Here is a 143,719-nt window from a genome sequence, read left to right on the forward strand (position 1 = left end):
GTATTTTTGGCACAGAGGCGTACATACTAAATTAATTAACGCGTTGTGTTTTTTTCCCCCCCTTTTACCACGATGGGGCGGGGCTGGCACTGCCTAACTCCAACAAAAACCACACAGTCCAGGAAACTTTTATTGCAAAACAGCGACACCCACTGCTGGACATCACAGTTGCACCCGTATGCTCCTCGAAAATAAAGCGAAGGTAAAAACGCCAGGAAGGGGGAAGCTGAACTCCCAAGGAGCTCGCGAACCTTCTCCCTTGCATGGCTGCCACGAACCTCAGGCTGCGGTCTCCACACAGGGCTGTCCCCAAGGGCCGTGGTCATTCAGCAGGGAGAGGCGGACGGAGGAAGGAAAGGTGTCACGGTGTCACCACCTCCTCGCCTCATGTGCCCCGCTGCCTCCCCTGGGCGCAGCGACACAGACGGGGGGACGAGCGGGGGGCGCGGGATCACGGCCGTGCTGTCTCCGCACTCGCAGCGTTGAGGCGTGAGGATGCTCCGCGCTAGGGAGGAGCTGCCGGCGGGACTGCAGTTCGCCAGCCCCGGCCAGAACGCTCTGCAGCTGGAGAGAGGGGTGCGCGGACGTGACTGTCACACTCGGGTAGGTACCGAAGCCCTCCGACTTTTCCTGCCGCGCGTCGCCGCTCAGGGCGGGCTCCGCATCCCGCTTGGCTGGGAAGCAGCTGGTCCCTAGGCGCCCTGGGCACGTCTTGCCGATGGCTCGGCGGGAAGATGTGCTGTGGCTCACGGGCTGTCAGCACTGCGCGCAGCCCCGGCGCGGTGCGAGAGGCTCCCGCCTCTTCCCTCGCCCCTCCCCAGTGCCGGCGGTGCCCTCGAAGCGGGGCCGGGCGCGCCGGGGCCGCGTCTCTCGCGGCGGGCGGTGACTTGGGCTCGGCGCCTGAGCCGGGGGACGCCGTGCTCGGCAGCGGCAGCCCTGGCCAGGCCGGGCGTCTCTTCAGCCCCTGGAGCAGTGCCTGTGCGAGCGGCTTTCCTCGGGTGCGGACGTTGGTGCTGCTGGCGAAGATCCAGCCGGCACTCGGGCGGAGGGTCGGGCCGGCAGCCGCTGGGAGCGCTTCCCGGCGCGGCCCCGGCACAGCCGCCCCGGCTACGCGGCAGCGCTTCTCGGCTGTCGGGAGCTGCTCCGTCGGAGGAAGGTACAGAATGGTGTGTCAGGGTCGTTTCTTCTCCCTCTTCTTAAGTTTGCAACTTAAGGCAGTGATGGTCAGAAGAGGTCTTTCCCCCTTACCTGAAGGACAGGGTCTTTTCTTGCTATGAAGCCAAAAGGGAGAGGGAAAATAACCAGCTGGAAAGGGAAGGAAGTAATGGAAGCCAGTCTGTAGTTGTAGAACATTATGCTTGTTTTTCTGCTGCTAGTTGGACCGCTGTGCTGGGATGGCAGCAGAGCACAGCAGTGTCTTGAGATGCACTGTGCTGCCGGGAAAGTCCAAATTGTTTCACCAGAAGGGTACTGCTTAGCCCTGAAGTAATTCTCTCTGGCTCTGCTATTTGTAGGTAGACTGGCTTAAGATGCAGAAGTGATGTCTGCATGGACACCTTTACTGACTTTCTTGAAAGCAATCTTTCAAATTTGTGTCTTTACAGGGCAATAGCCAGCTGAAATTTTAAAATAAAACCTAGGTGGCAGGAAGATGGTGAAAAAAAAACCACCTGAAATTGGTGTATGTACAGAAAGCAGTTAATGAAGTGGACGAATGAGACCAATCTGGAACTGTTCTAGAGATGTAGTGCTTGTCGTGGCTTTGGTTTTTCAAAATGGACCTCAGTAACTTCTGAAAGGATTGATGGAATAGGAATTTTACTTGTGCCTAGTTGTGCTCAGTTTTTGGTCAGTGTAATAAATGAAGGAATTAATTTGCGCCTCTAAAAGGTTATGTATGAAATAAAATATAACTGTGGGATGCCTGTCAGAAATAGTTCTGAGGTTTAGCAATCGCACACCGGGGCTCAGGGTAAGATTGCCTCACTACCTTGTGAAATTGCAGGTGGCCACTGAAAAGAACCTCAAGTTAGCAACTGAAGGAGCTGGCCACTGCGGAAATATTGGGCGACTTCAGGAACACCCAAGCCATCAGTGATCGATAATGGCTCAAGACTGACATAACCCAGAACCTGCATCCCAGTGCCTGGTTCCCATAACTCGGAATTAACATTCATCTTTTCCGGGAGACTGCTATTGTATACTCAGGAAGTGCTTTGTCCACCTGGAGCCAGGTTTCTTCCAACTCAGAAGGGAGAAAGAGAGGAAAAGAACAAGAGAAACTTTGCCCCAGGCAAGAAAAATAGTATAAAACCCAGGCTCGCCAGACGGACTGTGTGAACTTCAGGAGTTCCGATGCGATGGAGGTCGGAACGAGGTTCACCCAGTGCCGATCCCAGGGTCGATGCTGTCCTTTTGATTGTGGCTATTGAAACGTTATTTTGATTTGCGAAATAAATTCTGTTTCTTTGTTTTTAATTTGGCTCTCTCAATTATTGATTTGGACCGATCAGATTTTACCCGTAACAGTCAGCAATGTAAATGAATCAGTATTAGTACTGGCATATGGACTTGGGTTTTCAGTCATCCATCATTGAAGAAGGCATGAGTGACATCAACTGACCACTAATCACAGCTGATATGGGCTTCCGTCCTGCACTGCATTACTTAGAAGACTGATCTGTAGTTACTGTTCTCTTGGTGTTTCCTTTTAACACATTCTTTCATGTGAAAGACCTCCTGGAAGCAGAGAGAAATTCAAAGTTAACAATTTCTTGCTTTGGGGATTTTTTTTTTAATATTAATGTAAGGGCTCATGTAGGACACAACAGAAAACTTTGATGCTATAGTGTAGGTATATTGAGTTATTTGTGTCCAGCAACACTGGGCTTTAGTTTAATAAAACCACATTCCTAAGTTTTGGGTGAGGGTGCAACCGTGTGTCATTGTTGCTAAAAGAGAGGAATATAGCAAACCTGCTTTGAGGTGCAGGCTGTCTTCTTTCTTCTTTTCCTTTCGTAAGAAGATGTTCAAGTTATGCCCTATCAGACCTTATGGGTAATACAAAACTTTTTAATGATATCTGGTAGTTAGCAACTTGATGCTTGAATACTTTGTGTGTTAGGTAAGAGAAGAAGTCTGCAAATAGCTAGATGGTACACCCTATTATTAATACTGCTAATGCAGTCGTAGGTGAGAAAATACAAACATTAGTAAGATCATTCTAATAAGCAGATACCAGTACTAGAAAAACACACTACATATGTTAGACATATGTTATTTAAGCAATGAAAGGAATTGACATAATTTGAAATCTACTTTTTTCCTCCCTCCCTGCTTCAAATTGAAATGATGAAAATTACTTTACTTTCAAACTTCCTACCTAAATATATGTCCCCAAACTACATATTGGATAAGTCTGGAAAAAAAAATTAATAGTTGGACTCAATGATCTTAGAGCTCTTTTCCAACCTAAATGATTTTGTCATTTAAGTAACAAAAAACCCCAACAAAATTTTAAAAAAAATCTAGCTTTCAAAACCATCTTCTTTCTTTACCAGTAAGAAAATACTTATTGGAAAATATTTTTGTAGAAAATAAAGCATGCACTTTTTATGTGTATTTTCAAGTGATTAAATACTCCTGGTCAAACTGTCTGGTCAAAAATTAATCCAAGTTCAGATCCTCAGGACTGGATACTGTTCAGCACTCAGTTTATCTGTAGTTTTTATACTTCATGTATCACTACTGCGTTTGTCTGATTCTTTTGTGTTATTGTCTGTAATTCAATAATCATAATTAAGTATAGAGCTTACTAGGGATTATGCAATGTAGACTACATTGCATAGCATAATATACAGTATACAGTTTATTACTGGTACTCAGAGTGATTTTGAAGTCTAACAAGTGAATGGGTTGTACTGTGGGTGATTGGCTGCTGGACTTTGTCCTCCTTGCTTGCAGTTGTTTGTAAGAATTCCACCAGCTCAGGCCTTAAACACAACACTTACCCTTCATGTGGATGCTTGCTGGGGCAATACAGGGTCTAAAGTCAAGGGACATAAGTACAACCACTCTGTCACCCAGAAAGGAAGCAACAGAATTTCTCCTAAAGTAATAGACTGAAGCAATAGAATTTCTCCTAAAGTGGAATAACTGGCTCCTGCAAAGACTGACAAATAAATACAAGGTACTAAACCATGGAAAAAGGTGTCGTTATGCTTTATCAGACAATGACCTGTTTCAGGTGTGGGACAGCAGACAGCAAGAATCTCCACAATGCAGTGTGCATATATGTGGAGAAAGAAGAAACACTCAACGTTCTCAAGTGCAGGTGCCTCAGGCAGCAGGTGAGTATACTTCTGAGTGTGGTGCAGAGGGACCAGCTCTGAGCTGGAGCTGCAGTGGTTTGGGAGGAGCATCCATCAGGAAAACAGTGGATTCTGGTGAGCTGTGAACCCAAGGAGAGCTGCAGACTCTTGTGCCTCTTGAGGCCTCTTGTGGAGGACAGGCATTGTCAATAAGACAGATGATCACTTGGCCTGAATTAGTATCTGGGACAGTTCATCACCACTGATTTGGAAATGAAAATGTTATCTGCAGACCAGCTCCTGAAAGGTAGGCAGCTACTGCTGAGAGGACTTGGACCTTCAGTCAAAATATTTTAATGTGTGCTGAACAGAAGAAATCCTGCTGTCTGCCACATTACATTGCTTTGGGGTGTGATACTAAAAGTGTAATTTATAGCTGGTTTGTGGAATGATCATAACAGAATTGCAAAAGTTCTGGTAAAAATAGTCAGAACTCAGAGGAAAGCAGAAAATTCTTGTCCAGGGAGTGTTCCCAGAAGGCCAAGAGAAAATCCCAAGCTGCAACCCACCTGGATCTAAGGAAGCTAAAGAGCAGATAGCAGAGTCCTAAGATGCAAATATAGTAGTGTGGTGGCTTCTCCAGAGCTGGTAGGCCTCTTGGATTCCCTATCTTCTGTAAATTGGTATGTAAACAGATCTTGGTGATCTTAAATGGAGACCAATGAAGTTATTGAAAGGTTCAGACTTTGGCATATGGCACAGCTCTAATTCAGTTATACTGTTGCTTAATTGCTCTGAAAGACCATTAGCTGCAGTTTGTCTGAACTATTTTTTCCACCTTATCTGACAAAATAAGCTTTCTTGAATACACTTACAAGCATAGAATCCTTGGAATCTTGTAGTGGTTTTGGTTTCTTCTGTTGATTTATTACTGTATTTTTTTTTTTTTTTTGTCCCTTACAAGGGATATAAAAGGATATAAACACAGACAGGATTTAAGCTTCTAAAGAGAAAAACACATCCAGCTTCGCTGTACCTAGCAGAAGTACAGTGCTCAGCCATGGCAATTTTAATATGAAACAAAGTTTAGATCTGTTGAAGCTGAAAAGAAGAACTAACAGCCAACAGCTGCAGAACCCATGTATTTCTGCATTAAAGTGCAAGTTCTGGACAAAAGCCTATCACACTAGCTCTTCACTCATTATTTGTTTTGCCTGAGGTTACTAGGAAACAAAATCCCTGATACCTTTGAAAGGTATCAGGAAAGGGTTATTAGCTGTTACTAGTAGTTTGGAGTGAGTGGGGGGGGGGGGGGAGAAAGTAGTATTTTTTCTGATTCAGCAAATATTTTGACAAAATTCAACAGCAGCCTAAAAGATAATGCAATTTTTCTTTCTAGCTATATACACAGTAAACTCACCAATGCCTAGGTAAGCTGCTTTTGCAAACTCTCTTTTTATTTAAGGGACATGGATAGGGTAGTCTGGAAGAAACTGGAAGAGTAGTCCTTATTTTTGTTTTGAAAAGTGAGCAAACAGTGTTTTTTGAAATCCTGATTTTTTTCTTTTCCCTTACCTTCCATGTAACATTTGTCTGATTCTTTTGTGTTATTGTCTATAATTCAATAATCATAATTAAGTATAGAGCTAACTAGGGATGTAGACTACATTGCATAGCATAACATACAGTATAGAGTTTATTACTGGTACTCAGTGATTTTAAAGTCTAACATGTATCTGCAGTAGTCTTGTTAGTTGTAAATGACAGGCCTAAAAACTGGGAGGGTGGCAGATAAGTTTCTCTCTATCTATTTACAGTTGAAAAAAGGTTAGGAAATCTGTAATAAATTTGTGGTTTGGTCCTTGTATGTGTTAGGTCAAGTCAAGACAGGCAGTAAAATTTGGGCATTACATATGCAAGAAAGACTATCTTTTTTAGATTGTTGGTGTCTTCATTTATGGAAGGCCATGAATTTTGTAAGAGTTAGTAAATTAGTGAAAGCCCCAGGAAAAGTCTGCTGTATCTTATCACATATTTATATTATTACTTGTATTTGTTTATGATCCTTCAAATCTTCCTTGGGAGTTGCCTCTCTGAGCTTTATAATTTTGAATGAGTCAGACACAAATCCTCATCCTAAAGAATGTATACTAATAACTCTTCTGCTGTGATTTATTGCCATTGACTTCAGTTGCCATATACCTGGAAGGTGCATGGGTGGCATTACACTCACATGTGTTTACAGGATTACGTTATTTTGCGTCAAAAGCAAATTGCAGCTCTTTAATACAGATATCTGGAAAGCAAACCATCTGTGCTGAGGTTACGATAATCTGATAATTTCAGTCTTCTTGTTGCTATGGTTGATATCTAAAGGGTAAGAAGTCATGTACCATCACAACTCTTTCTTCACTGTTTTATGGTAGCTCAATCTCTTCAAGCCATATTCACATAAAACTATAGTTGAAATGTAATGATATTCTCAGAAGGGTGTGGACATGGAATTAGTAAAAATAAATATCTCCATAATTAGAAAAGGAATGTGGCCTTCTCTCTGCAAATCTGGTAACTTTACCCCAGGCTCATGCCCTCCAAGATTTTTTTGTATAAAGAAGGAGGTGCACTGGCTCATAAAATGTCAAGTTGAGTAGACAGGTACAGGGTAAAATCAATTATCAAATAGCAGTATGAGTTTTTGCAGGAGTTATAACTGGATACAATAAAGTGTCTGAGGTGCATAACTTCTGGTTGTTGTTGCAGTAGTTTTAGGCAACACTGGGCTTCAGGGGTCTCTCAATATTAAAAATTCTGAAAGGGCTACATTTCCACTTTTACCAAGAAGGAAGCAAGCAAGTAAGTATACTACTGCAAGGTAAACAAGTCATTCAAAATAGAAGAAAAGGAAAAATCCTGCTCTAAATCACACTAGAATGATTAGTGAAAGATAAAAGCCCTCTTGCAGCACCCCAAGGAAGCATTTCTAGTGCATGCAGTTGGAACAGGTGGTACTTGAAATTACATCTTTGACAGTAGATACTGCCCTCCTTCGCCTTCAGAAATGTATTTTCTAGTGCTCAATGAAGCATTGCTACTTGTACAATGAATCAGATGGTCCCAGTGGAAAAAGCACCAGGAATCAACTCATTAATTGGTCTCTTATCTATTGTGGCTTGAAAAAAATAGGCTTTTAAAAACAGATACTGCTCACCAAAGCAGCTAGATGGAATTCTGCTAGCTTCTTTTCTATTCAAGCATCAGATACTTGAGTCTTTTGGGCTATTTATAGTTCTTCCAAAACTGTGTTTCAGGTAAATGACTACCCCTTATCATGCACATTTGCCTTGTGACCTACCAAGGAATATATATAGGTTTTGCTTATTTTGCTCTCAAAGTGGGCCTGATGATACCACTTCCGTATGAAACTTCAGTCTGGTTATTTGGAGTTTTTTTAACTGCCTGTGGAAAACTGTGGACACTTGCCAGTTTTGAAGAAAAGCAGTATTGACGAGGAATAGAGCATGCACTGATGTGCATGAGAGGGAATTTATGAGGAATCAAGGAGATGGCACTGTGGCAGGACATTCCCCTACCATAGAGCTTATCTGCTCTGTCAATCAGCCGGTGCAATAGCTCTGGTGCCACAGCTCCGGACATCCTCCCCCTACACATGATGTAATGAGATGACCAGGCCAGCTCTCTGACTTGTAAGTCGTCACTTGCTAGAGAGTTATGTCTCTCTGTGGCACCAGGAGTAGAACTCCCAATAAACACCTGAGCATGAGAACAGATGTGGGGAGATAAGCTGGAAATTCCTGACTGAGAGACACTACTTTACAAACTACAAAAGCTACACAACTTTCATGGAGGCAGAAACCTCCTACACACACCCTGGAAACGTGTGGGACTTTTCAAGCAGAGTTTGGACGCAAATTTGCTGAATACTTTCCTGGGCACTGAGTGAAAGAATTCTATGTATACTCCATCACCAATTCAGTGGTAAATTACATTGAATCCTAATCTGTACAATTTCCTTGCTAGCTGTAAATATAGGTACCTGTATCATGCACTGTATTTTATCTACCAGTAGTTCTTTTAGTTTTACTCCTGTGAAGTAAGTAGTCTGTTTAAAGTCTTATGTCTGTTAATTTTGTTAATTCAATAAATAATTCATCTTGTAATGGACCTAATCAACCATTATTAAGAACTTGTGAGTGAGAGCAATCTGTGGCACAAGCCACCTCAAACAGCCACTGTCAGAAATCTGCATCAAAGGCAGGACTTGCCTGGGCTCTTGCCCCTTCATTCATCACAGGCAGCAGGACTATGTCAGCGCTGAAACAACAGTGAATGTGGTATCGCAGTAGCTCACGCATTTAGGAGTACTGAGGCTACTCATAAAGAAGCATAGTAAGAACAGAACAAATGTACTGGTGTTTAATTGCTTAAAACAAGAAAGTCTCTAAAGGATGCAACAACGATCAGTGCTGACATCTCAGGAGGGTTTAATTTCTCATAGCAAACAGCAGGCTAGACTCACAAGTACCTGTTCTGTATTCATCTTAAGTACTTAATTCAGGAACACTGAAAGTTTCGGGAGTGCCTTTGCTTTTGGCAATCCCTGTCACTTGTCCTTAGATGTCCAGAGCTTGCATTGCCTGGCAGAGGCCTGCAAGTCCAGCAGAGGTGTTTTGGGAGCATTGCACTGCACAACACCTGCGGCAACACCTTGGCTTTGTTACTGTTCTTTGATGTCCTTACTACAGGCACTGACCTGACGTGGGACAGAGAGAATGACAAAGATATAGGAGAGATAAGGACTCCACTCTTACTTTCCCTATTGTCATAATCAATTTTATACCAACATTTCCAGTACAGATGAACGTGCCCCTTTCTCTCCAGAAGGCAGTGGTCTGGGGAAATTTGGATCTGGTAATGCTGAGCAAGGGTCAGAAGAGATGTGAGAGCAGCACAGGCAGAGCAGGAAGATGGGCATGCAGCTCTCGCATGTGCTCTGAGCGTGGCTTGGGTTAACTGTGCCAAGGACGACCTCGTTGCAAGGCTTTTGAGTAACCACATCTTGCAATCCTTGATGAAAGTTAGACAGATCAAAGCCTTATCCAGAACCTCTAGATTCCTCCAGGCATTAACACGACCTCCTAAATTTTGTTGATATCATAACTTCATGAGGGTTTATCTCATCTAGAGCAAATGTGGCTAACCACAAAGGTTTTCAGAGTGGAAATTCTTTGTGGAAGTAAGGGATTTTCAGAGTTTTTCAGACTCCTGAAATGTAGACTCTGTCTGGTGTGGCAGCAAGAAAATATTCTTGTGCAGTCTCGTAACATCTGAGTATTTTCACCTCTTCCTATGCTCAACTGCCTTAATAAATAAGAAAATGCCACCACCCCTGTCTCACAGAAGAAACTGAGGGATGGCACAGCTATGACTTACTACTCATTATAATAAGAAGGTTGGTTTTGGGACCCTTCTGTCACTAGACCAGTGACTGATTTTGCTTGTGAAATGACAAAGAAAGGGCAGCAGGGCACATGGGGAAAAAAAGAACTGTTGAAAGGCTGTGAAATATGGTATAAGTAAAGTTAATCTGACTTTAGAATTCCAGGCATCTGTTCTGATTCTGCATCTATAGTTGAGGTGATAAATGACCCCCACAAGTAAATCTGAATATAGCTATACTACAGGAATGTGTCATCAGTTTTCAAGCTTTTGCCTGAGTAAACAGCAATTTGTTGGAGACAGTTTGCAAATCATGGATTTTTTATCTGCCATTAGAAAAACTCTCAGACATTGCTTCCAGACTATTTCACTGGATGCTTCAGTGCCTTTGAAAATAAGAGCTTGTGCCTGAGCGGACTGAGTTTGCTTGGTTCACTTATTTAAGTATTTTGCTAAAGATAAAGAGGCCTCATATGTGAGAACTCCAGTGTGATGAAATAGGGTTTTGTGACCTCTGACAATTTGTTGGGCCTATTTCTTACAAAGCAAGTTGAACCTCTCTCTCTCATCAGCTTCACAGAGATGACTGGCTGGACAGTGAATTGCAGGCAGCTGTGTGATGTGGCTTAGGGGGAGGACAGCAAAGCTCTAGCTCTGCTGGCCCAGTGCCAGGCCACCTGCTTTGTAACCTAAGAGCAACTATTTCTAGTAAAGTTTAATTGCCAGAGCTAGTCTTAGCTGCTGCTCCACTTCACTCCTGCCAGCTGCAGAGCCACTGTACTTCCCGCTCCACATGTGCAGGCAAAATCATCATACACAGCTGGTCCAGCATTGGTCTGTGAGTTTATTCAGCCTCCACCCTCTCTCCCTCTGGCTGCAACCTTGACCAAAGTCAGCAGTCGGTAATGTATTTTCAGGTTTGTCTGATTTTCCTGCTGTGAATCCACGGAACAGTTTGTTTTTTCAGGGCAAGAGCAAAAGTGCTGGCCCAGGCAGACTGCTTGGTAAGTATTTTTCTATAAGCTTTAATCACACAGGCAGCACAAGTATCCATAGCTAAGGTTAAATGGAGCAGAAAACCACAATATTTTCAAGCGACAGAGGGAGTACTGTCTCAATCCCTCATGCTATTTTGCACATAGGCCTCTTCTGCTGGGAAAGCAATATGCAATGACAGTGATCTCAAAGTCTATACAATACTGCACCAAAGGATTAATCCCTTTACTCTTCAATAGCTTCTTGGCTACATAATTTGGTTCTATTGAGTTTCAGCCAGAGATTGCCCTATATTACACAAGACTGTTTCTCTTTTGACAAATAATTGCTGAGCTATCTCTCTCTGATGTACTGCTGACTGAAAATCAGTCTCCTTCATACCCCGTATTATAGAAGGAGCATGCATTATTCAGCATGTATTAGTCAGCATGCATGCATGCATGCAAAAAAAACCCAAAAAAACAACTACAAAAGAAAGGACCTTCTAAAGGATCAAGGCATAAAACCAGATTCTGATTATCAACACACAGCAATTACATTAAAATGTGGGTCTACGAGCCTTTCTTCACATTTCATAATTGTGTCTCCTGAGTAGTTTTTGATAAATATGCAGCACCTAGCAAGTAGATACCACATTGTAACAGGGGCAATTAGTCATCCATATCACATTCCAGCAATTGTGTTGCATTTTATTAATGTAACTATGCCCAGGACATTGCAACCAGCTTCTGGTTTATGTTTCACCACTTCCCTTCCACATTCTGAGTCAAGAGCATAAAGTGTCTCTGAGGCTTTTTCAGAAGTCTGTTAACCCATTTTAGGGTGACTACATCATTTCTATTCCCTTTGTTCTGCCATGAAACACTCCTCATTATTTTTTTACTGCTGCTACTGAAGATCTGCAGTCACTGACCTGCACTGCTCATTATGGGTTCCCGAGATAGAGGCCATGCTCTGATGCACACGGCATAGGTAACCTTTGGGTCTGAGGAGTGGTTGATGGTGTGTGCTACCACTGATCCAGGCAGAGGCCAGCGCCTCCCCAGAGAGAGCACAGCCAGTGTGTCACGCCCACGGCCCATGGCCAGGCAGGGATGCCCTCTTACCGGCACCAGGGCTGTTTTTCGTGTCCCCTGAACCCCTTCCCGCTTGCCCCCCCCTCCACCTTGCATTACCCCCTCGCCTGGGTCACTCACAGGAACAATGGGAGCTGCTGGTGGCACCAGCACTGTCCTCCTCAGGTCTGAAGGAACTGGGAAGCCACTGAAGGGACAGGAGGCCGAGGGGTCTGGGGGCAGCTGAGGGAGATGCAGAGGCTGGAGGGCTGAGGGACGGCAGGGGCAGAGGACTGAGGACATTAGGGTGTGGACTGGGGATGCTGAGGGGACATGAGGAAACTGATGATGTAAGTACTCAAAAAGCATATTGTTTGCAGTATCTCAGTTGTGATGAGAAACTGAGACCCATTGTTTAGAGTTTCATAAACCATAAAAAAAGTTTTCTTACCAAGGAATGAAGTTGCTCAACCAAGACAGCAGACTGCGAGCCAATTCATAGGTCATGTCCTCAGGTGAAACTGTAGCCATGAAAGGATAAAGTAAGGTGGAGGCCATTCCCCAAATACCCTCTTGAGAGTGTTCCCCAAATTGTGTACACATGCCCAAGCTATAAGGCGTAGAGCTTTGTATATGTTAATAAGGGGGACGAGAAATCTGGAACTGTGCTGGCGGGTGCTAGGAGGAGTGGTTCCCCCCACCCCGTGCACCCAGCGCTGAAATGAAGTAACGCCTGCTTTCTAATACTGAAGTTGCAGCGCTAGGGAGCTGCGTTCTTCCCGGCCTTTCTGTGACGCTGAGGGCAGCGGGCTCTGCCGGGGGCCGCCGAGGGCACCGCAGGGCTCGCAGGCCCGGGCGCGCGTCGCGCGCGGAAGGCACCGCCCTCGCGCGGCGGCCGTTGTCGGCGCCGGGGCGTTGTGCGCGCGCCGCCGCGTGTCGCGACAGTTGCCGCCCGGCGCGATGGCGAAGCCGCTGCTGCCGGCTGGTTTCCGCCCCTCCTCCGCCGTCCTCTGGCCTCGCTCCCGCCCTGTCATCCCCCGGCCCTGCACCTTCCCCATGAAGCTGTGGCTGCTGGTCAACAGCCCGTGCGTCTACTCGGTGCGCTGGGACGCCCGGGGCGAAGGCCTACTCATCGACCAGGGTCTCTTCGAGCAGGAGCTGCTGGGCGTGGGGGCCAGCGTCGCCGGGGAGGAGGAGCTCTTCAAAACCAAGAACTTCGGCAGCATCGTCCGCCAGCTCAACCTATACGGGTTCCACAAGCTGACGGTGGGTCCGGCCAGCAGCACTGTCGGGTCCAGGCCGCGGCCGGCGACGGCGGGGCGCGATACCAGCTACGCTGATGGGCCCCTGCACCACTTCTGGAACCCGCATTTTTGCTACGGCCGCCCCGACCTCCTCGTAAAGATCAAGAGACTGACCAAGGCCAACAAGGCGAAGCTGGACGCTGGCCTGGAGGTGACCAGCCGCCTGCCCGACGACTTGCAGTACATTACTGGAAAGGGACTTGCTGCTGTCGCCCACGTCCCTCGGCGAGGTCGGAAGGACCGGTGAGACTGGCGGGTCATGGGTAGCCGCAGTCGGCCTGGGGGTGGCATGGACTTAGAAAATTGGCACCTCCCTGGGGGGAGCGAGTCACCTGCCCGTGCTGGTGGCTGCTCTGTTCACACGGTGTGAGAAAAGGGTTGTTCTTCAGGAAGGTAGATGTGCTGCCAGTAAACACGGGGAATGTAATTACAAATTGCTACAAGTGTGGTGACTTTATATAAATACACAAATATCAATATATGCATCTGAATATCTGTATACCTCTCGCTGTGTAACTCACAGGTCCTGCTTGTATTATCTACAATGAATGACATGGTTCGCAGTGTTTTAGTGTGCCTGTAGACTACCAGCAAGGACCTAAAACTAATATACACATCATATTGTCCTTAGATAAAAGGTGCAACATGCATACTTTTGTATGTTTAAAATCCTTGTAATTAAAAAAAAAAAAAAAAAGTTGCCCAAAGCACAAATTCAGTGTTCTTTGAAAATGAAGAGGCCAATCAAAAGAAAATACTGCAGTAGTTGTACTTTTTTCATCTTGTATTTTCTGTTGTGGGAAACCGTACACAACATAGAGAAGAATGGAAAGGAGAAAGCATTAGCACAACAAGGGGAAACATGAGATAATCCAGAAGATCTTCCTAATTTTGGGGTGGGAATGAGCTCAGAAAGTCTAGAGTTTTGTAAAGCTTGTGCAAAAGGCTGTGTCTGATTCACATGGTCAGCACGACCTCATTGCTCTCTGCTCCACGTGTGTGGACAGCTCCTACCCAAATCTTCAGTCTGTGTTGTCATCTCTCTCCTCTTAAGACCATTTCATAATAGTGAGGAGCAAATGAAACTAAGTGAAGTAAGACATAGCACTTCAAACTTGAAAGGCTTTTTTAGAGGTTTAGTGAAGTACCAAAACAGGCACCTAATTCACAGCCTTAGGTGTCCTTCCACAAGTTTACTATTGCAAGTCACTGAGTCAGTACTACGTAAGGATATCATGGGTCCTTCAGATCTCACAGTTGCTGTGCCATAGATGGAAGGAAAAGCTGGAGCAATTTACGTAAAACTTAATGTGTTCAGGGCAGATACTATGAGAGAAGGTTCTATGACTTTTGCGATTCTGGGGTTCAGATGATCATAATGCTGCTTTCTGGGCTCAGCTCCTCTGAATCAGAGCCAAAAACTATAACGTTTTGCCTGGGGGTTTCGAGCTGATCTGATAAGCTCTCAACACCCCAACGGTACACCCCAGAATAGCTCAGCATTCTTTGGAAGGCATAAAAGGAGCAGGAGGCTGATGTGACAGCGTCAGGAACAAAAAAGGTTTAATAAAGGCAAAATAACAAACTCAAACCGATCCAGGTGCCATAGACTTGTGCTCCTGGTAAAAGACACCTCACAAAAGCGATTTGGCTTCTTTGTTCTGTGCTTTTCTACTAAATGGCCCAGGCGGGACCTTTTTGCTTATGGCCAATTAGTTGTCCCCAAATTTGAGGTGAAGTCCCCAAGGTCCTATCAGTGACTTTTCTACCTGATCACTGGGAGAAAGTTCTGGGCTCTTTCCTTTTTGGGGGACAGAGGAAGGTTCTGTCACTCTGTCCATAGGGGGCACATTCCTACACCAAACCACACATATGAGCTCCTTTAAATAAAGATTTAGAAGTCTAATTGTTGCAACACACAGTTCATCAGTTGTAAGTTACTGACTTGTTTTGGGGTTTTTTCCCCCGCAATGTCCTCAGAGAGGACGTAAATGAAAAAATTGTCCAGAGGAGGGCAAGGAGGCTGGTGAAGGGCTTGGAACACAAGCCCTGTGAGAAGCGACTGAGGGAGCTGGGGGTGTTTAGCCTGGAGAAAAGGAGACTCAAGAGGTGACCTTATCACTCTCTACAACTCCCTGAAAGGTGGTTGTAGTCAGGTGGGGGTTGGTCTCTTTGAGCAGGCAGCAACTGACAGAACTAGAGGACACAGTCTCAAGCTGCATCAGGGGAAAAATAGGTTGGATATTCGAAGAAGTTTTTCACAGAAAGGGTGATTAAGTACTGGAATGGTCTGCCCAGGGAGGTGGTGGAGTCACCATCCCTGGATGTGTTTAAGAAAAGACTGGATATGGCACTCGGTGCCATGGTTTAGTTGAGGTGTTAGGGCATGGGTTGGACTGGATGATCTTTAAGATCTCTTCCAACCTAGTGATTCTGTGATCCTGTGAATTCTGACCAACACTGTCTTTCTACATTTTACCTGAAGTGGCCATGCTAAACTCCTGCATGAAGAAGACAAATTAATAAAATTATCATAAACCACAGTTAATGTGCCTCTGACATGTGAAGCATTTAAACTACATTCCTAAAGACATGTTCCTCTTTTGGGAGTGTCAGTCAGACCTTAATTGTACTTAATGCAAATACATTTTCTAAGGCAGAGAGAAGGAGAAGGAATGGGAGGATTTCTCAGTCTTTTTAAAAGCACACAGAAGAGAGATGTCTAAAGGAAAATGCAAAATGACAAATGCTGCATACTGTCATCTCACCAAATATATATCATCTTACTTCGTGCTGCAAGTGGGAACAGCAACTGGCAAGTACAGTTGAAGCGTGTTTAAAAATAAAAAAACACCAGTCTACTAGAAGATTTTAAGTGTAATATCATTAAAGAATCTTGGAAACTCACTGTGCAGGGGACCACTTGCAGCCACAGAAAACATCCTAGCTGTCTGCTCACGGGGCAGAAGCATCATGACAGGACAACAGCCACAAGAGAGGGAGTGCAGCCAGTGCTAGAAGAGAGGAAAAGACAATGGCCAGACTGCAGAAACCCCAGAAGCCTGGGAAGGAAAGCATCTTCTAAAAATTGAGGCAAATCAGACACATACAAGAAGAAATGCTTATCTGAATTGGAAATAAATGTAAAGAGACAGTGATGGCCCTACACTGTGTCTAGGACTGCAGCCATCCAGCAAAAGTTCTGCTCTGCCTCACTGCCTGCCAAGCATGGTGTGCCTCTTCTGAAGCTAATGTCACTGTCAATGCTGTGACATAGTTGTGACATTGCTGTCTTCCATTCACCCAAGTCCCTGTAACACAACTGAGTGAGCTGAGTTCACTTTGACCTGTGACCCCCTGGGGGACCAGGTTGCTTAGGGTTGATGCAATGTCCCTGTCTCTTGTTCTGCCTAATGAGATCCCACACAGTACTTCTCACTGCATATTGTGATGTCTTTATACTGCTGTGAAGTCACCAGCATGGCATCTCTGTGGCAAACAAGTTGTATTTGCCACCAATCTATGGAGATACTGAAAAGCAGAAGCACAATGGTTCATTCAGTGCTAAATTCAAGTTTTGTTGGCTGATTTAAGTTACTTTTCTTTCAGCTTCTAAAGGTCAGCCACTTCTGAGTAATAGTATATGCTCAAACTTGTAACTGGAGATCTAAAAGTAGGCTAATAGGTAAATGACCCAAGGGATAGATGGGTGGATGGATGGATGGATGGATGGATGGATGGATGGATGGATGGATGGATGGATGGGAGAAAGAATAGAATGTTTTTTCCATCCCTAACAACCTCATTCCAGCACACTGAAGTCCTGTAAAAGCATACTGTACCATCTGAAGAGACTTCTGCCAAAATGCAGAGGGAAGGAAGAAAAACTGTGAGACATTAGTCTATATTTTAAAAGAAAGGGATTGTTCTTTGGTGCCATTAACTGTTGAGTTCCATTCATTTCTTTACAAAAAGCTGAAAATCTAGTTTAAAAAATGAAAAAAAAAAAACTAGTGAAAGATTTAAAAAAACAATTGGTGTGGCCAGAAAACAGTTGCCAAACTTGCCAAGTTTAGAAAATCCAAATACCTTAGAACATAAAACATTCAGGTAATTTTATTTTTTTTGATGGAGCAGTCACATTGTTACCCTGGAAGTGTCATTTAATGTGTATTCTGTATTTTAATTAAGACATTTATAACCCCCAAACTAGCTAGCATAAAATATATCCTGTTTCAGATTTTCTACCTCTCAGGAGCAAGAATCAAAAGGTAGGCAATAAATGCTTGTAGATAAAGGACTTGACTCTTTGGTAATCTTTGTGCAGGACATTTCCAGTGGCCGAGCTGATGTGTGGTCATGTGTTCCCCCTGGAAAAGAGAGACATAAGTTGGATAAACAACAAGACAGAAAGACAAGGGAGGTCAGGAGGAGTTTGTCAGGCTTACAAAGGAAGAAGCAGGGACATACCTGCACACCACACTATGAAGGAGCAGAAGCAAAACTCACACTTGGACGTCTGTAACAGGCAAGGCTTCTTAGTTTAGACAGACTGCCAGCAGGGATAAGAGCAACATGAAGAAACATCCTTAAGTGCCAGAGAAGAAGCTGGTAAGAACCCTAATTGAACAGTCTGTTGCTGACCTGTCTGCTGCAGGTCTGTTCGTCATGGGCAGACTTACAGCAAAGAACAGTGTTTTTGAATGGCCTCAGTGACATTTTGGCTCTACTTAAGGTCATAGGCCAAAATGCTACAAGGCTCAAAAAGGTTAATTCTCACCTTCAACCTGTAAACCATTTATAAATCATTTATTAAATACAGCTCTTTAAATTGTTGGACTACTTAGTGTTTTCACTGCCATGTGTGCATGACATTAATAAAAGTGCCATGGAATCCAGCTGGTGGAAGGAATATAACTATGTTACACTATTCCTGATGACAGAAATATAGACTTTCCCCAAGATTTGACTGTCCCACTTGAAAATAAATGAAGTATAACTGCATTGTCTTTTTTTTTCTTTCTGAAATGTAAAAATCATAACAGCAGGTTCCAAATGTTCATTAGCTTTAAATCAATGGTATTTAGCATCATGATCAGTTATTTCAAATAATTCTGTTGAAATAGTTGGCTTTTTTTTTCTTTATTCATTAGTATTAGCCATTGGACTGCTTAGATCTTATTTGTGTTTATGCTTTTGCTTCAGTTGTGTGAATTTTCTATAATTGCACCTGTGATATCTTACTGTAATTTAGTTAACTATTGTCTTTATTTATAAATCTGTTACTACATTTACTTATCAACATTATAATTAGAAAAATAATGGATAAATATTCACTTATGTCTAACAGAGTAGGAACAGAAAACCATTTTTAACCACACTTCTTAATGGCCTTGCAAGGGGATAAAACAGTACAGCAAGTAAAGTTTAAGGGTGACATATGAAGCAAGCCGTAATGTAAGCTCTCTTGGACATTCTGTCTGTTTTACTGTAAACATTTGATTATGTCCAGCCCCTACATTAAACACTATCATTACAAATTGCAAAGTTAGCTTCTGAGGATTTGAAGGCAAATGTTGAAATTCGTGCATTGAAAGTTTGCATCCTAGAAAAACACTGGAAGAAAAATCCATCTCACCTCTTAGCCTAAGGAAATCACCTTAAGGAAGATAGCTCATAGTCACCTTTGCCAGAATTGTATAGTAATTGGAGGGCAGTAGGCCATTGCCATAACATGGTGGAGCAGAATTTGAGTGGGAAGGGACATCTTATCCATGGGGTTTAAAGACATTTCTGACAAGAACAGAGAGCATTGGGAATCCCCAGTATGTGTACACATCCCGAGAACACATATCAAAGAACTTTGTGCAACAAAAAGTTCAGTATTTTTAAAATAACTAAAAATTAAGTCCTACAGTGCAAACTGTAGTGTAAATTTACTCCGTTGACTGCTGAAGCTGTTAGTTGCACAGTAACACTAGAGTCCTAACCCAAACCAAAGGTCACAAAGGCTCTGAATGAACAGATGGAAATACACATATTGAGAGCTGTTGCCTTTTAATCAAAAGACAGAAGACAGAATACAACATCATGGGTGCTGTGAGGAGCCAGTTTATTTCTGTTGCGCTTCAACAGTGGATGATGTCAGAGGCAGATGGGGGAGGACTTGCACGAGTGCACGTGCAGGAGGCGACTAGGAAAAGCCTTGTCTCTGGGACGACTGCCTGGCAACACCTCACAAGGGACAGGCAGAGGAGACGAGCTCCCCAGCCGGGCTGCTTCAGTCGGGTGGCGAAAGGTTGGGCTGGGCCGACAGTCTCCTGCCATCAGGCAGGCTGAGGGAGGGGCTGGGCCATGAGAAGTAACTGCGTAACAAGCGCCCCGGCCTTTTCGAAACTTACTCTTTGGTTCTAGCTTGGAGCTTTTTTGAGACTCTGCTTTTGTTTTTGAGGCTTGATTTTTTGAGACTTGCTTTTTGAAACTTGCTTTTGAGTCGGGCCTTTTTGAGTCTTACGCTTTTTGCCCTGGCCTCAGGCCTGCCTATTGGCTCTCCTGCCCTCGCCGGCTCTTGCTCGCCCCCGCGTCTGCCCTGCCTCCCCGGGTCTCTGCCCCGCCTGACCCGTCTCTGCGTCCTTGGCTGAGCCCTCTGCGTCCGGCCCCGCCGCCCCGATGCAGCCGGTGCCCGCCGGAGCTGCGGCTCTCCGAGAGCGGCGCAGGCCCGTTCCGACGCGGCCCGTGCACAGCAGGCAGCCAGCGCGCCTCCGCCGCCTGGACGTCGACTGCGCTTCCCTGACTCGCTCTTTTCCTCTCTTCTCTCTCTCCCGGCTCCGCCATTCCTTCTCCGTTTTCTTTCCTCCTTTTCTGTCTGTTCTCTTTCGTCTTTCATTTGGGCAACTCCTTTTCCTTTTCGTTTGCGTTCCAGTAAACAGTTAACAGCTACAATGTTTGCCTCATTTGGCTTAATTGCATTCCTGAAAATCCATTACTAAAAGAACTCTTCGCAGTTCCCCACAGTAGAAGGCAACAGGTGCCCCGAGTGGGTCGGGGCTGAGGGCTGTACTGCAGATGCTGACAGGGCCACGGGTGTCTAGACGCTGCAGACCCCAAGACTATGGGCCCACGGACTTCATGGACTTCAAGGAGGGGCTGTGCAAGTTGTACTTCAAGAGCTTCACCTGAGAGGGCAAGCTCAGAAGTTGGGATTTTTACAGCCACCTCAAGGACTTCTGAGGTTTTGGGGAGAACTGTTCTACCTCCCACTATGGCTGAACCTCAGGGGACAGGAGGGACTTCATCCTAGCCCTGAAGCTTGGAGAATGGGAAGTGTTTCCTCAGTGTGGGAGTGCATCTTGGTTTCGTCTTGTTTATTATGATTGGTTTTTTACAGTCAGTATAACTCCTTCTGGAGAGAGAACAAACCTGAATCCTGACCTGTACTACAACACAGTGCTGCACTACACCACAGTGCTGGCTGCTGGGGGTGGATGCTCCCTGATCTGGGGCTGTAAGGTAGGTGCCAGGCTGGGCTGGAAGGATGTGCAGGCTTGGGAAAATGGAGACCCGTTGGCCTGGGAGAGGGCTGGGATAATTACTTCCCTGCAGACCTGGAGACACCTTCAGGGATTGATGGCTGGGGCAGGGACAAGTGTTGGCCCACTGACTGCTGCTCTTGTGTGATGGAATGGCAGCATGATCCTGGACATCACACACACACACACACCCCCCCCCCCAACCATGAGAACCATCTTCCTGTGGATGCTGGGTTTGGTGGCACATCAGGGACAATGACACACCCCCATTACCTCAGACAATGGTGTAGTGACACCCTCTCTCTGTGGGACAACCAGAAGACATCGTTTGAGTGGGATGGCTGGGCTCATCAGGACCCTGAGGTCTGTGATACCTCATCCCTCTCTCTGGGATACCCTTCTTTGGGACCAGAGAGGGGGCTCCTGAGCTTTTCAGGAGCCCCAGAGCTGTCGCAGCCCGCACTTTGAGGGCAACAGGGCTTGGTGGGACCCTCAGGGCCATGGGAGCCCAGCATTCCTGCCAACCCTGTCCCCTCAATAGATGTGGTCACCCTGTCCCTGAAAGGGGTGTGGGTCCTTAGCATGAGGGTTCCACATTCTTTCCCAGGCAAGTGCCTTCCCAGTGCCAACTGCTTCAATCATCCTTGGTGTTCCTGTCCGCCCCTGCAACTCCCTCAGCTCCCTGCTGAGTCAATGCCATTCCAAGACTTTCTGGAGGCAGCTTGTCCAGCTACCCCCCAGACACCCATTCCCTGGGTAACGGTATGGTAGCCTCTTTTTCAGTGCTGACACTTCGGTTTGTGTCCCCAAAGACCTATCATTGGCTGAAGTCTGCAGTGCCTGACTCCCTACCTGTTCCTTTCCCTGCACCTCCTAAATCCCAATGCCCACATCCTTTCTCTATCTTTTTGCTAAGATTTCCTTCCAGGAAACAGGATTAGTAAAAGTAGGAATTATTAAATTGCTTAAATTATGAGATTACAACAAATACTATTCTACTTCCCTAATGTCATTCCCTTTTGTTAGAAATGTACAAAGACTTTTTAAAACATTTTAATATTTATTACTATTTGCATGGGAGGAAATGCAAAATGTTGAAAGTCTTAATCACATTCATAGAATCATAAAATGGCTTGGGTTGGAAGGGACCCATCTAGTCCACTCCCACTTCACTAAGCCAGGTTGCTCAAAGGCCCATCCATCCTGGCCTTGAATAGTTCCAGAGATGGGACATCCATAGCTTCTCTGGGCAACCTGTTCCAGTGTCTCACTAACCTCACAGTAAAGAATTTCTTTCTAATGTCTCATCTAGACCTACCCTGTTTTAGTTTAAAGATATTCCCCCCTTGATAATATTACAATATACCACATCTTTTCCAATAAGGAAGGCTGCAATATCATAGCTGCTGAATTGTTAGGGTCCACCACAGGCAAATTTTCAGATGACACCAAGTTGGAGAGGAGTGTTGGTCTGCTGGAGTATAGTGGGGCTCTGCAGGAGGACCTGGACAGGCTGGATCAATGGGCTGAATCCAGTGGCATGAGGTTTAACAAGACCAAGTGCCAGGTCTTGCACTTTGGCCACAAAAACCCCAGGCAGAGCTCCAGGCTGGGGACAGAGTGGTTGGACAGCAGTCAGGCAGAAAGGAACCTGGTGATACTGACTGACAGCAGCTGAACATGAGCCAGCTGTGCCCAGGTGGCCAAGAAGGCCAATGGCATCCTGGCCTGTACTAGCAGTAAGTGTCACCAGCAGGGCCCAGGCAGGGACTGTCCCCCTGTACTCAGTACTGGTGAAGCCACATCTCAAATCCTGTGTCCAGTTCTGGGCCCCTCAATTTAGGAAGGACATTGAGGTTTTGGAGTATGTCCAGAGAAGGGCAATGAAGCTGATCAAGGGTCTGGAGCACAGGTCCTATGAGAAGCAGCTGAGAGAGCTGAGGTGGTTTAGGACACTCAGGGGGGACCTCATCCCTCTCTACAACTCCTTGAAGGGAAGGTGTAGCCAGATGTGGGTTGGGCTCTTTTCCCTGGCAGCCAGTGACAGGGTAAGAGGACAGAGCCTTATGCTGTGCCAGGGGAGGTTTAGGTTAGGGAGGGAGGACATTAGGAGGCATTTATTCACAGAAAGGGTGATTGGGAATTGCAGTGGGCTGCCCAGGAATGTGGGGGAGTCACTGTCCAAGGAGGTGTTAAGGAAAGACTGGATGTGGCACTCAGTGCCATGGTCTAGTGGACAAAGTGGTGTTCGGTCATAGGTCGGACATGATGATCTCAAAGGTCTTTTCCAGCCTAGGTGATTCTGTGATTCTATGAAGATGGGAGTAGAAAAGATAGTCATCAGGGACCATACCTGGAACCACTGTGCAAAGACATTCAAATTAATTACTGGACAGTAGAATACCCCATAGGATCCTGCTATTGGTAAAGATCCATCAGTAAGGAAACAAGGTCACTGTAGTTTTAGAAAAAGATGCTAACATGAACAGCAGGACATTTCAGAAAGGAAAGTGCATGTCAGTGCACAAGTGCTAAATTCACTTTTTCAGTACAAGGAGCATTTGAACCAGGGATGTTTTTCACGTTATTGTCTTGTTCTGTGCTAAATGACAGTTTGTCATTTCAGAAATAAGACTCTTTTCTTTAAAAAGTATCTAATTCTTGGTTTTACTATGAATTTCTTATCTCCTTACTGTATGTATTTATTCTTAAGTATTTATTTTTCTGGCTCTGTATCATCATTCACACGTCAACAGAGCACATTACTCCTCAGCCCTCTCATTTGCTATGTGCCTGTACCAAAAGCGCTGTAAACTTAGAGGCCTCTTTTGATACTGGTTATGCAGTGAAAGTATATAGGCATCTCAGACTGCAAATATGTCATGACATGAAATAGTCCAGTTCAAACTGCTTGATTTTTGAGCATGTTTATTATCAGTGTGGGTTACTGAAGGATGTAGCGTGTTTTGTTTCTTTGCAGGTTTTTTTCTTTAAAACATGGTAGTTTTGCACCTAAAATTAGTCCTATTTTAAGTTCCAGTTCTGAATTCTCACTGTTCACTGTTGCAAGAACAGGTAATTAATGTATTGCATTTGTCCCAGTTTTGGTTGGGATTTTATTCTCAGCAGCTAGTGCTGTGTTTTGTCCTGCTGCTAAGTATATATATTTAACAATACCCTAGAAAGGCAGGTCAGAGACTTGTCTAAGAGTGCAGGCAAATGTAGTGTGAGAGAAAAAAAATAAATCTTAGTGCCCTTATGCTTTCTCTTTAACCTTTCTTATCATTCAGGTCTGGTTGTTTAAATTAACAGTATTTAGTAGAGAACATGCTTGTAAGTAAGATTCCCTAAAGAAATTGGGGAAAGAATTAATTTTGAAAAAAGCTATAAAAGAACAGTGGATAAAAGAAATATCATTACTAACATGGTACCCAGGGATTCAAATTAAAACAGGAAAGCATGTAATTACATATCGTTCCTCATGTCCAACAGAAATGCCATTATATAAGTATATAATGTAAGAAAATATACTGTAGGAAACACACAAAAATCATCAAGGTGCAAGGAACAATCATCTCTGGCAAGTGAATGATTTCTTAGTAGTTTTAGCCTGCAACTTACTGTTTAGTATCATTTCAAAAAAGAAGGTATGAAGTGTTGGCCATTATTTCCTTTGGTAATAAGATATCCTCAAAAAGATGTGTGGAGTGTTTATAGTGCAAATGCAGTTCTTTAAGGAAAATTCAGTCTGGCATCACTCTTAACTGCTATGGATTTTGCATTATAGAGGCATCTCAGTGATACTGCTGGGTAATGGTGGCTTATGGTTCCTCTGAATAGATTGTTAGATTAATTTTTTTTCTGCTTGAAATTTTCCATCCTTATACTGCAGTAAAAATGTTGGAGCAATCATAGCAGTGTGCTTTAGGAAAACTGATTGTCATTGTGTTTTTTCACAACTCACACTGCATGTATTTATGAGACTGAAAGGAAGGTGAGAGCTACTAAGAAATGCAAGCTCTTGAAAAGGTCTTAGTCATAATTTTCCTTCAGGAATTTTCTTTGTCAGTGCATAGATAACAAATAGCAATGAAAGTTCAGTGCTATTCAACCCTTCTATTCAGTTCTTCTATTACTCAGAGTTAATATTTTACTTAAGAACCACTAGTTATGATATCATTACCAGAATAATGGCAATTTGTTACTCATTCTGCATTTCATAACAATAACAAGGAATTCACAACTTGGCTTATATAAGATGACACTTCTTGAGGTGGATCAACTTTGCCGGGCTGGTATGATAATTCATGTTTGGAAGTAACATCAGAGATGAGTAGAGTCTGTGGTAGCTGATAGCTCTGAACTATTTGTTAGGTATAGCTCTGCTTCCTAAAGGATAAAATTGTGTGTCTGTGCTTGTGTGCATTCTGAAGAGCCAGGTACACTGACACAGAAACAGACACAGAGACTTACACAGTTACTGTGAACAACAAACCAGGTTGACATAGACAGAGCAATGCCTTTATTAGTACCCAAGTATCCATAACCACCCCCTCCATGAATATGAGCACAGTCCAGTCCTTTCCTGCCTAGGTGATCTGGATTGGATGTGTTCTAGCGGAACATGAACACACCTTCACTCTCTGTATTCATAAGCACAGCATGTTCCTCAAATAACAGTATAGAAAATTGAAATTTATCCATGTACTGTCTGTGGCTGGATGTCAATTTTCTTACTCAGTCCTTGGTGCAAAGCTCTGGTCTTTCTATGAACCATGTCTTCATGAAAGAGTCCACTTTTTCCCTAGTGCACTGGGCACAAACACAGACTTATCCCACCAGTAGGCAGCCTAGGACACTGTAGACTTCCAAGTGCTGTTTCTAGGATCTGTAAGCCCCTCATTGCTCTGTGAGCTGTATTCCCTTCTTCTGCTGCACCCTTGCCCTCTTCTCTGACCAAGAAGAGTTTCAGTCCTTTGGACTGATTCTTTTCTGTTGAGCCTGATGTGTGTCCTCAGCCTGATTTTGCATGTACCAGGTGTGTAAATCCTTGCCTGGCATGGGAGACTGAATGGGACTGAAAACATCATTAACAGTGAAATCAGGCAACTTTATTTCCACAGCTAAGTCAGATTCAGGATTTGTGTGCACTCAGAGGAGAAGCATGAGTAGGATAGGGCAGGCCTTAGACACTGAGGCTGCCTTTGGATCGGCAAGCATTGCCTCAGAAGAAAATGGTCATGATCCACTGCAGCCTGCACTGGATCCTGTTTATCCTGCTTCTCTAGCCAGTTTTCTCCTTAGGACCTGAAGGACCTCCTTCACCTGAGTAAAAAATTCCACCAGCTTCTGGAGTGAAAATGGGCCGGAGCTAAACCTGTCCAATGGTGTTGGTATTTGCCTTGGCTTCTGAGGGGGGGTTAGGGCAGTCATAGAATGTCTTGATACTCTTCTGTCTGGCTGCGGGTCTATCTGGACCAGAATCCAGTCATAGAAGTGCTGAACGGAGGTGTAGACTCCAGGCTGGTTTGCTCTCACACAGCCTTTTACCCTGCTGGCCACACCAACGAGCCAGAAGAAGGCAGCATTGTTATCTTTGCACACCAGAGGACCACCGCTGACACCCTGCAGTGGAGCAAGAGAGGAATAAGGTAATACTGGGTAGCTGCTGTCAGCACTAGAGCTGTCTCCTTCTCTCTCACAGTCCTTGACAGAGCTGTATTCCTGGTAGAGAAAGTCTCAGCTCAGGTGCCGGAGCCTCCAGAACCTTGGCTGGGAGCAGGTGAGGGGCTTGCACGGTAGGGCTGTCTCCTGTCTCTGCACAGTAATCCTGGATGTGCAGAGGACAGATGTTCCAGGGTTGGCATCTGGACCTCTGGACTGCCAAGAGCACTAGATGTGCTTTCTGGGTGTAATGCCCCTGGGACAAATGGGGAAGGGGAAGGAAGCCCTAATAGGGGTGTGCAGCTGGGGCTGGGAGTGACTGGCCAGGCAAAGCAGGCCCTGGGCTGTGTTGGAGTGGTGCTGCTCAGGCTGCCCGCGCTGCTGGGGGTTGAGTGGCTTGTCTCACACTCCTACCTGGCAGGGGTTGATGCTACCCACTGAGTAACCAGCACACAAATTTTGAGTGTGAATGGCCCCTGTGTACCAGAGGCTGCTGTTACAGAGCTGGACATCAATGAGGTGGACTTTGGCCTCCTGCAGGACGTCACTTGGTCTTTGAGCTGTGAGCACAGAAAGAAATGAGCATACAGCAGTTCCTTGGCCATTCCCCTCTCTTGTTGGGGGATGAAGCCCTTCCCTATGGGTTCCCTGGGGTTCCCTAGGGAAATAACCATGTTGCTCTGCTTTCCTCCTTCTGTCTGGTTTTGGGAAGTAGTCCAGGACTACCTCTCCAGAGGCAGACATTCTGCAGCCTGACTCTGGCTTTGGCCTCTGCTGTTGGGAAGCCCAACCCATCTCCCTTAAGTACCAAGTTTGCCCTCAGGGCATGTGTCCCTTTTGAGAACTCACCTGTTGTAGTACTAGTATCCCAGCCAGCAATGTAACAGGCTTCCAGCTCTGACACTTTCAGTGTGGTGTCAGGCACACAGCCCAGCTGTACGTAGTGGCTGCACATGACAGGCTGGTCCAATTTCAGCAAGGCAATGTTGTTCCTCTCCTCACCAGGAATATAGTGTTCATGAACCCGTAGCTGCTTAATCTGGCGCACTTGCACCTCAGGGCCCAGCTGAGTCAACTGGGTAGCCCCAGCCACTACATGCCATGTGTTGGTGTTCCTAAGAAGGACATGGAGAAAGAGGTGAGAAGGAGTAGAGCCATGTGCTGAAGCAGCACAGGGGTTCCCTGTTCTCTGCTTTGCAAGTCAGAGAAGAAAGCAGTGTGTATGACTGCCCTAGCATGACTTAGGCTCCAAGAGTGTTGACCTAGAGGCTTCTAGGAAGCAGTGGCAAGATCACAGAGTGTTCTCTCGAGTAGTCTCTCAGCTGGGGTCTGCAGTGCACGGACATTGGGCGTACTGCAGAGAGACAGAATGGGAGTAGCCCATGGTGCTGCCAACAGGGTACCTGCTGGTGTAGTGGAGATATACCCATTCCCTGCTGGTCCCTACCTGGCATTGATGAAGCAGTGGGCGGCTGTGAGAACCCACTCTGTGCTGATGAGGGACCCTCCACAGATATGCCCTGTGCCTGGTTCCCAGGGATCCTGGATGCTGACAATCCCAGCCCAGGCTCCTGGCTGGACAGCTGTGCCACCAATGATGTGCAGTTCGCCATAGTCTGGAGCCATGGGGTCATAGTCATAAGCCATGGGGCCATAGGAAGCAGACATGGGCCAGAGACCACAGGTCCCTCTGTAAACAGAAAGTCATTGCTTGATGGCTTGCTGCTGCTCAGGTTGAAGGTCAGCCAACTTCCCTCCCCACATGGCATTGTTTGCATAGACAGCAGAGCCAGGGAATCCCATGGGGCATATGTCTGTCCACCCCTGTTTCTTCTTGAGCCTCCATAGACAAGTTGTGCTGCAGCTTGGGTACTGTCAAGGAATTGAATCTCCTGCATGGAGCTCACAAAACTGTAGTGTGGGCAGAGGGGACAGGGAACATGCCTCAAATGTCCAAACTACCTCCAAGAGCCTGAGGCCACTTACCCACAGGTGTCCCATGTGCTGAGCACAGACCTATACATGACTAGTAGGACAAGGAGGCACAGAAAATTCATCACTGCCTGTGGCATGTATCAGTTGAGAGGAGTGAGAGCTCATGCAGTGCAGCCACCAACTAATGCAGTACCTTTGGCCCCAGGGCTGATGTCACAGAGCAGCTGGTTCAGTGTTTTGGGCACAGTGGCCTTAGGGCGTGGACAGTGGAGGGGCAATGTAGAGTCATAGAATCATAGACTTCTTTGGGTTGGAAGGGACTCTAAAGATTATCTAGTTTCAACTCCCCTGCCTGAATACCTTACTGTAGAGCAGGATGCTTGAAACTCTATCCCATCTGGCCTTGAACACTTCCAGGGATAGAACAGCTTCTTTAGACAGCCTGTGCCAGTGCCTCACCACCCATGAAAGTTCCAAGCAGGAAGGGAGGCAGAAGCTGGGACTGGACATTCCTGACAGGCCCCAGTGAATGCTCTGCTGGTGGGATGAGGGTGTGCAGGTCTTGTGGCAGGTAGCAACATTTGGCTTCCAGCGCTGCCTGTTAAAAGCTCACAGGAATATACCCCATGGGGCATCACAGCTTCTTTGGAAAGTTCACTGACACCTTGCTCTCTGCATCAGTTTGCCAACAGGTCCTTCCCAAAAAACATTCAATAGAGAGCAGTATGCATGTGTTTGGGTGCTGAGGATCCAATCCAGTTACAGCTGCGATGGGTAAGCAACAAGCCAAGCCCAGGTGCAAGCCTGATAAACCAAGTGCTCCCAAGCAGTGTCAACCTTCCTGCACAAAGCACAGTGAAACACAGATGCAGCACAGTCCATGCTGGCCATGCCGGCTACAGTAACACCATCTGGCAGACTCCATGTCCTTGCTGTTTATGGCTTCAGTTGTTGTTCTGGGCCCACACTGACAAGGATGGTTTGGACGTCTGGGGTGTGTAGCCAAGGGCATTCAATTTGAAGTAGACAGGGAAAGATGGTCCTGCTCTCAGCCCCACATGCCAATCTCCATGGCTTTGGTAAATCCCGTACCAGTCTCATCTCACCAGTCTGGCTGCTACAGCTTTGTTCACCTGCTGCTGTGCAGGGCAGTCGTGGTAGGAAAGCAGGAGCCAGCCACATCTATTGAAGTTGCTGAGCAGAGCTAGGTCCCTGGAGGGGAGAAACAGTGTCTCTCTTCTGGTGTCTTCTCACAGAAGCCACCCATGCTGTTCTACCCTACCTCCTTTTACAAGACTTTGTCACTTAAATCCAATGCAAGGTTGCAGAGAAAAGCCATGAGAACACAACAGAGAAGTGGTCAAAAGGGCCTAATGATGAGAAACCCAGTCTGTTTAACTTCTCAGGGAGAAGGGGAAAGATCAGGAACAGAAGCTTGGTACTAAAGAAGACTTAAGCCTGGCAAGAAATACTTCACAGGATCTAGCTGATATTAGGTAAGCTCAAACAGAAGGCAAGATGAGGTTTGTTGTTTTGATTTTTTACCAGGAAGTAAAATTACTATTAAGGCAGCTTGTGAAAGTAAGTCAGTGACAAATAAATTTGAACCCTAGTGAGCACTGTCCTTTCTTGGGTGAGTAATTTTTCTGCTGGTTTACTTTAAAGAAGAGTGTAACATTTTCCCAAGTGATCTTGAGTTTTGGAAAGTACAACCCTACTCCAGGAGATCATTCCAAAGCAGGTGGCTTAGACAAGTGCAACTTTTATGATTTTTGCTTCAGAGCTGTCATGATGGCCCAGGTGTGACTATTCCAGAAGGTCTGCCCAGGCAGTTCCATACTCAGCATTCGGCTATTTTTATTCCAGTCTGAGATGCAAATTCTATTGAGGCACCACATAGATGCAAAGCACCCTAAGCCCACCCTTTGTAATCCCTCACTAAGCCTTCTACCATAATTGTGTTCTTTGTGCAAGCACCACATGGTTCTCAAACATCTGCTTGGAAAGGTTTTAGAGGAAAAATATTTAAATGGAATATATTAATTCATGAGGATTGTTTAAAAAAATCTAATTTTGGGATGAAATTTTTTTCTGTTGCTCCTCCAAGTGTTGAAAGTTTGCTTCTTTAATGTTTCTGGAACAGCCTATATTTTGCCCTTGTAAATGGTACTCACACAATGTTCTGTGTATCTATTTCGACAGGAGAGACAAGAAGGCATGAAAGCAAATAGAAAAGTGGAACAATACATAGAGAAGGTAAAAAGATGGGGGGGGAAAAGTGAACTGAAGTGAGTACTTCAGTTTACAAGAAAATACCAAAGGGAAGTAAGGAAATTATCAATTAGAGATAAAATATGATAAAATCACAGATTCTGAAAGGAAGAGTTGAGAAGTATATCATAATGCTTCAAAATTGACAAAAAAAGGAGTTTTGTGTTAAAAATAGTGTTTGTGTATTCATTAATCTCCAGTAAGTGTAAAAAAAAAAAAAGTGATTTAATATACATTATTTGCCTTGCTTGACTGAATTGAACTGGCAAGCATAAGAGTATGCCTTTTGTGAACCCATCTTTCAATTTCAAAGTTATCTGCAGAAAGGTCTGCACCTCAAATCAACAAGACATCTTCCTCTCTCTGATTCCTACCCAGGACTCTGTAACTGTCAGTGCCGTGTGTGTGAGGGTGAGTAATCCACAGCACAGTTTAGTCCTGAGCAGCTGCAAACTGTGTTGGTTAGCCTGGAGAAGAGGAAGCAGGGGAGACCCTACTGCTCTATTCAACTCCCTCAAAGGAGGCTGTAGTGAAGTGGGGGTTGGTCTCCCAGGTAATAAGCAGTAGGACCAAAGGAGCCAGCCCTCAGGCTGGGCAAGGACTAGGTTAGGAAAATTTCTTTACCAAAAGGCTTGTCAAGCTTTGGAACAGGCTACCCAGGGAAGGGATTGAGTGTGGGGTTTCACCCCCGGATTGGGATGACCCCGAAAGATGGAAAAGTCCCTCCTCCAACCCGTGCCTTCGAAGAAAGACTCAGTAGTCTTCTGTTGTCTGTTCTCAAGGTTGTTTATTGTTGGTTATCTACAAGATTCTTCTCCCTGAGCTGCTGTGGCCCGTTCAGCAGCTCAGACAAAGGCACTCTGCCCTCCCAGGAGGCTGGTGCTATCTTTTATATCATATATTATGTACTACATGTTTATACTTTTTCTCCAATACCTACTATCTATATTGAATGGTGACTTTCTACTCTAAACCAATCTGTGAGTGCCAACATCACCAAAGACATGGAGGCTAGGAAGGAGAAAGAAAGAGGACAGGGCACACCCAAGTCCCTCCATCTTAGAACTCCTGACCCCCATGTACAAAACTTGGACCCCTGCGTACAAGGCTTAAAACCCCCCTGTACAGCACTCAAAAATCCTACCCTTTACTTCGTGACTACTTCTACTACACTATCTAAACTTGTGTGTGTGTGGCTTGTAATTCTTCATATAGAGTTGGTAATTTGCTCCATGGGCTAAGATCCAAACCCCACGTGTGTCTTTGGCTGCATGCCAGGGTCTCAGAGCCCCCTGCCAGCAGCTCTGGCCATCCAGGGCACCCAGAGGAGAATCCTGGGTTCTGACAATTGAGTAGCCATCCCTGTATGTATTTAAAACCCACAAAAACATGATGCTTAGGGAACATGGCTTAGTGGTGGTCAGTACTAGTACACTATAGCAAGCATATGGAAAGGGGTAAAAGATCACTCGCAGTTACTGGTGTCACTTGATATTCTCTGTAGGGCTCATTTGAGTTCTTTCCTTAAGGATGTCTTCTAAGATATCTTTAAGACACACAGCCATCTGGACATTTTTCCTTTATGCAATTAGCATAGAACTAGTAATGCAGAATTTATTGCTATTAAGGAATATTGCCAGAAGGGTCTAGACTAATTTATCAACTTTGAAAAAAGTTGTTATAGTTTAGGATTTGTATGATGATGTAACAATGAGGACAAACATTCAAAGTTACCCTTTTTAAGTGCTTCATGAAAAGTTAGAAGGCTTGACCACGGTTTTGTATCTAGACCACACTTCTGGGACAAGGACGTGAGCTTCCTTGCTGTTCGCCCCTTCCATCCCCCTTATGTTACCTGAAAGTAAAGATACCTATGAAACTTTTCAATTAATTAATAAGAGGGTAATGTGCAGGAAGAAGATTACTTCAAGCATGTATGTTTTCATTTCAGATTTCATACTGGAAGTTCTTAGACTATAGATCAAATGCACATTTTCATATTGATAGTACCAAAATTTTGGTTTTCCTCATTTATTTGGTATAGGTGACCTTTATTTTCTTATTTGATATCAATAAAAAATAACAGACTTGTAAAAGAGGTGCCCTCATCCCTGTTTTGATTTATACAAGGTCTACTCCCAATTCTGGAAAGCTCAAGATTATGAAAGTAGTTTAAGAGTGCCTCAGCCCTTCTTCCTATTTTCTGCTTGGTGTGTCTGTTCTTTCAGAGGCATTGTGTGAAGTGTCTCCATATGTCCATTCTAGGGGATAATGACACCTCAGTGCTGTATAGTGTGTCTGTGGAAAGGTAAAATAAAATTAGGAAGGCTGAAATTTGGCCTTTTGGAAGACAGAAGAAAGGGAGACAATTGTTTAGCCACACTTCTACTGCCATTTACAGGTGCCATTTACAGTTAGGGTACCTGGATTTGGTTGGAATACAGAAAAAAACAATTTTTCCCTGAACACTTTTTGTGTTTCTAGATAGCAAAAATATTTTTACAGGATCAACCTGTGCAGCCTGTGCAGTGAAGCTGTGGATGAATGTTGTTGACAACCTATTGTGGTACGTTTGTATGTCTGGGATCTAATTTCTTGTTTTTCCTTCTCTTTCTCTCACCCTCTTGCCCAAATCCTACCACTACAGTACCCTCCTTGTTTAACAGAGCACAGTGGCTGTTGAATAAAGAGCCAGGCATTAACTCCACAAGTGTGAACAGAACTGCTGGAAAAAGCTAAATACTGTATGTAATATTTCTGGTTTTGCTGTTAATAACAGGTGCCTAGAGATATGAACACATTGGGAATCAGAGAATCACAATTTGTTTAGACTGGAAAATACCTTTAAGACATCATGTCCAATCATGAACTGGGCACAGCCAAGTCCACCACTAAACCATTTCCCTAAGCATCCCATCTATGTGAATTTTAACTCTCCTGGACAGCCTGTTCCAATGCTTGGCCACTTTTTCTGTGAAGAATTTTTTCTTAATATCCAATCTAAACCTCCCCATGAGAACTTGAGGTTAATTTCTCTTATTGAGTCACTTGTTACCTGGGAGAAGAGACTGACCCCCACCTGGCTACAGCCTTGTTTCAGGCAGTTGTAGAAAGTGATAAGGTCTCCCCAAGCCTCCTCTCCTATTCTCTAGGCTAAACACCCTCAGCTTTCTCAGCTGCTCCTCATGAGACTTGTATTCAGAACCCTTTACAAGTCCATTGCTCTTCTCCGGACACACTCCAGCACCTCAATGCCTTGCTTTTACTGAGGGGCCCAAAACTGAACACAGGATTTGAGGTGTGGCCTCCTCAATACCGTGTACAGGGGGACAATCCCCGTCCTGCTCCTGCTGGCCACACTATTGCTGGCACAGGCCAGGATGCCATTGGCCTTCTTGGCCACCTGGGCACACCCTGGCTCATGTTCAGCTGCTGTCAGCAGCACCCCCAGGTCCTTCTCCTGTGGGCAGCTTTGCAGCCACTCTGCCCCAGCCTGTGGCACTGCCTGGGCTTGTTGGGACCCAAGGGCAGGACCCAGCACTGGGCCTTGTTGAACCTCGCACCACTGGCCTCAGCCAGCTTGGTGTTGTCTCCGAGTTGGGTGAGGGTGTCACAGTGAACAACTGTCTTCCTAAAATGCAGCTAGCTTCCCTCATTGTTTCTAGTCTGTTAAACAAGTGACTTGACCTTGATTTTCCTCTTGCTATCCACAAATTAAAGGAAAAGAGAAAGGAGCCAAATGAGCAGGTTTCTGTATAATGAAATATCCCTTTTTAATATGTAAAGATCCTTTTTTCTCTTTTTGTCACTTGGACTTAGCACCCACCCGTATTCATCTTTCTTATCAGTAAAAACCTAGGGGGGACCTAGTTAGAAAGAATGTGGGAAAATATCTTTCTTACCACTCTGGGGAAAAAAACAACCAATATTGGCTATCTTTAGGCTAAGTAGTTTAAGTTGCAATACCAGCTGCTCTTGCATGGAGACCCTAAAACCTGCCCAGAAATCTGGCAAGACCATCAGATTACTGATGTGACCTTCTGCACTCAACTGCTTTTGATATTAGACATGCATAAGAGAAAACTCTCATTTTTTAAAAATAAATTTCAGCTTATCTTTGACTGTAGCATGGCCATTCTGTCTCTCTGGCTCCCTGGCTTTCAGTTAGAGAATAGAGTAATCCCTGGGACTGCAGCACACACTTCATCCTGAATGAAGTACATGTTTGGCTTTGATTTCTCAGCTGAGATTTTTTTTCCATTTAAGACCAGAAATTAACTGCTCAATAAAGGCAGTTATAATATAATTAAATTGTTTCTTCTTTTAAAAAATCACACATCTCCTTCCTTCACCCTTTTTCTGTAGTTAGATATTAATTATTAATGGATTACTTTGGGGCACTGTGACACAAGACTTTACATTAAGTTTGCTTTACTTAAAAGCAAGTTTATGAGCAATGATAGATTGGGATTACGACAAGTGATTAAGGAATTAAAAATTAAGTGAAGAGATTCCATTTGCTGACTCACCACTCCTAATTTTTTTCTAGGGGACAACCTCTATTAAGTAATTTTGCTTTCGGTACTTCATTTAGTTTTCAAGTATTTCCATACTGTCTTAGCTCAATTTATCCAAATGAGCATTGCAGAAGAGGACACCAAAATATGTTTATCTTACAATAAGCAAAGCAACCTCTAAGCCAAAGAAACCCACCGTTTATTTTCCTGAGTGAATAATTTCTGGACAAAAGTTATTGTTTCTTGCCTAAATAGAACAGTCTTTGAGAAATGTGTAAAATATGCATCAGATATATCAGTTATTCTTGGAACTAATATGCTCATACGTGAGTGCTGATTTTATGGTATGTTTCTGCAAGAGGGGTGATGTTTATCAAAAAGTTCTGAAATGCACTTCTGTTAATTTGTGTTGATAATTGCCTTTTATTAGTCTTTGAAATAAGAACTGTCAAGAATTGATAATAGCACATTAAAAGTAGTAGTACATATAATGTACAAATAGTACATATAATACATATAGTACGTATGTATATATGTATATGTATACATATGTATACATATAATACATAGTACAATATATAGTACATATAATAATACATATAATGTACAAATAGTACATTAAAAGAAAATTGACATATGTGGATTTGTATTTAGTTTAACAGCTGATAGTAACATTTTTAATATTAAAAAAGGAACCAGAAACTCTGCATTAGTTATAACAGTTAAAAAATGGCAGACTTTTAAGAAGTGACTTAAAATATCTACTGAGAAGGCCTCCATTTTGGAGTAGGCAATTGTTAATCAGCAGTTCTTTCACCTGTCTACAACTCTGGGAGTTCTTTATCTTAACATTTTGAAATCTCAATCCACTTATCTGCCCATAATACTGGAGTTATCCTTTTTTGCACTTATAGACCTTTTCAGTATATTCTAGAAATATCTCTTGGAAAAGAAATCTAAGAATAGGACCATCTTGGTGAGTATTATTTAAGGATGAAACTTCTATTGTGAAGAATTATGTTTCACACTGAAGACAAAATTTCATTTCCTCTGATTTCCTGATTTGTTGAAATTGCCTGAGTGGTAAGAGGAGAGAGAAATGAGTATTCTCTGTCCCATTATTGCAAAAGAAGATGAACTCTCAGTTTTTCTAAGTAAGGAATTATTTTGACTAAAATACACCATTGTATTTTACAATGGTGGTCAGCTCTTGTAGGACAGGAAATAAAGCACACATACTGTAGAAGAACAAGTTTCTGACCTTATTATTACAGTTACAATTTATTGTATTTGTGCAGGCATTGTTATTTCGTATTAGCAGTGGTTACTTATATAAGTCAAAATTCTATTTAGGCTGTGTGACAAAGAGCAAAAGACAAAAGCTTTATATAACTTTGGTAATGATTTAGTTCTTTGACAAAATAGTTGACATTTACTTACTCGAACTAATGTATACTTAAATCCATTGCTGTTTCCTTTTGTTACGCGTGACTGGAGGAATCAGCAGAATGCCAAGATGCACTCTGCTAAGTACATTGGCGTTGGAAATGAAGGACACGTCCTTTCTGTTTTAAATGCAAGGAAAAGAAAAAAAAATCTACCTGCTGCAATCCATTCCAACTGAGCAGGGACCTTAATTAGGTGTTTACAGCAGCGTATTTTGTAAGAAAAGCTGTTAATTACAGATCAAAACAAGCAGGAGGAAGGAGCCATCAATTCTTCAAAAAGAAGAAGAAGAGAGCATTTAAAAGTAAAACAGTCTGTGCTCTATTCTCATTCTTTCGCTGTATTTACCATAAAAATATACAAATACAGCTGTGGAATTCATTTTTTTTTCCTGGAAGTACCCATGGAAAACACATAAATTGTTTCCTGTTTTGTATTTTTGACTCAGACCTATATGAAAATTCCACATTAATGCTACAAAACAAATACCCATGGAGTTTGATGAAAATTAATTAATTTTCATCTGCATATGAAAAGTGCAGCACTAAAAAATAGTAGTTTCCTCAGATCTGACCTGTGACATTGACAGTGCCTAGCTTTCTTATGTTTTTGGTTTGGCTAATATTGGTTTCAAGTCTAAAAGCTTTATGTAAGGATACTTATGAGCAAGCTTACTGGTTTTCTAAAATCTCTGTTCTTATTCTCAGCACCCATTGCATGAGTGACTTTAAAGATGATACAACTCTATTTATTTACAAGCAAAAGAAAGAAATTTTTAATAAGTTTTGAAGCAACAAAAAAAAGTAGAAATCACTTTCAGAGTGCTATCACTTGTTTGTAAGAAAGCACCAAGTAAAAATGTTAAAGTTGTGTGTTACATCTAGAAACACCCTAAGTTATATGAAGTGGTATTCTATTTTGAAAATTGAAAGTAAAGGATAACCATATGTTTTCATAGTTGCTAACCAATTAACCATATTGAGTTCAATAATGTTGACTACTGTTCTTATATACATTAGTTCTTAGAGTGCTTGGTTGTGAAATCCTGCCACAGCACTAACCATATTTAATAGGCTCTGCTTGTGAGGCTTCACTGAGGTTTTTTGTTTTTTTTTGTTTTTTTTTTAATTGATTCTTCTCCATTCATCCCCTGCCTTCCCATATGTAAGGCTTCAAAAAATTTACTGGTTTTAAACTAGGACATGTTAATTCCTGTGCATAGTGGGACATTCTGCCAACACATATGGCCTGACTCTCTTCTATGCCACTGCCTAAAGTCTCCCAGATGCAAATATTTACCTCTGTACCACATGGATGGATAGTAGGGACAGGGCAGTTCTGGACATTTTCTTCTGATTTAAAACAACTCCCTACTAATTTTACAGCATAAGGTAAAAAGAAAAGATTGGACTTCACCAGACAGTGAAACCTTTCACTTCCCTGAAGGCAGTGGTCTGAGATGTTATACTTAAGAGCAAAAGAAAGCCTCTGCCTTTGCAAAGTAAACAACAGTGGATTTGGCAGCGTTTCATGATTGCTTGCACAGCTGCAAATCAAGATAAAACGACTTACAATCCAAATTTGAAATCATGTCTTTTAACACATCCAGTAATACCACAGAGAACTGATTTCTTGGCTTTATTCCAACGATATTTTTCTGACATACATTGGCTGAGTGTTGTGCTTACATTTTCAATTTCATAAAACTCTTTATTAAATACTAAAAAGCTGCCAATAGTTTTTACTACAGAGTAAAACAAAAAAATATATTGGAATTTATTAAGTTCACTTAGTTCAGCTCGGGCTGTAAGCTGTAGAATTGTATATTTTTATTAGAAGCATTTTATTCTTTCATCCACTTATAGGTATGGATAGAATATATCCTAATACAGCATCTGAAAACAGAGATTCCTAATAGACCTACAGGTGTTGTATAAAATCAGTTTGCAGCTGTGCATCACTGTATGTGAGTCACATGAGAAGGGAATATTGTCCTTCCAGCTCTTTTTTTTAATCTGAAATTTAGCTTGCACTAATATTTAAACTTGAATTGTACCAAACTCAGTTTTATTCCTGAGAGTTCATTTGATAGAGAAAGAACTATTTCTTTGTGTGTGTTCTTACTGTTTTATAGTAAGCTCACATAGGTTCACTGGTCTTACTTTTAAAAATATTCTTACCAATATTCTATGTTTTTGAACAAAACCCACATCATATTCATGGTGTGAATGTACCACATCAGAAGATCTTTGAGCAGTATGCAGCATTCATGCTTTAAACATTCAGCACCTGTTTCCAGGTACTTCCCTATGTGAGGATAATCCTGTGGCTCACCACAGAAGTCTGTTAAATAGTGCAGTTTTCTCTCAATGGACTCAGCAATTTTCTTCATTTTGAGACATGAACCTAGAGTCATCTTGCATGCCCTTTGTAAGTGTTCTGAGATTTCTCTATGCCTATAGAAGTCTAACAGAACATATCTGTAAATTCCCCCCAGCATAGTGTGATAAAAAACTAAAATGATAGGCTATGTGTGTCTTTCACCTTTTCTGTAGCTCTGTGAGAAGTACTGATAGTGCAAGCTATATAAATATCTATTTTTCATTTCTGTACCTAGCAAATGAAGAAATCTATAGAGTTGTAGAACAGATTTTAATGAGATCTCTCTCTATGTAATGTCATCCACTAGCACATAGTGACTTTTATATAGGTATGCCTCATTCTGAACAAATGAGCTAGTGTCAAATCAGAAATGTAGATATCATTTTAATACCAAAAACATAACTGCAGTGTTACCTCTAGCACAATACGATCAACCTTTAGCCTTCCACATGCTGTTGAAAGGCTGATTTGAATGAAAAGCCCTGGGAAAACAGACCCTCCTCCTCTGAGGAAGTCATATGCTGCTCAAAATAATTAAGAAACAGCTGTAGTTTCAGAGATTTTTCTCCAAGTCAACGGTCATTTGCAGATACTTAAAGATAGTTTATGACATTGTGAAAAATAGTCCCTAAAACTGTGGGAGTTGTAAATGGCTGGAGCTTCCTGGGTGAGGCCATGAAACCACTGAAGGTAGCATCAGACAATGACTGGCTTGTTATTTCTAGTAGCATTTAATACAGCAGGTGGGAGATTTCTAGTATAAAATTAAGTTGGCACAACAAACGACTGCTTTGTTATACAGTTTCAAAAAAACCAAAACTGTTTAATGTGGGGTGCTGCCTCTGAATTATAACAGAAATGATCATTCTACTCTGCACAAGCAGTGGAATGAGACTTCTGATGCAATGTCACGTAGTTGGTTATTTCTCCTTCCCAAATTTAGTCTGTACAGGGATTAGTGGTTTGAGGCCTGTATGAGAAGGCCACAAATCCAGGAATGTGTGAATCCCAATACCAGGCAGACGTTGTTCAGTTCTCAAGAATCTGGCAAGTTTCCCTTGCCAATAATGAAAGGAGTACATGAAATCTGAATTCAGCTGAGAGATTTGCTGTATCTCCTATTGACCTGAATGTCTGTCTTGATCTCACATTTCAGTCACAAGCCTCTTCTAAAAGTATCTGTACACTTAATTTCTATTGGGAAAAACCTTACATTGTGACTCTTGTGTGAAAATTTCACATCTTTTTAAGGAAGAAAGTAAATGGGAGGGAGGAAAACAACAGCAGCAGACAGCACTGTCAGGTTGGATCCATGGTCATGTAGTAGGTTCGTCTTCAAGAAATTACAGCAGTAAGAAATGCTTTTTGTGGCTTATCAACTGCATATGTTTGATTTTTTTACATTCATCCCAGACAGATACATGTAAATTTTTGTAAGCAGTGACATATACATAGCAATTCATGGTAAGCTGCATTTTTAGTAGCATTCATTTTGAATGTCTATCTACATGAAGTGGTATTAGACTATTCTGTCCTTAGGAATAGTATAGGAAATCAATGTGTTTAAGAGAACCAGTGATTTACTGCATGTTGCGTGAGCTAGAGCCACAGAATTCTTTGCAATAATTATGACAACTGTGATATGAAAAACAACTTTGATGCATCTGGATCTAACTGCAGTGAAATAACTATGGTGTTAATTTGCTTGGGGTTAATTTGCCTAAGTTTCTACATGTTGTGCTTTCTTCTTCTTCTTTTTTTTTTAAGACAAAAAAAAACCTAAAAAAAAGAGAGAGGGGAAAAAAGGCATTTAGGGGTTGGAAGAATAAGTCTCCAGACTGCATGCATTTTATTCTGTCTTAAGCCCTGGCATGTTAGATACATGTTTCTATGTTTCATAATTAGAAAACACACATTTACAACAGTGCATTAATCAAATGGGAGCTAAAACTGGGGAAAGATGCTTGATCAAAGATGTTGAACTGTCACAGTTCAACAGGAGAGTCAGGCAGAAGAATTACTTTCTTGCTGTAAGCATCATCCAAGAGGGCATTGAATACCTGTTAACTGTTCAGGTTCAGCTCACCAGGTTGAACCCACACTGACTTTAGTGACACACAGATGCACATATTTACAGAAGAAACAAAAGTAAAGTCAAGAAAACAAAGAAAAGGGAGTAGTGGGAAGTATAAGAATACCTTTCAGTGGCTGCCCCTCCCCAGATTAGCCATTTCCCAGGCATGTCATCTCACAACACTAAACAGAGACTTCTGCCCGATTTTGCTGGGACTTCAGCATTTTTTGGCAGGAGGTTTTAAATGTTCCTTGTGTAACTGTAGTCAGGTATCCAATGGATCACAATTCCAAACTACTGCCAACAAAGCAATGCTCAATGGCTCAATGGAACTTAAGATACTAAATCTTATGTTTAGTGACCTCCAAACAAAAGCCAGTGTTAAGCTTTTACTTTGAATTGCTATTTTTAATTTTTTTTTCTACAGTAAACATTTGTGAGTATCTGTGAAGAAATCCCAATCTTTAGCATTTCTTCAGTGGTGCAAGGGGAAGCAGAGACTTCTTTTCAGAGTTATGGGTCGTTTTATATGCTGAGGTGATACAGCTAACATTACAGAGATCCTCAAATGTACATTAAACACTCACAAAAGCATTAATAAAGGAGGATATTACCACAAAGCATGAAATACACCTGAGTTCAGGAAATAGCACAGAACTGAACATGGTGCTTCCTGTAAAATAAATCATTATCACACAAAATCCCAACAGAAAAAAAAAATTCCCATGCTAACAAGTACATCTTGAGAGGAGGAACACGTTGTGACCAGTGACAGGACCTGAGGGAATGGCCTGAAGTTGTGTCAGGGGAAGTTTAGGTTGGACAGCAGAAAGAGATTCTTCACCCAGAGGGTGGCTGGGCACGGGAATAGGGTCCTCAAGGGAGTGGTGACAGTACCAAGCTTGATGGAGGCATTTAAGGAGGCATTTGGACAATGCTCTCAGATATATGGTGTGATTCTGGGGGGTATCTGTGCAGCATCAGGAGTTGGACTTGATGGTAATTTTGGGTCCGTTCCAACTCAGCACATTCTATGACTCTGTGAGCAGAATTTTCTCTCTCAGCCTTTCCTCCTAAGAGATGCTCCAGTCGATCAGTCACCTCTCTTGCTCTCTGTTGGAGCCGCTCCAGGAGCTCCACGTCTCTCTTGTCCTGAGGAGCCCAGGACTAGACACAACACTCCAGGCGTGGCCTCAGCAGGGCTGAGCACATGGAAAGGATCACCTCCTTGGGCCTGCTGGGAATACTGTTCCTGACGCCCTCAGGATACCCGTGGCCGCAGGGGCACACGGCAGCCTCACGGAGGCCTCGCTGCCCGGCCTGTCCCCGCCCCGGCGCACTGTACGGCACCTCAGCGCGGCACTGTCGCACGGCAGCAGCGCGGCGGCCAATGGGGAGCGGCGCCCGGGACACGCAGTCGGCAGGCGCGGCCGGGCCGCACGTGGGCGCTGAGAGCGGCGCGCGCGGGAGCCGCCGGCGGGCCGGGACTGCGGGAACAGCGGGGACAGCCGGGACAGCGGGGACAGCGGGGACAGCCGGGACAGCGGGGACAGCCGGGACAGCGGGGACAGCGGGGACAGCCGGGACAGCGGGGACCTGCGGGACAGCCGGGATCGCGGGGTCAGCCGGGACAGCCGGGACAGCCGGGACAGCCGGGACAGCCGGGATCGCGGGGTCAGCCGGGACAGCGGGGACAGCCGGGACAGCCGGGACAGCCGGGATCGCGGGGACAGCCGGGACAGCCGGGACAGCGGGGACCGCCGGGACAGCCGGGATCGCGGGGACAGCCGGGACAGCCGGGACAGCCGGGACAGCCGGGATCGCGGGGACAGCCGGGACAGCCGGGATCGCGGGGACAGCCGGGACAGCCGGGACAGCCGGGACAGCCGAGATCGCGGGGACAGCCGGGACAGCCGGGATCGCGGGGACAGCGGGGACAGCGGGGACCGCCGGGACAGCCGGGATCGCGGGGTCAGCCGGGACAGCGGGGACAACCGGGATTGCGGGGACAGCCGGGACAGCGGGGACCGCCGGGATCGCGGGGACAGCGGGGACAGCGGGGACCGCCGGGACAGCGGGGTCAGCCGGGACAGCGGGGACAGCCGGGTCAGCGGGGACAGCGGGATGCCGGGCCGAGCCCGCCCGCCTGTGCGCGGCCTCTGGTACCCCACTGTCCCCTGGGAGCGTTTGACTTGGCCGTGGGTGTTGGCCAGCAGGCGCAGGCTGTCTTTCCCTCATGGAGGAGCCGCGGCGGTCTAGTAATGTTGTCTCTTGCTCCGTTTGCAGTGTTGCCGCGATGGAGAACAAGGGTAAAAAGAAGTTCGTGGGGAAGAGTGGAAAAGGACCTCGTGGAAAAGCGCCGCACGGAAAAAGGAAATTTAAAAGGGATAATGGTAAGAAAGGGAAGGGTCGTCAGTAAGAGGCCTGACTTAAAGGTTATGGTTGTGTACTGGCATGCTTGGAGTTATTTTTTCTCTCTTGGTAAATTCATATTTTGAAGCAATTAGTTTGGCAGATGAGCAATAACAAGTGGGTGTTGTCTGCCTGGACTTCAGTAAGACGTTACAGTGTCTTCTCTCCTTTGAGAGCCTCGCAGAGGTGCTGATGAATTTAGGGCTGCAAGAGCAGTTGGTGAGGTGGATTGAAAACCAGCTGAACGGCTGGGTCCAGACACTGGTATGCTCTTTGGAGACCACTGATTAGCAGTGGACCCCAGGAGTGAGTACAAGGTCAAGTTTAGTTCAACAGCTTCATGGAGGACCTGGATGATGGGGCGAAGTGTAGCATCTTCAGATTAACAGGTAATACAGAACTTCGAGGAGTGTGAGATGCCCCAGAGGGTTGTGCTGCCCTCCAGGGGCATGTCAGCAGGTCGGATGAATGGGATGGTAGAAGTCTGGTGAAATTCCTCAAGGAGCAAAGGGTGAAGTCCTGCAGCTTGAAGGGAATAGCTCCATCATGCACTGGAAAATACTGGGGAAAGCCCAGGGGTTCCTGGCGGTTGGAGTTGGACATGAACCAGCAGTGTGCTCTGGTGTCTAGCTGCATCCTGGGCTGCATTAGGAGGAGTGCTGTCAGCAGATTGAGGGCTGTGAGCCTTGCCCTCTCCTCAGCCCTGGTGGGGCTTCACCTGAAGTGCTGTGGCTCAGCTCTGGATCTTCAGTGCAATAGAAACCCAGACATGCTAGAGAGAGCCCAGTGAAGGGCTGCAAAGATGATGAAGGGACGAGGGCTTCTCTTCTGGTAGAAAAGGCTGAGACATCTGGGTCAGTTCAGCCTGTCCCAAAGAGAAGACATGGCTGAGGGGGATCTGTTCAATGTGTACGGGTCTGAAGGTAGAGTTTAAAAACAGAGCCAGACTTTTTCCAGTAGTACGCAGTGACAGGAGCAGAGAACAGTGGGCACAAACTAAAACACAGGAGATTCCTTCTCAGTATCAGGAAAACCTTTTTGCTCTGGGAGTGACTGTGCACGGGCACAGGTTGCCCTGGGAGATGATGGAGTTTACCACATTGGAGACAGTCAAAAGCCACCCAGTTATGGTCCTGGGCAGCCAGTTTTGAGTGGCCTTGTGCGAGCAGGAGGGTTGGACCAGATGACTTCATGAGGTGCCTCCCAGCCACAGCCATTCTTTAACTGTGTCTTGTATTGAAAACTGTACTCACTGTATGAGCCACTAATTTGCTGAAATGCTTTAAACAGGTTGCATTGCAAGTCCTTCATCTCTGTTTGATTCACCTAAAATATTTTCAGTTAAAAATTTGAAGTTGATAACCTTTTGATTCTAGACTTGGTGTTCCTACATTAAGACAAAATTATCTGAGAGGTGAAGCTAGAAGTGAACCTGCTGTGGATTAGGATTGAGAAGATGGCTTTCACTGCTGCCTCAGAACAGATGACGTTGAAACAGCTCTGATCATGAACTATTAAAAGTTTGTGGATTTGGGGATTGATGACTTTGATGTTGGGGATGGTGAAATTGTTAATATGGAATAATCCTTTTTATGCCTGAGCTGTTACACCGCTGCCCAGAAGATAATGGCTGGGCAGAACTTCCCTAGAGAAAACATACACACCCAGGGACCGCAGTGAAAACACCAGCTTTGAGAAGCACATAAGAATTTTTGTTAAATACAGAATTGTTACTAGAAAGTAGTTTAATTCTTGTTACAGTAATTTTTAATTTTTTTTTTTGAAGCAACAGTAGCTATATGATAGCATTTTAATTTCATTTGTGTTGGTTAATAGATTCAGGTCCAGCAAAGAAAGTCTTTAACAAAGGAGATGAGGAAGGAAAGCCTAAATCCACTCCCAAGAAATTTGTTAAAGGACAGTTAAGGCCTGGAAAAGCTACTGTCAAACAATTCAAGAATAAACAGCAGCCAGAAAAGTTTGCAAAGAAGAGAAAACTCCAGGATGGTGAAGAGGGAGGTGAGCAGATTTTTAAGCCTGGATATCCCTGTAAATTCCCTGTTTTGGGAAACACATTGTTCATCTAGATTTTCCTCTTTCTGTCTGCCTTTCCAAATTGGCTGAATAACTCCAGGTTTACTTCCTGTTTAATCCTTGCTGTGGGAAAAATTACTTCACTTGACTAAGCTTGAGTCTTGGTCAAGTCGTGAAAATCAACAGTTTGGAGTTTTCTTGGAAGTCAAAAGTAAAGACACAGTAGCAAATGTTAAAATTGTCATACCATCCTAAAGCTCTTTTTATTTTAATGGCAGCATTAAGTGGTCGGCTAGAAACTGGTAATTGTTACACATGATTTGCAAACACAGAGGTTTTCATAGTCTGTTTTGGACTGTTCCAAAAGCACTTGCTATAAGCTTTGGGACAGAAATTCATGAAACAAAGTTGATTATCCTTTACATTATTTCTTTTCTGTGGTCCAGACTATCTGGTCACATCCTCTAAGAGGAAAAAAAAGTGTGATGGGTGTTAACACTGCTTTTAGGTTTTACAGCTTTTTTTTTTTTTTCTTTCTGGTGTTTATACAGAAAGCCTAAATAGTTGTCTGGTTTTATAATGTTTAAATGGATTTCTTTTTCAAATTAACTTCTGCTTGAGATCTTCATCTTGTCCCATCCTCTCCTCCAAAGTAAAGCTCTACTGGGGCAGTTGATCAGTGCTGTAAAATGATAAGTGGGATCTTAAATGAGGGGTTCTGAAGTTCTGCAAAAATATGTCATTTGTTTGAAGGACACTAGATTACGTTGAGTATTTTGTTATTGCTGTTCTTGCAGGTTTGCAGAATGGCTTCACATAGAATATGCACTAGATGTCTGAAAATCTAATAACAGTAGAATGCTTTTAGTACGCTGCTTCATAAAAAGGAAACCCACAGTAAACCTTTAAATATTGTTCGTAAGAGTACATGAAAGCCTCTGTGTATTGCACTGCTCTCAAAGCATTTCAAGTGTTTTTTGTGTACTGTTGCTTTAGGAGAGTGATATAAAAACAGTAATATGCTTGGTAAAAAGGAAAACATGGGTTTTTGAGTGGGTAAAGCAGTTAAGTACATACTGCTAAATACCAATGAACAGTGCTTTAAGCTCTACAAATTTTAGGTGGTGTCTTTAAAGCATAATTTGTGGCCCTTTTATAACATTATTTTGCCCCAGTTCATTGTGTGGCAGTGTACAAGGATTGTATAGTAAAATACTGTGGTTAAGGAATTTATGAGTAAACTAAAATGGGAGAATTATTGGGGCAGCCATAGCTGCTAAGTACATCCTCAGTCAATTTTCAAGCTATTAAGGGATTTGTGATGCATCCTGTGACAGTTTTGAGGAAAATTAATTGTTTGCCTTGTTCTCCCAGTAGTCTAGATTACTAGTTTAGCATGCTAATTCAAGATTTATAGTTTCATGTTAGCCAGCTGGGTAACTGCAGGCAGAGGTCCTCAATTGTTAGTAATTCAAGTCGTAGAACTGCCACTGTTTAGACTGCTAAAGAATTCTATTGCTGCTCTGTTATTTATTAACTGTAGAAAATATTTATTTTTTTTGTCCTAAGGGTCAGATTCTAAGAAGCCAAATTGGAATGACTTCAAAAAGAAAAGGAAAGAGTTAAAGCAAACAAGACAAATTAATGATAAAAGTAATTATGACATAATTGTAAAATCTAAACAAGTATGGGAAAGCCTGAGAAGGTAATGACTTTTTTCTTCCAATCTGTTGACTTTTAGTCATAAATTGTCAGAATAACATCTTTTTCATCTTGTAATTATATAAGACTGTATTTCCAAACTGAGTCTTTTTGAGTGAACAGTAACATTGCATGCAATTTTATAGGTAGATCAAACAGAGTATGTAACCTGTGGCCCTAGAAATGTCTGGATTGAACTAGTATTTCAGCCTAAAATTTATAAATTTGCTTCTTCTAAGTGTTTGTGCTTTGCATGCTTACAGATTTTTGGACCTGTAAGCAACTCTGACTGCAAATTTGAGTTTATGTTTCAAAAAATATTTTTGAAATTTTTACTCAAAAAAAAGAATAAAGGTTCAGTGTGGAATTCTGGTTTGATTTCCACAGACTGAAACAGCTTAATCACATCTCTGTATAGGGTTAATGAATGACAGTAAAAATTTGGAATGGCAGAAGCCAACCTGGTTTTATTTGTACTGCCTTGCTTCTTAATTTATAGATATAAGTGAATCATACTACAAAAAAACTGCTTCCTCAATTAGAATTGTTTTACTAGATTTTTTTGCTTGTAGGAAGAAATGTGATAAGGTGAAACGAGAAAAGCTGATGAACGAACTACAGAAGCTTCTTCATGGAAAAATTAAAAATGTAAGAAAAAACTAATGGCATAGTGCACAAATTCACAAATCCTTCTTTAACAGATGGTGAAACTGTGAGTAAAAATAATAAAAACAGGGCTGAAAGACTGCATTTGGCACCTGTATTTCAGGACAGTAGTCCTGGGATGCTCTGTCTGTCAGCTGGCTGTTGTAAAAGGCTGCCAAGTAGCTTCAGTCCTGTGAAATCTGATGTTATCTGGGGTTCAGGTGCTCAGAGGTTTGATTAGTCACAACTGTTGCTTTGCAGTTTTCTAGGTAAGTTAGTGTCTTCATGCTTAATCATACTAAACAGTCTTTCTGCTCTGGTCTTGAAATGTATAAATTTGCAGTGAAGAGCATGTTGAGGTTTTCATATTCCATGCTGAAGTGGAACTGTTTCATCATACTTACTCTGAAGTTATGAAGAAGAGAAACAAAACCATTTAATGGTTTTATTTCAGTATGAAAAACCTTAATGCTTGTCCTTAATTGTCAGCAGCTGTTGTCTGTATTTTCTTTGATAGAGTACTTGTGATGGGGTAAAAATCCATAAGCCTTGGTTTGTTATAAGCAGGTAACTGCTTTTCTGATTTTATAATTGACATTACATGTGGCATGAAACTGTACCAGAGAGCACATACATTAAAATAATTATGGTGCATACTGCCTTTTGAGTGGCCCAGAGTAACAAAATATCTCTGTCCTTTAGTTGGCGTTTGCGCACGATTCAACCCGAGTGATACAGTGCTTTATTCAGTATGGTAATGAGAAGCAAAGGCAAGAGACATTTGAAGAATTGAAAGGTATTTTCCTCTTACTTACATGCTTCTGTATTGTGGTTAGGAAGGATTTTAACAAGCCATGTTCTTTTCTCTTGAATATTTTTACCTTTCTTTCTGAACTGATGCATCATTTCTAGTGAAGTCTTCATACTTACTTAAATAATGGCTTATCATTTCATGGAGTTAATGTAGTGAAAAATAAACCAGCTGAATGTTTCTCCCTTCTTGTAGATAGCCTAATAGAGTTGAGCAAGTCAAAATATTCCAGAAATATTGTGAAGAAATTTCTTATGTATGGGTGAGTATCAAGTGAATTTGCTCATCAGTGTTGTTTCATTTCTAGTGTGAATGCTGCTTCTTAATCTGTAGTAGATCGATCACGAATAAAAAAATGTCTCTGACAACATCTTTGTAATATTATGGAGTAATGACAGGGGGGATGCTAACAGTGTTTTTCCTTTTGCAAGAAATAAAGCTAACGCTGTACATGTCAAGAAAAACATGGCCAAAAAAACCCGTTACATTTATTGTCAGAGTTGATCTTTGCTGTATATAAAACACTGGCTTTTAAAAATTTTCTTTGCTAATCATTTCAGTATGGGATTTGTTATTCTCTAGAATTTATTCACTGTTTACTTTCCCTCAAAATGCCTTACAATTTTTCCACATTCCTGGCTTTCTTTCCATATTTTCCCAAGTGCTGATTCAGGTTCATAAAGGCTGATTAAGATTCATAAATTTCATGGTTTCTGTGATAAAACTTACTACCTAAATGTGTTTCTAAAAATAAAACTATCAATAGGCAAGCTTATCTCTAGAAGTTTTAACTCTTGCTATTTGTATTTCCTGGTAAAACAGGACGAAAGCACAAGTTGCAGAAATAATAAAAAGTTTTAAAGGCCATGTGAAAAAAATGCTCCGTCATGCCGAAGCATCTGCTGTGGTGGAGTATGCATATAATGACAAAGCCATTCTGGAGCAGAGGAATATGCTGACAGAAGAACTATATGGGAACACTTTCCAGGTTTACAAGGTGGTATTTCAGTACTTTGTAGTTTAAGATAGTTTAGCTCATCAGGTGTTGTGCTAGTAATGCCTTACCTATCTAACCTACTGTTTCTTTTGATAACATTATTTCTGTCAGCTGTCCAAAGGTAGTCTAGTTTAGCATGTTTAAATGTAATGACTACTTGCACATTTCTAGTTTATGTGAAATTGTTGTGGGTTGTTTCAGTTTGAAGTATGTAAAATATGCTCTGTTCATGTATGAGCTTGCTCTGCTCATCAAAGACAGTTTGTTCTTATACAGTTTCAGTTTTCATAGTGTCTAGGTTGATATCGTCCTTCCTGAGGTAAGACTTAGGCGTAACTCTTCATTAATACTATAGATGACTGTTGTGTCAGAGCTGTCTTATGTCTTGTGAAAACTGAGTGTGGGCAGAATGGGCCAGTATCCACATACAGTGTTCCATTTAGGCTTGATTTTTCTCTTTGTTTTCCCGTAGAGACTGTGGGACTTGAACTGTAGTTCAGACTCCACTGAAATCTAGGTCTATGGTAGATCCTCACTAGGGAGTTGAAACGTTCTTAAAACTACAACCTCCATTCTTTTGAATTCTGTTTTTAATTTTTGCTGGCTTGTCAAGTTGGTATCCATTAGGGTTAGGAATTTTGCTACAAAGTACAGAACTGTTTTACACAATTGCTAACTCCTCTCTAATTACTTTTTCACCTGTTCACTTATACCCAAGATTTCTGTTAAAACTGTCTTAAGAAATTAGCAGCTCATTTCTGAACCTGTATTTTCTTAACAAGTTATTGTAAGGTAGACATTTTGTAACACTGAGTAGTAGAGAGGTATGTTTGTTGTGATCATGGCCTGTAATTTGTACTGAGAGTCAAACAGCCCATGAAATGAAGGGCACTGTTACCTTCCATCATTCTGGTATTTTTTGGCGTAACTGCTTTAGGTAGCCATAGATTGTGGTGTAAAACCAAGATTCAGCACAATGTAGGTTTATAAAAAATTGCAGTGTAGTCTTTAAAAAGTAGCCGGGATGGTTTAAAAAATGTTTTTTCTAATTATCTATCCAGTCAGACTTTTCTTTCACAGCAGGTTATTTTAAAAGAGTGACCAGTGTAATACTTTTTTAAGATACCTGGAAGTACTTGTGTGTAAGGTATATGATATATATTCTCCCTCTCTGTTGTTCCTGAACTGGAATTTCCTGGGCCTTTGTTAGCTTCTCAGTTCATTAACTTGTTGTGTTGCCCTCTGATGTGTGCCTAAAGCAGGATTTTTGCTTAGCTCAGGAGCACCTTAACACAATGCCAGTTTTATGTATTTTGTTTTGTATCTGGCATGAAGAGCTGATGTAATTGGCAAAAAGGAGCTCAGGCTAGAGAAATGGGTTTTGTTTGCTAATGAGGAATATTTAATTTGTAGAAACTGAAGCTTACAGCTTTTGACATACTCAGAAAAGGTAGCTTTTTATTTTTAAAAAATTGTAAAAATTCTTAGTTTTGCTGAAAATTAGTTTTGTTTTTGATATTCCTGACGTTTGATTGAAAAAGGTCTAAGCATTGTAATTTTCTGTGAACTCTGATTCTTACTGGTACAATAAAACCTCTGATTGTGCATTCGTTTCAGACACCGGCTGTCCCAACACTGGATAAAGTGCTAGAAGCTCAACCTGAAAAGAGAGAGGCCATCTTAGATGAAATGAAGCAGATTCTTACACCAATGACACAAAAGTAAGGACAAAAATCAGCTGAAGGTCTGACAATCTAGCACAAATCAGTTTGTTTCTGACATACAACTGGGATATTTGTAAGTTCAGGTGACAGTGATACTGATACTCTTTTAAGCTGTAATATTGCTGTGCTGACTAGTCTATGGTTTTGTCCCAAGTGTCATAATGGGTATCTTCCCTTAATTTTGAACTCTCCTTCTATGAGTCAAAGCGTCCTCTGTCCCAGTCAGACAATTGGTAGAAGTGTCGCACTATGATATATTTTCGTAATGCTTTATTAGATATGCTTTTCCAGTGAAGAAAATACGTTCTATAATTTGTAAGTTTTGTTAGAATCTTCTACATACTGTAAATGTTAAACATCTGAATCCAAAATCACTGTGTGTTTTTTGCTCACCACACTGCCTAACTTTTTAAAATACAAATGAGGTGTTGTTAACATAATGTAAAATGATTGTTTGTGGGGAGCTTGTTGCTTATTTTCATCTGTCCAAATACAGAGAGGCGGTGATAAAGCACTCACTGGTACATAAAGTATTTTTGGACTTTTTCACTCACGCTCTTCCGAAACAAAGATCTGTAAGTATCTTTATTTTGCTTTTTGTCTTCTTTTGCCTTTCTGTGGAATGTTTTTTATCTTCTTGTGAAAATGTTTTAAGTTAACTAGACAAAAATACATATCTGTCATTAATAGAGTTCTGCACATCTGGTGGTTCTAGATAGATGATGGGAGAGTAGTGTTGAATGGAGATTTATAGCTATAGTGAACTTTCACAAGTGTTTGTGATACTTGAATTCTTTTTAAAAATGAGATGACTTTGATGTTTCCTCTTTCCCTGCTAAATGACCCTTCTCAGTAGCTGGAGAATACAATTAAAGTGAGGACCATTCCTTGCAGTAGTTTACTTTACAGTGTGTAGTTTCTTAACAACTTGCAGTGATTGTCCAAAAATCTCTTGACCAAAAGACAATGAGATAGGCCCTTCTGTCAGCAACCAAAACTTTGTTTGCTATGTCCATATTAAATTGCAGGTTTAAGATTACGTCGGATGTCCTTGTATCTAGGCCTAAATCTCTCTGTGTGATGTGACATGGTTTAAGCTGGTATCCTGTTTGACTTTACCTGTCTTCAAAGTGTGCCCATCAGCTTCACCTTGGTTCTGCAGCTCAGAACCATCTCACTTCAAGTCAGGCAGAGCCTTCTAAATTTGCTGTCTCTTGCTTCCTTCTGCCAGACTGGACTCCTGAGTGCTTCTTTGTTACTGTTAATAAACCCAAAGCTAAGGGTAGGGAAGTGGACTGTTTGGGGTCTTTTCTGAGTCAAAAGCTTCAGAGCCCAGAACATTGCTGTGCATGGTTTTATGTAATGCTGTATCTGAGAATGCTTTTGGATTCGCAGGCCTGCATGAATCAGGGGAATAAGGTTGAATCTCCTTGCTTGGCTTTCTGTGCAAATGTGCTAGTATATGGACATGCTTTTCTGACTTTGGAAACCCCTTCTGCAGATCTGTTCCTACCTGTGCTTACAGGTAGTGACACCAATTTTGTTGCTACTGAGCAGTTTGTAAATAATTGTTAAAATGCTTGGAGCCTTTGGCTAGAGAGAAAGAAGACCTAGGGATAGAAAGAGGCATCTGTGGGAGCTGCGCTTTGAGGACATCTGTTGGATAGTAACAGAAGTAACCCAAGAGGGTGTCATTTGATTTGATTTGATTTTTTCCTTTGGCTGATGGTGTTGTCATATAGCTTCAGAAAACTTCATTCCTTTGATACGAAGACAAAACTTCTGACTATGTCTTGTAATATCTGATTTATAACATAACCTACTACTTAAATGACTTTAGTTCTTCTTACTTTCTGGCTAATACTCTGCATGTATGAGTATGCATCAGCTTCAGAGATTTCTTCCTAAATTAATGGTTGTCTTTTTCTCTAATTTCTCTCTCAGTTCTGAGCACTCTTTCTTGAATTTTTTGTAAGAGGACAGCTGACAAGCTTCAATACAGTTGTGATTTCATGGCATGATTATGATGAACAGTGTAATATTGAAGAGAGAAAGCTTGTGCCATGTACAGTCTTTTGGACCCCTGTTGGGGTAATTTTTCATAGGTCACAGAAATGAGAGTGGTTCTGAAGGGCCAGTGATGGAGTGTAGAGCAGTATCCTGTGGGCAGATGAAGTAATTCTTTCTTGCCCATCTGCCTTGAGTTCCTCAAGCCTTTTCTTTGATCTTTTTGATTTATCACCTTTTCTTCCCCAGGAAATGATAGAAGCTATCAGAGAGGCTGTCATCTACCTGGCACACACTCATGATGGAGCCCGAGTAGCAATGCACTGTTTATGGCATGGCACTCCCAAGGTAATGTTTGGTTTCCCGCTACTTACTTCTCTCTGCCCATATTGGGTCCTTCTGCTTATGCACGTTTTAAAGCAATCAGCAATTTGAGAGCAAGGTTAAAAACTGGCCCATCTTTATCTATTGGCTTTTTGTGAATCGAATGCTTTCATTAGAACTTTTACAGCAGAAGCATCTCCTTTTACTTTTAGCAGAGGTTTTGGCAGTGACAGATGGAGTAATTTTTCCAATGTAATGTTACTGGCATTTAATTTATCCCATGGATTTCTTAATGAAAGTGAAATTGACAGTAGGGAGAGGACATTAAAAAAGTCATAATGTGAAACTATGTTTGCTTTTGGAATGCCAAGACTTGCAAAATGTTATAGGAAGTATGGTTTAGTTTAATCAGCTCATACAGTATCCAGAAATTCTTTTGGTGCAATACATTTCATCACATCTTGGAAATACTGTAGTGCCTCCTATGTTTTTCTATATTAAAAAAGAAAAAAGATTTTTTATTAAAATAGTCCACTTGTTAAAGAATGCAGAAAAAAATTAAGTTCCTAGGATCTAGGCATAGTAATGGATCTAAAGAAGACCGAGCAGTGATTCCAAGAACCAAAAATACAGAGGGGAAACTTTCTGACAAAATATTCTTGCTAGTAATAGGGTTTTAAACCAAGCTAGAGTTTCAAGTTCTGTTGAATATGTTTCTTTCCAAATGAAGAGATGAAATATATTCTTCTTTAATTAATGGACAAAATATGAGGGAACATATGTGATGGTTTGGGGTTTTTTGTTTGCTGTGTTTTTTTCCAAGTTTTTTTGACATGTCCCACTGGTGATCTGGACTTGTAAATATACCACACGATTTCTGGGGGATCAAGTCACAATTCAGGTTTAACTTTCCATACTGGTTCTGGGTCTAATAAAATATGTGTTAGTCTTTGGTAGATGCCTTTGCCTTAGAATACAAATGGAAGATTATCTTTTTGAAGGGTGTAAATAGCAGTTTAGTTACTCAGAATCACAGGTATTCTAGGCTCATTTGAGTTTCCTCTTTCCTTTGGCATAGGACAGAAAAGTCATTGTGAAAACTATGAAGACATATATTGAAAAAATAGCAACGGTGAGTGTTCATTAACCATTTCTTTCATAGTCTCTGAAACTAGTGATTTGATAGAGGCTAGCTTGAATGTTTTTTGGTACTGGGGACAATTTTGAGATCTTAATAAAACCAGTCTTAAAATAGCAGTGATGTATTAGATAATATAAAATAATTGAACTGTATGGAACATTAGAAGACATGTCAAGAAGCTTCATTGTGAGCACTACATGTAGTACTATGCTTCATTATGGCTGAGTTCATTATTATTCCTCAGTTTCTTTCTACTTTTTATTTTGTTGATCCCAACTTTGTATTGCATCTTCATGCAGCTCATTGGTTATTTTCCTTGGTTGAGAGTAAAACAGACTGTATAAAGAGGAGGAATTAAAATCAAAGTATGCTGGAGATGTCATTAAAAAGGCTCGCTGAACATGTGTGTTTCTTAGAAAATGCTCAGTGTTTTTTTCAAGTCAGGAAGCTTTGGAATACATTGGCATACAATGGAAGAAGTCTGTTTTATTTTTTAATGAATAAAATGTGTTTGGAGTCTGCAGCACCAGCAGAGTAACAGTTGAAACCAGATTTCATGGAGTTGGGCAAAACCGTAGTTGTAAAGAAGAGCTTTTTAGACTTCTCTTCCTGGTTGCTGTGGGTTTTTTTATTTGCTAATAGTTATTGTGGTCTCAATCAGTGACCTTCAAACATTTTGATCACACCCTGGGCATGCATCCCCAATATATATATATATATATATATATATATATATATATATATATATATATATATATATATATATTTATGTATAAATCACATGCCTTTACTATTATAATAGTGTACATTATAATAGAAATAGAAAATTTGAAAGGATGAGATAAAAATAACCAGAGGCTATTTTTATTTTTTATTGATGGTTCCAAAAATATTTTCTTTCTGCACCACAGTGGATTGTCTTGTGCAACCCACTTTGAGGGCCACTGGTCTAGGTAATGTTTCTCTCTGTAATTTCCCCTTAGAATAAATGAATTGTTTCATTTATAAATTATGTATTATATGCAAATATGACACAGTGGGTAAATAATGACTGACACAACACTGGAGCATGGAAGATCTGGTTTCACTTCGATGTAGAGCCTCACTGACATACAAGTGAATTGGTTTGTGCCCTTTTGAGTGTACTGGAGATTTGATTTCCAGCAATGCAGTAAAGACTGTATGGCTCATTGCAGAGATAGGATCTCCAAAAACATTGTATGTGACTTAGTTCACTTCTAAGCAAATCAACAATAGAAATAAAGTCTGTATGTAATGTTGCTGTAGGGAAAATACTATGATTTCAAATGTTGATAATACAGTACGGTTAGATTAATAGCTTAAATGTGATAAAACAGTATATCCACTTGAAATGCAAGATTTACTTTTAGTTTAACAACATATTTCTCTTAACAAGCCTTGCTTTTGGACAGAAACCTAAATGTTGGACTTCTCTCATTCTATGACAGTAGTCAGAATTTGCTTGTGCTTCATGTTGTGTTATGTTTGAGACAAACCTTCAGAAATCCCAGTTCTAAGTCGGTATATTCATAAAAAATGACTGCATGTGGTTTCTGATGTCTCATCTTTGCAGGGTGAGTTTTCTCATCTCGTCTTGCTGGCAGCATTTGATTGCATTGATGACACTAAACTTGTGAAGCAGTTAATTCTATCAGTAAGTGATTGAATTTCTCCTAAAATAGTGTACTAAATAGTGTCAGTGTGTTTGTCAGTGTATAGGAGGATGAAAGTAGGAATCCACCTGCTTTTTTAGACTATTTAAATACTTCCTATCTTTTCTGTTTCATTATATTTATGTATCATGATTAGTTTTTTCTTTTCCTAGCAAACCATAGCACTTTCAGACACCATTTAAATTATTTATTTGAATTCATTTTTAAGCTAGGTTCAGTACTTGCTGAAATTTTCCCTTTTAGTACACATTCATTCTGGATAAGGGGTGACTGGAGTCTCTTTAAAGTCAATGTCTTTTATCATAGAAGTTTGAGCTGTACTAGTATTTCTAGAGATGAAATTGGTGGAAAACTTCAGAGTGATGATGTTACCTTACTGATTTTACAAGCGAAATTCTTTGCATCCTCTCAGCAGAGAAATTCACATTGGTGTACGTCTTATAATCTGCTCGCAGCAGTACTCATGCTATAGCTGTAAGGGCTGATGGGTTTAGGGGAAGTGGCAGGGAGATAAAGATGAGGCAAATCTGGGTGTGAGGAAGGAATATGAGGAGAAAGTGGTTCTAATGAGGCTTGTTTTGCAAAGTAGGAACAATTCTTCCCTTGTGCAACTTCTTGTAGGGTGCAGTTGGGGTTTTGTACCCTATCATAGGGATTTGGCCCTTAGACTTGTGCCTCTGTAATGGGTCTAAAGTGATGAAGGCATCTTTGTGTGGAGGTGGCTTTTGTTCCTCAAGGATTTCAGCTGTGATTGCAGCTGGGTTTGGTTTCCAGACCCAGGTCTGGAATGTAACAGCTTCTGAGAAGGGTCTAAGGAAGTGGTTCTGATGTATCTGAGCTGTCCTAGTATGAGATATTTGACCTATTCCTGTACTGTGTAACAAGCACTCTGCTTTCTGGAGAGTTTATTAGTTCAGATACTGTGTCTTTAGCTGAGCTTCCAAGATGCCACTTAATTACAGAATCATCTGAGATCAAGAATTGATCCATTATCGAAGGTAATGGAATGTTTACTGTTTGGTCATCCTACATCATCTATCGGGACAGAAGATGTAGAGCATGACGTGGCCTTTGCTCATACACAATTGGCCCATCAGAGTTTATGTGTGGTCAACAATGGGGAAAGGATGGCAGGAAGAGGAGAAAAAAATCTTAGGATCAAAACCAGCTCTTCAGATAGTCACTGAAAACTAGTAGCAGATGATGAGATGGGGGCAAAAATTTAGCTTTAGGAAGATAAAAAAAATAGTAAAACTTGAGAGGGAGAAAAAGCAAGGGGTGTTTTATAGGTTTGTTTTGGTTTTTTTTGTTTTGTTTGGTTTTTTTTGTTGGTTTGGTTTTGGTTTTGGTTTTTTTGGCAGTATTGCAAAATTCATCATTTTTCCGGGTTGGCAGTGTGGCTGAGCTTTAGTAGGTGAAGGAAGGGTTTAAGCTCTTTAAATCTGCTGAAGGAAAGTCTCTTCTTACCATCATCTCTCGGGTCCACAGAATCTTAATCCTGGACCAAAGTCTGTCTGTGGTGCTTTGAATTTTCATATGTGATTGGAACTGTACATTGAGCGCCTAGCATTTCTAAGGATTCAGGCAGATTTCACCACAAAATCCCTCTCTTTCATGAGGACTCTAAAAAGATGGAGACAATACCAACAAGAGATAGCATGTCTCTGTCATTTACAGTTTCTCCTGGTACTTTTTCACAGTTCTAATACTGATAGTGACCAAGAACTGTTACTTCATTGATGTTTTGTTGTGGTTTGTTTACTCCCACAGGAAATAAAGGCTTCTTTGCCTGATATAATAAACAACAAATATGGAAAGAAGGTCTTGTTGTACTTGCTAAGTCCTAGAGATCCTGCACATTTTGTTCCAGAAATCATCTCACTTCTGCAACAGGGAGATGGAAATGCCTATAGGTAACTCAGATGTGAAGGTTACATGGCTTTTTTTAAGAGTCCAGAAGAAGTCATGCAACTTTTTGTCATTATTTAATTTCAACTTCTCTTCATAATAAATTTAAGTAATGTAAATATAGAAAAATAATACAATAAATTATAAATATAAATAAAATATAAATTTATCTATTTATATATAATATAAATTTATAAATATAAATAAATATATATAAATAATGTTTGCCCCTTTTGTGAAGGGCAAGTATTGTGATATATTTTGTGTGTAAGCTCATGTATCAAATGCAGTGTAGAAGAAAATTTGTAATATGCATTACTGGTGCTTTGGAAAGCATAAAAGTATATCTCAAAATCTAGCAATAAGAATGGAAATTGTTAATTTGATTTCAGTCTCTGGTATTGACATTGATGCTTACCAGCTTTTGAAGAAGGAGCAGTTCTAGATGACTAGTAAGCTGTGTAAAAATACATTGCCATAGTTACGATAATGAAATGAAAAGAAATAGTAAATATCACTTACAAGAAAAAACTTAGAAGTTTTGAGACAGTCAGCTTTAAACATGTTTTCACTCCATGTATTCTTAAATTCTGTGTCCAACATGCATTTAATTGTACATGAAACAGAGGGAACAATAATGCCTGTATTTAAATCTAGCAGTAATTTACATGTGTCAAACAGTGCATACATTCTGAAATTTCTTGCTACTTGATGTGCATACAGTGCAAATCTTCTGCAGTAATGTGCTGTGTCTTTCATCAGTAAGAAGAATACTGAACTCCGTCGTCATGAACTCCTGGAAGCCATTTCCTCGCCTTTGCTAGAATATTTGCAAGAACATACCCAAGAAGTAGTGATAGACAAAGCTACTTTTGTCTTGGTTGCTGATATTTTAAGAACAGCTCCTGGTGACATCCAGCCTGCACTAGATGCAATTGCTAAGTTAGCAGCAGAAGAGCTGGTTCCAGGGGGCCGTGATGGACAGGTAATGTACATGTACAGAAGACAAGATGCTGAAATCTTGCAGATCTTCTGCATTACTAAAATGAAGTCTGGTCTTGATTTCCTTTATGTAAGTCATCAGTGTACTGCCCTGATAGCATTTGAACATTAGATGTGATCCTGTTTTCTGATTTGTTGAATCTATAGCTTATTATTAGCCCATTGGGAGAGATGGTGACTTGAGCCAGCATTTCACATGAGTTGTAGGGCAAGGTGCTTCATGATCTTCAATCTTCAGAACTGCTTTAAACACTTAGTGGGAACGTTGCTGGCAAGCATGTTACACAGTCTAATGTTATCACTGTGCAGTCAAGCACTTAGCAAAGTTTTATAGGTCATTGGACTGTTTACGTTGAGAGGGACAGGATTTCTTACCTTTCAGGCATGCATATCTCCATGCAAGGAAAGATCTTAGATAAGAGTTGTTTGTCTTCAAAGTATGACCTTCTCTTCAAAGAGTTCCCCTCCCCTACTTTGTTAAACTCAGTCAGATATGTGTCCATAGACTAGAGAACAAAAAATTACAATGTATGCTGTATTTAAGATAGATATCTCCAGATTTCCATAGTTGTGGTGTTTTAGCTCTGTGTTTCACATTCTTTGATAGACATTTCATGAAATTTTAATGTGAACTACAAATGTGTTCTGTGACTTTCTGTGAACCGTACTGTAGGTGATTTTCAAGTGTGGGAATGTGAAAGGTTTGGAAGTTCTGGCAGAGACAGACCAGGAGGTTCTCTTTATTAAGAATTAAGTCTTTGGAAGGGTGGATGAAATATGGATTGATATAGTTTATATTACTGAAAGTTAAATGTTGCAGGGCAGATGGTGAGAGTTGAAATGGTCAATTTAAATGAGTAACCAGAAACTAACATCAAACTTGTTGATACTAGCATAGGTCATGACTCAGTGAATCAGTGTGAGGGCAGAGTGAATAAATCAAACAGAAATATTTATGGCCAGACATGTAACTGAATTTTGAACCAACATCACTAAATAATACTACTTTGTTTTGGTTTGTCTATTCCCCTTAAAGCTCCACATTGCAGAACATCCGGCAGGCCATCTAGTTTTGAAATGGTTAATAGAGCAAGATGAAAAAATGAGAGAGAGTGGAAAAGAAGGTATGTTGGAAATACAGCTTTATTTTCTCAGATTGATTTCAGAGTAGTTTCCTATCTGACCTCAAATAAGATAGTTGCAGTTATTTCTTTGAGTATACTAGTATATGGAAAATTTAACATTGTTTTTATCTTTTTGCTTTTGTGAGCTGCTATACAAACAGAATGCCAAGGATATGTTTGCTTTTTTTTTTGCAATGCAAGCAGGGGTTGGGTTTTTTCCTCAGTGCTTTAATGTGTATTTGGGGTGGAGTTCATTTCTATGCTTAAAATGTCTTGATAGCTTTGCTAAATTACATAGTAGTTTAAGGATAATAATAGAAACAGTGAAGTCTTTCTTACAGGAGCCCCTGTTTCATTAGTGCTTGTAAGCCAGTCTGTAATCTTTACTGTGTTCATTAGTGCTGCTGGGTTAATGCTTTGTAACTGTTACTAAAATAATTTGTGCACAAAAATAGGACATCTTTGCTAGTTTATGTTCTATAAGGCAGATATTGGACACAGATGTTCTCATCTTAATTTAGCTTTTAAACTTACATTATTATGTAACTGTAAAATCTTCTGTGTGTATCACTCTATCCTAATGGTGATTACTTTTTCTCATACAAAAAGCTCAAAAAATGAAAGCACGTGGTTGGCAAAATATAATCTGAGGGAGCTTCTCTGTGTGTAATAGTCTTTTTCTATGTAGAATTATTAGATCTTGGGAAACTTATTATTTCTTTTCCTCTTGCTACATTCAGGTAGCCAGTATTTCCTTTAAAAATGTTAGTTGTGTTTTATTAAATGTGTCTGAAAGTAGGCTGTTTTCCCACTTCTCAAGCAGATCATTGAAAATGTCCAAAGGAAAAGTTTTGTGAGTGTCTTTCAGAGACTTGTCTATCTGAAATGATGATTGTAATCTGGATTTATTTCTGTAAAAATCGTACAATTTCCAGTTTAAACATATGCTGTTCCCTTTGGTTTCCTCCAAAAAGTACCTTTCAGAGTTGCTGCTCTGAGTTTATTAAATTGTTGTTAAACCCCAAACAAACTGTTATCACATGGGGAGCAAGTTGTATAAAATCTAACCTGTCTTCAGGTGGAATTAGGATCTAAAGTGACAGTGAAAAATAGCTTCAGTGCTTGGAGGCTGGTGTTTGTTGGAGTTGAGTGGAGTTCTTTGCATTGTTTACTGATAAGTTTGCTCAGCAGGTTAAGTTCTAAGAGCAGTTTCCATGCAGTTCAGTTCTTTAAATTCAGCTGGGGCCTTGAAGTCAGCCTAGGTTAATGTAATGAGTCTGAAGTCAACTTAGGCTTTCAAAGCCACTGAAGAAATAGAGCCCTGGAGCATCAGTACAGCTGAAAAGATAAAGTTTTTGCATCAATAAAGGATTACTCTGAAATTTTAAGTAACTGCTGTTCATATTCTTTTCCTTCAGTTGTAGAGTCAGATACTTAAAAATGTGCTTTTCAACAGAGGTGTTTATGTGTTTAATATATTGCATACCATAATCTGTTCAACCAGAATGATTCTGTGATTCTTGCTGAGTTCTCTCTTCGGACTGGATGCCTGCTCTAAGATATTAATAGCCTTTTACACCCTTTTTAAAAAACAAATAAGTGTGCATACTTTATAATAGTAAACTGTCACACAGTGCTGCTGTTGTCTAACAAATTCCATGCAGTACTTGGAATCAGTCTAATATCTATAAAGGTCTGCATTGCATTGAACAGTCAATTATTTTGAGGGGGCAGAACTTTGTGACTACTTGGGGGACTAAAAAGTATTTGATTAAATCAAAACTACAGAGAACTTTCAACAGACTTCTTTGTAGAAAGATATTGCCTAATTTTTCTTTACCTGTTTCTTTCTCACATTTTGCAGTTTGTTTTGGAAGAACACTGGTGGAACATGTTGGTATTGAGAATCTGAAGACCTGGGCAGAAGTAAATCGAGGTGCCATTATTCTTTGTTGGTAAGTGTGGCGCATGACTACTTCTGATTAGATTACATTGTTAATTTCTTGAACAGCTGAGAGAACATCTGTTGAAATTTCTACCAACAAATTACATTCAGCTTGTGCTGTCTTGAATGCAGCTGGCAAGTCTTGAAAGAAACAGGGATTAGAAAGATTCAAATCAGAGTTTCCATAGGTTATTCCTTGAGTTTCATCTTTTGTAGTACTAGGAAGCAGCTCAGTGTCAGAAAATCTGAAGATTAAAAATAAAATTATTTTTAAAATTGTGCCTATCATATCTTGTTTTACAAGCACAAAACTCTCAAAAGAGCAGTCCACAAATAGCTACATTAAAATAATTAATTTCAGAATACTTGGGACTGATGGCAGCATACAAAAATCTGGAAATTGTTTTGTTTTGTTTGTTTTGGTACATTACTTCTTTGTGTTGATGCCTTAATTGCAAAGCCTAAAAAGTTCTCACACTGAAGCAGAGAAGTGTTTGGAAGAGGCCATACATAAGACTAGACTGTGCAAAGTCCTATGATGAGCTAGCTGGCTCGCAAATTTAAAGCAGTGAATCATGCAACTAGTGAAATCAAAAACACCCTACAGGGATCAGATTAAGATTACATTTTGTTTTATTAAGAGTCAACTGCAGTGTTAATCATCGCTGCTTTCGCTTTGTAGCTACCTGTCAGTATCAGGTCATAGAAACCCAACGTTTTGTCCTATAGCCTGAAGTATGTGGTCTGGGTTCTGGAACTTGTATATCAGCCTTGCCCTTCTAGCACCTCATAAAGACTTTCACTGAACCAAAGTCAGCAAACAATTCAAACAGACAGCATGATTTTGAACATTAAGTCCCTTGATCTCTTTTTTCTGCTCCACTTTTCTCTCTCCTAGTTACTTTAGATTCCTTGCTCTTTGCTTTCCATTTCTGCTCTTTATCAGTTTAGAGTAGGGCTACTTCAATGTTTGTGCTCTTTTGCAAGGTGAATCAAAAGCCATTCTCACTTCCGTTAGCTAATCTGAGTTTAATTCTAACTTTTTAGTCATTATCATTCAGATCACTAGTGAGAAGAACTGTAGTAGAAGAGTAGTTGCAATCCAGATACAAAACCAGTTCTCACAACATCTTACTAGTCATGTGTATGTGGCTGTTAAAATTGTTCAGCTGTCAAAATGATAATGCTCTTTCTTTGCCTCTTATAAGAAGCCTTTAGAATTTAACAAATGTACCTAATGCCTTTAAGTTATCTGATCCTGTGCACAGATATTCAGTGAAGTTTTGTTAGAAAGGCTTATTCACTAACTCTATATTAATGCTTGGATGTTTTTCCTTTAAGTCAAGGCTGAACAGATTCATTTAACATGTGAAGTTGCTGGTATATGTACTAAGCTGTTGAGATTGACCAAATAAAGTTGTAAAGTAAATGAATATATTTTTCCCATATTTAACATTTTAATAATTGTTTGCGATCACTGTGACAATAGTCTTTTAATAGACATTGAAGACTTAGGGATAAAACAGGAAATGGTAATTGATCACTAAAGGAACTGGCACAGGAGTGGTGTATTTTGTGGAAAAGTCTGTGAGGAATGGCAGTCTTTATCTCTGCTATTACTCATGTCACTACAGGTGGAGCCTTGAGAAGTGTCCTTTGTTACCAAGTGGGGGATCTTAACTCCCAGACGGCAGTATGTCACCCATAATGAAACTTGACTAACAGGAACAAGAGAAAAAAGTATATTGTAGGACTGTTTGTTTGTATATTTGATAGAATTTTGTTGGTGATCTTTGGTTTATTTCACTTGAATCTAAATTCTTTCTAGAGTGAACTTCTCTCGATGACTTTTTAGGCATGATGTCCTTTTGTTTAGGCAGCTGAGAGCACACAAACATAACCATCTCCTTTTGTTCCATTTCATGTCACATTTGCTTTCCTCACTATCACATAGCAATTAATCGCATTTTTGTTCAACTGCGTGCACTGAAGTCAAGAAACTACTTAAATTGTACAGCAGTGATTAATTTAGTCTGGTGAAAAGTAACAGCAAGGGATTTTTTAATATAAAGTAATTGGCTGAGTTTTTAAAAACCTTTTCATTTAAAAAACCCAGATACTTCTTGTCATGGTTTGACACTGACCAAACGCCAGGCACCTATGAAAGCCGCTCACTCAGCCTCCCCTGGCCACAGCTGGGCAGAGGAGAGAGAAAAAATTATCAAAGGGTTCATGAGTAAGGTGAGGGCTGGGCGAAAACACTCCCAAGTGCAAAACAGATTTAGCTTAAAGGTAGAAAGTGAATTTATTACCAACAGAATCAGCAGAGGATAATGAGAAATAAAATAAGCCCTTGGAAAAAAACCCACTTTTTTCTCCTCCAACACCTCCCTCCTTTCCACAGACAGCGCAGGGAGACAGGGCATGGGGGTTTGGTCAGTTCGTCACCCGAGGCTTTCTTCTGCTTCTCTGGGAGAGGAGTCCTTCCCCTGTGAGGCTGCGGAGTCCCTCCCACGGGACACAGTTCTCGGTGAACTTCTCCAGCATGGGTCCACTCTCTTGAGCAGCAGTCCTCCCAAAACTGCTGTGGCGTGGTCACTCTTCCACAGGGTGCAGTCCTCCAAGGACAGGCTGCTCCAGCCTGGAAGCAGAGGCCCCTCTCTCTATGGAGTCTCCCACTGGACCACAGCCTCCTCCACCTGCTCCTGCATGGGCACCTCCCCCATGGCCTGCAAGTAGATCTCTGTATCCCTGTGGATCCCCATGGGCTGCAGGGGCACAGCTGCTTCACCATGGTCTGTACCATGGCCTGCAGAGGAATCTCGGCTCCAGTGCCTGGAGCACCTCCTACCCTCCTTCTCCACTGACCTTGGTGCAGCCATGTTGTTTCCCTCACATGTTCTCAGCTCCTTCTCTTCTCTGGGTAGAAAAAAACTATGTGTCTACTTTGTTTTGAATTTCATCTTAAATACATCATCACAGAGGTGTTACCAACATCTGTCATTAGCCCAGTTTGGCCAGCAGCCTGTCCATCCTCAGAGCCATCAGGGATTGGCTCTTCCAAGCATGGTGGAAGTTTCTGCATCTTCTTACAGGAGCCACTTTTGTGGCTCCCCCAGCTACTAAAAACCAGGCCATATAAAACCAACACACTTCTTTTGTCATAAAGAATCTCAGATGTTCAGCCAGAGGTAATTTTCAGACAATGCTGGTTCCTCCTAAAGCCATGATTGATTTTTGTTTTGTTGTTTGCTTTCGGAAGCCATCTGTCACATATGTGCAGATCTGAAACTCAGAATTACTCAGTGAGTCCATTTGAAAATTTTTGGCTATCTAGTCCTTTTAGCTTATTTGTCATAAACAGTGCATGTGCTTGGCTTCTCAGTAACTTGGTACCTTCTAGACCTTCTCCTTTCCTTGCCCTACTTGCTTTTGATTGTAATAAAAATATATGGGGCCTGGTTCTGACTTAGTACTATCTTGAGGATCCCAAAAGTAATGAGAGGACCCTCTGCATGCTCACATGTGTATTAAGTGTTGTAAGTACATTAATGTCATAAATGCTTGGCTATTTAAATTTCTATATATGACTTTCCTGTATATTTTTGAATTTGTAAATGATGTGTAGCATCAGGGTAGAACATGGATAAGATTGTACTTCACCAAATGTGTTATTGACTTCCTTTATTTCTGTAATCTGTGGAAGTTCTATTTTATTCACAAAATACATAGGTGCCAGCTTTCTAGATCTTGTAAGAGCTTACAGAATAATAATTTAAAAATACCCCTCTCTGTCACTATGTTGGTCTTTTGGCTGTGTTGTCAAACATGCAGATGTTCTGTATTAATAACGTTGTCTTGATATACCTGTGGTTACTATGAGTTTGAAAGCAGTGTCACATGTATAGCTGTCAGAAGCTGGCATTCATTTTTAGAGATAAGTAAAGTGCAGTCTAGAGTGGCTCGCTACTTTGTGTGGTCCTTGTCTCTTGTGGTGAGTAAAACATACATACCTTTCCATGTTAATTACCAGTGTGTTCAGGACATCCTTTTCCAGGATTCTGGACTTCCTTGCTTTTATCAGGGGCACATGAGTCATAGGAGAGATGACAAAATACCACCCTCAGCTGAATTCAGTTTTAAAGAAGGCCTCTTGATTAAATGGTATCGTTACAGCTAAAAGAGTAGCACAATTTGCTGGTAAAGGTTGTTGTAAAGTCATAGTCATAGAAATAAATCTGAGAATTAAGTAGCTGAAAATTGTGGTGTTGTCAGATGGACATCAGTGCTTTTCTGCCTATATTGTTGCCATCCAGCACAGGATTTGGTGCCCTAAAGGAGACAAAATTTAAATCTCATCTTAAGCTACGTTAATTCCTTCATGTCTTACTCAGTTCAGTTTGCCATGTCTAATCATTGCTTAAAAAGTAGGTAAGAAATAAGCTTTTAGGTCGATGTAAATTTGGGGGCCACTTGGAAGAATCCTAGTGATTGTAAGGACTTGTAGTATCCTGCAGCCTGCTTCATACCAGCACATGGGTGTTACAGTTTGTTTCTAGTCGTAGTTTATTTGTATGTCAGACTTGTAGTTCTGATCTGGCTTTCACAAACTGGCTGTAGAAAGCACTTTTCTAGCCAGTGTTCACTCATAGCTTTGAAGCAGCAAATTAGATATGTCATTAACTCAGCAGATCTTGTACTTCAATCCAAGAACATTTCACTGTTAACTGAAGAAAGAGGAAAGGACAGGCACTACTAAGCTGATAATATTTTACAGCTTATGATGAATTTCTTTGTTTCTGAGGAAGAGAATTTATCTGGGAAATCTGATTTGGGTTTCCAAAAGTAGTATCTGAAAGGAAAACAGAACTGATAATGCTTCATCATTCTTCACTAACTGCAGCATGAAAGTACAATAGTGAAGGTGCTTGATGTATATTAAATGTACTTCATTGCATCTAGTTTTAGGACCCACATTACAAGAAGTGCACCAACAACTGGAGTGAATTCAATGGAGGGTGACTGGCATAGACTTGTGCTGGGTCCCTTGGCTTGGAATAAGAGGCTGTGGGGCCAAGTCTGTTTCATCTGGGAAAAAGGGCAGCTTTTGGGCTCCTGAGAGCCCAAAATGTCTGGCACCAATGGATGGATGGAGAGCTGGTCCCTTCATAGCAATGTATGAGTAGAGAGCAGGAGGCAGTGGCACAAGCTTAAACACAAGAGGCTTAGGCTGGAGATAAGGAAAAACCTTTTCCCCATGAGGATGGTGCAGCAGTGGGGCTGGGGCCCAAGGAGTTCTGGCTGTCCCCAGCCTGGCAGGTTTGAAGCCCAGACTGGGTGAAACCCAGAACAACCTGGTCTGACTCAGTATCTGAACGTGCATTGAATAGGGGTCAGCAGTTTCTTGCGGACTGATTTATCCTCTCTTGGCTGTGTTCTCACTTGATGTTTCATAGTTTATGGAATGTTTTACATCTTTTTTTATAGTATATATAGGCAGATTATAGTGTCTGGCTTGAACTATATTCTGCTTAAATAGTTATTGTTTCCTGTCATGGACCACTTCTTTTTCTATAACCTGCATGCTGACCTTTGATATCCTTCATTTTTTTCCTATGTCTTGCAGCCTTCTTCGAAGCACTGATGAAAACGTGGCAAACACAGTCAAAAAAGGACTAAAAAAGCTCATCCCAAAGCTGAAACAGAATAAAAACGTGAAAGGAATAGAAGCATTACTGGAGAAATTGAGTTCGTAGTGTAAATGAATCTAAAATAATTATTTGCATCAATGCAGTCAACTGAGATTTGGTAAGATTTTATACCATGGTTGTTTTAAGAAGCAGTGTGTGCATTTGTATATTAAATAATTTCCAAAGCAACTTGTCATTGTACTCATTCTGTTGTGCACAATTGTCCTCAGAGATTGAAATCTCAAGACTTGAGAGCTAATGGAAACTTTTGAACATTTAATCAGGGCTTTCAGTCTTTCCTGATAACTTGCACAAAAATGTTTTAAGTGTTGTTAAAATTTGCATGTATGGTTACCACAGAAACACAAGCATCTGTTCTGGACATACTGTGTTTGGGCAACTGTATTTGTTTTAATCCCCTTCCCTCCTGGTTTCCTTTAAAAACCAAACCCAGACCAACCAGGAAGACTACTTAAGTCCCATTCTTACCCTGTGATGGAGGCTATCCTCCCTAGGAACTAACAAGAATAGAATGAAAATACTGTCTCTGACTTTTTTCAGAGAAGATCCTGAAGGAACAGCTGACTGTTCCAATGGATCACAGTTTGGTTTCACTCAAGTCTTCTAACTACACTCTTTTAAGCCCTAATAAACCTGTGGGTTTTTGAGGTTTTTTGGGGTTTTTTGTGGTAAGGGGGGAGGGGTGAATTCATTTCCACATGATACCAAATTGGTATCCTATTGATTTTTCCTGTACCTAATTTTGATTTAAAAAATGAAGCCAATATTTTATTTTCTCGATTTGGGAAAAAATCCAGAACTTCCTTCATAAGGCATTCAAAGAACACCCACCCTGCTGGTGGTGCTGGTGCTCAAGGCTGTGCTGATAGACTGATCCAAGCAGAGAACCAGATTGATTAAATCTCCAACTGTAGGCGTCACTCTTTACTGTTGCTTAGCTTGACAAGATATGGCTCCATTTGTAATAGCAGATACTTAGACATTGCTTCTGCTAGGATAACAGCTTCCTCAACATGAAGTGTACAATACAGCTATCAGTGGTTGGTTGCCAGTGGTTAAGTAAACTGATCTAAGTTCCCATGTTTTACATACTTGAAATCAGTCTCCTAAACTACTGCGTTTACTGACAGAGGTCATCATGGTCCACCACTAGTCCTGCTCTCCATTAAGATCTGCAGTGCTCAGCACACATCACAACCAGATTACCCAGTGTTAGACTCAGACTTGAATGCATAGCATGAGGTAGAATACTCTGGTTCTCTAGGGTTCTATAGAAACTAGAATACTTCAGGTTGTCTAGCACCTGTATGGCCCTGATGTTAAAGCACACAGTCAAACCATCAGATTCATGTAAGCACACATTCTTACATGGCTGTTTGCTATCCAGTTTATCAGCACCTTCTCTAGCTGTGACTTAATTTCGTTGCTCCTATATATCTGTGCCAGGTTCTAAACATTAGATTATTGCCCTCAGTAACCTGAAAATTGAGAAGGGGATTTCTTTTCCCTCCCTGTTTTGCTCTACCACCAACTGGAGCTACAAAGTTGATCAAAGTTGGAGCATTTCTCCAGTGAGAAAGGGCTGAGGAAACTGGGCCTGCTCAGCCTTGAAATGACCTGAGTAAAGACCTCATCAATGCCTGTAAGTGTCCAAAGGGAGGGTGCCAGGAAGATGGATCCAGGCTCTTCTTGGTGCTGAGCAATAGGACAAGAGGCAAAGGGCGGAAACTGATGCACAGAAGTTCCACCAGAACATGAGGAAGAGGATTTTTGTCCAGTGGAACAGGTTGCTCAGAGAGGTTGTGGAGTTTCCTTTCACTGGGGATATTCTAGAACTCTCTGGACACAATCCTGTGCTATGTGCTGTATGACCTTGCTTGAGCTGGAAGGTTGGACCAAGTGACCCACTGTGGTCCCTTCCAAACAGATTCATTCTGTGATTCTGTACTTCTGTAATTATTCATCATAAATCTGTTGCATATTTTGTCTAGGTTGGCTTTTTTGGCAGTAACTTACAGACTTCCTAATAACAGTTCACTACCATATAAAATCACTACCTGTTGCTAATTAAAACAATCTGGTTTATTGTCACAAAAGAAAATCGTGTTACAGACCCTAGTGAGCAGCAATCTTCAGTAACTGGGAGGATGTGTTTACAAGCAGGAGCACTTAATGCCACTGCCCACCAGGTCTAATTGGGATTAACCTTTAAGTATTTACACCTTCTCAAAAACTTAGGTGGAATTAGAGGGGAGCACAGTCAGCAAAGTATTAGTAAATCAGCAGATGCAAATAAACAAACAATGTTAGAAACCATTTTCATAACTGTAACATTATATACTGCACAAAGTGGCCTAAGTAAACTACAAATTACAATTGGGTTTATTTGATTTATTTGTTTTTATGAATTTGCCTATTTGAGTATCTTACATTTTTATGTGAACTAACAAACACTGCCCCCAGTGAGAAACAAGAGATTATTTATAAAGATGAAACTGTGCATTTCACTGCTTTGAACTATTTATACTTAAACATACACATCTAGAAAATGTACTTAACTCCAGCCTGTGATTGGCAAAGGCATTAAGTGTTCCTGCTTGTAAACATGCCCTCTCAGTTACTGAAGATTGGAGCTCATTAGTTTCTGTAACAGGATTTTCTTTTGTGACAATAAAACAGATCGGTTTAATTAGCAGCAGATAATGAATTTAAACTGTAGTGAACTGTTTCTAAAGAAGTCGCAGTTACTGCCAAAAACCCAACCTGAATGAAATATGCAACAGATTTGTGACTGAATAATTAATGGTACAATAAAACAGGGAGAGGAAAAAAGTCTGTTACAACCCTTCTCAATTTTTTTGGTTATTAAAGGGAACTACTTAGAATCTGGTACAGACATACTTCCAATCAAGATTACAGGGAGCAATGAAAATAAGTCATAGCTAGAGAAGATGCTAATAAACAGAACAGCAAAGAGCACTGTAAGAATGTGTGCTTACATGAATCTGATCTGATACTTTGATTGTGTACTTTAATTATGGTTGCTTTAGCTGGATATGTACCAGGCAGTCTGTGAGTCTGCATACATCATTTATTTTAAGTTACGTGCAGTAATTTGCAGTGACTAGCTCTTAGTTTTCTTTACCACAAGCTGAGAAATGCCTCTCTTCATTAAGTAGGCATCAGTTAAGGTTATACTATAGTTGTCACTGTTTTCCTACCAGAGATAGAACATAAATTTTACTATTAAGGTGTGTCTTTAATGTCAATTGAAAACAAATTCTAAAATAGCCTAAATGGAAGGAGGAAAAAAGCAGGATATGTGGAGTATGAAATATTGTTTCAATGGCTTAAGCTACACCAAGGAGTGGTATGGGTTTTCCCAGTGAAGAAACTGGTTGGATGCAGTGCCATATCTGTCCCAGTCTGCCGTGGGTCTCTGTGGCTGTGTGGAGGCAGTTAAGTAAATTTTTGAAAGTTTCTGAAATAACAGTGTTTTTTCTTGATTTGGGGTTTTGGGGTTTTTTAAAAAGGTATGCTTTTTGTTTTGTTTCATATGTACTTTTTGACTACTTTAAGTTATCCAAAGTGCTCAAATTATTGCCAGCAACTTAATATAGCTTGTAGTAATTTTTTTATTGCCAAGAAAACAATGGAAGTGCACAAGCTGCAAGTAATTTTTTTTGTCTGCAGCTTGCTCAGAAGAAAGGATGTGCCAGCAATTATTTGTTTTAAAACCATTTTCCTGAGGTGAAATGCCTGTCCCTTGTGACCAGCCAACACCTCTCACCTTACTTAGCAGAAGTTGGAGGGTGAACCGCCATTGTGAGTGCTAGGACAGAAGAGGTGGTAATGATTATTTTATTTTCTGTTCTCAGAAGACAGAAGACCCATTTCCTTGGTATTGATATATATATTACTGTGTAACTGTATTTTCCATTACCTTGGAAGTAGGCGCATCCAGTTGGGTGCAGTTGCACCTTAGTAGCTCTTAGTTTAAGGTACAGAAGAATCAGCCTTGCCCTTTGCTGCTGACAGCCGGGTCTACCAAGAGCACAAAGTGCTCTTTCCCACTGACTCAATCACCTTACTTCAAAAGCAAAAAAAAAAGTACACAATGGATTTGAGTTTGTTTCTGAGTGCAGAACTCAGGGAAAAGGTGGGATCAGCAGAAAATGCAGAGTGATTGACTTAGCTGGAAATAAAGGAGGAATGTTTGGGGACAGTATACATACACATTGCAGACAGACTGTGACCCATAAGTGAGACTTACTTTCTTAGTCCTGTCCATCTCCTGTCGAGTTGGGTTGTAGACTGTCACAGTGGACACAAGACTGTGCCCACTATGCACACCACTTGGTACTTATGGAGTTATATTGTGTGCTTTCTTTATTCCTGTGTTATGTCTAAAAAATTAAATTGTAATAATCTGATATTAAAAGTGGGACCTTTTCAATTTCTTACATGTTTAAGACGGATTCATTGCAAGAGTTCATTGCATTAATCAAGACATATTTCCTTCTAGTTTCTTGGAAGAAATCTGTACTGCCCATCTAACATTTTGCATTATCAGGTTCAGGATCAGTTGCCAAAACCTATATGTTTTGCCTCAGTGTGTGTCACATTGCTCAGCTGCTGTGTGAAAACACCAGAGTTCATTTACCCTTAACCATATTATTCTTCCATCACTTTCCTCGTTTTCTGTATGGGGTTTAAAACTCTTGCATTGAGTTGCTCCCTTACATTCACCATTATGTAAATTGCACTTTTTTTTCTCTTTTAGTAAGTTTTTGTTGTTTAAAGACCATTGTATGGTTTTGTGGGTCTTGTTTTAAGACCTGTACTTTTAAGATGTCAAACCTTTTTAAAGATGTGTAAATAGTAAATACCTTGCATTAACCATTTAATAAAAGAGGAATAGGTATTCCTGGAAATAATTGCTGTTTAAGAAACACTGAGTGATCATAGTGGGTCCTTCACCTTTTCTCTCATCCCTGCAACTTTGAATTTCAGCAGTTCAGGTTTTACTTAACATGATTATTTTCCTGTAAATGTATTCAGAAGAATGTAATGCCCATTTTACATTGGCATTAAAGCAGCCAGTAAGGTGTTACACACTGTTGTGCGTGGAGGGATTGAGGGAAGGAAAAGTCACTGATGGCTGGAAAACTGGAAAATTTATGAGTTAAACTCAGTTCATATGCCTGACTAAACATCATATACCTTTGTGATTTTCCTCTTGCAGTAGTCATAAGTTTTGTCAAGGGCCATACTGGCTGAAGTGGATTGAACCATGTTGTCATCTGCTGTCATGGAAGATGATTTTAATTGCTGGATTCACACATCTCTCAATCAGAATGTGTCTTACAAGTACGCTTATGCTTTACACAGTGTAAGAATTCTACTGATTCTCTGATTTCCACTGTCCTCCCCACAGGTGGTCCTGCCTGCCATTCAGGTCTCTTGTCAGTCTGTTCTCTAACTAGAGTGTGTCCACATGGATTACATCTTTTATTAGAATTTAAAACCAAAAATAAAATGTATAGAGGAGGGAGCCTACAGGACTTCTGGGTATACAGGCGTAGACAAGCAGTTGCTATAAGCATTGAATTAAGAAGTCATCAGAAAGTTTTTATCCCTTTGCAAAACAGATATAAATAAGATACTTGTGGGGGAAAAAAGAAAATTGATGCGAAACAGCCAACCATCATCACCACCACCACCAAAAAAAACAAACAACAAAAAGAAAAAAACAAACCAGGGTTTGTTATTTTAATGATAGACTAAATTATATGCATCTCTGAGAAAACATTTTTTTGGGGAGAAGAATAATAAATTAATATGAGACTTGGTTCAGTATGTTGTGGTTGTTAAAGTTTCTGCTCCCAGGCTGTGGTGAGATGAAGAACATCAGCTGCCACAACACTTTCATGAAGTCATCTTCGTACCATGGTGATAGCACCAGTTTTGAAGGCAGTTGTTCTTACAGTTAAAATGCTTTCAGAGGCTGTTTTACAAATGGATACCACCCATTTTTCTATGTAGGCATTTCCAATTTTTATGGGTTTTTTTCCCACTCTTTATCTAAACAGGTAAAAATACTTAGATTTAGAGCCTCTTTTAAATTCTGTGTCTTTTGATAGTGGAGAGTGAAAAAAATAGGCAGGACCAATTAAAGATGTTTGAGATATGTCTGAATTACTTCTCTTCAAATGAATTAAAAATAGTTGAACTTTTACATTACTGTAAACACTCCACCCTTGGTGACAAGACTTCAGGCTTTTGGTAGACTGCCTGAGGAGAATGCAGCACACCTGGCTAACATGGCAGGTAGCAGGCACCAGATATTGTTAAGGGAAGGGGGACTCTGGCAGCCTGTAGCCTCTGAGCGGCAGCAGTGAACAATGTTCCATGCCAGGCGCGGTTCCTCCCACAAGGAGACCCATCCAGCTACTTTGTCCTGCCCTGAAGAGGTCCCCCAGCACAGTGGAAGGTGCTGTCACAGCCTGCCTGTGATTTCCTGAATTTTCCTTTTTCGCTTCTTTGTTGTGTTGTCATCGTTGTCCCCGTCCCCCCCCACCCACCAGCCCCTGCCAAAACTGGTGAAGGAAAAAGTGAACATGGTGGCCTGTAGAACAGTTACTAAGCGGTGGCAAAAGACTGGCTTTAAAGTATGGTATGTGCTTATCTAGTTATTAATGACGTCAAATTATTTTGCTTATAAATTGAGCAAATCCACTTCAGGAATTTGAATGACAGTACAGAGTAATTTTTTAGAGTAGAATTAGACTCTGACGAGTTTTATTTATTGATAATCTCTATCTCAGGACTTGTAGAAAGCTTTAATTTTTCTCAGCATATTTCCATTAAATTAACAAAGTACATAAAAAACCTCTGCCTCTGACCTTTCCCTATTTTAGTCCTAGACAAAGGACTGGATTACAGTCAAAAGACATGTAATTTTTATACTACCAAATAAAGAAGTTAATAAAAGTTTTGTAATAGTAGATAAGCATATTTTTGCATGACATAAAACCAGAATGGTCTAAACAGTTGAAGGGTTTTTTTAAGCAAGGTGATAACTTTTATTTCTTAGTCTTATTGATAGTAATTGTATTTCATAAAAAACCTTGAAGTATTCCTAATTGATATTTTAAAAATTTCACTTAGTTTACTTACAATATTTAAAGACTGAATATTGCTATTTGCCTTAGAAACCTGGGAATAGTACCAGATGTCTATTAATCTGTGGTGTACTGTAGCTACCCCTTTAAGTGCTATCTTTCTGAGTGAGAAAAGCAAACATCTCCTGAACTGCACTGAAAAAGTGATGTTCTTCAAAGACAGAGAGCAGGAGCATATTCTAAGTGGAATTCTTTCTACTATCTCCTGTAGAGACAGATTCTACATTTCTACTATGCCTACCCACATTTAAAAAAATTTTTTTTTCTCCTTTCTTTCTTTTTCATTTTTTTCCTTTTTACTTTTCTGTTCTTTTTCATCCCCCTTTCCCCCCAATAATTCCCAGGACTAAATTAAGTAGAAGAAACAATGCTTGGTTCTCCTAAATTAAAGCCAGGCCATCCACATAAACTGACTGTTTCTTTGTCTTGCAGAGACACCATGTTTGCCAAGTATGTAGTGAAACATAATGACAGAATATATTTTCCTTCTCCCTCTGGGTCTCATTAATATCTGCAATTAGTTAAAATAGAAGACTCTAGCATGGCCATATTTAGAGAGATTTCTAATTTCTCAGTAGTTTGAGAATTCTCTACTGTTTCCCCTTAGTTATGCCAAATTAGCATCTCATGAAAAAAGACTGTCTACTTTAGTAGTATAGCCCATCTTGTTGTGTTTAAGCATGTTTTTCCTTGATGTGTTATTTCAAAACCTTTTGATTGCCAAAGCCCTATGGAATGCAAATAACCAAGACAATCATGACTCTCCTGTGTTGTTTTTGGATGTCATCATGTCTACCACTTGACTGTTCTGTTTGAGTAATTTAGGGACTGTGATGCCACTGAAAGTCTTTGTGGATGTGGTACAATAAATTAACTGAGTCTTCTGCAGGAAACATTGTGTCAAAAAGAAAAAAAAGTAAAAAATGCTTCATCCTCTTTCAAAACCAGCCAATACAGGTTTGCACAGCCTTTTGCATGTTCTTGAAAGTCTGTTCTATGGGAATATGAGCTTTTTCCTATCTCTGAGCTGGCTGGAGGTCCCTTTTGTATGGTAGGAACAGGAGAGAATTTGTGGAAGGATTTCGCTAGTTCCCATCTACACAGGTAGTGTAACAAGTGGTGGCACTGACAGAGCCCTGAGCAATCCAGGCAGTCTGGCTCCTATAATGGTACCTCAAATTTAAGCATAATCTTTCCTATTGAAATGCACAGACTAATGCTTGTCACTCCTAAAATAAGAACAGTTAAACCAAAGACAGAAAACTGCATAAGATAATCCAGAGAAGAAAATGACAAATCTTTAGAGAAAAAAACTACCAAGCACTAACTTCTAATTTTCTGGAAAGTGCTTTACTCCACTAAGCTCCAATTCACCTCCTCAGTGCAGCAGACCAGAGGTGACAGGTATTGCAAAACAAAATGCAGCAACTTTACATAGCCTTATGCTTAGTGTTTCACTGCCAGAAGTGTGTCCTCTGGACTGCACACTTCTAATGTGTACCTTGTGCCAACTCTAGTGCTAGTGAGAGCTCTTGGCACTGAGCCTGGTCATGAGCCAAGTGCGAATCTATCCCCGCTGCCCCAAAGAGTCACATTTGTGTGCTGAGTCAGTGCACAGAGTAGTCAGGGTGGTACCAAAGCTGCCATTTTTGAGATGGTGAGGCTGAATGACAGATCAGGGGGCAAAGTGCATTGAGAAAAAAGATAGTGGAGCAGCTGCTAGGTAAGCTGAGCTGCTCAAAGTGTGATGGCCTTGGAGCTCAGGGTGCCCAAATGGGACCTGGTGGTACTGGTCACGATGCCTTGTGCTTCTGAAGGGACAGAAATCACCCTCCTCTGTGTCTGGCAGTGTTTTTGGCCCATAGCCATTAGGCTGTGAGGCACTCTAAGTAAGTTTTACCTTCATGTGTCTGTAGTGGGTGGAGACTCTTGAATTCCTTCCAAACTAAAACCCTCAACTAAAGATTGCTTGGGCCAGAGGAGGCAGGGTGTTTGGGAAGGCTTTGCTGCATGGTCAGGGTACTTTCATAGCTCTTTTTTGATGCAGGGCCTGTGACACACTTGTTTCCACCCAGCTAAGTGCTGGAAGCACCAAGCTGTATGGTCTTCATTTTACTGTCACCTTGTGGGCCATTATTTACTGGTGCAAAGTGGAACAGATTCAGCTAAAGGGATGCAAGGGACCCTCTTCAAGCTGCTTTTGAGCAGTTAGAGGAGTACTGATTTGTGCATTGAAATCTTATTGAACAGATAAAGCATTTGCCAAGGACATTCAATTCTGTCTCTTGATTAAGAGACAAGACTCCTTTTTCTTCTGCTTGAGTTTGGTGTGGAAGATCTATTTCATTACATGTCTTCAAAAATGTCTACTTGAATAGGTCCTGCAGGTGAGGCAAACGGGATGGAAAATGAGACTTGTGGTCTTTGTCAGGTCAGAGCCTGTCACAAAGTCCAGTCTCAGCAGAGTTAGTCCTCAGGCTCTGGATTTCTGTAGGTGGCAAGAAGCTACTGAGCCTGCCATGCAAGACTGAGCATCTGCATCCCATCTGCATAGTCATGCAAGTATGAATTCCTTCAGCAAAGAAATTGATTTACAGTGTCCTATATTTTGGAAAATTCAGTAATCACCAGATTTAAAATCCTTTTAATAGGTCTAAATCAATTTGCATGTTGAAAATAAAGCATATTTGTGTTTTTGCATGCTTGTAACTTGTCACCTCTCTAAACTGCAGTAAGATGTTTCCTGTGGTTCCTGGAAGCTTCTTGTCCTGTTGTTGCTGTGCAGAAGGGCTATGCAAATTCCCTGGAGCCAACGCAAAGCAGCTATTCTTCTCAGTGAGGGCCAGGATTGTGTCTGCTGCATTGTGTGCAGTGCAGAACAGCAAACATCTATCACATTGAACTCCCAGGGCTCAGCTGTGCCTTAAAGACATGGTTTAGCTTTTAACAGAGCTGATCAGCACACAGTGTTCTGACTGTCATTCCTAAAGAACAAAATGACAGATGGGCTTATGATATGTTCATCTGGAGGTAGAGAATGAGAAGAGCAAGTTGGTTACTAATTACCTTCCCACCACTGAAAGGAGAAATGTCCCCATGCTTGACACAACTCACATGGACGTGTCAAAATTAATGAACATTTTCCCCCCTCAGCTGTCCCAGAGCAGCTTCACACCATTGTGTCCCGTGTGGCCCTGAGATCTTAATGCAGCCATTTGCATTCATCAGGGCAGCACAGACACAACGCGAGAGTTCAAGAGTTTTGAAATGCATCTCTGTCATCAAGATGCTTTGCAGCAGGAGTGCTGCTGACTAACAGCCATGGGTCATACCAGTGCACTGTTAGTGTCGATCCTTTTCATTACACTTTTTTTCTTTCAAGTCTTTGCATCTGATTATCAATAAAATAATTTTTCTTACAGATCTGTTATTCAGATTACAGTTTCTAAATTGCTATGGCTGCTCTTATGTAAAAAAATATTCCTGATAGTCTCAGAAGTAATATATAGAACTGCATTTCCATCTAATTACTGTTGGTTTTATTTGTTATTTAAGTTTTGGGATGAGTTTAGACACATGAGAAATCCCATCCAGCTGTGCAAGAAGACACCGTAATTTTGGGATGTAAGATATTCCTGGGGGTGAGCTAAGGTGTCAGGATTGCATCCCTAATGGCTGTATGTACCAGACAAATTATCTTGATTTTAAATCATATTTAAAATTGGTTACAGTGAAGTGCCGATAAAATCCATTGTCTGTATAGTCTTTAAGAGTTGCTACCCACATATTTCCTTTGATTATTTTAAAATCTCTGCTTTAAATACTTAGGTTCCTTGACAGGTCTATTATTCTAAAAATCCAGTAAGTAGATACATTAAATAGTGCAAAATAAATTATCACTTAATCCTATACCTAAAAAGGATTGGGTTTGGAAATATTTTCAGATTTGATCAATGAGATTTATCAACTCAGACTCCAGAATTCTTCACTAGTTCTTGTCATACTGAAAGATGATTATAGAGGTGGGGTGGTGGGAAATGCTAAAAACAGTGCATTGCTTGACTAGACATGAAAGTAGGAGGGCTCATTTGCAGGGCTGCATTTGAAAAATAAAATTAGAACAATGAAGCATAGCTATCTGGCAATGGAAACAGAGGCTGACATTTTAGGGATTATAGCTGCTGCTAATATTTAGGTAAGTGCTCTAGGCCATTTTCCTCTAATTGAAAGCTGATCCAAAACCAGTATAAGTGATACAGTCAGTATATTGGGTATTCTATTAGCTTAATTTTTGACACTGCCTTGACAGAGGTAAGGTGGCTGACCCTTAATGACAACAATTTGTTTTCTGTTTGTACAATTATGGTGGGTCTTTATTGTCAATCTAATCAGTAGCAGGGGTTTAGATCTTAATGTGAGACTTATTCAGAGTATTTAATTTGAAGGAATTAATTTCTGAGAGTTGATGAGCACTTAAGTGCTGCTCACAGGCTATCAGACTTAAAAAAAATCGGTTGTTTTAATCTGAGCCTTTTTAGTTTTGAAAACAACTCCCGTCAAAACAGATTTCATCATCTACTGTCATTACTTTTGGCCCTTTTAATTTATCTTCTGGCTGATTTTTTTGTCCTCTTCTTCTTGGTTGCCTCCCAATATCCAAAGCACAAACTATCATTGCTGTGACAAAGGGTGGGATGCACCTTCTCCACAGCACTCAGATATTTTCCTCATGGCTCTCCGTGTGAAGTCGACCTTCCCTCTTTCTTTCTTGAGAGCTGTGTATTCATAGGCCTTCAGCTTGCTGTAATAGTCTGAGAATTTATTGTAGAGGATGGAGATGGGCATGCCATTCAGGATTATTCCAAAAGCAATGCAGAGGAAAGCAAACAGGCGTCCAAGGTGTGTTTCTGGACACATATCTCCATATCCCACTGTAGAGATGCTGACCTACAGGCAAACCAACACGCAGCTTATTAACTGAGCAGAAGTACATAGACAGATATGTTCACTGATCAGGGACAATGCTAAAGTTAGCCCTTTTTATATTTGCATTATAAATCTAAAATATTCTGTGCTGCTTCTTTTTTTTTTTCCATGTCTCTGTGTGTGTGTATGTGTCTACTAGCTTTCTTACGCAAAATATCCCTAATTAAAAAAAAACAACAAACTCTCTCATGAAGTAAAGAAAGGCAATGATTTGACACCATTCAGGAGGATTTTTTTATATTTTTGCCCTGCAGAGGGAATTCCCAGACAATTTCCATACCGGGCTGTCCAGAAGATGAGTTTGCTTGGCTGTAGGGAGAGGATAGATGTGACTCCCTAACCATGCAAATCCACTGATAGCTGCAGCCCTCCTTCCTCATCATGTCCCTTGGAACAGATGTCCTGTTTCTAAATCCACTGTGCTGATAAAATCCAGTATTTGGGACTTATTCTGTGGGTTATATTTTGAGTTTTACCTTTGTTTTTCATATATATTTTAGGAACTAGTGAGAAACACACAAAGCCCTTCAATTAATTATGAAATAAGTTTTCCTATTTGCATTATAGGAAGAAATGATCCAGGACGTCAAAGTTTCTAGATAAAAATCCCCTTTAATGATTACATACCTACAAGGAACTGTAGCCTGCAAGGTTTTGCTTGCAGTGTATGCTTGCAACATGTATAGTTATAGTGTTAAATAAGTACACAGGTGGGTATTTTTTGCTGAATTTCCTTTTGAAGAAGGATTTAGGGGTTGTTAAAAATGTTTCAGCTTTAGTTGTAGGATTTGTTTTGGATTTGTTTTTTTTTGTTTGTTTGTTTGTTTTTGTTGTTTTCTTTTTTTGAGAGTGATGGTGTTTAATGTATGTATTTTATATGATTCTGAACACTTCACCAGCTCACTGTGTGCATACCTTTACATTTTTCTTCCCGGCCAATGTAATTTTCTCTTTCTAGCCTATATGAGAGAACTGTTTTATGGTTCCAGTGCCACACCAAGTACTGAAATATTTCCACTGTAAAATTCAGTTTAAAAGTTCATGGATGTTTGATTATGGAGATGCTACATTTGAAAAATGTACTCTCAAACAGTCAACATAGGATAACTCCTAATTTATTTAATTTTGCTGCATACATTTTGTTGTTTTATATTTTTTACACTGAATAAATATAATTTACTTTTTTTCCTGGCAGGTAAAACTTGCATGTTGCTATCACCTCTCACTTTCTAGTCTGTGCAAAGGATCTTTTTCAGCCAGTGAATTTTATTTAATTTTTTTCACAGTGTCTCAACACACTGTGTATATCTACTAAACAGTAACATAAAATGCTGACAAAAATAAGCCACAGAGAGTAGGACTTTCACTGTAATGCCCTAATGGCTTTAACACTAAAATAAGTCTTCAGAAGGTCACTGTGTAGAGTTTGCCATCCTCTGAAATGGTAAATATAATGATATTTTAAATGAAGGAAACATTAGAGTACATAAGAAAGCACTGGGTGAGCACATTTTTTAGGATGCACCTGGTGCTTCCTGTGGAATAAAAAGGATTAGTGACTTGGTTTAATGGAAATTAAGTCACTGGATTTGAATGATAATACAGGATAAATATCTCCAAAAATAAATACTGAGATGAAGGCAAGATGTTTATCTCTACCAGCCAGGACAAAAACATTATCCTATGATAAGGTTCTGTACCATTGGCATAGTCTTATACATTGCCTGTAACAATTTAGGAGGGATGCTTCTTCTCCTGCATGTGTGAGTTGGTGAATGCTGTTGGATTTTTATAAAATTTGAATGATCTAGATATTTTAATTTACAGTCCTAAAGAACAAATGGGTTTTAAAAAGTGTTTTATGCTTTGGAATTGTGATGTGCATGATACAGCTCCTGTTTTGAAGCATTTGCTCAGCTAAATAGGCCTTTTTCACATAGCCATATAAGTCTATTAGGAATATCTAAATTATTACGGCGTTACCAGTTTGCAAAAATGAACCCTAAAGATTCTGCATATAACCTGCATGTTCAGAAGACAAAGTATTTTAGCAATGTATGAATCACCAGTGTTTTCACAGCCTTTGTATATCACTTACAGATGATCTATGAAGGTCACATTACAGGACCTTTTTTCCTTTATTGACTGATTTTTCCATCTTTCCATGGTCCAGCTTAAAGGATATTCAGCACGGTTACACATACGCATGTGCACATGCAAATGTGTGCATCTGTGCTTGTCTGTAAGGCTTTTTTTCTGCCATGTGCTGAATCAATGCAAATGTGTGGTGAATCACCACATCTCATTGTCCACGGCTGAACGAAAAGTGCAGACCTTGAGCTCCAGGATGGCTGGCCAGGAGAAGTGACCTTGAATGGGTTGGGATTACTGTCTGGTGGGCCTCATGTGCATATTGGGGCATCCAATGTCTGTGCTGATCAACCAGCATGAGACGTTCTAACTCCTATCCAGTCTATTTGCATGAGCTTCTTTCTCCAGGGAAGTGACTGGGACAGAGCCAGACCCATAGCCATGCCCAGGGGTCAGAAGTGCTCCTGGGGCCCCACACAAAAATAGACTGTGCAGGCTGGCATCAGCTGCTGCAAAACAAAATGTATGTTACAATAGTCTAGGACAAGCCTTAGGGTTATGGAGGGCCAAGATGTGGGTCCTGTGCCTTCCCTCAGCATTGACAATGTCCAGCTACCTCCTAGTTTCATCTAGGGTGCTATAAATACAGAATACAGACATCTGCAGCACAGCAGAACACAATCTTTTGTGTAAAACAACTGTTGGTCCTAATGGATTTTTAACAGCCTGAGTTCTGGGACCGCTTTCACTTTTAAAGTGTGAGTGATCTGACTGTAGCTAATAAACTATGTCTCATCATCTTGCAGTTTTATGGGTCACAGAAGACCTACACATAGAATAAGAACAAAAAGTCCTGTAACTAGATAGCCAAATGCATGCATTTTTTCCCTATTGTTTTGGCAACACTGACAATGGCACTAAATTGGGAAAAGCTTTTTTTTCCCAGTCTTTGCCCACTTCTTCTTAAAAAATGAAAATACTGTCTGCATTTGGAGATATGGGAATTTCAAGACGTCTTGCCTGATTAAGCCATGACTTAAGCTTACAGAGAGGTAAGTGCGTGTGTGTGTGTGCGTGCGTGTGTGTGTGTGTGTGTGTGTGCACGCAGGCATGCATATGTCCTGTAAGCTCAGAATTCAGAGCAGATGTTCACTGATCTGAGCCTGTTGTTTTCAAGACTGTCAGTAACTCCAGATGGGAGGAGAGGGGAAGGGGAGGGGAGGGAAGGGAGGGTCTCTGGCTACCCAGCAAGGTAAGATGTGTTTACTTACGGCAGCCCACCACCAAGCATGGGGAATGCTGGTGAAGTTGGTACTGGAGACATCGTGCTCCACTGTGTAGACCATGGCAGAGAAGGCAAAGATGCCCATAGCAATGAAGAGCAAAAGGCAGCCCACCTGCTGGTAGCACTGGCGCAAGGTAAAGCCAAAGGCACGCAGCCCTGTGGAGTGGCGGGCCAGCTTGAGGATGCGGAAGATGCGCATGAGGCGCATGATGCGAAGCACTTGTCCTACCTTGCTCACCCGTCCCACCTTCTCGATATCGTGCTCGTGTTGGGAGCCCCGACCCCGGGGCTGGTCATCATCAGTAAAGCATTCAAGCAGCAGCTGCAGATAGAGGGGCAGGATGGCAATGAGGTCTACTGCATTGAGGGCACTGCTGGCAAAGCGGCGCAGGTCTGGGGTAGAGACCAAGCGCAGCAGGTACTCCAATGTGAAAAATGCAATGCACAAGGTCTCCACATGCTCCAAGACAGGGCGGCTATCCCCACTTTTCCAGTCTACCTGCTGCATCTCCTCTACTGTGTTGAGTGCCAGGGCCACCACGGAGATGAGCACGAAGAAGCTGGAGGCCACTGCCATCACTTTGGCGGTGACAGAGGAGAAGGGCTTCTCCATGAGGTTCCAGAGGCGCCAGCGCTGGGGACCGTAGTAGCGCATGTGGCGGAAGAGCTGCTCATTCTCCTCAGCCTCAGCCTGGGAGCGCAGCTCCCGCTGGACCTTCAGCTGCTCACTCAGCTCGTCCCGGCGCTCCTCGAAGCAGATGCGGCAGCAGCGGGGTGTGTATTTGAGACGCACGCCCCAGTAGCTCAGCTCCTCCAGGAAGCAACGGGGGCACAGCTCATCCCTCACCCGCAGCACCCCTGAGGCATAGAAATTGTACACCAGCTGGAAGACAGCTGGGTCCCGGTCAAAGAAATACTCATCAACCTGGGCAGCGTAGTCATCGCACAGGCCCAGCTGGCAACGACGGTCAGTGGAGGTAGCCAGGCGGCCCAGGCGGGTCTTGGGGTAGATGGCCACTGCCTGGTAGGCGAGGCGGTAACTTTGGCCACCAACATTGATGTTCAGCACGGATGGAGCAGATGATGCGGCCGGGGATCTAGAGGAAAGAGCAGGGGAACTAGGAATAAATGATGAGGCCTTGCTTTCTCCCTTAAATGAATCTTCATCTTGCCATTTTCCTTGTTCTTTCTCTTCATCTTCCTCATCTTCATCATCCAAATAATAGTTGTAATTCCCCTCAGTAATTCCTGGTTGCAGTAGGGGCTGGGTGTTCAAGGGGGTGGTGGCAGAAGAACCACTCTGTTTGTCTACACGAATGCCTTCCTTTTCCTTCCCCTTGCTGGGCTGCGGGAGGATGTTTGGTGCTTCCATCTCTCTGCCTTTATGTTTTAGGAAAAGAAATCCTTGCTGACTGTTAAACTGCAACATAATATTATTCCTTACTCTTCTCCCCTCTTTGCATTCACTCAATCAAGTAGTTACCACCAGTCCTTTTCAACACTGCAAAATCTGGCAACCTGGTTTTCTTCTCTCTTTATCTCAGACGTATTATGCACAGCAGTGGTTCTGCATATTTCTCCCTGCCAGCCACCACTCCAGTTGTTGTGAAAGCTCTGTGTGGGATATAGACACATGAAGACTGCTGTTGACCGTTTTAATCTTGCTGACAGCAAAGATCTGAGTGCTTAGAGGAGGGGATTTAAGGGCTATTATCCTGTTCAAGCCTCGTTTCCCTTAGGCTGTGACGTGAATGATTATGGATCCATAAATCTATGAAAAATCAGTAGGGGGGAAAATCCCCTAAAGTTTTATTGCTAATAAAACCCACACATTTTCCTATTTCAAATATATATGGATTAAAAGTATTCTGAAATAAGAATGTATGAGGGGCAGAGAGAAAGAGAGCAGTACAGATTTCTTTCATCCTCATGGGCATAGCATGGCTTGGTTTTCTTTAATGAAAATAATGAATAATTGATATGCAGATAAAGGCAGGAACTCACTGGTGTATCTCTTGAAATGTTTTCAAAAGGTGAGCAAATAAAAGTAATTTCATTTTATTCACAGTCAGAACACCTCCATTTGGTTAAGAGCCGAGGAATATTTCAGTCTGTGCCTGAAGCTTTGAATCTACTCTGGGAGTGCAGGTTTAAAGTTCTGCTGGGCTCAGTGGGAGCTAAGGGCAGGGGTGTAAAGGAGTTTCTAGCTTTAAACTCTTCATGAGCTGCTGAGAAACAGCATAAAGCCGCTCTTGTTTCTCTTGCAGATGGTGTTAGTGTAGTATAAAGCTGCAGTGGGTAACCAGCAGGACAGGAGAGATCTTTCCCTGTGTTTGGATGGAGGTTTCATCTTCAGTTCTGTTTGAGCTGGCATCAGCAATTCCTGCAACAATGAGCATCCCAAAAACCAGGTTACTTCCCCTTGTCACTGGGAGCACTTCAGATAAGCTGGAGCTCCTCTAAATCAGGGATGCACACGACAAAGTGCTGGTTCCTTGTGCATGCTCCTAGCGCCTCACTTACAACTCCTAAGCAGCAGCTCCTTATTCCACCTGTATCCAGGCTGGTGCAGGAAGGCACAATGTGCTAGAAAACTACTAGCTTTGGCTATCCCTTGCAGGTCTGGAAGGCCTCCCATTTGCAATTCTGTATTCTGCCTTCTGCTTGCAGCTCCCTTTCACGTAGGCTGCTGGGACAGTGCATCCCAGAGCACTGCAGCAGTGTTTTCACTTTGTTGTCCTCAAGCTCCTGTTCTTCTGCACTGGTGTCAGGTTTTTGCTCCTGCAGATCCCAATACTGTTATTTCGGTAGTGTGCTATGTGAAGCAATTGCTGTTGCTATGAGAATGTCTCCTTCTTTTTTCCTGCTTCCTTACCTCCAGGTATAGCTTTTGTATTTATATTAACTAGTTCTTGACAAAATGGAAGATGCCATAGCTGAGCATTTTGCAGTACTTTTCTCGGTCTGTGTTCTACTGAGTAGATCACACAAAACTGTTGAAGGTTTCTTTGAGTCACGCTGCTCAAGGCCTGAATTATTTGTAATTCATATTTAACTCTGCTTGAAAGTGAATTTTTCTCCTCTGCCTGTTCTCTTTCTTGACACAAAAGAGGCAAGCCCCCTATTAATAGAGATTGTCAGCACCTCTTTAGAGATACCAACCTGCTTTGCAGTTTGCTTTGAGCATTACACCATGCCATGGTGAGTCCTTTGTATAGGAACTTTAACACAAATTAATGTCAAGTTTCAAGGCTGTTTTCTTCTCGTAATCAAACTGATTTGGACATAAGAAAAAGAGCAGTTCACCATGCCATCGTTTTAGTCCAAAAATTCTGGAATTTTTCTTAATCAAGATCCAGGGTAAGCTATAACCATATTCCTCATGCCAGTCTCTGCTGTAGCACTTAATTTTGCTTTTTGTCCACCTCCCTGGCCTCACTTCTGAGAAGTATCCGGTAACATTTATTGCTCACTATTCAAGAGATCATTTCTTATGCCATACTGCAGCAGCAGGAGCTTCTACAGGGTGAACTTCATGCTATCAGGTACCAGCTCCTCATGCACATGGACTCAGGTCTTGGACATCTTTACTAAGAAAAGTAAGGAAGATCACTAGCTTTGGTCTGCTCAGACTAATCTCTTTGACCTAAATATACTTGGGAGCAGAGCTCTGGGGCACCTGCTGCACTCTGCTCAAACTTGTCTCTAACTGGCAAAATAGCTAAAATAAAATTATTTCATATATGTTCTTTATTTTCAGGTGGGAGTTGGTTCTGAGGTGCTAGATTCTCAGTCTAGACACATACAAAAATGAAGTGACTAGAAAGGACCCACTTTTTTCCCTTATATACCTCATTTAGTGTGCTGCTTTTCTTCATAAATGCCATTAATAGTAATTGCTTGTCTTCTTGTGTGGGGAAGAGGAGAAGATGGGCTGCTCCAGAACTAGTTAGTAAAGTTTCTTGGGAATATTTTTTAAAAAAAGTTATCTGAATGATATATTTGTCTCTTTTCAAGAGTGCAGGAGCAGCCAAACACAATGTGTTGAAAGCCAAGCCAATGGGACAGAAGGTTGGCTAGGCTGAGCAGTGAGCTTAGATGGAGAAGGAAAGCACATGAACCCTGGAAACAAGGTGACATGTGAGGATGACAGAGATGCTGCTCGTCTCTGTGGAAAGAAAATTTGTGTGACCAAAACTCAGATAGAATTCAAGCTGTGCAGGACAAGCTGTGAAGGAAAGCAAAACGGGCTTTTTTGGTTTTTTTATGTCGACAGCAAAAAAAGGATCAGAAGTAACATTGGTCCGTTGCTTGATGAGGTCCAAATAAAATTGCAGACACAGCAGAGTATGATGCCACCTTCGTCATCTGTCTTCAAGACCAATGATGGGCTGGGATCCTCGGAGCCCATTGTTGGAAGACTGTCACTTGGGGAATGATAGATTCCCAGGCAATCCTGAAATTGTTTGAAACTTGCTGTTTCAGTTGGATGCACATAGGTGTATGGGGCTGGATAGGATTCTTTCCATGGAAGAACTGGCTGATGCACTTGGCAGGACCTCTCTTCATTATATTTAATTTTTCATGTGAGTCTGGAGATGTCCCAGTCAGCTGGAGTCTGGAAATTTGTCCCAGTTTTCAAGAAGGATAAAAAGAAAACTCTGGAAGTTATAGGCCTGGCATTTTCACTGCAGCATGTGGTAAAATCATAGGGAAGGTTTTTCTGGGAGTTACATTGAAAAACATTGTTTGAGAGAAAACGCAGTCATTACAGCCAGCATGAATTCACAAGGAAAAAGTCCTATTTAATCAATTTAATTTTCTTTTATGTCAAAGTAACCCTAGATGACCAAGGGACACCAGCAGATGTGGACTGGTTTTATTTTAGCAGAGCTTTTGGTTCTGTGTGCCACAGTACCCTGCTGGATAAACTACCTGGCACACAGCTAGTTGAGTCCATAATACATTGTGTGAGTAACTGGCTGGTGAGTTGGGCTCAAAGGGTTTTGGTAAATGTTGTTACACCAGGCTGGCAGCCAGGGACCAGGGGTTCCTCAGTGCTCCATTTTAGCACCAGTGCTCTATAATGTTTTTATAAAGGATCTGGATGCAGGGGTCAAATGCACATTAAATAGGCGTGGTGATTTTACTACACTAGGAAAAGTTGTGGACTCCCTTGAGGGTAGAGAGGCTCTGCAGAGAGATGTGGATAAATTAGAAATTTGGGCAACTACTAACCATCAGAAACTAGACAAGATCAGTTGCAGGACCCTCCACTTGGGATAGGGTAATCCTGAATGTACATGCAGATTTGAGGATGAGAGCCTTGGGAAAAGAGATCTGGGGGTTTAGGTTGGTGGCATGCTGAACATGAGTGAGCAGTGCCTTGGCAGCCAGAAGGGCCAACCATATCCTGGGGGTATCAGGCAGAGCATCACCAGCCGGGCAAGGGAGGGGATTGTCCTGCTCTGCTCTGCTCTGCTCTGCTCTGCTCTGCTCTGCTCTGCACTGGGGCGGCCTCACCTTGAGTGCTGGGGGCAGTTCTGGGTGCCACAATAAAAGAACACCGAACTATTAGAGTGTCCAGAAGAGTGTGACCAAGATGGGGAAGATTCTCAATGGCACGATATCCTGGATTGCCAAGCAAATTGTATTCTATTTGCCCTCTGTATGGCAGTTCTGTTAAATGGGCAGTTTTCCTTATCTCTTCCACAACCAATCCTCCCTCCGGGGAGACATCTGCTGATAACAGGCTATTGAATGTCACTGCATGACTGATAAGAACTATAGCATCCCATTGTGAGATGCCCCACCCAGAGGGAAGAGCCAAGAATTCCTACGCAGATATAATCTTGAGTTTCTGGAATTCCAGCACAGCTTCTCCACTGGATTTCCCAGAGGAACAGCTGCCTCTTCCACTGGATCTTCAGAGGAAGACTACACCTTTCTACAGGATCCTTGCTCCAACAGAACCACACCTGACACTCTAGGAGGACTGCAGCCACAATTCCAATTGGGCTGCTACCAATACCCTGACCAACAGGGTGTCAGGTTGTGTTCTGACTCTGACAGTGTTGTTTTAGTTCACTGCATTGTTTATTTTATCTTTTAATTTTCTTCCCTAGTAAAGAACTCTTATTCCTGCTCCCATATTTTTGCCTGAGAGCCACTTAATTTAAAATTTATAGCAGTTTGGAGGGAAGGGATTTAAATTTTCCATTTCAGGGGAGGCTTCTGCCTTCCTTAGCAGGCACCTGTCTTTCCAAACAAAGACACACGCCTGAGGCCAGTTGGTTTCCTCAGCTTGGAGAAGAAAAGGCTGAGGTGACCTCAGGGCAACCCACAACTTCCTCAAGGTGGGCAGTGAAATGAGAGGTGCTAATCTCCTCTCTTTGTTCTCCAGTATAGGATATGGGGAAATGGAATGAAGCTGCATCAGGAGAAGTTCAGACTGGACATTAGGAAAAGGTTCTTCATGGAGATGGTGGTCAGTGATTGAATCATGCTCCCCAGGGAAGAGGTCACAGCACCAAGACTGTCAGAATTCAAGGACTGTCTGGAGAACACTCTTAGTCATATGGTTTAATTTCAGGTAGTCCTGCAAGGAGCAAGGATTTGGCTTCAGTGATTCTTATTAATTCCTTAGAACTTGAGATATTGTATGATTCTCTGATTCTATGGATAGAAGAAGAAATGAGAAAACTTAGCAGTCAGTAACATTGGAGAATGCTATCCAATCAACCTGACAGTGTTCTGGGTACCAGCTTCCTGAGAACAGGATTTTAACAATAGAAAACTATAATTAAAATGGAGTGAGCAGATGGGTCTTTGCAAACCTTCATTTTTAGGAGTCCTGACTTTTCCAGGATAGGGGACTCTTGTAGTAATACAAATGTAGTTAAAATGCTCTTTCACTGAGCAAATCAGCTTCAGAATTAGGCGTGTGTGCTTTTTCTTGGTTTAAAAATAAGAGAAATTTTAAATTAAAATTGCTTTAAAGAATTTATATGATTCTATAAGGCCTCAGTTGATTAGTTCCTACTTCATGAGGAATTTTTCATGGATTAGTAGTTTTTTAAGGTCAGGACAGGTCTATAAGATCATTTGTTCTGAGCAGTGTTCTACTTGAACAATGACCCCAGAATTTCACTCAGTTGTTTTGCCATTTTACATGTTTCAAAGGGTCCAGCCAGGCTTTTTCTTTAACATCCAGTGACTTCTGAAGCTAAGTTGACCATGTGGAAAATACTGCTAATGGTGATTATTAACAATGTAATAATTAATAATTGTTTTTCCTTTTAGGGCACTCAAGAAGCTGTGTAATAGGGCTCAAGGTAGACTGACTGACTGCAGTGTCTGCTAAAACTGTAGGGGGTGACTCAGCAAGCAAGAGAATTAAGATTCTTGTCTGTCTGCCTTTCCACATACCAGTACTTTGTAAAGAGGGATTGTCAAAAAAATAAAAATGGGATATTTTTTTTTTTTTAAATCCTGAGCTAGAGCTTTTCCAAAATGGCAGATCTGTGCAGAGCTGAACTAACATTAACTCTATGCTTTGTCTCCACTCAGTTCAGTTATTTAGATTCAAATGCAAGCAGATAAAAAAGAGCATCCATTCTGCTGTGTAATTTCAGGTGTCTTTGCACCCTACCACCCTGGAAGACTTTCTCAGCCTTTAGAATGCCATGGTGCTGCTGAACAAATGCTTGCCTGCTCACTGCTTTCTCTATTTCTGCTTGTTTAGTTTTCTTTTCCCCCCACTTCTCAACCTTGCAGCTGCAGCCAGCCAGACAATGCTAGAAAAGGATGAGTAAATGGGAAGAGAGGGTAATTGAGGGGTGGGATAATTAGCATCATCTAGTCAACCTCTTTCTGCCTACAGGGAAGAGCTCACGTGCCTGTGCAATCCCTTTCCTTCACTCATCAGTGTTGCCTTCATCGGGAAGGGAAAAGAACACAGAATGCCAGCTACAGATATAGATAGACAAGAGGCAGAGGGGCAGGCTGGGATTGTGGTCTTGTCACCTGAGCATTTAGACTGTGTCATCCAGAGCAGCAGCAGTGATGTGTGTCCAAGGGGTGTACCAGCTGACTGCAGCAGCATACCCGAGCACAGACACACTGGACAAATGACTTGTGCTCCCACTGCTGCTGTGTATCAATGTCCTTGTCAGTATCTATTTCCACCTTGGCCACTCTACGTTATCACTTTCCTCTCCTAGTGAACTTTTACTTAGTTTTGTAAATTGCAATTTTTTTAAACAGGTAAACCTACAGTGTTTCAATGCTACAGCAAGTCAATGCGTTACAGCAGCAAACACACATGAAAATGTGACTCAACAAAAGCAACAGAACCATATTCCCTATCTTAGTGAGTTCATAAGCTTTTTTTACAGATGGGATGCTGAAGAACAAAGTGATTTAACCTGGAAACAAGCAGGAGATGTATAAACCAGTATTTTCTGTATTTCATGTTGCTGGGCTTTCCACTGGGCCTTGCTTACTGTATGTGATGTCTCATTCATAAACATTAGCAGCTCTTCAGGCACAGGCAACTGGTGCCAGCCCTGCAGTGAACACAAACAAACAGAAAAAGCACAAAACAGCAGCAGCAAGAAAAAATTTTACTAAATGGGTGGGAATGAGTATGCACTATATGTAAAGAAACAGGAAATATGCTGGAAGCAGAGACCGAGTCATGGCAGTAACACATTGCTAAAGCTATGGGAGGAGTGACTTGTGCAATCAATGGCTTTGTTTTCTGAGCATTACAGATTTATGGGAATAAACACCTCTCTTGCTGACAGAGTCACCAGTTCTGCTTTGAAATCTTTTTCATATAGCTGAAAGGGAGGAAGTACTCATGCAGTGTGTCCACTTCCTCTCTCCACCAGGAATTTATACTTGTGGGGTTTTTTATTTGTTTTGCTGTTTCCTTATGCATGATGCATTATGCATTTCCTTACTTTTGACAGGCAGCATGTAGTAATACAGTGCTTTTTTTTTTTTTATGTGAGAGGACTCTGCAAAACAATAGTGCTGCCATACAAAGAAATAAACAATTAAAAAATCAACAGCAATAAAGTCACAAAACAGAAGCCACAGATGAATGTGTGGAACAGCACCAAACAGCCCTTCCTGGCACAATAAGCAGCATGACGTGCATTCTCTTTTCAGATTTCTGAATCACTGGTAGGCTGGACATCAATCTGTCCTATGAATTACGAAGAGCCTACTGAGTTTGTAACCTGTACCATTCTGGTACTGTTCCAGTCACCACTTCCTCTTTTTTTACCCTGTTCACATCCCACCCTTAGCAAGAGCCAGCCACAGGAACACAAATCTCAATGTGACATAGTTTATGGTGATCCAAAAATCAAGGTCTCAAAAAACACCAAACAAACAAAAACCTCCAGCCAACCAACCGACCGACTAACCAACCAACCAACCAACCAACCAACCAACCAACCAACCAACCAACTCCCCTCTGCCCCACCCCACAGTGCCCAGAAAAAATTTAAAAAAAAGGAAAAAAAAGGAGGTGCAAAATAAAGAGATACGTTAACCTTGGATTCCTCTTGGTGGCGTAATGGTGAGTTGTGTTGGACTCTGTTACAGAGCAATATGATAGATACATGTGTCATGGCCTCTGGATAGAATTTTGTTTTGATTTATGCATTCTGTCACACACTGTGCTGAAAACTGCTTGTTATTTTCTTAGACTTTACTAAAAAACAGCCAGCAACAGGGAAAAAACCTAATTCATTCATGCACGTTCCTTGTAACAGGATCACACAGACTTAGAAAGGACTTAATGCAAGGCATACATCCAGGAATAGTCTTTTCCAAGTTCTGTCCCCTGACAAACATATCCATTATAATAACTTCTTCCATTGTTCCTTCTTGTTTCCTTGGGCGTAACTGGCCCTCCTGAGCCTTTCTTATACCAACACTACCAGTGATTGTGAATTAGCACAGCTTACCTGTCTCCGTAACATTTACTTGCTGCTTTGCCACTGAATTACCCGCATGTGCAGGTCTAATGCTATGCAGCACCCGAAATCTGAAAGAACAGCTTGGCATCTGCCAGATCCTCCACCCAGAGATGTATCTAACTTCACACCAGCATTATCTTTAAGGAGGGGAAAAGGGGGGCCACACTCCCTGAAGTGAATTTTATGACCCTAGATTTTTAAGTCCATAATCCATAGTGGATTTATTAAGGCTGTGCTGTTGTGAAATTTTGTTTGCTTCATGCATATGCATGTCACACCTCTCCCTCTCCCTGTGAGTTTAGGACTGCAGCTGCATGGCCTCTGCTTTTCTAACATTTATTTCTTGCTTCCTTGTCTTCTCTTGTTGTATCTGTGCTGTACTGCCTTGGTCCCACCTATGTGCCTGTTCTACAGCAGCATCTCTCCCTACAGAATCAGTGACACCAGCATTCCTCTGAGTCAGGTGTTTATATTCCTCTTGAAGACTTCTCTATCCACAGCATGCTTGAGGGCTCATCTCTCAGCTTCTTTATGAGCGTGTAATATGCTCTATCATGATGAAGTTCAAAGAACACAAAGTATTCTTTTAGCATACCAATGCTGCAAAATTATTAGAGTTTCCTTACATACAAGAAAGATTGGCTAAAAATAAACTAGCTGCTCCTTGAACTTTTCAGAGGAAATTAGATAACTTTGTGCAGTGGAAGAAAAGATTTCAGTCATTACTGAGATGCTTAATTCAGAGCTAATTGTGATTTTAAGTTCTGGGGGATATTTTTCAAACACTAACAGATTTATAATAAAGCTCACTATCTATAAAGCTGCACACAAAAGAACAAATCAGTTCAGGGGCAAAAAAAGCTTTTGCAAGCCTGGATTTTTGCCAGTTTTTGTGTGTGGATGTTTGCATACACACATTTTATGCATATGTGTGCAAATCTGTCAGCAAGATTGCTATCCTTATCCTAACCATGTGCCATTTGCAAACCACTTTAATGCAGTGAGCATTTTGAGCATATCATGGAAATATAGTTTAGTGACTTGAACAGGTTATCTTTTCTTTTCCTGCTGTGGCCATACACTGCACTGCACTGGCTTGACTTACAGGATAAACTTTTCCCAGAGAAGATTTCAACTCTCAACTCTGTACTTCTCACGCCAATGCAATGCCATACCCCAAACTTTTTTTCTTTGTTAGTCTCAGAAATTGCCATTGTTTGGAGAGTGAACAAGATCAAGAAAAGATCTTTTGCTGATATGGTCTCTGAAGAAATAATGAACATACCCTCAAAAATATGCCTTTGATACTGACTTATGGTAAAAACCAAGTTCATTCCTTACCCTACCCTCTAAGTCTGGCAAGAGAAAAAAAATAGGTACAGCTGCAAAACTGCAGAAGGTTTTCAAATGTGACAGAATAACAAGTGCCTGTTTAAGCTAATCACTACCTTTGTCAAATACTGCTTGAAAAAATCATCTTGAAAGTTCATTCTTTTAGAAAATACACTGTGTTCTGCTATTTTTAAAAAAGGTCAGAAAAATCCCTATTTTGTAATTACAAATGTTAATTTTGCTGTAATGACAGGTTCCTTGCAAGCTGTTTTCTGTCAAACTGGAGTTGCAGATCTCTGTACACAAGATGGTCTCTTGAAATTTGCTTGGAAGAGAGTATTTAGAAAATACTCTGCAAAACCACAATGTCATTGCTATTGGGAATAATGTTTGCACAAATAAAGGATCTAGATAGCATAAAAAACAATATCAGCAGATTTGCATTTTATCTGTCTAAGTAGTCTTAGAAAAATAAAAGATATAATGAAAGGTGATTCACAGTAACATTAATTTGATCATGAGTGACCTCAGGTAATCAGAAGAAAAAGTCAGGCAAAGGTGAGCTTTTCTCTCATGCAAGTGCAAGTGAGTGGCAGAAGTGGTGAGACACAGTTGCTGGAGTTATATGTGTTCATTGCAGCTCAAACTGGGCATGCTGTAGCTAATGTTCAAAGTGTGAGAGCATCCTTATTCACCCTATGTAAGGATGGCTTAGAGGTAAGCTATTGGCAGGGAGGCAGGAAGGAAGGAAGGAAACGAGGAAGCAAGGAAAGGACGGAAGGAAGGAAGGAAGGAAGGAAGGAAGGAAGGAAGGAAGGAAGGAAGGAAGGAAGGAAGGAAGGAAGGAAGGAAGGAAGGAAGGAAGGAAGGAAGGAAGGAAGGAAGGAAGGAAGGAAGGAAGGAAGGAAGGAAGGAAGGAAGGAAGGAAGGAAGGAAGGAAGGAAGGAAGGAAGGAAGGAAGGAAGGAAGGAAGGAAGGAAGGAAGGAAGGAAGGAAGGAAGGAAGGAAGGAAGGAAGGAAGGAAGGAAGGAAGGAAGGAAGGAAGGAAGGAAGGAAGGAAGGCATTTCCTAGAATAAGTTGGCACTGAGTGACCTGAGGCAGCAATAAGAGGAAGAAGAAATGCAGTCAGGGCAGTATACAGTTCATTCACAAATGAAAGGGTTTTGGGAGAAACAATCCATCCATAACTAACTAGTACTATCTAATGTAGATTCTTGGCAGTGTAGCAAACAGGGATTTGCCTAAATTGTCTGCACCCTGGTTTGAAATCCACTTGAGGAGCTGGAAAGCACAGTACAAGTGTAATTATGCTTCACTTAAATTTTTTTTTGTATGGGTTTTTATACTTACAGGACCAAGAGTATGGAGTTAACGGCCAGGAGCATGATCCTTGGCTTATGATTAGTCAGTCATTTGTGATGGGTCAGGCACACATGCCTGTGTGATATTTGTCTGCCCCAGAGACCATATGGTCCAATGGTCATTTTCATGTCCTGTCACTCAGTGATTTCCTTAATATGTTCTATACAGTTTTCTTTCTCAGCAACTTGCTAAAATCCCCTGCTAGGACAAGTGTGTCCTGAAGGACAATTCTCTGTCACCATTCTGCTTCACTAGCTGCATTAGGTTATGTCTTACTTTATTAACTGTCCGCCATCCAATGTTTTACTTTGTTACCAGTTTAATTCTCCACTGGCTCATCACTGTACTTTTTACATGTATCTTCACAGCAAAACTTGTCTGTATGGGGTCAAGGGGTTCAACAATCTGCCAGACATAATTTAGCTATGAAAAGTGTGGGATGCCATTGTAGAGGAAGCTAAGTGTGAGGGTGAAATGGTGGGGAGCAGTGATTGCAGATCCGAAGGACCAGAGGAAGCAAGGAAAGAAGGAGACTTGATGTAAAACAATACATGCTGAGATATTCATGTTTAAAGATTTAACAGGAAGTCGGGCAAGCAAGGAGACAGGGAGACATCATACCAAATTGCTTGCAGATTCCATAGAGTATGGAAGTAATAAAGAAGGTGTTTAAAGAGGGCAGTCTTTTCCTTACACTTTCCCTTTTGCAATGAAAAAATAAATTATCGACTTTGTGATACTTTACTATGCTAAAGTGTAAAGGCAACAGGTTGCACTCAGGATTTTAGCTACTGCCGGGAACAGTGTAAGCAAGCCTACCACCACTGACACAAGGACAACACCACCAGTGGCATCTTCAGTGTCTTTGAAATGGAGGACAAGACTAGGAAGAAACCTTGGACTGCTGTCTTTTCTGGTTGGAAACACTAAGGAAGCCTACACAAGAAGCCGCTTCAGCTCTGTGCACCAGGGGCACAGTAGTGGAGGGCATCAGTATAGGAGCAATAGTTTATGGCCAAGGGATACTGAGGTACTGAACATGGAAGTACGTGAAGAAGCACCAAAACCCATCCTCACTGAAGAACTCCAGGAAAAACAAAAAGCAATGTGGTTCATCCAAAATTAATTAAGACTGGAGTTTACAGCAAGAGGTAAAGTAATGCACATGTAGGAGAAGTCTTACAGTGGGAGTGAAATGGTTGTGATCCCGTGATAACCAGTAGTCACAGCTCATCAGTTACTTCACCTTTTCTAAGTCTGTGGTGGGTTTTGCAGACCTTGAGGAGAAAGCCTAATTTTTAAAAGATGAGACATGTTTAAAGAGAAAATTTCTCTCTGTACTGTTTTCCTAGCATTTGTTTTTCTGAATCTTCGCAGAGGTGGCTGCCAGAGCTGTTTCTATTTTTCCTGGCTCTTCCCCCATGTCTCCCCATTGAGATGAACCAACATGTTCACACAGAGTCTGCTGGAGGCAAGACAGTGCACGGTAGTCATGAAGCATCACAGGGCAGCTCTGAACTTGCCACATATGCATGGGACTTCATGTAAAGTATTTTTCTTAGAATTAGATCACCATTTAGAACTGTAAGCTGAGGCACTGACAGTTCATATGTTCCCACTAGTTTGCCTCACTTCAGCCTTCTTGCTCCTGTCTGCTGCTGGACCACAGCCTGTCTTGAAGCCTATGGTGCTCCATTGCAAATAGTGATTTGCATACATTTTGGGGGAATATTTGTTACCTGAGAATAGGAGGGGACCTGGCATACATTACAATGTCCTAGGTTGCTGTTTTCCTGGTGCTCAGAATTATAAACTGCAGTTAGTTTTGTTTTGCCATGAATTATGCTTTAAGCTAAATCCTAATCTTAAATTAACTCAGCAATATATCTTTGGCTCCTGGATTTGTCTTTTTATTATTTTTTTTCCAATTTTCTTTTTCTTCTCAAATGTGAGCAATTGCATACCCATCCTAACCTGGTGGGGCTCAAGTGTAATGAGCACAGAAAAGATATTATAGCCAATTTGGTAAGTGAAGCAGCACATAAGGAATATAATTTACTTGACTGCAGTCTTATTTATAAATTGAAGAAACATACACACATAATACATTTAACTACAGATGGCATAAATCAGTCCATTTAATTTAAATATCCAAGTTACAAGGCACTAAACGGGGAGTTTGGAGCACTAGGTCCTGTGGCATGGACAGAGGGGAGCCTGCCTCACACTGCCACCACTATCTCCCTCCAGCAGCAGCAACACTGGACTGCTACCTTCTGCTTCCCAAGGAGCAGCACCATGGTAGCAGCACCAACTCGCACCCTGCCTGGAATGTCACTCTCAGGTTTCTCTGGGTCACCATGGCCGAGCCGGGGTGCCTGTATCCCCAGGTATCCCTCAGGGTGGGCAGGGATAGCTTGCTCCCTAACTTGGTGCCAGGGGAGGGCCATATAAGCATGAGCCTGGTTAGAATGGTGGAATGAGCTAAATAATTTGGGTGGTCTGTTAGGTAGTAATGGAAAGCAGGCATGTTAAACTGATCCTTGAGCCTCAGCTGAATTTCAAGAGCATAGAGTCCATCCTTGTTTTGATTTAGACAAGCTAAATCTGCACCCACACCTGCTCAGCCGTGGTAGTAGAAGCAAATCTTCTGCAAGCTTGATCCTCTGTCTGAAGAAATCAATTTAAATCATCATGATATTGTGCATGCCAGAAGGGAATGCTGCTTTAGCTGCAGTTCTAACAAGTTATAGTGATGAAGAATCTGGGATGATGGATTTTTAGTCCATTTGAGATAAACTGATGCCTTCAAACTCAAGACAATGTAAGACTTAAGACATGCATACTAAGACATGTATTAATAGATGTTAATAGGTCATTGACAGAGAAATCCCTTTTTAGCCTTTTGTTTATGCAAGCTTCCAGTGGCGTTCCACTTCAAAAGCTAGTGATAAAAAAAATTTCCAGTGGAGAAAGCATTTAAGCATTCAGCATTGTGCATTGTCTCTAGCTTGAAGTGAGTACTGCACGTTCAGACTGCAGATGCAGCACTCTGGGAGCTGTAGAGGGCACTTGCATGAGCAATGAAAACAGGATCTGATGGCTCATACGTGCTGATAATGATGACTAACAAATGAAAAGGGGTTCTTGTGAGTTTTTTTCTGTTTGTTGTGACTGGATGCCATGGTGATTGGAAATATAAATAGGCAGATGGTTAAGATGGATAGAAACATTAGCTCTTTATGGCATAAAATACCAGTTAAGCTGAAAAATTCTCTGCACTTCAGCATAATGCTTGCACAGCACATTTATCTACCCATGAGATCAAAACTTTATTTTTTAGGAACCAGTCATGGTCTCCTGGGGAGAAGCAATACTTTGGGGTTTTAAAGCATTTCCAGGCGCAGCACCATAATGTCAGAACACCAGCATATTTTGGGAAGGAAGGATCTTCTAAGAGACTTAGGGGATAAAATCTTCCTTAGAGTAGTTTGGAACTGCAAGGTTTGGGGATTTGCTGACAGAATCTCAGCAAAGTGCTAGATAAAAATATTACACTTGTCATTTTTCATCAGTAATGCCCTAAAGGCAAATTCCATTTATCAGTCCTGTTCACAGAAGAGTTTATGTCCTGTCTAATGAACCAGAAGAAAGGGATTTGTTTCTCTATTTTAATTTGTTGTGTTAGCTGTAAAGTTAAATTATACTAATTGTTTACTGTGTTTCTGAGACCTGGAGTACCTTAAGTAATTAATTACCCTGGAGTTACTGGTGCTCTCTGTGTGATAAGTGTAATATTCAGTATGCTGCCGAGACCAGACACAGCCCTTCTCCCTGCCTTAGCGAATTCAGTAAATATGATTAAAATGCAAGACCTTGCAGTCTCCCCAGCTGCGAGCAGTATGTGAAAGCACAGCTGTAGGTGTGGATAGATAGGAAACAGAGAGCTTTGGACATGACTTGGCAGGGTTCACTGGTGGATAGGTCTGTGTGTTGGCGATGCTGCTGAGCAAAGACTGAGCCAGGTCACCAGGTGCAAGGCTGAAGGTGTCCTAGTACACTGAGGTCAGAAATTGAAATTGCTCTGCTACTAATCCCCTCCTGTCAGCTTCTGTGAGAAATTCCTGGCCTGAAGCTGTGGCCTTCCCTGGCTAACCTTCCCCAGCTTTGTGTGCTGAGCATGACACCATATGGTATGGCACATCCCTGTGGTCAGCTGGGGTCAGCTGTCCTTCTGCATGCCCAGCCTGCTCTCTGACGGCAGAAAAGGCCTTGATAGTGTGCAAGTGCTGCTCAGCAATAATAGAAAACATCCCCATGTTATCAACACTGTTGTCAGCAAAAATCCAAACCACAGGCCCATACTAGCTACTGTGAAGAAAATCAGCTCCACTCCAGCCAAAACCAGAGCATCTGTGAAGCCCCTCAGCCAAAGACACTGTGTGTGCTAAAGTTTTCGTAGCTCACAAATGAGACTAGATGAATTCTTAGAATAAAATATGCAGGACAGTTGTGAAGGAAGACAACTGTGTTTAAGTGACAAAGCATTCTGTCAAAGTATCACTGTATGATGTCCTTAAATCCTCCCAAGGCACCCACAGATGGCTACTGCCAGGGACCAGACAGTGGGTGAGATAGACCTCTGATATGTCCTGGCACAACTGGTATTTTCTCCTCATGTGATGACCTTGTCCATCTGCTGTAGCCACTGTCTATAATGTGCCCACCGACAGGAAGGTATGTGGGCAGCACAGCCTTGGTATTCTGTATTTATAAAATCAAGGGAATTTGATTAAATATTTCTTATTCCTAGTCATGAGACAATACAAATAACAATGTTCAGAGAAATTATAAGTATCTCAGTGTTGCAGCACAGTCTTCTGTAGTTGGTGCCCATACAGTGGTGCCAGTTCCATTTCTGCCTAAGTGACTTTGAATGTACAGTAGGCTGTGGTGCCATACTCAGCAACGGTGTTGCATGAGGTGTTTTAAAGGATTAGTTTAAACAGAAAGCAGAGTGTATTCCTCTTCTAAGCCTGCACAAGCCTGCTTCTAAGCTTTTCCTAGGGCTGGCAATCTGCTGCTGCTGCTACGGCAGAAATGGTAAGGGAAACCCTTTGCCTTTGCCCATAAAGCTGAATTATAGGGTTACTCTGAGCAAGCATTGCTCCCTGGCTCAGAGGGGATGTTTTGCAGGCACATCTGGAATCAGAACTACAGAATGTAATTGTGATAATGCAAGTTGTCCTTCTTATGGCATTTTTCACTTGTGGCATTGAGAACACAGCTCTCCCAAATGGTTTAAAACACTAAGTGACTAGGTAAAACATCTCCAGGTATGTAAAATCTAAACCATGCATCAGTCCAGAAAAAATGAAGCCCAATGTCTTGCATTGTCCTACTGTGCCATCCTGTCAGTTGCTATGTGTACCATCAATTCAACAGCTGAAGTACCCTCATAGGAGCTGGCTATTGTGAGACTCCATATGGCCCTTCTTGCAGCACATAACCTAAATATGTAACAACTCATTCACCATCACACTGAGAATCTGTTACTAGAGTGACACAATTGCTGTGGAAACAAAAAAGCAGTTTGGGGACTTTTTCATAATTCTCCCCTCTGAATTCCAGGCTCTCTCTCTCAAAAAAAAAAAAAAAAAAAAAAAAAAAAAAAAAAGTTTTATTTCAGCATGTCTCTTGGTATGAAATACATAATTCACAGGAGGATGTGCCTTCATCATGCTGCACCTTAAAAATAACAGACTACTCTTCAGGAAAGAAGTTTTAGTTTTTGGAAAGAGACAGTTTATCAGCCTTCCCTCCTGCTGTAAGGTTATCTTTATCCACTGAATGCTATTAAAGATCAAAATAAGCAAAAGCAAAACTGAAAAAAGTAGAGTGATCAGTGCCTCCCACTGCAGGTGCACACTTGTCATTTGTGCGCCTCGAGGTAAGAGGGAGTCAGAAGTGCTTTCAATTTACTGTATTTGATTTCACTTCTGAGAGTAACAATCTGTTCAGGGACTCTAACTGTGACGCTGGAAGTATGTCAGACTTTGGATTTGCATTAATGCAGGATTTGGAGAAGAGAACAATACACTACTCTTCCTAGCAGTGTACTCAGAATACCCTTCTACAATTACCTGTTTGGCACAGGATTTCAAATGCAATAATTCTTGAAGTAAAATGTGTCATGAACAATTCATTTGCTTTGACCAAAATGTGATGTTCCCAGGGTAGTTTGGAATCAGGAAAGTGGATGATGAAGGGCCTGCAGGGCATAACATAACCTGAAGAATCTTCATGGCTGGGATAGCACTGAGCAATCTTCAGACCAATCATTAAAGATGAATAATAAACAGGTTGAAGAGAACAAAGATTCCAGTAAATGTTGATGTATCAGTCAGAGGAGTTTAGCTGACATCTCAACCACCCTGTCATTTGAGAAAGGATTTTTTTTGTCTGTGAGTCACAGAATCATTTAGGTTGGAAAAAATCTCTAAGGTCACATCTAACCTTTGACTGATCATCACCTTGTCAATTGGAAAAGCAGGTCAAAAGTTCTTGGAAGTGTGTACATTTCTTTGACTCCCTTGAGAACTGAATGGATATGTAGAATTCGATATTACCAGGCTTTCTTTATCTGCAGCATGCAAGTTTGAATCACCAGTTCCATAGACAAGAGGTTAGTACAGGAATTACAATATACTTTACAGGCTTTTACTCTCAGGACAGCTAAGGCTGAGAATTGTTCAATCTGGTTTCTGTGAGGTATAAAAATATGATGCCATTAGATCTCATTAATGAGCTGCTGAGAGCCACACTCCACAGTAAGCAACATCTCCATTTTCCCGGGCAGTAAATCAGCACTACTCCATTAAGTTTAAAGGGCTCCAGCTAATTTACACCAACTGAGGACATTTTGCTGTAAACTTAGGCTCCTGCAGTGTATGGGTTGCTTCATTCATCACGGAATCACAGCTATCTCCAGCTGGCAGAGAACACCTATTCAGATCCTTAACACCGCACAATGAAGCACAGTAAAGCAGGAAATAGATAAGAACATGAGGCCTTTGTGGGACTGTATGGTGTATGTAGATTTTCTGAACATCATATGGACTTTGGTCAGGGTGCTCATGATTCAGCCACTGTGCTTGGGGATGGGGTAAAAGAGATTAAAATCGCTATAGGATCACAAGTTATACATAATGCAATGATATATCTAAAATAATTATAGGACAGTGTAGATCCTATGCTAGTCCATTTCTGCAGTCCTTGAAATCTGTCAGAAGTTTAGTATAGAGTATAAAAGGTTTTAAAATGCAATATTGCAACATTTTTGGCTATTGTAAACCTGAAACAAAGGATCATATTAAAACTGCAGCTGAATGAGAAAGCATTTCTCATTGGGCTTTTTGTTCTCCTGAAGCTTTTTCAGAGTAATTTAGTTGTGCTCAGAAGAGAAACAAGGAATAATTTAAAATTTATATAAATAACATTTTTTTCTACTGAATTAGGGCATTTTTATCTTAGATAGTAAATTTTTCTACTTTCTATCCTTTAGTGGGGTTCCTGCTTTTAAAGATCAGTAGCACTACCCTGAAGAAGAGAGCCTTAATGGAATTTAAAAGTCTTTGTATAGACCATTTGAACATCTGTGAAAGAATACAAATGTACATATTGGCCAACCAAAAATTTGTGGTTTTCTTCTACTCTGCCAAAACCAGTTCCTAACAAAGCTGTTGGTACTTCTGTACCCAATCTCACCTTTCCAGAAGGACTGCTCCCTGCTGCTTTGCTCATCTGTGATAACAGAGGGATACTACCTGGACAGTAGGCAACCTAAGTAAGTAAAAAATTGAACAAACTGAGCCTCTTCTGCCATGTCCTTGGCATTGGTTACAAGGAATGCATATGACCCAACTGTTGGAAAGTTAGTTAAGAGAATAAAGAAAAGTTCAGGCTGTGAGGAGAAAAGAACTATTTCTTATGCTCTTTTTTTTTTTTTTTTTTTTTTTTAAGGGAACAACAACAACAAAAAAGCTGTCTAGTTTTTGAAGAGTTTGGAAGGCTGAGATTTGTGGGTGGATGAAAAGGTGTATCCTGACAAAGGGGGGTGGGGAGGGGTGTAAGACAGATCTATGTGTGGAGTTCCTGCTAGGCAGCTCTTTGTTAAAAGTATGAAAAGTGAAGAGGTTTGTATGTACAAAACCAAGGTTTTCGACGGAGGGACTAAAAGAACTTTACAGATTAAGGTAGGAGGGAAGACAGAAAACTTACAAGGAAGAATGCAATAAAAATAATCCATTAAGAAAATACTACATGGCATACAGCATCGGTGACCTTGGTGTATCCCTGGGAAGATTAACAGCAAATCTTAGGTTCTTAAGTCTAACACCAGTGGGTGGACTGTCCTCAAGAGGCAAATCTATTCTAAGCTTCAGAGGTTCCATTACAAAAGGGAGGATCTTGCTGCATCTGCAGGTAGATTCCCTGCTTGAACAGCAGATGACTGTGAGACACATTCTTAGTAGTCAGCTCATCACCAGTTCCATTCATTAAAATACAGCTGCATCAATACAAATATAGAAAATCCATTACTGGATTGTACTATGCACTCTTTTGACCAGGTGCTGGAAAATGCTTATCCAGCTTTAGTTTCTGATGCTTCCTTCAATTCTGTGCCTGGTTTGGCTCCCATTTTGCCAGTTGCATGTTTACCAAAAGTAGGCTAACCTATGGACTCTAAAAATTACCAGAAGTCTACAAAACTTCAAAACCACTATTGTCATGTTCTTTTTTGGGGGAAAGCAGCTTGGAGAAATCCTAATATGAATAACCAGATCCCCTTCCCCCTCCTGTTTTGGGAGGAAGTATTTTAATATTGCTCAGGGCTCTGGTGTTTGGAATGATGCCTGAAGGCTTCCCTTTGTGTCTCTAAGGATTGTGATAGGCAGTTCACTTAAAAGATCTAGTCCTGAGTATGGAAAACATGACTATTATGATAATGAAAAAAGCATTTTTTTCAAGAATGTTATGATGGTATATTTTGCCTGAATGTTATTTTTTATATTACACTCTGTTCCCAATGGACTGAAAATCCATTAGGGTGGGATCACTTTTCCTGTTTCTATTCATTATTTAGTACAATGCAGCCCCTACTTTTCTAGTGAATTTAGGTTATGCTGAAATGTCAATAACATTAAAATAAAGATGATAATCTTATATTAGTTTTCCCTGTTATTGTGCAATAAGTTGCACACTCAGTTTTCAACATGTCTTAACTACCTAATTGCTGCTGTCTGGCTCTGGAGTGAGCCTTTTCAAATTTACAGACTTCAGATGTGCCCCAAATAAAAATGTGCCCACACAGTGGCCACACAGCAACATTAAAGTGATAGGATGTGACAAAACACCAATCATTTTTATTGAGGTGGATTGTAATGATTAATGCTGAATTGGATAGGAACAGCAGTTGTGTCCTGCTACAAAATTCTCAGTGATATAACTTCATTTTGTTAAGAGGAATTTCAGTGTGATTTCTCAGCTCAGACTGAGATTTTCTACACTTGCTGTGGGAGTAACAGTTGTACTCTGACTCTGGTCACTGCAACAGGCGCTCCCTGATGGCTTGCCCTCTGCATAACTTCGTCAAATGTGAATGTGATCTCCCATTCAGGAGCTGTTTGGAAGTGCTGTTGAGTCTAATTAGAGCATAAAAGGACTGGCAAGACAGGGAAATGAATGAGAGGAAAATGTACATCCTGTGTTTTCCAGTTCTCTGTTAGCTGCTAGAAGGAATGCAAATGGCCCCTGGCTGTTCAGTGATTAGACAGTACCCCAAACAGACAGACTTTACAGCCCATAAGTTCTGTTTTAGGTTGTATCACTAAAGCAGATCTATCCTGACTCATGACATTAGGACCTACGATTTCATGCAGCCACTGGTGCTCAGATGCTGGCTGCTGTTTTCACAGTTCAGCCATGCAGTTCAACCCCCATTTCTGCTGCCCCCATTTCTGCTGCCCTTTGCAGACAGACAACAGTGTGTGAAGGCACTGGGCTCTGCCTATCTGAGGCTACAGGTGCTGGAGATGTGGCACAGATTACCAAGTATTATTTGTTATTATATTTACAAGGAAACAAAAGGCTAAACTTGCAATGCTACACAAGAAAGTCCAATAGCTATATAGATAAATTGGATTAATTGAATTTTGTAAGAAAGATAGATATTGACTTTAGCTATATGAATATGTGGTAGGCGAAGTGGCTCAATAACTTTAATAATAGGTCTGCACACATGCCATATACTCTTTCTTTGTTTTCTTTGACAGCCACAGGCTGTGACGTTAGACTGAAAGTCAAGGTCATAACATTCTCTGGGACCCTAGATGTTCTTGCATGTGATGCATCCATAAAATTATGTTTCAAGACCAGAAAAATTGTTAATGATCAGCTTTCGTACTGTGATAGCAGCTACATAAAACTCAGCTAAGGAATAGGGGGTCACTGTGCTTTCTTAACATTTATAAACCTTTGGTTAGGGATACATCAATGCTTTTCAGTTCTATATGTAAATAGCTGTAAAACTACGATTTGCAGAGGAGGATGAACAATTTAGATTACTTGATATAAGCTTTGGAATCTCTCCTCCTATTTTCTTCTCCAGTTTTCACTATGGTCAATTGCGGAGTAAAAAGTGTTATTATTGTGGTTCAGCAATCACTGTGAAAAAACAAGCAGCATAATTTATTTTATTTGTGATGGTGCTTCAACACTCTAGCATTCACCAGAAGGTGCAATAATGGGCACTGACAGTAGAGACCCTGAAGATTTGGCTGCCAAATCTCATCACTGGAGTGATGAGATGAAGTTTACAGTAGAGGAAATGAGTACTTTTTACAGCTACAATTTGGGATTTTTTTTACCAGCCTTGTATTTTCTTCATATAAAAATGTCTTTTTAGATGAGAAATTATAGCCTGCAGAAAACATCTGCCAGTAAGTTGATTAATTAAAGATTACATTCCCTGAAAGCAACTGTTATGTCAGTCAGACTGGAAATGAGAGAATATAGAAAGTATGGCTGAAAGGCTAGAGGATATAATAGATGGTAGATATAATTGATGGCAGTAAAGGTTTCTGGCAGGTCTGGATTTACAGGTCTGGAACAAACCATGGTGTATAAACAGGCCAAAAAATTTGGAGGTTCTTAATTTTTAGTAACCCAAGGAATTTTAATTCATTAAGACACAAATTACTTAAAGCTATCCTGCTTGTACAAGTGTGTAATTTTCCCCAGTCAACTGCCTGCCAGATAAAAAGACACCAAAGGCAGGTGCATTACTTCCTCCTGCTAACAGTAACATTTCCAGGGTCTCACTGAAAGAGCCATGGCAGAAGTTTTAAATCTTCCACTTGTACCGTGCTTTCTCAAGTAACCTCTGGGGACTGCTGCTTTTCACCAAGCAGAAGTGAGAAACCAAAGTGCCATTCTCAGGCCCTCTGCCTGCAGGTGGAAGCAGCATAGAGAACCCTAAGCCCCATGGGGAGGTCCCATGCTAGAGCATTCTCCTGCCTCTTCCTTGAAGTGTGCCAAGATCCAAGCCCTTACTGCACCTACTTGATATTCCAAGGTTGGTTAAGGGAAACCTAAAAGGTCACTTGAAGTTGCGCTTTCTATGTGGAGTCAGCCATGGGGATCTGTGTTTCATGCCTTCTTGGGCACCAAGTTGCAGAGTGTGATGCTAACACAGCCAATGCTGCCATCATGCTTGTGTCTTTATTGGCATGCTTGGACAGGTGCTCTGGAGCTGCAATTTTTCACCAGGTGTCTTGGTAATTAAGAAATAATAGTGCTGGAAGATTTATGGCTCATGAGGTCAATAATAGTTCCAATTCCTTTTCAGACCTTTCCCAGGCTGCTGCTGAATGGCTGAGGTCCACTGCAGCCCCAAAACAGGTTGTGTGTAGTAATACTGTGATGAGCCAAAAATCTATATATTGTCTCTAATCTTTCTCTCATGATAGTTGACTGGATTCTTTCTGTCTATTTGGTTCTTTCAATCTGTAATTGGATGGATAAATAATTTTGTATGTGGAAACCCTTCACAGGCTTTCCCTCCTGTCAGGGGATACCCACCCTACTCTCTGAGGAGGAAAGTATACCAACTGTCTTCCTGAGAAATTCAGATTTGCAGTAGCAAACCAGCTCATAGGTTTTCTGCTTCAAGGTCCAATTAGCCATCTTTGAATTCCTTGAGCAGGAAACTGCCTGGAGAGCCTGGTTTTTATTCAGCTTCATAGTACAGTGTTTGGCCTCAGTTACCAGACACAGGACCCAAACCCCTTTTGTTTAAAAAGTAAAATCTCAGTTTAGTAACATGGCCCCCTTTCAGCTTGTCTAAGAAAGACATATAATCACAAGAGAATTGAGCTGGTACAGAAGAAGCTCTTGGGAAAGAATCTACAAATAAAGGAACAATGGACCTATTTTAATTCAAGAAAACAATTACTTATTATCTTTAAAATATAATCTAAAATTCAAATAGTAGAAAACAAAATAAGATTGTCTCCTTATTACAAGTAACTTGGTGAATCCCATGTCATAGAAACAAATGTTTATTTAAATCATAGGAAAGAAAATATGTTTGTACACATGGTCTGTGGTGAAAAAGGAGTAGAAAATGGCCTATCAATGATCTATCCTCTGATGCAGAATTAAGCCTACAGAATAATACTCAAGCGTCACAGCCAGTTGTTCAGAGGAATTGTTACAGACTGCCCCACAGTGTAAGGTACAGCCCTGAGCCTGGGAAAACCCATTAACATGAAAGACAATGGAAATGCTAAACTAGGAATTTATTATCTGCTGCTTTTCCTTCCCCTCTTTCTTACAGCAGAAAACAGAATATTAATGCAATATATGAGAACAAATTGAAAAGGGCCAGACAGAAAAACCCATTTCCAGCTGTTCTAACAACACTAATCTACTCACTTGTCTGCCTGGCTCCCTTCAAATAGAACATTCAGCATTACTTTTGAGCATGACATAACCACGCTCTGTGTGTGTTTGTGTATGTGTGTACATGTGCATGTGCTCATGGAGAGGCCACATTTTGGAAGCAGCATCACACTGCAATTTCTGGATTTTTTTGGCAGCTGGAGCGTAACATTGCCTTTTAAGTAGATTTTCTTGCATTTAATTTGTTGGATTAGCATAACTAAAATGGTGGTCATAGGACAGAAAAACATTGTGCCTCTGTCTTCTTTATTGGCTTGCCCTCTGACAGTATTGTATTTCACTGTCTGCCAGCTGGGTGACAGACTGCCTGATGAAAATTTATCATGTTGCCCTCCGTGGTGGACACAACAACGTGTCATGAGGAAAGTATCCATGATGTCATAGTTTTAGCCTCTGGTGGGTGTACAGCACAAAAAATAAAGACTATAAAACAGCTATTTTAGAAAAGGCTACTTCTCTGTGCAAATTTTCTTGCTCCTGCTGGTGGCTGACATTGTTATATTTATTAATTTTCTTCCATTAAAACACATAGCACTGATACATACCAAAAATTAAGTAATATTCTTTTCTTAAAACAATCATTTGCTCTGTTTCATGGGTCTTCATATTCAAGTATAGGTTTTTTTTTTCTGAAGCCCTGAAATAACATGGCTTTTTCTGCTTGTTAAATAAACATATCACCCAAATCAGTTCATGTCTCACAGTAGTGCTGGATTTACATGTGCATCTGAGTACATCAGAAGATAAAATTTTGCTTCCAATGATTTTTTTTTTTTTCTTTTTTAAAGTAACACAGGTAATTCTACCTATTTAAATATTTAAACCTATGAAGATGTCCTTTATCAGCCAAGGCAGTTTGAATTTTAGAATGTCACTATTGAAATATGTCATATATGTTTTCTTTGCATAATCTCAAGTAAGAGAATTCCTTCTGGCATTTAACACCATGTGGTAAAAATAGATTTTTCAACCCAAAAAACTGAAGAAAACTCTCTCTCATTTCTTAAAGGCAGATCAAAATTATCCTAGAAGAGAGGGGATACTCTAAACTCAGGGAGTGTCCTTAAAGCATCATTGGTTTCTTAAGCTGGCATAATTGTGGCAAACCCCTATCAACCCAAGAAGATTAAATTGTTATGCAATAAATATACACTCCAGACTTTTCCAGCATCACAGACATTTTCCCCTTGCACAAAGACTACTGTTTCCTGCACAGAGCAGTCAACAAGATACCTGATAATTGAGATAGAAAAGTTTTGTTGTAAATTTAACCAATTAATCTCAACAGCATCTTCATTACCACTACCATTTAGGCTGTTCTGATCCTGGAGATTTTTCTTCTGTAAAATGTGTCCTGCTGAACTGAGTTGACTGTTACTTTCAGCCTATTGCTTTGGCTGTGGAGCTGCTACTTTGAAGAAACCAGGTTTCAGTCCCAGGGTTGCAGCTTTGTGTGGATGTTTGAGGAAGGAAGCACTGTGCTCCAGATTCCACACGATCATATCTCAGACACAGAAAATTATATTCTTTTACTGTTAAAAAGGAAATTAAATCTAACACTGAAGCACTAACCAATAAAAATCCCTCCTAATACATGGTACTTCTTTTTGTAATCTGTGCCATTCTTTTTCCCCCTTTAGCTAAAGCTAATAATTTTGTTCTGATTTTATTGAAAACAGGGCAAACTTTCATAAACATTAAGGAAAAAAAAATGGTTCCATCTTAAGTGTGCACAATGCTACACCTAATGTCAATTGTTATGCCTGGGCACAGGTCATGAATGTATCTCAGAATGGGCCTCTCCTTCTTTGGTTGCACGAAGTGAATTTTAATTAATTGTAGTAAGGATGCAAACGACAATACAACAAAACTTGCAGCTTGTTTTACATCAAACAAGCTATTCTGTTTTGCCTCTTGTATAATCGATTGTCTGTATACAAAAGATAAGAAAAAAGCTGGTCAAGGGTTTAGTGCTGTTCAGCTACCGTTTGGCATGCCCATTTAATTACTGCACAAAGCAGACAACAATGCAGATTCAAGCCCCGAATCTTGTGTTAACTTGACTGCATAAATGGGTCTCCAAGTTTAAAAACAGTTGAACAAAAGAGCCACCATGGAGTGATTAAGACTTATTTGGGATCTGGAGTGCACAGCTGCTGCAGGGAGGAGGGGGAGAGACAGCACACATCCTCAGGGCTTGCCTGTGCTTGGCACAGGTCCCAGCTGCAAGGGAAGGAACTGAGCAACCGTACAACCTTTGTGTTCCTTGGCTTCTTCAGGACTGTCCCAGTCCCCCAGCACCAACAGGATCAGTCCCACAGGGGACCACTCTGCAAAGGGTCTGCCAGGCTGCAGCAGTACTCCAGTTAAGTGTGATCTCCTGCCACACCACACTCCAAATTTGTTCAGTCCCCTGCAGGCACATCTCTGCTCCTTTTGTGTTACTGCAGAAGGGCAAGGGGATAGAAGCCAGGTGGGGGAGTGGTCTGCCAACTTACCAGTGAAATTTATTTCTTCAGCACGTGAACTTGCATGCTCAGCACTTCAAGCACAAACTTGAGCACTCAGCAGAGAAAAAAAAAACACCTTTGATTGCTTTGATGTCACCAACAATACAGGGGTGACATAGCTTCCAGCAGAAAGATGTCTCTTCCTACATTACTGACTCTGATGTCCTGCTTCCTATGTAACTGATTATCCCAGACTGCTCGTGTTTGCTAATGACTTCAGGAGTCTGTTGAGAAGGAAGATCAGCACTGTAGAAACTAAAAATGAATTACCATGTGACAGAAATGAAACATTTCTTCATGACTGTTTTAAAAAAGACCAATTACAGTGGAAAAATGACTACTTCCAGGGAGAAGGCAGTGCAGGATTGGAACCAAAACAGGTAAAGTCAGGGAGCCATTTACATGTTCAGTATTACAGTTTCATCAAAGAGCTAACAAATTTCTGATTAATTTTTTTTAAATGCCACCAGGCAGTTTTCTAATACCAAATTTTATTCAACTGTCCTCCTTTAACAGAGCAAAGGATGGGCAGATTGGTACAGTACATTCAGCTCCTATGGCAGTCCTCTGTCCTAAAGACAAAATGGTATAGTGATACAAGCTCTGTTAAGTTGATTTTTACTTTTGTCTTTGGGATGAAGAAACTAATCAGTCCAAGACACTTTCCTTTTTCTCTCCTTTAACTTACATGTTTGATAAATTCTCTACTTCTTTGGGACATAGATGGTTTAGCACTATCACAATGTAAATGTCACAATCACAGCAATGTATCATAATTTTGTTAAGTTTGAAAGAAATCTTGATTTAAAAAATACTGGCGTGGTCCTATAAAACTGAACAGAAATATTTGAAGGTCAGCAACACTACGTTCTTAAGGTCTTTTCTCACACTATTAGCTTGAAGTTTTTGAAAAAGTATTTATGCTGTTAATGCATGACCAGTACAATAACAGCGTGTGAGACTTCCAAGCAACATAAAGTAAATCCAGATTATTGTTGAATTTCCCATGTAACCTGAATATATGCACAATATGAGTCTTGGAGCTACTGACTGGGGCTGAGAGTTAACAAAAAAATTCAGTCTTAAGCATGTCAACATACAAAGCTTGCTTCAGGAGTCAGGTTCTGAAATATATTTATTTTCATTGAAAGCATTATGCTAATTGTGCCAAAGAAATCATTCTTACTCACTCTGATGGCTGACATCTGCACTTGAGTCCATTTCTCTTTTTAAAGAACAATGCCTTGTTTTGTGTCCTTGTACCAGAAAGCCTTGTCAACTCATTGCTAAAAGAAACTAGCATGGTAAAGATGTGTTAATCAAAACTGAGTAATAAAGTCTGATCTAAGTTGCAAACTCAAAACTTGCCCATCCAAGCAGCCCGATTTAGCTTTGAAAGGAGCCCTGATCTGAGCAGTAGGCTGTACAAAATTACCTCCAAGGATTTTTCCATGGCTATTTGAAATCCAGTTAATGACATAATATTCTATACTTACTCTTTCTATTTCTTTCAAATATGCATCTTACTAATGCAATAAGTCTAGCAGAATGAACATATACACAATTTATGTGGTTGGATTAAATTTCATATGTATGTAATTTTTGTTTTCTCTCTCCTTTAGAACAGCATGTTTAATGCAAAATCTTACAACTAACGGAGAAGTAAACATCCTTATGGTACACATCTGTGGTTTAGGAATGGTACTCCCCAGTTCAATGCCCCCACCAAGACTCTCCCAAACCAAATGGCCATTCACTCCCCTGCTTCCCCTCGTGCTTCCCACTCCAGCAGGATGGAGAGAAGAATCAGAGGCACAAAAGGTTAAAATCAGGTTGAGGTAAGAACAATTTACTGGAAACAGCAATGAGATAAGAAAATGAACAGTAACAACAACAATATTAACAACAAAATGTGTAAGACATAGAAATCATTTACATGGAAAGCCCACAAGGAATCCCAACCAGCTCTTCCCCACCATGCTTTAATCCCTTCCAGAAATCTCACTCTTGGAAGAAAGAGTCCCTTAGCCTGCCCCTGGCAGTGATCTGAGGTGATACGGTATAACATAAGGGTCTGGCCACCCCCCCTCTTGGCTATTGCCAAAGATTAACCCTGTCCTTGGCCAAAACAAGGACAATCACCTACACTGCCTAGCAGAAAAACACAGAGGCGGAACACCACAACAACTCACCTCAGGTCTCTGCTAAAATTTTGTTAAATCACGGCATTGGACATCTTTAAGTGAAATCTGCTCATACAAGTGTGCTTCTGTGTACGAGTTCTGCTATGCACATGCACCATTTCACTGGAGCTTTACAAGCTCTGGTTTATATTTGCAATAGTCCCATGATGTGGTACAAGTGGGAAAGCTGAGGCATTGAAAAGATTTCCCTTAGATGAAACAGGAAACAAAAAGAATGAGTGCAACACACTTTGCACTTACTTACAACATGAGCTATTTAATAGCCTTTCATACATACCTAATCTGAAGGCAGCTGTGACTCCTTACAAAGCACAGGACTATATTGTCTATACTTCTAAGGTCCATGAAGCTTAAACAATCAAACATGATGGACCAGTGCACAGAAACTCTGGAGTACCAAGGAATCCTATGACAATTCCTCTTTGTAGCTGTCAGCTTGTGTGCTTAGATAAATTGCTGAGCAAGGCATTTTCTTCTGTGCCAGGCTGAGGATTTCTCTGAGTTTTGTTTCCTCTCTCCAGTAAACTGGGCTCTTTTTAGTACACTTCTCTGTGTACTGCTTCTAAAAGCAAACTGTAAATTCCTAGCAAATCGAACTACAATTTTGCCAAGATGAAAGACATTGATTTGATTTCTTCCCTATTTGTAACAAATACAAAGAAAAAATTTTAAATCATTGGTAATGTATATATTCTGCTACTGCCTGGCAATGGCCCTTTTAACCCTCATCATTTTAAGAGCTGATCTGTACCTAGCTGGTCTTCTGGACTTTCAAACTTGAAAATGGTATTTAAAGCAGCTCATAAATCAAGAGCTTGTACTGACAATGATTCCCTGCAAGAAGAATTAATTTAGCAGCTTCTCCTTTGATTTAAACTGATTTTATGCTCTTGTCTTCAATGTATTGCTCTACTTTTAATATTAATTTCTGAAAAATCTTAAATAACACAGGATGACCTTCTCCCTGATTATCAGTCCTTGATCCTTTGTTTCAACAGATGGATGAGGCATTGCACGCTGCCCTCAGAAGAGGACTGGAGCCTTTCCATAAGACCCAGACTTGCTGGCAGGGACTCCTCCTTCAAGGATCACCTAGGGATGTTGCTGCAGGGCTAACGGAGGCTTCCCAGACTTTGTCTGCTATTTCAGTTGCCCTACCTTTTGCAACGGGAGCAGTGGGGCTTCTGCATATCTTGCTTTTGTTCTTGGATTTACCCATGCAATTGCTTCTGATTGTTATGAATTTGGGCCAGATTCCTTCCTGTGAACTCTGGCTAACACTAAAGACCTCCTTTTATAGCACCAAGAGTCTTCTCAAAAACAACTAAAAGAGGAAGTGCAGGCAAAGGGGAAGCTGCCACATATTTAAGCACACCAGAGGTACTGGAATATTCTCTGATGAGGACTGAGCTCCTCACAGCAGACCCCTGGCTCAGCCCTGTCTCTTGAGGCAGAGTGTGAAGATCCACTTCTTCCCTACAGGCCACAGGCTCTGGAGATAACTGATTTACACAAGTTGTGATTATTTCAATTCTTCGCTGATTCATTAATGTGATTGTTAGGCTCCTAATGTCCAGGCTGGCTGTGTGACTTCCTTCTATTCTGGGTTAATTCAAAGGCAGTTTCATTTTCTCAGTTGCCCCTACAGTACCATGTAAAAAAACTGCCACTTAGTGTTAAATTAACTAACTGCTACTGAAGTGTCAAATGAGAAGAACAAAATGAATGTCAGGTCCAATTACGAAAGCTATACGTCACAGCCACTTGCGGAGGCCTACTCTGGAGTGGATCCTTTTAACTGCTGAACACTGAAAGAAAGTGTTGGGGTAGCTGCTAGTGACAGTCATGTCTGTTATGCCTATACAGGGAGCACTAAACAGCCTTCTGATAGAGATTCTTGATGGTCAACAATGGACCCTTATACAATATCATGTAATTGGGACCACTGCCTGTGACATTCAAGTTACAAAGACAGCCAACAAAACGTTAGTCCTCAGCAGTCAGGGGGTATTTACATCTGAAACCTAAGATGGTGAAAAATGGCTTTTTGAGTGGTTTTTCTCTCAGATGGATGCACTACATCAAATACTGAAATGCAGATCTCATGACACCATTTGAATTATGCTCTCTGTAAGCAAGCAGTTTTACAACTTTTCTTTCTCCGCATTCACTTACATAAATTAAACTAGCAGCAGAGGCTGCCAGAAAGACAAAGGGCTATGAAGAAATAGCTCTTTATATGCTACAATCTGCCAGCTACCCACTTCCGCCCAAGCAATTCTTCAAACTCTGTTACTGAGACAAGATATAGGTATGCTACAATTACAGAATCATGAGGTTTTACCTAGCACCAGGAATTTGATAATGTGTGTGGATTACAACCAAAAATTTATACATAAATTCTACAGAGACCATCCACCCTCTGCTCCTCAATGACTTTCACTTATTCCTCCACAAAAAAAAAGTTGGGGGAGAGAGGCAGTGAGTTGAATGCTGTCTAATTAAAGAAGGATCAGTGTTTCTTCAAGTAAAACTAGAATGACCAAGTTGCTCCTGTATGAATATAGCACATGTAACTTGAATTTTGTACTGGGGCTTCATTAAGGATCATTATTTGTAGAAAGTTAATAGGATTATTTTATTTACCACTAGAGGCACCAGCCAAAAAGTTAGAAACTCACAGTATTTCTTACTTAGACAGTAGCAGCCACAACACACTATGGAATTATAATCTAACTTTTAAGAAAGTCTTCATTTAAATGCACATATGATCATATATGGGGTCCAAAAAAGGAATAAGCTGTCTAAACTGAACCACACTTCTCAGTTGCACACAACCACAAAGGGGACATAAGAACATGCAGCACTGTTTCTAGATCATTGTGGCGTTGACTGTATTCAATCATCAGCCTTTCAAAAATACTTTCACTGGAAAGAAACAAGTGTTCTGAACGTTAAGTTAATCTTTTTACATTGCTATCCAACTATCAGCTTCAAGTATATGCACTGACAGCATGATAAAACATTTCCATGTATTTTGAAGTTTGACCCTAGGAAAGGATTTCTAGGAAGAGGGAAAAAATTACCTTAAAGCTGTCTAGTTTTTCTACAGAGGAGATTGTGAAAAACACATTTCATAGAAATGGATTTTTGCTGTGGCAATCATTTGTTTTGATTAAATGCTTAGTGTTTCTTATCTTCAAGCAATTTATTACATAGCAAAGAGTATGTTAGTGAAGCTAGCCTTCAGTTACCTGTTTAGGTTTTTGGGGTGGGAGGGAAGTTTCATGTATGATATGAAGTATTTTCCACTGCTTGACAGCAGTGTGGAATTGTCCCAACCAGGCTGCAAGGAGAATTAAGACAATCATTCTTTCCACAAGCAGTCTTTATTTTAGCCTGGATATTCAACAGCCTGTCTGTCCCTCCCTGCTCTGTAGAATTTTTCATTGATGTGGGCAAATTTCAAAGCTCTTTCAGGAGAGGAAAAAAAAAAACCAGCAAGCAAGGAATGTATTAAGTTAGCTTCAACAGAGCAGACAGACCTCTCCAAACACCTTCTTCCAGTAAGTGACAATACCAACCACTGTTGTGAGGCAGCTCAAAGAAGGAACATGAGCACATTTCTTCACAGACATGGCTGTGCTGAAAAAGTACTGTCAGCCCTCCACTTATATCCAGGTTGTGAAGTGAAGAGAGCTTCTGCAGCAGTACGCTTTTTTCCTTTATCTGAGGACTCTCACACTATTTCTTCCAGCCTAACTCTTTGTTTCTGTACTTCTCTTATCTAGCAAGATTCAGCACTTACATAAAAATAGATAAATGCATCTTTGCTGTTTCAGGAAAGATCTGATTGGAAAAAAGGTATATCCATTAAAAATGTAGGCAAATAGAAGTTGGGTTGGAAAATGCATATTGTAGCTAGTTGTAGAGGAACAAGGTGCAGAAGGAGAAGAAAATCACATACACAGCATCAATTCCCTTTATGTTAATTTCCCTCTGAGCAATAATGTAAAATATTTACAGTGCTATAAAACCAAAGGCAGATCAAAAAGGAGGCAGAAAATAATGTGGGGGCAGAAGAAGTGTATTAAGAGACATTTGCATGTTTACAAGGGGAAGAAAAAGTCAGATTTAAATTTAGCTTTGCACTCACACTGGCCAGCAGACACTGAACAGAAATAGGCAGTATTTAGAACCAGAGGGCTTATTTATTTTTCTGGGAAGCAAAAAAACCCTATACCATTACCTTGATACTACCTCAATAACCAACTACAGCCATGTTTTTGTATCTATAAGCAGAAAATTCTTCAGGAGCAATATAAAATCGACTTAACAATGAAATCTGACCAAAGAAATTATTAGCGTCCCATTGCTCTGGGATACCACAAGACTGCAGCAGAGGAGCTGAGACTGGGATGATGACTGAGAATTCCTTCAGTGGACACCAGCACAGCCACAGGGTTCTGCTGCAGGAGTGCTCAGTATGGCTACACCACCGTCACTAGATGCCAAAGGAGTCATAAGATGAGGAGTTAAAACAGAGTCAAACACTTGCAGATGGCAGGGGAAAAAAAACTGTTAAAAATAGAGGAAGGTATTTGTCAATGCAAGTAGGATCTGTTTGTACAGAAGTAATCTCTGACCACTCTCCAAGCCTGCTGTGGAAGTAAACAGTGATTTCATAACATAAAAATGAAGAGGGGCAGGAAAGAATAAACCTAGTGAGACTAAAAACCAAACAACATTTGCAAATAAGTACAAGCCATCCTGTATCATGTCCTGCTACTGCCTTATATTCCCCACTCCTCCTTCCTGCTATATGAAGTCATGTAAGTTTTATCTAGTAACATGTTAAGTCCTCTCTAGACTATAGGAATGAATTTTATTTGTCAAGGCACTATTCTTTGTTCAGCACATTGGAGTAAAGTCAGAAAACAAATTCCTAGAGTCCACAGTGTCTGTAAAAATTACCTCAGGTTCCCAAAATAGACTTGAGTTGCTACTTCAAATAAATATTAACCTCAGGAAGAAATGTCTTTATTGGTCTTACTGGTCTCTCCTTATACCATTTGGTATGATACTGATAAGAGCAATGACCATCAAAAAAAGTAGAGCTGTTCTGTACAAAGACTGGGAAGGCAGAGCATTTTGCCTGTAATTAGCTGCCACGTGAATTCATAATTAACCATCTGACTGAGAATTATGTTTTGTTTTGTCACATTTGAACACAAATACTTCAGAGTATCCAGAGTTCGGAGTTCAACTGAAAAAGTTGAATTCTACCCCCTAACTAATGAACCTTATATATTACACAGCTAAGAAAGGCACTTTAGTCCAAAAGGTACTTGGCAAAATAGATAACAGTATTGTTAGCCAGAAACTTTAGAGGCCCCCTTACATCCTAATCTTTGCAAGACAATTTAGTCCACATGAGTTGCAGGTATCTTAAATGCCTGTAGTCAAGAGTTGCCAGAGATAGCAGGTTAGAAGCTTCAACTCCCTGAAGAGTTGTGAACTTGCTAGAAACAACTTATTTTAAATCTGCACAGGTCGGCAGTTGTCCTCATCTGTTAATAAAGGAGTCCACAATAAAGAAGACTATTAAGAGAGCAGACCCCAACTCTAACTGCAATGAGAAGAGGCATTAGAAGCAAGCCTAGGAACTGATCCAAGTTCTGACTCAATGATTTTTTGTTACTATTTTAGAGACAGGATTGATTGAGAATGATTTCACTAAAGCATACCCAAAAGATTATTGCTTCTTCCAAATGATGTCTTAGCCTTGAAATTGCATCCCTCCTATCATAAGCAATTTTTTTCTTACCTTGAAGAGGGAAGGATTAACAACAGTCAAGTAGCACCTCACACTACAAAAGTTATGGGGAGTAACTGCCAATAGCCTAACACTGCAAGGACCTCACACTCAGCCTGCAGACCATGCTCTGACCTGTCTCCATCTTGCATGTCTGCCAGTGCTGCCTCTCAAAATATTGCAGCAGTAGTTGTGTCATTTTATCCTGTGCCAGTCCTAACTTAGGAGATCAGCTGGGCTTCTCTGATAGGAGACCCACTCTGTCCATTACTCTGTGCAGACTATTAGTCTCAAGAACAAACATGGCAAGTGTCTTAGCTGCCTAGAATGCTGCTGAAATAATTGAAGAAATACTTTATGATCTGGCTGGCAGTGGTAGTGCAGCCTACTAAAGCTTTCAACTTAGGAGATACATCATTTTACTTCAGTGCTAACATAATAATCAAGAACAATACTTTAACTGCTTGACTCATTTTATTTTTATCCCCTTGGCTGCATTTGAGTTTTACAGTGGTTTCTTAAAGACCATTCATTCTTGTAGACCTCTAAGAGGTAACAGACAAGATTGAAGCAATCATCCATATAAAATTACTTATGTTTACAAATTTTTGGCAATCATAATAACCCGTTTTATCCTATTGCCATTGCCCCAATCATTGAAAAAGAGAGTGTACAATAATTTACATCTGAAGTATTTCAAAGTGCTTGATAGTGATTTTCCAATAATTATTTACAAGTGGCCTATAGACATATGTACAGGTGTTACAAGTTGTGGCTGGAATATGGCTTTCTATGGAAAGTGCTTTATATTTGGTCAGTGATGTTACTGACTAACCAACCCAAGGGTTACTGATAAAACTGTAACCACTAACAGCTGAATTGTTGTGGACAGGTATTTACAGAGTTGTTAAGCTGTAGAAAATAACTATTTACACAAGTGTTCCATAAATACAGAAAGTATCTTCTTTCTTCCAAGAATGGAGGAAGTCCTTCAGCCACAAACCTGGTTTCTATCCCCAAAAAGTGTAAGACACAAGTAAACTGAAAGTGATTGCTGATCCAGTGCTCACGCCATATCATCGTCTGTGCTGACAACAGATATCTGTAAAAAATTAAGTACAAGTTAGCTACAGTTGCACTAATAAAAGACAAAGCAACACATGTCATTGCTAATTCTGCCAGCTAGTGACCCCATTCAGCACAGATTACTCCATCCTAGGTACAGACACTAGTTACCTACCAGAACTTTAATTATAGGGTAAAATTGTCAGTCGATTCAGCCCAGGAGTGCCTGCAGCCAGGAACTTTCAAAAGCAGAGACCTCTCCTAAATTCAATTCAGGTACCATTTGGCAGTCTTCCTACTCCAATTATTAACCTGGTGTCTCAGACATAATAGGTTTACTTACTGCAGGGTAGGTGTGTCCTACTGAACCACTGTGTCTTCCAATATCAATTGTGAGGTCCTCTTCTGTGGTTTTTAGGTAAACTGGATTATCAAAATTCATGCTTTTCATGTTCTTGTGCTGCCAGTTACGCCACATGAAGTAGCCAGCTGCTGCAGCCATCATCAGCAATACTGCAGGGAGACAGAGATTGAAAACATGGAGTAGAGTCGGGTCAAACTCCTAAGAGTGGCTTGTCCCACCACATGGGGTCCAAAAGGCCAGCAAATGCTTTACTCACCAACAGGAAGAATGATCCAAGCTGCTGATGTTCTTCCAGCTGCAGTTACTTCAGAGGCTGTACCACTAGTGTTGAATCCTGCATGAGAATTTGAGGCAGTGAGCTTGCGTACTGACAGGCTGGCAGATTGTCATATACAAGCATATCCCACACCCAGAAGCTCCTATTTGATTAGCTTCTCAGTAACACACTGCTAGAACAGCCTAACATGCTTCATCCTGTAGTAGTTGGAAGCTTTCTTTATTGCTTGCCTTCTCTGAGCACTCCTGGGATTTCACAGAACCTACAGATTCCACACTTCTATGTGAACTAAATGTTTTTAACACATGCTCCAGCTGCTACACTACACAAGTGATCGGCCCTGTGTTCTCTACTTGCATGCAAAGGAAAAAACTTCCATGTAGGCTAGTTGGTCAGTTCGCATTTAATTTCTCTAATGTTTAGCAGTGTGAGTTATTGGGACCAGTACCTCCGGGAACTAGTCCAACAGTTGGAGATTTTTCTGTTGTGCTGGTATCTTTAGCCTCAGTGTAAGCCACAGTTGTTCCAGTACCTGAAACTAATTATAGATCAAGAACTAATTATAGATCAGTTAATCCTGAAGTTCTGCAATGGCTTTGCTATGAGAGCCATGGTAGTGAAGGTTCAGCAGATGGCAAAAATGATCATGCAGGTTGTTATCTTTACTGGGGACACCGGCATTAACAATTTCACTAGCACACCCTCAGCAGAGAGTTCTTGATGAAAAGTAGTTCCAAGAACAAGGCCAGACAGTTTATCAGGAATGAATTACAGGCATTTAAAGTCACAACAGTCATAAGCCATCCCACCCCTCACATAAGGTTTTCTGAATAAGATTTTAGTTTTACAAGTTCACAGGTTAGGTTCAGCCTTTGATACCCACAGCATCCTTTTAGAGCAGCCAAGGGAGGCCAGCATCCTTGCATTCAGCACTCTGTGGCAGTCAGAATCAATATGCAATACAGTCAGTGGCACCTTGGAGTTTCTAGCTCCCCTCCACAGGACAAAGCAAGACTGCTGCATAGTCAGTGGTGACAACACTAGTACACTAGCATTAGCAGTGTGCTCATGGTACAAACTTCCTCGGTCAGCAACAATAGCCAATCACCTTTTGATCTGTGTATTTTTATGTACAGCCATGTTAGTTTATACCCCTGTTTTATAAGAGGCTGAGTATGTTTTGTCCTTGTGCTTGCTGTCTGCAGAAAGCCATGGAGGTACAAGATCTTGTTGCAAATGATGATGATGACGCAGAAGCAAAGCATGGAGTTCGAACAGCACCTGCAGACTCTAAGGGCCATATTAATGCATAAGGCCCTTCCCTCCAGGATTAATTACATCAGACTAATTTTAGCAAAGCTGTCAGCCTATAGGGCTGTATTTCCTTCCCCATAACAGGTTGAATACTCTCCTACTCCTTCCCCATTCATCCTGGGAATGATCTCAGTTGTGTTACAGTACCTGTACATCTCAGACCATCCTCCTGCAAGAAGTACCCAGCAGGACATGCACAGGTGTACTTTGGAGAATGTTCATTTATCTGAGGAGCAGGCAGGCACAGGTAGCTACAGCCTCCATTTGCCATGTGCTCTTCACACCAGTTCCTACCTGTGGGTACAGCAATTAAGGAGTGAACAAGAGTGAACCTTCATGTTCCATGTGTGCAGCAGAAGTATTTGCTTAATAATTGTTTTAGTAGAATTACTTGTCTCAGCTGGTTATAGATTTATATCTGCTCTGCCCAAGAAAGAGCAACTGCAACTAGACCTCTCAACCCCCATGGGGTTGCCTATGTTAGAAGCTCCAAGAGCAGGAGTAGGAATGGATAGCTGTACAGTGAAGGGATGCCATTTGCCACCGTCCAGGCAGGCCAGGCTTCTTACAAGTATGCACTGACTTAACTATAAACTGTATTAAAATTACCTGAAGGCTGAACAAGTTCATGATACACAATGATGTCCTGTGCATCATTGAGGTTGTTCACAAGGGTAACCAAATCGGTTCCAGTAAATTTGTTGGCACCATAGACTGCCTCATTCTCTCCGTCAATCCAGTACACACGGTCCTAGAAGACAATGTCATTGTATCCCATTACCTCCATGATGCTGTCAGCCTCATACCAACAAGAAAAGGATCTTTGACAATGACTACAGGAAGTCATTCTTACCTCAAAAATGGTTAGAGCAAGAGGATGAGGAAGGAACATATGTGACTTCAGCACAATTCTACGATCTTGTCCATTCAAGTCCACACTTGACAGCATGTGTAGCTTGGAATCAAGCCAGTACAGGCGGCTTTTTACAAGATCTAGGAGGGGGAAAACACCAATACATTTAGCGTCCACATGGAGGAAAACTCCAAAGCTTGCTGTAAGAAATGAAACACGCACAGGTTTGAGAATGGTGGCAGTGTTGCTCTAGTTTCTTACCATTCCAGGATACAGAGGGCTGCTGCAGTGATGCCTATGCGGCCTTTGCCTCAACTATAATACAGAGCAGTTCAGGAAAAGTTACTATTTCAGTATCTGAGAAGTGCTGATGCCTGTTGCAGCATCTGCAGGCATCCAGAAGCTTCCCTGTCTCAGAAGCTGAAAATAGTTCTCTGAAGAATGACCTTGGCTTTTGTAGCAGAAAAATTGCTAAAGCTCCAGAATACCTCTGGCAGAGACAAGTTCAACATACCTAGAGCAATTCCATTAGGCCATTGGATTTCTGTTGTCACAAGCTGCTGTCTGTCAAATCCATTCATTCCTGCTTTTTCAATTTTTGCTGGCTCACCCCAGTCTGACCAGTACATAAAGCTGTGAAGCAGAATTTATGTTGTATGATGCACTATAGTACTGTGTAGTATCACTCTTTATTATGACCAATAACTAACAAAGGCTACCTAAGTCAGTTATCAGAACATGTAGTTGGTAGGTCCACTCTTTTAAAAGAGCCTAGACAAATACTCACCCAGAGATAGGATCTACAGCAATAGAAGCTGGCTCTCTCAGCTCAGAGAGAAACAAAACCTTTCTTTTTGTGCCATCTAGGCTAGCCACTGAAATGGTCTTTGCAGTTGAGTCCGACCAGTAGATGTTCTTATAAACCCAGTCAACAGCAATTCCTGCAGGGCTGTGTATGTTGTCCAGGATTCTGATGTGTGTTCCAACTTTATCACGGGTATCAATAGAGGCACTGGAAGACAAGAATTACTTGCTTTCAACCACTTCCACTGCAGATACTACCCCTTGGCACACCTCAACAAATACTGCACAAGATTTCAGGCAGAAGATGCATGTGGGACTTCCCATGCAGTGTCTTTGGTACAAATGTAGCAGCAGTTACTAGGAAGTGCAACAGGCATACACATTGGTAGCTGTGGGAGCTTGCATCAACTGTACTTTGTCTTTAGGACACCAGAAATCTAGTTTTCATTACCAGAGACTAGCAAAATAGCTTGGGTAAAACCATGGGATGGTTTGGCGAAGTACATTAGGTTCAGAAACTAAGCCCATTTACCTGAAGATTGCTTTTTGGCTGAAGTCTGCCCAGTAAAGCTTTTGCTCAGCAATATCAGCATCTAGAGCTATAGAGTTTCTTAGCTGCTCTACAAGCTGAATGTATTCTTTTCTCTCAAGGCCAATCTTCCTTATGTCCCGGCGGTTGGTGAAAATTAGACTTGGTTCTTTCCCTGTGAAAAGAGTTTGTTATCTGTACTTCTGGATATTCAGTCACATATTTTTCTTTTACAAAAAGTTTTAAGAGTCATCATATTTAGTATTTGCTATTCCACACTTGCTAGCAGATGCTGACAGAGGTCTTGGCTATACCATACCTCAACCTATTTTCCCCTCCACAACTTGATGGGGAGGATCATCCTGCCCAGGGAGCAGACACAAGCAGTTTATGTCAGGCAGCTTTAAGTACTGTATCATGGCATCATTTGAAGTGTTTGTAGTGATCAGTAACACCATAATAGCTACTGTAAAAACCACAGTAGTATAAACAGTGCATCATTTGCTGACTCATTTTAAAGTGGGGATATAAAAGTCATGTCAACACTCACCAACTGCCTTGCACACCCCAGTAGTAAGATCCATCTGATAGCCACGGCTACATTCACATTTGTAGCCCCCTTTCAGGTTGATACAGATCTGACTACATATACCAGGGTTCTGACATTCATCAATATCTGTAAAAAAAAAAATTAAATTAATTTATGCTTATCGCCAATATCACCAACAGAGTCCATGTTAAACTACTAGATACGTACCTCCACAGGTTCTCCTGTCCAGAAGCTCAAACCCAGCTGGACAGTCACATTCATAGCCAATAATTAGATCTCTGCAGATATGAGAGCATCCACCATTGTTCACCAGACATTCATTGATGTCTAGAAGAGATAATTGGCCACTTCTGAGAAGGCATGCTTGTTTAGTTTTATAGTCTTAGCCACGGAGCACTTTTCCAGGTACACATCCACTTTCTAACAATGCCTGCCACATCTGATAAACTGTTCTGGCACTCCAAGTCTTTACAAGAGAAACTTCTCAAATTCACATTCACTCTCTGTGTTCACTTTCTCTGTGTTACAAGCAGGCAGCAATAAAGATGAGGTTCCTGAAGTTTCAATGTTTCTAATGCATTCAAGTGCTTTCCTGACTACAGAGAAATCATCCTATCAGCCAGTTTGGCTACAGTAAAACTAGCCTATTAACTAGGCTGGTCTCAGTTCTACGTTTGCCACCAAGAAGTGCCAATAGGCATTCCAGCTGACATCTGACAACTCAGAGGCTGTATCTAAGTATATCTAGCAATCAGCATTGTGCAAAGAGTTTATTCACTTACTACACTCCTTGAGGGGCTCATCACTCCAGTCCTTGCAGTCTCTCTGCTGGTTACACACTTTATTGATATCTATGCATTCTCCACTTCTGCACTTGAATTTGCCAGGTCCAGAGCACTGAATAACTGACATAATGAAGATTGTGAGAGTGACTACCAGCTTCAACAGATATTCTGCAAAGACGTTATTCTTGCTCAGTTCCACACTTACCATTGTTACAATTTGCTTCATCTGTGCCATCCAGACAATCTCTCACACCATTGCACTGCCTACTCCCATGGATGCAGTTCCCATCTTCACATCTGAACTGGTCTGGTCTACAGGTCCGAGAAGCTGAGGACACAGCCATTACAGACTTTTACTCCTGAGGTTTACTGAAGCAAAGGAAATTAGAGAGGAATCAAGCAGTACCTCCTAGAGAAGGACCAAGTGAACTTACGGCAGTTGATTTCATCACTTCCATCCTTGCAGTCAGGATCTCCATCACAGCGCCACTTTTTGTGGATACATTCACCTGAGCCACACTGCACCTCACTGGCAGAGCACTTCACAGAAGGTGCAGGCTGGCGGCCACATTGCTCTAGAGACTCATCTGAGTGGTCAGAGCAGTCAGCATCATCATCACACACCCAGCTGAGGGGAATGCAAGTCGAGCTCTTGCACTGGAACTCATGAACTCCACAGGTAGGAGGTGCACACTCCAGCTCATCACTACCATCACTGCAGTCATCTTGACCATTGCAGACAAAGCTCTTGGAAATACATTGCCCACTGCTGCATGTGAAGTCTGCTGGACTACAAGTCACATTGCCTGGGGTAATGGGAGTAAGAGAGATTAGTACATTGTCACAAGAAGGCTGACTTTTGTGTAAAGATATTTTGTTTTGCAGCTGCTAGCTGACAAAAGATCAGCATCCTGTACAAGGCAATAGGGAAGCCTAAATGACCACTTACAAGACACTTGGGTTCCACAGACCATCCTCATTGCCTTTGGACATTGTAAGTGACAGGCATCAAATCTGAACTACTGAGTGAAAATAACCTTCTGAAGTAGCCAGGCTGTCCTGCACTTCAGATTACAAGTCTTTCAGAAAACAGGGTTTAACCCAGTGAACCAAAGACAGAAGGTTAAAGAAATGCTAACTCAAGAGTACCAACTAAGATTAAGGTAGTCTGATGGTCAGCATGTACTGTAGTTTGAAATTAAAATGTTTTGTGCTGGTCCCCAGGACAGCAGTGTCCCATTTGCCTGGACTGTAGGGATAACAGACCAAGATCTTGCCTGAGTTGATCCCATGGTTAAGCACACCCATACAATTTATGTCAGTACAAACTATGCTGGTTTAACAGCAATGTAGCTAATAGCTCAGTGTGCCCATGCTCATAGTTTTATCAATTTCATTAGAAACACTCTCTGTAGATTTACTTGTAGATTAAGACACTATTTTATTGAATAAGATGGCAACTCCACAGACACATAGCAAAATTCTGGAGATCTGTGTCTCATTAGGCCATCCAGGTAAGGTGGTTCTGATGGAAGCCAGCCCTGTGGCTTTGGTTACAGCAAGTATGTCTCAGGACACCTCAGAAAACTCATATATATGCAAATTCTTTTGAATAAGCCAGGAATGCTGCACTCTAATGTTGCAATGGCAGCTTTACTTGTGTACCAGCACAAAGTTTCCCCCCCCCAGCCACCCAAACATCAGAAATCCAGCTTCACAGATATTTCAGCATAGGACTATAAAGTAGATTAGCTATGCTCTTTGCCAGAAATTGCTATACACTTTTAGGAGACAATTTGTTAATGTAAGCAGCAATTTCAGAAACTCTCCAGAAGACGAGTTCTGACAGTTGGCTTACCAGGTGACTAAACCTACCTATGGCTACTGCAAAAATTAGCAGAGAAAAAAAGACACACATTAAAAAAAACTTACATTATTGTAGCTCTTAATTTAGCAGGATAGAGGACTGTTAGAAAAAGTTTGCTTTAAGTAGCTGCAAAACAAGATTAATGTAGGACAGGTATTGATACTATAAAAAAATTTATCTTCCCAGATGTACTGCCCTGCTAGCTCCTTTCTAGACAAGTCAATTTCAAACAGAGTTATGCAACCACCATTTCTCTTCTTACCACAATTCTGTTCATCTTCTTCGCTGTCACAGTCTTTTTCACCATCACATTTCCAGGACACTGGGATACACTGAGTTGACTGAGGACCACAGCTGATTTCATTTACCCGGCATGTTCTCGTGTCTATTGAAAAAAAGTTTAAGCTCAGTCTAGGAGCCACTGACCTTGGGTATCAGCATTTGTGCTGAAAATTGAGACTGAAGGGCTTCAGGTCTGGACAAAGTTGTAGTTATTTAGATAAAAACATCTGTATAAATTGATGGAAAAGGCCATACTATTCTGTAGTGTTCAGTTAAAAAAAGATATTTCTAGTTCCTAAGAGATTAATATTTTAAGGGTACCTTTGTAGTGGTAGCTTTGTGATTGCATGCCAATTACATTGTAGCAGCTTGAGCTACAACAAGTAGTAGCAGGGAGGAGTAATGCCAATGTTTACTAGGACTTGGGCTGAAACATTCCTCACTGTAGGTCTTACTGATACAGGAAAATGACACTTTCTGGATCTCTACTGCTTGATGAGTTATGATACTTCAGACCAGAGCTGCTAATCCCAAGACCTCACAGTCAAGCCTCTGCACTACTGCTTCCCACACCCAACAGGTAGTCAGATACTCAGTCTCTACATTAGCTCTGTAGTATTGGGGCTGCACTTGCAAAACAGCAATCACTTGGTGGACAAGCCACAGTGACGGTCAGACCTATAATGTTCTGCTTGCTGCTTCTGACTGTGAGGAAAACCTGGTCCTTGCTATCTCTTACCAGTGCAAGTGCAAGAGTGCCTACTCAGTTCTGCATCTTTTTAAGCAGTGAAAAGTCTCCTCAAGACCCTGACAAGGCCAAGCAGTTAGGAAAGTGCTCCCCAAGACAAGTTCATCCCTGCTTCAGGAGGAAAGCCAGACTGTAAGCAGGCAGGAAGTCAAAATGCTCCTCCCCACCAGGCTTGGCTACCATGCCAGGTTCACTTACGGCACAGTTCAGAACTCTCATCAGACCCATCCTCGCAGTCGGGATCCCCATCACACTGCCATCTGTTAGGCACACATTGACCACTGAGGCACACAAAGTCAGATTCTGCACATGTCTTCTTCACTGCAAGGGAAAAAAAGACACTTGTTTAGGTACCAGAGCTTAGCTTATTTATTGCTAACAGGGATCAGCTTTGTTGCCCTAGACAGTCATTCAACATCCTTGGTTTGTGGATGCCTGGTGCTGCCCCCCACCAACCTAGTAAACATTGCTGTTGACCACTTCCTACAGAGTTATTCTGTGTACAGAGAAACATTTATATTCATCTAATCAGGCACTGAAGGACCACTATTGCTAAGGAGACTAAGCAGGTTAGTTTGTATTAGCTGCTACTTCGAACAGACCTGAGTTAAAATAAAGTCTGCTGATATCAATATTTAGGTTTTGAACTCTAAGCTTATAGTTGAGGCATTTGATTTGTCATTACAGAAGCATGATACTATGCAACTCTAGGGTAATAGTTTAGGTCTGCCTGAGGAGACTGGCAGTTCAACCACACCAGTGATGAATATAAAGTATGCTTTGCCTGGTCTCCAAGCAAATCTAGTCATCTATCTCAGCTTCTATGTCTGCTTAAAGCAAGGGTTGGCAGCCAAAGCTAGACTTAATGTTTATAGAAGACACAGCAGAATCACTTTCACATATAAAAAAGGGGTTTTAGCCACGGAATAGCCAACAGCAGAGTGCTAATAGCAAGCATTTTCTATTATGTATTCAAGAAACAACTGAGAACAGGCTTATATTCTGTTCCTGTCAGTCATCACTCTCACAAGTGAAGAATTTTGGTCACAAGCTTTGTCTCAGTTGCCAATTTCAGGAGAGTTAGCTAACACTCAGGAAAACTCAATTGCCTCAGATGGGTACAAAGAATCAATAGTGGTTATTCTAAGAAATTTGTCTTTGTATTCCAACTGCCAGAAGTGCTGGCAGGATAAGTATCTCTCCAGCTACCTACTGTTATATCCCCACTTCCAACTAGCAAGTACTACTACAGAGGTATTATTTTGATTACTTACCACAAGCACTCTCATCACTGCCATCTGAACAGTCTTCATCACCATCACATTTCCAGATTTGAGGAATACAGCGTCCATTACCACATGCAAACTGGGATTCTTCACATTTTGCCCTTGCACCTTCAATGAAAAAAGGAACCTAAGCCTCAATACTGTTAAGCAATACCTTCTCACTTTCCCCACTGATGAAGAAGCTACCCAGCCTAATTAAGAGCATAACATCAACATGAAACCAGATCTGAGCTCCAAATTTTTGCAATCACCTTATTCAATCATGAAAGTAGAGCCCAAAGCTTTCCTTCACAGTACAAAAGCAGAGTTTAAGCACCATAACCATCCACCTACCAAACAGCAGCAAATATTCTCAGTGTTATTCACACAGTTTTCCTCTTCAAGGCAGGGTAAACGTGTGTGCAAAAAAGTGTGTTCACAATTACTTCTGCTGTCTTGCACCTAGCATCACATTTTCAAAACTCTCCATGCTTTAAGCAAACTGGGTTTAAATTTGATTAATGTCAAGCTGCATTAGCATTTCAATGCTCTGCTTCTAACACATTACAGCAGAATTCCCAAGACATCTGTAAAAGTAGCTTAGATAACTGCTTTGTAGCTGAGCAAGTTTTCATGCTTTATGTTGCTCCTCAAAAAGTGGCATCCAGAGACATTCCTTGGTACACACCAAAAGAAGTGTGATGCTAAAAGAGCAACGTAATTCATCACTTCCTTCTGGAATGAAGTCCATTGTCTCACAACTGGTAAGTCTTGCTAGTTTGAGTAAGGTAGTGCTTTCTGCAAGATCCTTAGAGTGCATTTTCCAGTGTATCTTCAGCTCCACAACTGTATGACCCCATCCCTCAAGGGAACGTGCTTTGTCTTGGAAGCCCTGTCATAACTGTCACTAAAAGCAGCAGCCTGCACCTTCAGCAGCTGAGCCAGAGCTGTTCCACTTAATGCACGCAGGCAAGTGTGTAAGACTGTGCATCAGTATTGGCTGCACATGCCTAGAGCATGATGCAAGACTCCTGATCCTTCTTGGTTTATTGCATCATTTAGTGCGAGTGCTTTGTCCTGGCACTCCAGAGCTCAAAGGGCATCAAATTTTAGTAGAATATTATTTGCTATTTTTATATGCTCTCTATATGACATGCAAAATACAAGACAGTTTCCAAGCAGTAGGAAGGTACTCAGCCATTTTACATTATATTGGCTAGCCATCAGGCATGAGGTACTCACAAATGCTGGACAGCAAAAGCAAAAACAACATGAGCTGAATGTCATGTAAATCCATGAGCAAGGATGAAAAAAAGCACCTTACTGAGTTCGGCTAATGTTTTAGCAGCCTTACTGGAGGAGTAAAGCAGTAACCTAGTTGTAAGAGCGAAGTTGACTTTTTTCATGGGAACTGTGCTCAAAAGGTACCAAAAATCAGAACATCAGCTCTTGTATATACTGTTTCCATTCCCCTGTTTCCTTTTCTGGTTGGGAATTACACCAGCATGTGCTTTCTAATAGCGTGGCTTTGTAAAGCTACTTCTACTGCTTGGTCATGAGCCGTCAATCAATTAGCTTGCCTTGTGCTAGATAGCACACCCCAGCCACCTAAGAGTGGGAGTAGATGCCACAATTAGAAGCTTGCTTGTTGTCCAGCAACATCTAAAAGAAGGCTAGAGTTGTGAGCCCTGGTCACATATTCAGGTTTTACTGTACTACTACATAAAATATGCAACAACTGACTCCCGCTAGTTTCAGGACTTCCTCATCCAGGCGTTCAGAGTAAGAACAGTGAGCAGTCAACCTTTCCCAAAATAGCACACAGAGATATTAGACTAAGCCTGCCACTAAGGAGATCCCAAAATAACTCCATGGCCCTCAGTTACTCTGTTTCAAGCTAGAATAACCAGAAAAGGCTTGCTAAGGCTGCCTAGTACATTGTGACTTACAAATGTAACACCATTTCGATCAAATGCGGCAGGGAAGCTACACACAAGGCTAAAAGAAACCGTAGCTGAGCTTGGAGTAACAGCTGTAACTTCACAATTACAATCCTAACAACAAGCCATTTCAAGAATATATCATTGCTTCTGCAGCTGATACCAAGTGAAATGTCAGAGCAACTACTTTCAGCCCAAAAACAAATAAAATGGACAAGACCTAACAGCTACACAGGTGCACAAAGGCAGAGGTCAGCATCTGTTACTGCTCCTGAAGATGTCTGTCAGACTCTAACAGCCACTTGAAATGAGCTCCAGTTAAGATGGTTAGTTACAGCCAGTAACTCTGATCCCCTGTCCTACACCAAGCACCATTCTACAATGCGAGGTAATCAACTTAGTTAGATACTACCAGTCTAATCCACTGCTATTTGAAGCAATGGAGTCAGACCTCAGCTGCAGCTTCAGTCACTAGACACCTAGTGATTTTTGGATCAGCATCAATTAGCCACTAATTCAAAGTTTCTCTTTACGTGCTCTTCTTACAGTAGAAGCATCTTCACACATTTTCTCTGTCTTGGAATACAGCTTAGGCTGAAAAATGTTGAGAACCAGTAACACAGGAGCCTGTGATTGCTAACACATATTATTTTACTGTTCCCCAGGAAACTACTTACTAGAAGTTGGCTCATAAGCAGCAGTGGGTGTAGGGTGAAGGAGCACAGTTACACTGACTACCCAAGTTAAACTACCTTTCTCCATATCTCTGCTATCACTGTTAGTCTCAGCCCCTTAAGCAAGTTGCCAGATTACTTGTCTGGGCAGCTTCAAACATGTGACACTTGTGTACTGTCATCTGACACCAAGTCCCAGAAAAGCTTCCAACCGTGATTAGGAAACCTTTCCAGAGCTCATATAGGAACTAGCTTAGCCTTTGGCCAGACCCCGGCAATTGCAACTACTAGTAGAAGAGAGCTGATGGGGGCACTAACTCAAATGGAAAGAACAATCAGAATAACTCGGTTAGCTAGCCTACTAATTACCATCCACTGCGTGTCATCTTGTGATGTATCTCTTCTGAGCACAGTGAAGTAGCAGTTTCAGTGCCAGACAGCTTAGTCCTTCATTCTACAACTGTTTAACCATGTCTGTTGCCGACCAGACATGGGAGCAACCTACACGACTGGGAGACGAGAGGTGACTACGCAGACGTTTCTCCTCTCTCTCTTTGTATGAGGACTGGACGCAACAACATGCTGGCAGGGCTCTACCCAACATACCTGATGTCTGAACTACTGCACTAGGAAACACCACCGACATCAGACACTTAGGCCTACTTTAGGACAATAGTCAGGCGATTTAGGAGCAATACGAAAATGCAGAATTCAACTGCCCACCTCAGGGAAGAAAGGAGTCAGCCAAATGATTACGACCCCCGGTTAAGAGTAAAATCTTTTAAATGACCATCCAACTGGCTCATTGTGCAGGACCCCTGCCAGTACGGGCAACAGCTTCTACTTCTACGCCGGGAGGCAGCCCGGGAGCTGGCCACGAGCAGCGCTACTGGCGAGCGCCCAGCCCCGGGAGCAGGGACCCAGCGCCGGCAGGACCCAGCCTTGCCACCAGGTGGAGACCCCTCACGGTGGTTACCCCGGACCCTGAACTAGAGCCATGCCAACACCGCTGGGTAACACAAAGCCTAAGTTGCACCGCAGTTTGACAGCACGTTTAACGCCGCGAGCTTCCCAAGCGCTCCTGTTTCGCCCTCCACAATAGAGCCCCAATCCTCCACGACCCTCTCGCGTTAGCCCCAGCCCCTCAGACCCTCCTCCTTGTATCTATCAGGAAGCGGGGCCCCTCCCGCAGCAGGCGGGTGGCTCCCGGGGCTCAGGCGCCCCTCACCGCTCCCCGGCCCGGGGCCCCGGGGGGAAGGCGGCGCCTCGCCCGGCACGGGGGGCGGCGGGGCCGACGCGGCGGCAGCGCCCCCCTGTTCACCCGGGCCCGCCCCGCTCCCCCCGGGGCGGCGGGCAGGCAGTCCGAAAGAGCGGGAGAAAATAATGAGAGCGAGGCGAAAGCAAAGGGCGGTGGGAGACGGAATCGCCGCGGGGGACAGCGGCGGGAGCCGCCCCGGCCGTGCGGGCCCCAGCCCAGTCCCCCGGCCCCGCACTCACCGTCGGCGGCGGCGCGCAGGCAGCCAAGGGCGAGCAGCAGCAGCAGCGCCCAGCAGCGCGGGACCCCCCGCCGCTCCGCGCCGCGCCTGTCGGCCGAGGCGCTCGGCTCTCCGGGCTGCCGGTCCAGCCGCATCGCCGCGCCGGGGACAGGGTGCGCGGGCAGGCAGGCGCTGCGGGCGGGGAGCCGAGGAGAGAAGGCGGCAGCCGGAGACATGCACGGGGGGAGGCCGTCCCCGCGGCGCTCTTATAGCAGCCGCCCGGCCGCCCTGCGCGCCCGCTAGTGACTCACGGCGCCGCGCCGGGCCCCGGTTGGCTCGCCAGCACCGCCCGCCCCCGCTACCTCCTCCGCGGCACCTGCTGCCGCCGCGGCGCGCCCGCACACCGCTCGGCGCGGCTCGGCGGGGCACGGGCGGCGCGGTGAGTGGCGCTGCGGCGGCGCGGAGCGGTGAGGTGCTGCGGGCAGAGCCCCCGCGCCCCCCCGCCCAGCCCTCCTTCCGCAGGGCGGGGACGGGCACGGTGCGACCCTGCTGCCAGACCCTGCGCCGGGGCGGCGGAGCGCGGCAGTCCCGGCGGGAGAGGGTCCCCGCGGCAGGCGCCGCGGCAGCGGCGGCTTTGTTTCCCCTGCGTCTCCCCAGCGCCGCTGCCGCCGGCCGCGGGGAGGGGGGGATGCGGCTCCCCCGGTCCGGGCGTGCCGAAATCCGCGCTGCGCCCTGGCTGCCTCCGAAGAAGCTTTTCTTCCGCGCATTGCCCACCGCCCCATGCGCACATGCTCGCGTGTTTGTGCGGTTTTCCCTCCCTCTGTAGCGGAACTTGATTTAAAACGAAACAGGCGCGGCTGTAGAGGAAGAAAAGCACTACTTCTGCTTGATCCGATCGAAGGATCGTAGTTAATCAGTAATTTTACAAAACGATATGTCAAAATCGTGCAATTACAAGCTTAACCCTTTATTTAGGAAGGAGAATTGGTAGTTTTATGCCATGTTTGTAGCGTTTTATACATCCAATTACGTCTCGGTGAAATATGCATAGAAAAGAAAGGCTGGTAAAATGCAAAGTTGCGTTTGTACGCGGCGCCTTTAGAATTTGAAATTGTGCTTTCTAAAATACTCTGATTTTTAAAAAAAAAAAAAATTGTAGACCTGCTAGTTCATGGTGGTACTGTGTGCTGTGCTTTTAATACTGTTGTGCGGATACAGACCTCAGCAAGCGGCTCCAGCCAAAAATGATGAAAAAGGTGATTGCTCTTTCTTCCTTGGAAATGAAGTCTTGCTTTATTATCCTAATACTTTAAGTCTTTTCCAGTAACATGAATGATTCCTCCAGTGAAGCGAGTATCTTTTGATTTGCCACTTTTCCTCAATGTCATAAAATATTTCTTTGTATGTTATTTGCAGAGTGAAGCTCTTTTTGATTCACATCCGATTGTATCATGACTACACTAAAGATAAACCATACTACTGCATGAATAACTTTGGAGTGGATTATCTCTTGCAGTTCATGTAATGAATGACTGCACATGCCATCCAAATGGTCAAATAGTTGGTGTATCAGGGACTTGTTTAAAAAGACAAGATTTGATTTTGTGTAACTGAAATACATCTGGGGATTATATTTCTTATATGTGTGTAAATGTGAAGAGAGCAGTTCCTAGTGTTTGCCTTCCTACAACTCTTCCACTTTATGGCCTCAGGGGCACAGACTGCTTTCCCAGCCTGCCTGGTATGTGGCATTAGATGCTACAGCCTTCTTCTTGCAAACATATGCTGCTGCAAGCAATAAAAACCTTTTGTGTACACGGGGGTTGACTGGGATCCTCAAGAAGATGGCTTAGTGTAAGTAGTATGTTGAAAATATAATTCCCCTTGCAGATCTACAACACAACATACTGCCTTCAGTGCTCAGTCCTGCATGGTCTACTGTGCTCTGAGCAAAACAGCATTTTCATAAAGGTCCTGCTGTCATTACGGAAATATTTCATAAGCCATATCCTGACATGCAATACACAAGAAGACTCTAGTCATGGAAAAATACAAAGCTGGACATACCTTGGTGTATTCTGGTAGCTGATGGCATTCCTTGTTTGTCTGTAGAAGATACGGGTTTACTGGAGGGAGAAAAGTTATTCTTTGTGCCCTGCATTATGGCTGCTCCATGATCATCTGCACCTGGCTTTCTGATGGGGGGTCCAGTTTTTTATCTGGGATGTACCTAGCTCTTTGCACGCCTCAGGGTTTGAGCTCCAAAGCAGAACTTGGTATAAAGTAATTTTTATGATTTCAGCTATATTCAAGTGCTTGAGTAAGTTAGTGTATGATTCTTACAATCCATAGGTTTTGGTGGCATCTCCGTAAAGGGATCTCGGACAGTAAATTTTCTCCATCCTTAGCACCACCCTTACAAGAACTCTGTTCAGGAAAGGGGCAGGAATCAGGATGCTATGGAATCAGGAATCAGATGGTCTGCAAGATGAGTGCCATCTGCAGGCACCCTGCATGAGGTTTCATGCCTTTGCAGCAGCTATAGTCTTTTCAAAGGCTTGCTTCATGTGGGAATAGGAAGGCATCTTGGGAGGGTCTGCAGTGTGTATAATGAATACAGAGTCATTTGTTCATATAAGGATACAAGCCAGAATATATCCATACAGGAGAATAGAATAAAATTGTGGGTTTCTCTCTGTTAAAAATACACACATGGGAGAATAACAGCCCTACTGTGCTAGTCATGGCGTAGGAGCAAAGCACCCAGGATGGTCTAAGGTTTAGGAAGGGTGCTGAATTTTGTGAGGAGAGTGAGCTGGCTCTTGTAATTGTAACTCCTTTATTCATTTTGTTGTGGAAAATGCATTAACATTTGTTTGCTTCCATTAGAGACCTGCAGTCTTTGTTTTTTTACAACATGTGTTTGAGTTAAACTTCTTCAGCTCTGGGGAAGTCAGGAAGCTGCAGACAGCAGGTGGATAAGAAAGTCCACAACCTCAGTACAGAGAGGGAGTGTGTAGGGAAACTGGCATTGCCACCTCAGTTAAGCAAGTTCCCATAATCAAGTAGTATATGGTATTGAATATTATGCATAATGTTATTACTGCTAACTGTTTTTAGCAAAGTCTCCAAGTCTCCACCCCGTTTTCTGGCTGTAACTGGTGAATATTCTTCAATATGAGATGTTCCCTTGAAAAAGCTGTAAAGTACTGCCAAGAAGCTAAGCGAACCATTTAGGCATTGCCTTCACCTTAAAATATGGCGCAACAAGAAAAGGCATCATATTACCTTTCCTTTTGGGAATTGTGGCAGATATGGGCTCCCTGAGACTTTACAACATCAGTTCACTGGTTAACGCATTTGGACTTACAAAAAAATGGATAAGTGGTCCCATCCTTTGGTTTGGATCCTTTTGGATAATTAATTTACTCTGTTGGTTATGGAGTGCAAAGTCAGCTTCCAAGAAAAAATAAAGAGCAAAAAGGACCTTCTGGAATACACATAACATGAACTCAGTGTGTTTTTTTCCTTTCTCTTATTGCCTTAAAGACCTTATAGCCTCCATTTCTAAATGAATTCCTGAAGCACTGGGATTACTAATTCAGCCTCAGGTCTTAAACCAGTGGGACTTTTGCCTTCAGCTCCTTTGGTGAAGGGCTTGAAATGAGGATGTGTCTACAATATTCTGCTTAATCTAATAAAGAAAAGGAAAGCCTTATGGGTAGAAAAAGCAGCAACTATGTATGATAGGATAACATCCTGCTTTAGGATCAGTGGCAGAAATATTTTCATCATTGGGTGCTGGCATTAAAGACATTATCTGCTTTTGAGATTGCATGCCTGAACTTACAGTAAATGAAGGAGGTGTGTTCATGGCTGTATTCTGGATGTGCAGAGCCAGGATCAGTATTACTGACTTCCCAGGAGTTGTACAGAAGATGAGAGAGAGAGAATGCATCCTTTGGGAATAATTTAAAATAGGTATGTGCATGAATCCTGATTCATGTGATTGTGTGTTTGTATCTGAGGGATAAATTGGCCTATTTTTTCTTTTTTAAAGGCTTCTCTGCAAACTGTGTGAAGGCTTATACCCTGGTTAAAAAGACCTGCTCATGTCCATGTTCTGTGTTCTATCTGCAGCTTTTCACAAAAAGAAGGGGAACAAAGCAACACACACAAAACTTTCCAGTAAAAATGCACCATTCCTGTGTTCTTCAAGATATCTAGGAGTGAATCAGGGCTCACAGAAAAGTCCCATTTACCCACCATCCTTATCTGAGCTGTAAAAATAAGGCTTAAGTTTCACTGGTGATTTTAATCCACTTTTTGAATTTTTTTTCAATCATTAGTGGTGCAAGAAATGTATAGCTCATCTCTGAAGGAGCGTAGAAAACACTTATTTCTTTTGGTTGTATTCTTCACAATGGCAAAAAAAAAAAAAAAAAAAAAAAGGATACAATTCCCAATATCAACACCAATTAGAATTTGCTGCTGATTTCTGTGAGGACAGGATTTCCTCCTCTGTGCTACAAACTGGTCAGTTTTCTTTGTATAGTCATTAATTATTAATTGGGGCTTGTTATTAATGGGGCTCCCCTGTTTGTGAGCATGTCTGATAGGAACACAAATGGATTTTTCTTAGTGCTACAGTACTAGAAGACTTTGTAATAGCTATGTCATGTTAGGAATGGAACCTTGAAAGCATTTAATTTGTTTTCAAAACACAAGTTTGCATTTCATTGGTGGTACTGTGCAGTGTATAAGCCTGGAAATGAGAGAATTGTAAGTCATGCTTTGGAACCAAAATTTCCATTATCCTTTTTGTTTGTTTGTTTCAGTAATATGTGATACGACTTCAGCTGTGAAAAAAGAGCTTCCATTCCTGTCAGATGTGGCATAGAATGTGGCTTCAGAATATACCCTTACCATTTTTGCAGCTGTGTACTTTTTATACTTTTCTTTAGAAATGAGAAACTCTTTAGAATATTATGCCCTGATGTGACACCAATTCTGTATGCTTAGTAATAAACCAAATAAAACTTGATCTTGCTGATGCTGCAAGATTTATTATACATAAGCTGGAGTGTATTCTGAATAGATTTTCCACTGAGAAAACCTGCTAGGATGAAAATGTATTAAAATTCCACTGGAAGTGCATATTCGTAAAGTTTTCCAGTGGAAAATGAGGAATTTGAAATTTTTTTTTCTGTAACATTTTTCTTAATATGTTCACCTTTGTGGAAGTACACATGCATTCACATGGCAAATTTGTGTTCCAAAAAACTCTACAGTGGAGAAGGATATTAATATTTGTTTTCTTCTTTACTAAGGATAAAAAAATGATACGGTGTATGTTAGAAATAAAAAATGTGATTAATTAGGAGGGTTAAAACTTCTGTTTGTGGTGTTGTGCCTGTATAGCATAGAAAATAGAAGGCGGAGCAAGACTGGCATTACTGGCAAGCTTGGAGTGGGCCATGATATTCTTGCATTATTTTGGGTGCATTTAGATTTGGAGAATAATGTGGAAACAGAATACAGTGTATTATCCTCAATAATAGACTTGATGATCAAAAAAACTTGATGATCAAAAAAAGAACAAAATAAGGACATGGTGAGAGAGCTGCCCTGGGCCCATCAGTTATTTGGACTTAACAGTGTATTGTGTTTTCCAAGTCCCATAATTCTTGCAAAAATGATTTGTTGTTACGCTCTGCATTGCCTACTCACATTTTAAATGCGGATATCATTTTTCATCACTAAGGGTGTTGTAAACTCTTGCCATTTTCATTCATTAGCCTTTCCTCTTCCCCATATGTTTAAGTTTTACAGTCATTTTTGGATACTCTTGTTAGGGAAGAGGTGCAATATTTGACAGGCAAGTGGTCAAGCTTGTCTCTGCTGCAGGTGGTGCTTGACAAGAAGTGGTAGACAGATTTATAAACTAAAGGAAATGCAATATAGCAGCACTCCCTTTCATTTTAACTTCCATTGAATTGATCAGTTCTGATGCCTTTGTATCTATCTGCAAGATACTATTGTTCTGCATATTGAAATATTCTTAGATTTTGCTTACAAGGAAATTGCTTCTGTGAAATTAAATTATGCCATGAAATACAGTTTCTGAATCTATTTCAGTACTATAATGTGTATAATAAAATGTATCTGCCTATAGTAGTACATAGACTCCAACTTCAATTCTGCAGGTTGAAAATCAGCTTTCTTAGGCCTGGGCCATCTTAGGGCATACCCAGATAGGATAGAGATAAGTATATTCTATCCTTTTAAGGATAGAATTGTTTCCTTGTTATGACTGATTTCAAAGGGAAAATGAGAGTTTCTTGATTATTTTTTGCTTGCAATGGGACATTTACTGTAAACCTTATGAAGAGTACTCTGATATCTTGTTTCTGTGTTACTCAGTTTCCTTTTAATTTGCACACAGAATTTCTTTATTTTCTTAGTTTTGTTCCTGTTGCTTCTGAGACTTAGATTTGTGTTCAGTGACTGTGCCTGACCTTCTTCCCTGTCGCCTCTTGCTCTCTTTTCCAAGCTAACTAGCCAAACTCTTTTAAGCTCTTCACTGTTGAGAGACCATTTTTCTAACCATTATGATTGGGATCATCAGGCCCTCTCTCAGCTTGAATCCACCTTTCCTGGGCTTGACTGAACAGGAAGGTAGGTGTTGCTCCAGGGCTCAAAGAGCTCCACAGGAGGACTTTTTCAAGTCTTCTATGCTGACATTAAGCTGACACTGATAATTTTCCTTGCTGGAAGTACCTTGATTGATATCCTGTGCTCTCCCTCTGGCTGCATCAGATGGTGTCATGGTCTCTGGTGTACATACCCACCTACCCTAAGTACTTATCTCGAGGAGCAGGTGTACCTTTATAATCAAAGGGGAGAAATGGACATTTCTGCATGGCCATTCGGAGACGTTGATACATTTCTGTTGTTTAGTTTATGTGCTGGTTGCCTGTTAAAGCGTGCTGTCCCACTTCATGTCCTTAATTTTGTTAACCTCCTTTCTAATTTCTAGATTATTGGTGATGATATTTAAGATTAGTGATAATACTATTTGATAGGTCCCATGGTTGATCACCTCTTAGTAAACTCCTTTATCTTAAAGTTTTCTTTTCACCATTACTCCTCACATACCCTTCAAGCTATATATGTTACCCCATCTGGCAACTCTTGTACAAATTGCCAGCATTTGCTGCTTAACTGATAGTTTCCCATGTTCATCTCATTCAGATTCTTTACTGAGTGACATGTGGACTTGATCTGGCTAATTAGTTGAAAAATTCTTATGGCTTGTTGACAGAAAGAGTGAAGTTAGCTGGGTACAGTCAAATTCTGGTAAATCCCAATTGCTTTGTCCCATTTTCCAAGCACACATGAAGTTTATGAAGTTTTCCATTCTGTATTTGTTCTAAAACTTAGTATATTATTGAAGTTGAGGCTGTAGGTGCCTGGGTGAGCAGTTGGAGAAACTTTTCCCATTGTCTTCCTTAAATATAAACAATGTTCATTTTGTTCTTCCAAAGCATGTCTTAGGATAGAGACTGTCTTTGCCACTGCAAGATCTTTGGAGTTTCAACTCTGCTCCACTTGTACTGTTTCCTTTTTTTCCTTTAACCATCCTACACTTGACAGTATTGTCATTGTTCTGTTGAAAAGTGAATCAAGTATTAATTTAGTTACAGATCTATACTTAGAGGATCTTTGATATTAATATCATATTCAATATGTGTGCAATGGACTTTCCTTTTTAAATTTATTAATACATTTAATGATCATTTGAAGGAATTGCAAATTCTTGAACTCTCTAATTCTCTCAGGTTTTTAAAATTTGATCTTTTACAATAAACAATTAATTTGATTTAAAGTAAGTTGGCTGGTGATCATTCAAATGATATTTCACCAGCTCTGATATGGAAAACTTAATAGAAAAAAACTCCTCAACTACAGTAATGTTGGTTTATTGGCTACCTGGTGAAGGTACACCATCACTCATGTGCTGAAGTAGCCAGAACTGACAGTAATCAGTAGTGTTTTTTTCTGCATATGGAAAATTCAGGTAAAAATAAAAGGTCCTGACATATCTTTCTGCCATGTAACACTGTAGAGCTGTGCCCGCCATCCTGTCTGGTAGCCCATATAAGGCTTCAGCTCTATTCCCTTAGAATCTGTCTGTTCCAGACTGATTTGGGTATTTTTTTCCCCGAAGTCTGTCACATCATTAGTATGCAAAACTACTACACTGTTGTAACCATTATATTTAATTTTACCAAAATTCTTTAAAATATAGGTAAGTATCTTTCCAAAGCTGTGTTTTTGTCATGGTTGAATTTTATCATGTCTTTTTTATTCCTTGGAGATCCATTTTATCATGATCTCTGCAGTTAGTTTCAGTGTCAATACAGCACAGCATCTCCTGTTACAAGAATATAAATCTTATTTGCATATAACAGGTGATTCTTTAGGCTTTTCAACTGCAGTTACCGTCTCTGGGTTTTTTTTTTCCTAAGAATATTGCTGTGAAGATACTGAACAGCAGCCCAGGATATCTGGATTCAGTTTATGACTTGGCTTTGTAGAAATAATTTTCAAATGTTCTTGTGCAGATCGGTTTTTTGATGTCTCTTTGCCCAGTAAAATGAAGGAAAAAATGTCCCCCTGGGTCAGAAGGCCCTTCCAGGGGATATGTTTATCAATGCTTGGCCAGGGCTCAAGTAATTTAGTAGTAAATACAGCTGAAATGGTGACTGGATGTTTCAGAACAGCAGTTAATACATTGCCAGAATTTATTTTTTTTTTTGAAAATGAAAGCTTAGAAAAATTTCAAAATACAGTAACCGTTTTGTAGAATAAATGCTATCCATGCCTTTCCCAATAGTTATTATTGTTATTGGAGCTCTTGGCTTATTTTCAGGTAAATACACACCACTATTCAAATTTTAAATTTATATTGATATATGTAAAAAGGAATAACTGTCACCTAGAGAAAAGGTGTTGC

At 41.4% G+C, this 143,719-nt stretch overlaps 4 protein-coding genes across 11 annotated transcripts; 1 reads left to right on the forward strand and 3 right to left on the reverse strand.

Annotated features, from left to right (window-relative positions):
- Positions 1-203: 203 nt before the first annotated feature.
- On the forward strand, positions 204-68,288 carry PUM3 (pumilio RNA binding family member 3). 7 transcript variants are annotated; one of them, XM_038124482.1, is made up of 19 exons: positions 41,745-42,458; positions 42,540-42,560; positions 43,227-43,333; positions 45,189-45,371; positions 46,956-47,091; positions 47,660-47,735; positions 48,435-48,528; positions 48,739-48,805; positions 49,366-49,540; positions 51,158-51,261; positions 51,761-51,839; positions 53,521-53,619; positions 54,674-54,727; positions 56,331-56,411; positions 58,201-58,343; positions 59,101-59,323; positions 60,377-60,464; positions 62,329-62,419; positions 68,036-68,288. In XM_038124482.1, exons 1-19 carry the CDS (start codon positions 42,151-42,153, stop codon positions 68,163-68,165), a joined length of 2,259 nt encoding a protein of 752 aa, XP_037980410.1. In that variant the 5' UTR covers positions 41,745-42,150; the 3' UTR covers positions 68,166-68,288. The 7 variants fall into 7 exon arrangements, with proteins under 7 accessions (XP_037980414.1, XP_037980411.1, XP_037980410.1 ...); XM_038124486.1 differs by lacking the exons at positions 41,745-42,458; positions 42,540-42,560 and adding an exon at positions 204-603; XM_038124483.1 differs by lacking the exon at positions 56,331-56,411 and having other exon boundaries at positions 41,732-42,458.
- Positions 25,923-27,962, reverse strand: LOC119696068 (acrosin-like). The gene is made up of 4 exons (XM_038125585.1): positions 27,763-27,962; positions 27,165-27,430; positions 26,730-26,875; positions 25,923-26,276 (listed from the first exon to the last, which is right to left on the reverse strand). The coding sequence occupies exons 1-4, from the start codon at positions 27,960-27,962 to the stop codon at positions 25,923-25,925; spliced, it is 966 nt and encodes a 321-aa protein (XP_037981513.1).
- Positions 68,289-78,820: 10,532 nt separating the features above from the next.
- Positions 78,821-85,346, reverse strand: KCNV2 (potassium voltage-gated channel modifier subfamily V member 2). The gene is made up of 2 exons (XM_038124489.1): positions 83,653-85,346; positions 78,821-80,251 (listed from the first exon to the last, which is right to left on the reverse strand). The coding sequence occupies exons 1-2, from the start codon at positions 85,093-85,095 to the stop codon at positions 79,976-79,978; spliced, it is 1,719 nt and encodes a 572-aa protein (XP_037980417.1). The 5' UTR covers positions 85,096-85,346; the 3' UTR covers positions 78,821-79,975.
- Positions 85,347-116,467: 31,121 nt separating this feature from the next.
- VLDLR (very low density lipoprotein receptor) lies at positions 116,468-135,068 on the reverse strand. 2 transcript variants are annotated; one of them, XM_038124628.1, is made up of 19 exons: positions 134,723-135,068; positions 130,621-130,740; positions 129,545-129,667; positions 128,579-128,701; positions 126,884-127,255; positions 126,655-126,777; positions 126,447-126,569; positions 125,872-125,991; positions 125,665-125,790; positions 125,118-125,289; positions 124,569-124,793; positions 124,296-124,414; positions 123,782-123,921; positions 123,538-123,679; positions 123,076-123,222; positions 122,063-122,152; positions 121,594-121,671; positions 121,317-121,486; positions 116,468-121,010 (listed from the first exon to the last, which is right to left on the reverse strand). In XM_038124628.1, the coding sequence occupies exons 1-19, from the start codon at positions 134,934-134,936 to the stop codon at positions 120,975-120,977; spliced, it is 2,763 nt and encodes a 920-aa protein (XP_037980556.1). In that variant the 5' UTR covers positions 134,937-135,068; the 3' UTR covers positions 116,468-120,974. The 2 variants fall into 2 exon arrangements, with proteins under 2 accessions (XP_037980556.1, XP_037980557.1); XM_038124629.1 differs by lacking the exon at positions 122,063-122,152.
- Between the last annotated feature and the right edge of the window lie 8,651 nt (positions 135,069-143,719).

The sequence above is a fragment of the Motacilla alba genome, chromosome Z (assembly GCF_015832195.1).
Source record: "Motacilla alba alba isolate MOTALB_02 chromosome Z, Motacilla_alba_V1.0_pri, whole genome shotgun sequence".
NCBI classification, from domain to species: Eukaryota; Metazoa; Chordata; class Aves; order Passeriformes; family Motacillidae; genus Motacilla; species Motacilla alba.

Bases quoted from the DNA above. Each gene is read 5' to 3' on its own strand.
- LOC119696068 (XM_038125585.1), bottom strand. From the start codon at position 27,962: ATGGCTTATGACTATGACCCCATGGCTCCAGACTATGGCGAACTGCAC. The intron at 26,876-27,164 runs GTGAGTTCTCAA...CTGTGCTCACAG, and splicing joins GGATACTAGTACTACAACAG to CTCAAAGACCAAGTGACGTC. The intron at 26,277-26,729 runs GTAGGAGTGTGA...GCTCCACTGCAG, and splicing joins GTAGCATCAACCCCTGCCAG to GGTGTCAGCGGTGGTCCTCT.
- PUM3 (XM_038124482.1), top strand. From the start codon at position 42,151: ATGGAAAGGATCACCTCCTTGGGCCTGCTGGGAATACTGTTCCTGACG. The intron at 51,262-51,760 runs GTAAGGACAAAA...GTCCAAATACAG, and splicing joins CTTACACCAATGACACAAAA to AGAGGCGGTGATAAAGCACT. The intron at 54,728-56,330 runs GTGAGTGTTCAT...TCATCTTTGCAG, and splicing joins ATATTGAAAAAATAGCAACG to GGTGAGTTTTCTCATCTCGT.
- KCNV2 (XM_038124489.1), bottom strand. From the start codon at position 85,095: ATGTTGCAGTTTAACAGTCAGCAAGGATTTCTTTTCCTAAAACATAAA. The intron at 80,252-83,652 runs GTAAGTAAACAC...GTTTGCCTGTAG, and splicing joins ATGCTTGGTGGTGGGCTGCC to GTCAGCATCTCTACAGTGGG.
- VLDLR (XM_038124628.1), bottom strand. From the start codon at position 134,936: ATGTCTCCGGCTGCCGCCTTCTCTCCTCGGCTCCCCGCCCGCAGCGCC. The intron at 129,668-130,620 runs GTAAGTAATCAA...TTTCCCTTGCAG, and splicing joins CAGTGATGAGAGTGCTTGTG to TGAAGAAGACATGTGCAGAA. The intron at 123,922-124,295 runs GTATGTTGAACT...TCCCCCTCCTAG, and splicing joins GCCTAATGGAATTGCTCTAG to ATCTTGTAAAAAGCCGCCTG.